Raw genomic sequence first — 141,320 nt, 5'->3', positions numbered from 1 at the left:
TTGACTTAATATGAAAACACAATTATTGCACCAACATAAATGTTGTCAAAGGTGCATCCACATGATGTTTTCAATAGTGTGTACAGTCTCAAGAGTAGCACACTGAAAGAAATATTCTGGTACCATACTGTTTAAACTAATTAGTAAGAGCTGCGTGTCTACTTTTGTTTTTGCTAGCATTCCTTAGGTTTTAAATGCGAGCCCCTCTCCTAGAAATTACATTTATGTCTAACATACAAGCAACAGTAACCAAGTTTTGAAGGAATCATAATGCCGACTGAATTATGTTTTGTATTAGCATAATGAGGAAATTTGTTGATTAATGTACTGGCAACATGTTCATCATGCTGTCCACTTGTCTTTTCTAGAGTAATTCAGCTTTTTATGGCTCTGGCAGCACTTGGTTAATGTTAGGGAAAGATCACGGTCTATTTTAATACAGTAAAAGTCAGCAGCAATCATGATCATTCCCTGAACTTAACCAAAGTGCTTCTGTTGCCTAAACCTAACCACAGACTGGATATGAAATCTGAACTCTGGTGTCTCAGTCCTGTACTTTGTACGCCCACCATGCGCCCTGACCGCCTCCTTGCCACTCCAGCGTGGTACGTGAAATATAGTGTTTCATTCAGTCAAACAAACGTCGACTCTGAACCAGGCAGTGATTATGTTTGTCAGCACAACTTAATCATAGATGTAAATTAGCAGCATGTAAATGTCATTTCTAGTTGGTCATGTAGGACAGACAGAGAGTGTGTAAACCATTTATTAATACAGTAAAGTATCAGGAAGCCTGGATCTTCTCCTGTAGCTGTGGATTGATTTTTGACCTTACGGTGTGATGCATAAAAAATGAGGAGAGCCTGTTCACCATTGGCCTGCACTGACGCATCAACACAGAAAGCCTCTGCAAGGTGTCTGAGAAAGCTTCAGTTTCCCAGGAAGGCTCACCCTGTGCTGTTAGGCCAGGATTAATCTCTCTGAGAGCAATTTGTAATGTATATGTAACACTGGGATCACATCTAATCACGCTCATGTTTCATGGCCTGAAAAGTGAGTGAGGTCAGTCCACTTACATGTGTTGCTATGTGTTGGGTTTGGAGTCAAAACAGCCACGACCTGACTCCCTTTTTTTTTCCGTCCCACTGCTGCACTGACCCCCCTCGGAGCCACTCCCCATTTTCATGCTCCTGATTGTTGCCACTCAATCTGTGATGGACAGCGCAGACATTTTTTTGTGTGCAATAAATCTTCACCAGCTGACCACAATTCAAGAGTAAAAATAGCTCCCCTGACTTCACCGCCAGTGAGTCACAGTGAATTCACCGAGGGGTTAAATGTGAGCATGAGGATGTGAAGTAGGGCTGTGCAGGAAACAGGGAGAGCAGTTTCCTGTTATGTAGAAGCGGGCCTGTTGCACACCAAGCAGACAGTCCGATGGTGTGCAGGGGAAAAAGGCTGCTTTATCAATAAAAGATTTAAGATCACAAATATATTTGTGAACATATAATATAGAGAAATACGGCTTTATGATGATATCATTCAGAAACAGCTGGGATCTGTATTTTCTTCACCTCAGGTAACTTGAGCTAAACTGATGCACTTCAGAAAATTAACCAAGTCACAGAAATTGTAGAAAGCGTGAGGAAAGGTTTTCATTTCATGGATGTTTTGAGGGTTTTTTTTAGGTGAAATATTATTGTGGGACCACTTTCTAATAATAAATCCATTACAAAGAGTTTACATTGCATACAGAAAGTTTTCAGACCCTTTCAAGTTGTTTCAGACTTGATCTTAAAATGATTCAATTCATGTTTTTCCTCATCAGCCTACACCTAATGCTCCTCAATGATGACGCAAAAACAGGCTCTGGAGTGTGAATTTATCAAAACTGAAATATCCATTTACATAAGTGTTTAGACCCTTTGTTTTGACAATTGCAATTCAATGAATTCACTGGACAGTATTGGGAAAAGCACACCTGTGTCTATAAAAGGTCTCACAGTTGAGGATGCACGTCAGAGTGAAAAGCCTTGAGGTTGACAGATTTGTCCGTAGACCTGTGAGACAGAATTGTCTCAGGGCACAGATACAAGAACATGTCTGCAGCACGGAGCATCGCCTCATTCATACCGTCCCTACAGTTCAACACGGCAGCAGCATCATAATCATCATCGTCATGACCTCAAGCTGGGGCAAAGGTTTACATTTCAACAAGACAGCAACCCAAAGCTTACCTCCAAGAAAACACAGGAGTGGGTTCAGGAAAACTCTGTGAAAGTCCAGGAGTGGCACAGTCAGAGTCCAGACCTGGTGTCTCAAACTTTTAAGATCATTTCCAAGAAGACTTGAGGCTGTCACTGCTGCCAGTGGTGCTTTAACTAAGTACTAAGTGAAGGGTCTGAACACTTGTGTTTTATTTTTAGTCCATTTACAATAAATTCCACCTGTTTTTGATTTGTCATTGTGGAGTATGGTGTGTAGATTGACGAGACAAAATGAATTCACTTTAAGTCTGAAACATAAAAAATGAAAAATTTGAAAGGGTGTGAAAACTTTCTGTATGCATTGTCTTAGTCGTAAGTGATGGCTTTGGTAATGGCTGATATGCTTTTCAGATCAGTTAACAGTCTTCAGTTAGAATAACCTTTGGGTTGCCAGGTTGCGGCATGGCCTGGTGTTTATCCTTTCTGTTTGCTAAAAATGCATTTTTTTATTGATCAAGTCTGCAAGTTAAATGCTGGTGGTCAATCGATCTTCACAACCTGGCAACCCAAAAACTGTACTTATTAAAGGCTTATGACTAACCTCTAAATAAATGATACACATTAATCTACCAGTAATAAATCAATTAGAACTAATAAGTACTTTATAAAAGGCAGCATTTTTCTACTATATTCTGTTACCAAAAGTTATTTTTGTGTGTAGTTTTGTTGTTGATCAAGAACCGTTCTCATTGGCAGGTTTTATTCTAAATTTGGCTGAAATGTGTGTGTATATGACAGATCTTTAACTCACTTCCCCACCGTCAAACAATCCACATCCCGTCCTCCGCAGCCCTAACATTGTGCTGTAATGACTGGTGACATATATTTCAGCCTGTAAGCTCCGTTGAAGGCTGATGTGAATATGTCCACCACTTGACCGGGCCCGCTGCCGCCGCTGTAGTCTGGGTCCAGCGGGGCGGCGCGCTGGTGAGCGCGGATCCAGCTCTCTCTCCATCTGGATTCCGGTAGCGTCCTGCGCGCTGTTGGACGCGCAAGCGATCAGCTGAGCGGCGTTTCCCTCTCAGAGGAAGATCGACGGAGCTGTGGTCAGTCCGGCTCTCTCAGCCTCTGTCCGCACAGCTCAACTTCAGTTCGGCTCCGCTTTTCTTTTTTTATGATATTGAAACCTGTGCCTTTCGAAGCTGCCTTCGTGGACGAGATGTTGGAGACGGTCGATTCGCCAAAATGAACACAGGTGAGATGATTTATTTTAAGGGGCAAGGGTGGATATGAACCGCTGTGCTTAAAAGCTTATATTTCATAGTTTTTGGATATTTAATACGTAGCCTGTTGTTCACAGAGCTAACAGAGAGCAAATATGTACAAGTTTATATTTCACTTTTTTTGTACCTTCCTGTGAATACATGGAGAATCCGGCGGTGCCACCGGATTTGAAGTGTGTTTAACGCAGAGTTTCTGATGTCAGAGCTGAGGACAGTGTTGATGTTGGTAAATTATTCACTTTATACCTTTCTGAGAATCTAGATTTCATTGTGTTTTAACACCACTGGAGCTCACTGAGGGTAAAAACGCTTTGGATTCTCAGCCAGCCTTGCAGCCATCCAGGTCTGCTGCCCATTATTTCTTGAACAGAATAAAGTCATGTCTTAGGTACTCACACCTTATGCCAACACAAGTACAGTGAGCCTAATTTTCCTTGTTGCGTTCAAGTCCTTCTCTAAACGTGACGTATGTTTTCCTTGAGTTAAATGTATTGAATATGGGCTACATTAATTACATCTGTTGCTTTTTTCTGTCACTGTCCTTTGCTGCCTCTAAAAATTCATTCTCAAGGTAGTAAAGGCAGCCAGAGAGGGGTTTCTCTTGAATCACGGGAAGTGAGTCAGGGAAATCCCTTAGATTATTTTGTGTTCTTTCTCAAAGGATGTAAGCCAACATTACTCATTTAAAGTCCCTTATTGTGTCCTTTAACTAACAAATTTTTGGTTTGGGTTGCTCTTCCTGGAAGAAAGCTGACCAATATTTGATAGATTGTGAGATTTTTTTTTTTTTTTTTTTTTTTTTTTTTTTTAGCAAATAATGTGTGCATTTTGTGAGGAAAATGGTTAAACTGCAACAGCACGACAATATCTAGAATATCTGAGCAGTTTTAGGTCAGGGACACAATACAAATGACCTGTAAGCTATTTTAAAGCGCATAATCTTACAGTTTCCTTTTCCTGTTGTTCTTTTAGACTGCACCAAGCCTTCTGTTGCTCCAAAGCCAAGGTTTGTTTGTCACGCCAGCCTGAAGCTGCACTCCCCTCTCATGTCTGCAACCCGGGGTCCCAAACCTTCTATAGCCCCAAAACCTAAAGTCACACCAGAGCTTAATGGCAACCAGGGAGGATGCATTAATGGTGGCCTGCTAACTTCAGATGGCGAGGTTGATGAAGAGCTCGAGACAGAGCTCGGCCTAAACAAAGTGATCGCGGACAGGTTGCCTGCAGAGAAACGGCTGAACTGCTGCATCCTCAAATCACCACAAAAAGATGTTGAGAATTTGTCGGGGGAGGTGGAGGATGGAGAGGTGACAGAGGAGGGAAAAGACATGATTCAGAAGATGGATAAGGACTGGAGGTTAACTGACAGTGCTCTAACAGAGGAGGTGGACTCCCTCGAAACAGTGTGGGTCAGTGACGCCGGACTCACAGCTGACTCTGAGGAGGTGGTGGAGATGGTTGACACAGACATGACGGAGGACATGGACGCTGAAGGTTGTGACGCGGGCGAGGCGCTGGCTGACACAGATGGCCTGTCAGTGGGAGACATTTCTGTTAATAGCATTGATGAGGAGGCAGGCTGCTACTCTGCTGAAAATCGACACATGAAGGAAAAGCTCCAAATCGGGGAGGACGAGACAGGTGACTGTACAGCAGATGATTTAACCGAGTCTCTCACAGACGAACCTTGTCTCCTCATCAATGACAAAGATGCACAAGTTTTTCTAGCAGATGGAGAGGAAAAAGAAGAGGATTCTGCTCCTGATTGTGGCATCACGTGTAGCATCCTGAAGTTTAGATGTGCCCATAAAACAAAGGAAAAGGTTGAAACCCTACAAAACATTACATGTTATGACTTTGTGCCTGAAGACCACAAACAGGTCTGTGATACAACTAAGAGACACGTTGCTGTGGAAGATGATCCAGCTCATGAGCCTTATTACGTCTCTTCAGAGGACATCATCAACAGAGAAATGATGCCGAGGACTGACCCGGCTCATCGACTACCAGAGAGTCCACTCACACCGCAAAAACTTTTGTCCGTGAACAGCGGTGGAGTATCAGCAGGGAAACATAAGGAAACAGCAAAAAATGGACAGTCCACTGAGGATTACGTAGAGATTGGTAACAATGGGTACAGCTGCCACAACAGTGATGAAAACAAGGTAAGAACATATCAGAAATGGACGATGAAGACGGAAGAAGCCAAAGCTCAGACAGCGGACGCCTTGCTGAATCATTTGGACTGCCAGCCGAGGTTCAGGCTGGTATCCATCTCAGTGCCGACGGACACCGACACCTCGCTGACGTCTTCTCTCTCAGAAAGCCAGCTGCTCTCACCAAATGACTCAGATGTGTTCAGCGACGAGGAAGACCTGGAGGGTCACATAGTGCCCTTTCTGGAGGACTCCACCGACACGGAGCAGGACATCAGTGATGAGCATGTCTACGAGGAGCCGGGGCACAGTTCAGAGAGTGAAAATGTTTTTCCTTTTGATAAGAGGTCAACAGAGACGCGCTCCCGCTCACTGTCACACCGCATTCATAATAATGTGGCTGAGATGGGAGTGCAGTTCGTTCAGAGGCCCCACATGAGTACATTCGGACAACCTGCAATGAGCAGCAGCCCCATGTTAAGCTCAATGGTGCACAGGAGCTATGCCAAACCCCAGTATTTGTCCCTGTATCCCCGCTCCCTCTCCATGGAGGGACAGGATTCGTCTCTGGGTGTCTACAGCTACAGGGAGGGATCCCCAAGACAGGGAGGTGCCATTTGTTCATCTGGAAGCTTCTCTCGGTGCTCACCTCTGTCATCCAGCGGCCTGTCCACTCCAACATCTGTAGTGGATATCCCTCCTCCGTTTGAGCTGGCCTACATCACCAAGAGACCCATCACAAAGAGCTCCCCCTCGCTTTTCATCGAAGGAGACTCGTCTGAGAAAAACAGGAAAAAGAAATCCTCCATTAAGCGTTTCCTGATGCTGAAGTTTAGACGGAAAACAGACAACAAGCCTGTGGTGGATGTCAACCCGTCCTCCTTTAAACCGTCAGCAGAATCCAGCCACCACATGGCCAGCAGACTGCTGGATCCAGATCGACACAGCATGAGTAGCTCTCCACAGCTCAACTCCCGCTCTGCTAGTAGACTTCATGTTTCACCTGAGCCGGCCTCTAAGTTCCTGCTCTACAAGGACAACAAAAGAACAGGGAGCTCTGTGGCCTTCCTCAATCGCAGCGTGGTCCGGGTGGAGTCCTTTGAGGACCGCTCCCGTGTGCCTTTCACACCTCTTCCCCTGACCAAACCTCGCTCCATCTCCTTCCCCAACGCGGATACCTCAGACTACGAGAATGTTCCTGCCATCAGCTCGGATTACGAGAACCTTCAGGTCCCCCAGCGGAGGCCTGTCCGACAGGCGCCGTTCACAGACTTCTTTGACCGTCCCAGTCGCGTGCTGTCCTCCGCCAATGAGACGGATGGTTACGTAGACATGAGCAGCCTCCCTGGGTTCAAGAGTACAACTCAGTCATCTGAGCAGGAAACAGAAAGGTATGTAAATGAGACACCAAGAGTCTGCAGCCATGCTTGCAATTCTGTGAGGCTTAAGGTAATACTTAAAGTGACTTTTAGCAGATATAATAGTTACCATCTTAGAATACTGTGTTAGCATTAGCTATAGACACATAGTGTCGCTGAAGCTGATGGGAATGTCATTACTTTTGCAGGTATTTGGTCACAAACCAAAGTACTGGAAAAATTTTAATTTTGTCCTGATGAAGGTGCTAGAGAAAAAGTCTTTGTGTCACCAAAGTCAGTAGGACGCAGCTTCTGGGCACCATGAACGCACGTACAGAATTTCATAGCAATCCATCCAATTGTTGTGAAAATGTTTCAGTTCTGGACCAACTGAATGCAGATTGATCCTTCTGGACATTATAATAGTGATCTTTGACATCTTTTACACCAAGCACAAGTCTTTTTTTATGACTGCTCGACCACTGTGAGGGTTTAACAATGCCCCAGGGGAGCAGAATTTATAACTGTTTATTATGTCGAGTCCCCCGATGCTGCGATCACAGCAGACATAGATGTGGTGATCAGGGGCACAGAAGAAAGGACAGTGCAGTAGCTTCCCTCTTGCTATACAGTGAGATGTACTAAACTGTGATGTGTCTGTGTGTTGTCGGGGCATGTTGGATGATAGAGAAACGCTGGAGGTGGTGGGGATGGGGGTGGTCTCTTCAGATCTACTAAGTGAAAACAGGCTGGTTTCATTCATAAATCATCTTTTTCGGGTTAAGAACGGGCTCTTGTGTTGATGCTGTAGGTAGAGCCTTTAGAGTCGTTTCCCTGCTGTGGCGGCATTTGTTTGTATGATCAACCCTGCTGTGCTGGCATTAACCCATCCCCCCTGCATTCCTGTTGGCTGTGCCCATATCATACAGGCCGCTCAGGATGATTAATAGTCAGAGCATTGTGGAGTCGTTGCTCTTCTCTATCCAGTCAGGAACAACAGGCTGAGATAAAATCTCAGTATGTTCTGCAGTCAGCAGTTGTTCACTGCAGCGGTACCCTCTCATCGTTGTGGTCGTGTTTGCAAGAAAAACTGTACAGCAAAGGCATTAAAATACACCTTTTTGGTAAATGGAGGACAAACGTTTGGCTTGATTTTAAAACTTTGTGTTTTCTATTTCCTAAAGTACTCAAACAGATATAATACACATCAATAAATACAACTAAATACTCAATCTTCATTTTATCCTTCACTCTGCTGGTGCCTCCATCCTGTGGCTTCAGTCACAACAACAAGAATTCCCTATTAGTCTTTTCTCTAATGAGTGAGTTTAATATTTGTTTTTTGTTTCTGAACATCAAATTAAATCCTGTCCTCTTCCACTACTGGAAAGTGTGATTTTATTCTTTTATGAAGTGTAAAATGATATTTAAGTGATCCTATCACACAGCGTAATAATACATTTACCCATTGTTGAATATCAATGGGTAAATATCAGCCTGTATAGACTTCACAATGAGCACAACTGTACTCTAGTATATAGGTTTATAGATAGAAGGTTTTGACTGTGGGTGTACCTTTGATAATAAGACAATTAGATAGTAGGAGTGTGTGTCTACTATTACTTCAGGTATCGTCTATGGACTGTGAGTCGCACTGAAATAGTTCTTGCAAAAATGCTCCACATTCATTGTTTCCATCCTCTCAGTTGTCATAAATCTTTGCTTTTCTTTGTTTTATGTGCAGATTTTCCTGCTGTGGGTTGAATAAAGGATTATCTAATCGTATATCAAAGCAAGCAATTTGGATATCGTTCTGGGCTTAAGAAAATTGTGATGGACGTTTTTGACAATTTTCAAACATTCTGTAGACCAAATGATAAATAAATTAATCAAGGACATAATGGGGAGATTAATCCCCAGATCCCTTCTGCCGAATTATTAATGTCTGCTAAAAATACTCTTGTGATTACAGTCACATAAGCCAAAAGTTATATACTATATTCAAACAGGTGCCTTCTTGGAGATTGTTAAACTTTTGTTCAAGTTATCCTGCACTTTATTCCCCTCGGGTGCCATGTTTTGTCATCATTGTATGACCTATTTTATTTTTTATTGTAAATCTAAAAAACTTACCTCTGTCTACTAGTACTAGAACTGTACTACTGCTAATTAAGGCAGGTAAGACTTCAAAGTTTGGTAAAACATTGGACGCTTCATTTAGCACTAGGTCTTATTTTCAAAATCTTCTTTATATAATTGCTTTTCCATCACAAAATACACAATTGCAACAGTTAACATGCATCTGTGTGAGAGCCTGAGCTTTCTATGCTAGTATTAAATAAAGACAGCATTATGATTATGATATCATTTTCCACACTTTGAGCTCTCAGTGAGTGCAGCGCCTGTAATCACAGCAAAGAAATGTCCGGATGGACAGCAGAGTCAGTGGTTTAGGGTGTTAGTTTTACAGTAGCCTGAAGGGGCAATATTAGCACATTATGGTTTGGAGATCACTGGCGTCTTTGCCCCATCACTCCCATCAGCGGAGCAAACAGGCTCACCAATGAGCCTGAGGCGAAAAGAAAATGGCTATTTCTTATCTCCCTGTGTAATTTATCTCCATAGATTTTGCCTTGAGCCGCCACACAACGACTGTGACAGAGGTAGTTTATGTGGCAGTGATATAAAAGCCCAATATAGAAACTGTGCATGTAATTTGTGGTTCAAACACCCCCCGGTATCTCATCCAGAGTTTGATCCCTTGAGCAGTAATGGGCCATGCAGCTCTAATGTGTGCAATGCAGAGATCTGAACTGCTCACATATGTTGGTCACATGTCGCCAATTTGCATCTCAGTGGGGTTAAATCCACTGGTGCTTGGAGTGAAACATGGCAGGAACATTGGCAAGGCAATTGGTCACATAGAGGACTACTGCATCACTACTGTAACTTAAGGACATGTTTTTATTTGCACAGCTTACACTCCCCACTGAGCTGCAACCATTAGCATATTCATTTGGGCTCCCTGCAGAAGAGAATCTTGTAGCATAAAACACAGACACGCGTCCCTGGCTGGGTACAGTTGTCACTGCAGGGCCTTCAGGATCAGTTTATTGGTTCCTCTAGACCTGCAATGTTTTATCTATTCACATTTGCTTCAAACGCTGAATATGTTATAGCCTTATATTTCAACGCAGACGATCATAAAGGACCATAAAGATGGTTTAGATGGTTAAATGAAATTCATCTGATTTACTCTCGCATGAATGGTTTGGGGACTGAACACTGTTCATATCTAGAACCACTGAGTCAAAGCTGTGGTAAAAACCATGTAGTCTATGGCAAAAAAAAACTGAAATGCTACTTCACATACTACTATACTACCAGTGGTTCCCACTCTGGGGGTTGAGACCCCACCAAGGGGTCAAAAGATGATGGACATGCAGGATATTTAATATCACACTCACACAAAGTGCTAGAGAAATATGCTTTTTTTTAATATATATAATGCTTCTCTCATTATACGTTTTATACTGGGAAATACTGGATACTTTAACATCTTTGGGGCCCTTAAAACATTGAAGGAGTAGTTGATGATAAGATCTATATTACATACAATAAATATGAAGTCACAGCCCATAGCTGTTTAGATTAGCTTAGCATAAAGAGTGGAAACTGGGACACAGCTAGCCCGGCTCTGTCCAAACAAAATCTGCCAACAGTACAGTATCTCCTTTGTCTAATCCATACAAGAGCCAAACGGTGAAAATTTCCTTTTTGCTGTGTGCTGGACGATTTCTGTGGCGGCTGCCAGGCTGCCAGCAGAGACTCCAGGAAGGCTCTGCTCCCAGCCTAACAAGATATAACTGTTTAATCAGTGAGCTTTAAGGGTGCTGGTAGGCAGTTTATGTTACCATAAGACAGAACCAGGCTAGCTCCTGTTTGCAGTCTTCGTGCTAAGCTAACTGCACGTTTACCATACCACACTGAGGCCTTAACTTGTGATAAGAGGGTCACAAGCTGAAAAGGCTGGAAACAACCACTCGACCAGATATGGTAATGCATGTATTTGAAGTTTGACATGTCAGTTTGACTTTGTTTATCAGCAGTCAGTCAGTCAGTTATGAGCCTGTGCACACATAATTTATCGTACGCACGTGTGTGTGTGTGTGCTACACTTCACCATAGTACCCCCTGTTTCTCACCAGTGCCTATACAGAAGCCTACAACGTGTGTTCGGTGGCCGCTGCTCCACAGACCGTTTCAGTGGGTGACGTCGCGGGAGAGACGGCTGGTGGGGAAGACCAAGCACGCACCTCAGAGGAGGAAGAGGGAGGTGCAGACAGTAATTATGACAGACAGGTTAGTTCGGATAAATGTGTGTTGAGTTTGTGCAGAGATGGAAAAGTTTTAGATTCCTGTTGTGAACTTGTAGATATCCTATATGGGTTTTAAGAAAGTGAAACTTCATCATTACTTAGCTGGTGTTGTTGTGCAGTCTTTTCCCCTGTCTGGTACTGTTTTAGGACTGGTCCCCTCAAGCCATCAGAAAGTGATTTAACTTGTTTTGTTGCCATCTCTTTGTAAGCACAGGTGTCACATTTTTCAAATGGGCAGAAATAATGACTTATTCGAAGAACAGACCAAAACGAAATCAAACAAAGTGAACCGTTTTTCACCTTGGGCAATTGCACAATTGCCCTTACAAGCCAAGATTTTAATGTGGGTTAATGGAGGTTAATGGGCTACTACACTGCTGTCCTCATTATTTAGAATTTGATTGCCGCTTGGAGACGATGTGGAGAGGGAAGCCAGCTATATTTGTTGAACTGCTGCCAAAATGCTTTAGCTCTTCCTAACCCTGGGCTTTTTACAAGTAATTAATGTGATTGTCTGCAGCCTGACGGCCGATCCAGAGCATTTTACATCGTGAAAGAGCTGGTGGATACGGAGAGATTGTAAGTTACATATGAAATAATTGCCCCCATCAAACATTTCTGCTTATCTGTTAAAACTAATCAAGTTCCCTTCACTTTCTGTTTAATTGTGTATTTATTTTACTGTCCTCAGACATGTGAAAGCCCTCAAGCTCCTCCAGGAAGTAAGTGATGTGATCTCTGTGCTCTTTCAATTTACTATTTCGGTATAATTCTCATGTATCTAGATAGTCTCAATGAGCAATGTTAGGCTACAGTGGGCTGTCTCTGCAGAGCTAAAGTTGCAGTTACAAATTTAAGATAGGCAGGTCATGTCCCTCTGGTTTAAATTTAATTTTTTCAATTCCCTCAAATATAAACATCTTTGTATGCTTGTATGCTGTCTTAAGCAAATTAACTTTTATCAAATTCTGTTTTTACTGTGGGTCTGTTCTTTATTTATCCGTGAATGCTCATTTCTTGGAACATTTGTTCCACTCACATTCACATTCACCCCTAAAAGCTGCATTTTACAAGCACAGTTCTGATCTGTTGGAGTCTGAGCAGCTCCATCGCTGCAGTTATGGCTTTTATGCCTTGCTCAAGGGAACCTCAGTGGTGATAACGGGGGAGAAACAAGTGTTGCCCTCTCACTTCCCTTCCTGGATTGAATCCCTCTGGTGTGGATTCAGCCACTGCTGCTCCAGCGTTCTCATCAGTGATGCGCTTTCTTGATACAATAACTCATGTATGCCCTGCTGTCAGATATTTGCAGAAGAATGGGACAGGAGTGAAATGCAGACTTTAGAGTGAAATTGTGAGTTTAGTATTTTGAACATAAAATATGAAAGATAAACATCCCTCCACATCCGTGTGGCAGGACTTTCGGGAGGCGGTGGGAGCAGCAGTCGGGGACGAGGGGGAACCTGTGTTGAATGAAGAGAGGCTTCGAGAGATTCTCAATGAGCTGCCTGATGTTTACACACTACACCGCAGAATCCTCAGCGAGCTGGAGAATCGAATCCGACACTGGTGAGACGCGTGCACCGCCGGATGCTGTTCACGCTGCATGTGCATATGCTGTGACTAAAAAGAAATTACCTTCCACACTCTTCCTGCGCTCATTAAAGCATCTCAGACAGCATTATGTGTAACCTGAGGACTGGTGCATCCTCTCCCCTCTGTTTCTCCTCTCAGGGAGGAGAACCAGAGGATTGCAGACATCTTCCTGTCCAGAAAAGCAGAGTTCTTGGTTTTTACCACTTATATCGGCCACTACGACCGGAGCATGAGCCTGCTGGAGGACAGCTGTCGAACTTCACCTGCCTTTGCAGCCATTGTTCACCAGTTTGAGGTCAGACCTACAGTGCTTCTCTAACTCTAAACACAAAATCTGTGATGCAACACACAATGCAATCCATAAAAATCAATAACACATTTAAAATCGAAATCACGCACACACTTCATGGGAAAGCAAAATGATGATGAATATCTTTAAATAACACCAGGCCACGTTCATACTTATGTGTGTACAGTACTATTTTGTTGATTTTTCCTATTCTGGTATACGAACAAAATAACAAAACGTAGTTGGGTACAAACAGTGTATTTTGTCCATCTGTAATATTCTCACTGGCTCTTCAGTGAGGAAAGGCTCTATGCCCTTGGTCCTCCTCTTCCTCACCTGTTGTGTGATGTAAAGGTTTTGCTCACTGTTAAAGACCAGGAAAGCAGGACTACTGTTAAATAATGAAATATTTCAATAAAAATCACTTTAGCTGAGGTTTTGATTAAAAATAACAGTGAAACTTTGCTCTCAACCTCATATTTGATGGTTATCAAGAGGCTCATTTACCTCTGCATATTATCTCGTATCAGCAGAGTTCAGTGTGTGTGTTCGTGTGTGTCTCTTATGTGCAATGACAAAGATGAAAGTGCATGCTTTGTGGTGACAAAGATGGCGATGGCTGAGTGTGTGTTATTGAGAGAGCCCTTTAGAAGGCTCAAGCAAAAGGCTGACATCTAAGTGAATAAAAGCGATAATTAAATTTAAAGCAACAGTGGTCTGGGCTGTTGAAAGGAGCTGCCACGACACCCAAAGGAAAGACACAGACTCTATGTTTAGATGTTAAGAACACATATGTTTGGTATGAGCCACTCAGAACAACCATTGAACCTCTCTTGAAAAACAGGGGAATCTTAAAATTTACGTTGGTGGTATTTCCCAGCAGCTTTTCTGAGCTCCGCAACATATCCAAACAACGCACATAAGTGAGGAGTTATAATTAGCCTCAATTAAATGACCAGACACAAGACAGCGTTTTTCAAAGCACTCAGCCAGAGAAGCTATTAAATTTGGAATATGAGACATACAGTATAAAAGAACAGGATATGATGGTATGCTTGACAGTTCCGGAGGGAAATTGCAGCATCTGTTAACTTTCCACTTTTTAATTTACAATTAGATATTATCCAGCCATGGACAAAGGAGTTTTCAATATTTTCCCTCCAGTTTATAGACCACGGAGGAGAAGTCTTTGCAGAGCTGGGCAGTTTTCTCTGTTTGATTTAAGAGCACCCATGTTTCAAAGTCCTTAGATTCTCCTCAGGATGTTGTGAGTTATCCGTGCAGTAAGCTCTTTTCTCTGTTTGCCTCCTTTCATCATTATGAATTTTATTGATTATGAGTTTGTAACTTAGAGTTTTTTAATAGGAAACTGCTGACAGAATAGTTACTTCATGCTTTGGAATTAAATCTGTTGACGGACCAAAAAACTAAGCAATAGCTCAAACATTACTTTTAATTTTCACTTTGAATGTAATGTCTCTCTCTCTCTCTCTCTCTCTCTCTCTCTCTCTCTCTCTCTCTCTCTGTCTGTCTCTCTCTCTCTCTCTCTCTCTCTCTCTCTCTCTCTCTCTCTCTCTGTGTGTGTGTGAGAGAGAGAGAGAGAGAGAGAGAGATGATTGATTATTAAGAATGGGAAAGAGGGTGTTGACGCATGCAGCATTGTTGTCTTTGCACATGCGCACACACACAAACAAACACTTGTTATCCTGCAAGGCGCTGTGCTCATCAGCAGTGTGTGTTACTGGCCCTTGTTCACACTTACAATGTTGCTGGTGGTTCCACTCTAAGGTCCAGTGTTGCTATATAGTTTGTTTCTCTGCACAACTATCATTTTCTTTGACAAAGTCTTTTTTACACATTCAGCAGGATCCCTTGACTGTGTCGATGAATCTGACATGTTGTTTGGCCAACGCTCGCCTAGATTTATACAGTATATTTGGCCCTAATGAGCAGCAATAATACAGTGAAAATGCTGAATTTGGTTTATTTATCTCAGCAGCAGAGTCCAGCTGGGGAGAACGTATCCCTGAAACATCAGCTCCTGCAGGTCATTGTGCGTGTGGCTCAGTACCGAATGCTCCTCACTGGTGAGTCTCGTCTGACAGACATGATGTAGGATTTACTGAGCAAAAAATCTATATTTCACCCATAGTGGTTGCATTAATTTGCTCTCACTCCTCTCACAGATTATCTGAACAACCTCTCCCCTGATTCCAAGGAATATGAAGACACCCAAGGTACCATAAACAAACAGCAGACCCAGTGTGGTCAGAGGCTGCTCACTCTGTTAGTCACAGGAGAGCCTTACTGGCCTGTGTTTGTGGCTCTGTGTTTACAGGGAATTTATTCTCTCTCATTTGGCATGGAGAGACGGCCATGAGAGAGCCAATTTAGATTTTTTTTTTATGCTGGTAACCCACCAGGCAGTCATTCCAGTTTGAAAACTGTAATGTGTAATTCATGAGAAAGGCCAGCTGCAGCAGCACTATCTCTTATCTCCAATAAGGGAGCCACCCCAGTCCAGACTTGCAGACACGTCCGGGCCCCTGACTCATTTTGAGTTTTATGTTTGGTGACTTTCTACATCAAAACAAAGAACAAAGAAACATCTCATCAATTATGAATATTCATTGTGAATGTGTTCACGTCTGAACATGAAGAGTCTTTCATGATTCCTCTCTCTCTGTGTTCGTCCCATTCAGCTGCTGTGGCAGTAGTGTCTGACATTGCAGATCAAGCAAATGACAGCTTGAAACATGGGGTAAGTATCATGTGTAGACATATGTAACTCATGTGTAAACAAACGTTTGCATCCAGAATTACATATTTTATTTTCAGCCTAAACCTTGTTCAGCACTGAACACACAGGCATTAAAACACACACCTGCAGGATCCCTCAGATGAGTAATTCTAACAATATCGGTTGTTTCTGTGTGTCAGAAGTGTCTGGTTTGGAAAAGAGTCTAATTCTGTAAATTTGTGAAAACTCTACCTCTTTTAAGTTTAAGTCATTCCCTGCCCAGTCATCCAAGCTCCGGTCCCAGACAGATTACTGAGTTAACTTCCTTCCTGAGTAGATGTAGCGTTACCTTTCAGTGCACAGATTTAACTAAATGTACACAGGAGAAGAAATATGAGAGCAGGTTCACCCAAACAAATTAGCAAAATTATATTACTAAAATAATATCCTATTTCTAACGTTCGATTATAAATATAAATCATGCTCTTAGGGTTGAGTCTACATTCAGGAAACCAAGCTTAAATTTGCCTTTTTTTCCCAATTTAACCACACACTCTTTTATGCTCCTAACACAAGGAGCGGTAGTTCCCAACCTTTCTGGCTTGGGACCCCTTTAAACAAAGCAACGTCTACTTTCCACCAATCATTACAAGCAAAAAGCAAAAATTAAAGCAAGGTCTGACAAAATAAGCATCGCTTTGTGTAGAAGAAATATGCTTATATTTTAATCATCTGGCAACCATTTGATCCATTTGACCAGATGATGACACACATTCATGTTCCTGACATGATGAACTGAAAGGACTTTGATGATCCCTTAACTTTCACCAGCATAATTTTTAATTTGTCCAGTACTTTGATTTGGGCCACAGCTCTTCTTTGTTCTCAGTGCTAATAAGCGGACGCTGGCATGCTAACACACTCACCAGAGATGGGGACTCTACCAGCTAAACACAAGTATGTGAGCGAGTGAGAGTTGTTAGCATGCTGATGTAGCATTTGGCTCTCAGCACCGTGGTATCTAAGTGCGGCCTCAAAAAGCTGTTAGCATTGCTGCAGACTCTTGTTTTTGGTGGCTATTAGTACAGTAGTTAGAGTCACATGACCAGCAATGACATTTCTGAATAGTCTGATTAATTCTAAAGAGAACAATATATGATATGCCTGCCCGATCCCGGTGATACTAATAAAGGGAGTTTGGGGTTTCTGGTAATGAGCTGTCATTGTTTCTGGTATTTTGGCGTCTCATTTTCTCCCCTGTCTGTCTGTTGTTTTCTCTCTTCGTGTCTCAGGAGAACTTGTTGCGTCTGGTCAACATAGAGTACAGCGTTCGCGGCCTGCGGGACCTGCTGCAGCCTGGCAGGGTAGGACTCTGATAAGAGCATTGTTTCTGTCCGTTGATTGCCAGCCCGCCCTGTCTGCCCTGCACCACCCCTGCGTTGCCCTTTACACAATCATTCAGCCGGGAATCCCCAGCCAGCCTGCTTTTAAAAACAACATTAATTATTGCAGATGCCCTCTATGTGTCATGACTTGAGAAGTTTATGTGTATTTTTTAATCAGGTCTTTGTGAAGGAGGGCACCCTGATGAAGGTCAGCAGGAAGAGTCGACAGCCCCGCCATCTGTTTTTGGTAAACACTGCTTCCTGTTTCTAGTGTCTAAGTTAAAAGACATGTGCCAGTAGTCATACAGTACTGTGCGTTTTTTTTATAATCTTTATATTTGTTTCATCATGTGACTACGGTGAGTTTTTAAGACATCTTTGTGTGATCTGTGGAGTCAGACATTTTCTGTCTGGTCTGTTTCTACGTCCAGACTGAGCTATTAAGAGCAGGGCTTCCTGGCAGGATGTTTCTGAATGCTGACTTCCTGAGCCAGTTCTTTACTGACAGCACAGGGAAGGTCAACAACAGCTCCTTAGAAACTGAAGGATCCGTGTACACCTGTGCACTTTTACGACTTTAATTCTGTAAGCTAAATATTAGTGTGATGTGTCTTCAGCTCCTCTAATATATACAGTGCTTACAGCTAAGATAATGCTAAAGTAAACAGGGAGCAGGATGTAGAGGAAGGGGACCAGAGTCTGACTGGTAAAGCTGTAAGCATGAAGTGAGTAACAATGTAGTTTTTCACCGCCTGTCACAGGCAGGTCAACACAATGTAGTTTATTTCATGAAAGATGCGAAAAGAGCGAGTCAAAGAGACAGAGCTCACACTGCACTAAACACTCAGTTTATGAAATCTTAACATAGAGATTGTTATGATCGAGAGAGATTAGACAATGAAACGCCTTTGCAGATTATCCATAGAGCATCGTCAAAGCGCGCTGCTTTTCCCTCCTGTGGGGTTTTCGAAATTTGTGGTCCGGGCTCAACACTAAAAAAGCTCGTAAATGTCTCTTCTGGAGGAATGTTGGTAATCATCGCTGCGTATCTGCCATTTTATCCATCCAGACGGAAATCACGTGTAATCAGCCATTATTAATGTTGGAGACAGCATGATAAAAACAGGTCTGCAAGAGCTGCCGGTCACAACAAAACTGTAAAGCACACAGGGACAGTGAAGAAAATGATTCAAGATGATGCAGTGGTTAATGATCCAGTTTGATATCATCTTTGACAGCTACATACTGAAGTATCCCACTTGTGTAGGATCATAAAAATTCAAGGTATGGGGTTTTAAAGTTATAGTCCCCCCTCCCATTTCTTAGATGTACACAAATAGTCTGCTGGGAATGATAATTTAAAAATTCTTCAAATTGCATCCACTCCTTTAAAATGACAAGCCAGATGGTTTGTTACAGAGAACTATCTGGGAAATCACCCTGAAACTGTACTTGGCAGATGACTGGATGAATCATATCACCATCTATCACAGGCCAACTTTAACCAATCAGATCAATGAACCATATGACTAAGTAGTGGGACTCTTGTGGAAGGATGAGCAAAAACATGTTTTCCATGGAGTCCTCTTTAGGAGCCGCCATTGTTGTTTCTCGAGCAGACAGTTGCTTCTCACTCATATCACACCTAAACCACACTCGTCCATAGCTGCCAGGAGTTCCTATCAGGACGCTGATTAGTCCAAAACAACTTTTACTACAAGCAAATAACTTGAAGCCTGGCAAGGTGGATTCTCGACTCGTGTGATCTTGTGCGATCTCATGAATCCAGTTGCCTCGTAAGAAAACCGCTCCTTCTCCCTTACTAAAACATCCCTTACTGCAAAGTCAATACTTTACTGCATTTCAAAACTTTAACTGCTGGACCCAAAATGTCTCTCTTACCTCGTAAATGACAGTTTTCAGTGTATGAGCGCTGGGGGTTTCAGGTTTCCACATCATACTTGTGTACTTTTTATACCGGACCATGTTTGGCCTCCAGACTAGTTGTTATTACACAAATTCATGCTTGTAGGTGCATGTCCTCAGATTTAGGATGAGCACAGAGAAACTTTGCCCCTTCAGCAGCTGGTGTACAATGAAGAAGTATGTGTGTGTGTGTGTGTGTGTGTGTGTGTGTGTGTGTGTGTGTGTGTGTGTGTGTGTGTGTGCGTGCGTGCGTGTGTGTGTGTGTGTGTGTGAACTTGTAACTGTGCACCACCTGACCAAAAATATGAGCAAAGATATACAAGGTTTGGTGTGAATTTTTTACCAATCACTAAGTTAACTGTGAGCTCCTTGAAGTTAAGTTTGTATTAGCTTGGAGTGCCACCTACTGGAGAATCACTGCACATACATGAATATATATGTCCAGCCACTGACTATTCAGTCTATTTTATCTTATTTGTGGTATGTTTTTAACATGTCCTCTGATCTGCATTTACCTGTCTGTTGCACAGAGTTACTGTGAATAATGATTGTTACCTCTGTCTGTTGTTAGATGAATGATGTGCTGCTGTACACCTACCCTCAGCAGGACGGGAAATACAGGCTGAAGAATACTCTGCCACTCACAGGGTTGAAGGTCAAAGTCTTTCACCTAGTCACCTGCTGTCACTTTAGTTTCTAACCATGTTTTCATATCAGGAGCTGATAAGCAGTAAAAGCTGAGAGAACTTTTTGCAACACAGCCATGAAAATGTTAAACAATATCTTTAATTAAATGATTTACCTGTTTGCAGTTAACATTTATTATTATTATTTCTCTTTCTGTGGTCTTTAAATTGTGATTTTACTGGTTTTGCAGGTCAGTAAACCCATCATAGAAAATATCCAGAATGCGCTCAGGATTGAAGGAACAGACATTTCCATCACTTTGTCTGCAAGGTGGGTCAAACCTCTAAAACCTAAAATGTACAAAATGTTTACTGCTGCAGCTGGTGTTTTACATATTCGGTGTTAATGTCTTCAGTACGGCTTCAATTACTGAATTACATTTTAGTAATAATGTTGCAGTGATTTTGTGTGTATTTTTGCAGTTCCTTCATTGAAAGGGAGGACTGGTTTTACACTCTAAGCCGCGCTGTGACTGATCACACCAGGGGATCTGCAGCATTCACCAGCTGCTCAGAGGTTAGCAAACTCTGCTTCTCTGTATTCATCTACTGAGTTCTTACTGAATATCATTTTTATTTTTCTTAGTTACTGTCATCAGTCTCTGCAGCGTGATGCAGCATGTTTTTTCCGTGTGTTTGTTCCAGGCCAGAGATCGTTTGCACCTGTCTCTAGGAGAGAAAGCTCCCACACTTGTTCCAGTCTCACAAGTGATGATGTGCATGAACTGCACCTCAGATTTCAGCATCACTCTGCGTAGACACCACTGCCACGGCTGCGGAAGAGTCAGTCACACAAAAATAAAACACAGTGTTCTATAAAACTTAAATATCTGTTATGCAGGAATCAAAAAACTGTGCCTTCAGTGTATTTAATGTGCTGAACACACTTATTATTTCCTGATCTTTTTAATGTGCATGTAATGTAATCTGTGGTGAATTTCTGTTGTTTGACACAGATTGTTTGTCGAAGCTGCTCCAGGAACAGATATCCACTGAAATACATGAAAGACCGCATGGCCAAAGTGTGTGATCATTGTTACAACGAGCTAAAGAAGAGAGGTGGGGAAGCTACATTTTAGGATTCATTAATCAGTTTGACTTGACTTGACAGCTGACAGATTTTAGTATTGCTGTTCTTAACCCCTATCTGGTTAACTACATCGCTAATTGTTATCACTGACGTATGTCCAGCGTCAGGCTAAGTAAAATCAACTGAAATCAGACAGAACTGGGAGAGTGTGGAAAAATAAGTGTATTCTACAAGAAATATGTTCAGAAAATAAGTTAAGGAGCACATTTGGAAAATAATGTGGTTACAATATGTAGTGGATATCAAATACATCAGTGCCTTATACGCCATAATATAGTGATGTTATAGATTCAAGGGACATTGGCTATAGGGTGAGGAGATTCTGAGATTACACTCCAGTATGTGTAATATGCATGTAATATACAGTTTCATCTCACTGTCAGTAGTTAAGGAAACTTTTCATTTATTGGTCTTGTTAAAAAATTGTAATTCTTTCCAATAACATATTTCGCATTTGTGGAAAACAAAGGTCACCACATTGGAATAGTTCCTCAATGCTGATTTGTTGTGTAGCTCCCATTGCTAATCGTGCATATCCTTGCTATCCTTATGATTCAATAAAGAAGGTTGTAGCCTCTGCTGCAGTGCAGTTCAGACAGCACGCTCATTTAACCTGCTCTGTCACTTAGTGTGAGTGCTACGGTCTGGTCTCTGTCTTCTGCTGTAGTTAAAAAGCATTTGTATATCTCTGCAGGGGGAGATGCATCTGCACTGCCAGGTAAGAACAGCCCTCGTCCAAACCGCTCCAGTCGCCCTCTCTCTGCTGTGTTCCAAAACATTCATCCTCCCAACATCTGGAGGCATCGGAAAGGCACCGCCTCCTTCACTCAGGTACACCTGCAACATGTGCCTTCCTTTGTTTGCAGATGGGGCCATGCTCACATGATTACTGATGATGTTGATGACAGCTATGTCATGTTTTCTGAGTAACATTTCCAGTTATCCGTCCTTTCCGGCTCCTATTTGTGCAGGTGACCGTGTCAGAGGAAGGCTCCATTAGCGGCAGTCTACAGCGCAGCAAGAAGAGCAAGAGGAGCTGGAAGAGACTGTGGTTCCTCCTAAAAGACAAGGTGCTTTACACCTACCGAGCCCAAGAGGTGAGGGGAAACATGCACTCCCCTTTAACCTGAACAGCACATATTCACACTTAGACAGTGAGGTCTGTAGCCATCAGTTGGCTGAAAATAACTAAAAGTGCTGAAATGTCCAGTTACATCACTGCATCTTTTCATCCGCTTCTGCTCCACTGATGACTTCTCTGTCTGCAGGAGAAAGTAGCATCAGAGACTTTACCTCTGCTGGGTTTCACTGTGAAGCTGCCTGACAAGCAGGAAGGAGAGGAGGTAGACGCCAAGATCTTCCAGCTTTACCACAAAAACACTTTGTACTATACCTTTAAAGCAGTGGACAACCACACTGCCCAGAGGTGAGGAGCACACCCACTCGACAGCAAAGTTCAAAATGTTTAGAGATCAACAATTCAAAGGTATAAGTCTGACTACGGTCTGAAACACCGTGCAATCATAATGGTTCTTACTGTGGTGTGGATATCTGTCTTGCTAATGGAAACTAAACAAGACTCACATTAAGCTGCCAGTATGAATGACTCACAGGGCTGCTACTGATAAGTTGTTGATAAGTTTTTGCTAACTTTCACATCGCTCAGCTGGTTCAAACGGGTTTAACAGGCCCAATATGGGATAGTTTTCCTTGACTGACTACATTCAAGATTCAAGATTCCTTTATTGTCATTGAGCATGACAAATCAATGAAATTTACATGGTCTAAAGTGGAAGCATGAACATCACCAGTCTGTGTGCATGCAGGGAAACAGGAAGACAAGGGACTGGATCCAAATGCAGATGCCAGAGGCTGAGCATTTTGTTATGTTATTGGAAAAGTCAATGCACACAAGGCTTACAGGATGGTGAAGCTGGCAAAGGTCAAAACCACAGAAGGCAGCCCGAACAGGCGAACAAATCCAACAAGGAGCAGGCAGGGTCCAAGAATACTAAGCAAATACTGAAAATCATTGGGAGAACTAACAAGAGGAGAGACTGGAACGCTTGACACAAAGTGCAAAGACGAGCTGGCTCAGAGAGCCCACATACACTGGAGAGGAAAGTCCAGGAAGTGAAGTAACTGAAACGAGAGAAGAGTTGAGTATTTCAAAATAAAACAGGAAACAATGAATGAATGTCATGAAAGAAAGAAAAGCATAACCTAAGGAGAAGGGAGGGATATGACAAAATCAAATTTAGAGTTTCAGTGTTTTTGATGAAAAGCAGTAATGTGTGGACTAAGTTTCATGAAACAGAAAAGGTAATAAAAACCACTCCTCTAGGCAAAACACTATAATGTTTCAAATTCAGGAGCAAGCTATAAAATTAGCTCTGTTAATAATGCAGCTATATGTCATGCTGACAGAAACAGAATGGGTAGTTTTCAGCTGAAGCTGAGTAAAATAACTTTTTTAGCACATCAGCAGTTCATGTTGTTTTGTCCTTCTCTTCATTCAGGTGGGTTAACGCCATGGAGGAAGCCACCGTTTTATAGGATGAAAAGGTGGGTTGCCAAAAATAGAAGTGTGCTGTCTTTCTTCTGCTCCTAACAGACTGTGAAACCAACAAGGAAACACAGGGAATAAAACACAACATTTGACTACGTCTGCAAGTTGTAACTTGCCTGGCTGGAGTGGATAAAAGAAGACATGGTGTTCTTTTGCGAGGGGACACGATTACCTACTTTGTCATCCTCCAGTGTCCCCTGCCTGCTGCTACAGCAGGTGTGACGCTGAGAACCATGAGAGGTGTTGGCCCAAATACCTGCCAGTGTGGAACATTACATTGATGTGACCTGTATTTCCCCCAGCAGCTGATCAGCAACACCCCCCCGAATCACTGGGAAGAAAGACGATTCCAACTATTCTTTTAAGACAACATAAACTAAAACATTTCAATAACTGAACATACACTTTAACCACAGTCTTTTTACTGTCATATCCATGGAGGCTGAAAAACTGTAACAAATTTAATCCTCCCTCAAACATGGCCAAATGTGGAATGGCCTGATCTTCAGTTAAAAAATGAATTAGTTATGCCTTCATTCCAACATGTGTTCCTCCACTGGATTAAATGCATCTCTATGACTAATACTTTGAAGCACAGGATGTATCAAAGATTGAGTAATTTTATATGTATAGAAGTGACTGTAGCTTTGCCATGTACTGTATTATTGGAGATGGTCCTGCCAGTGAAAAAATAGTTTCTATGCATTTTGCACTGTTATAGAAAGGAAAGAACCTGAAAAAGAAATATGAGTGTACTTTCATCATAGAGGCCAAGAGCTTCAGCTTATGTACTTCACTTAACTTACTGAACATACTTGCTTTTAATCGAGATAAGTGTTGCCAATTATGTCTTTATTGTTTTGAATACCTAAAGCAAGCGTCATGTAAATTCTTATTTGTATAAAGACGTCACATCCAGCTGTGCAGATTGTTTTGCCCTGGACTGAACCATGAATGACTGATCTACATAATCAGTGTCTTTGAACTGTACTTCAGCGACTTTGTACTGTACTTGATGATTATTATGTTTAAATTTCTAACACTATTATTTTAAAATCAAGTAAAGAGGCTGTAATGATGGAAACGGCCTGTGTCTGTGTTTTGTCTTTATTCACTTCCTGTCCTCTAGATGGCAAGTGGGCTGAACATTTAAGTACAACAGGCGGCTGTCATTGACTTCCTGTCACTGTGTCCTTGCTGATGGAGCTCAATCAACACAAAAAAGGAGGCATTACACGTGTAGCACTCCCTCCTTGAGCATATCTTGTCTGCGCTGACATGCAGATGATGCTTGTGATGAAGCGGGTGAGTGTTTCAGATCACGCTCTGAGCTGTTTTGGAAGACAGCGGGGACTGAGTGACACACAGACCAGTGTGCTGTACGGCCAGAGAAAGGCCAGGCCTGCTCTTCTTTCCCCCCTCCCCAGGAGGCTTCCTGACCCAGAATAATGTCAGGCAGAAAGTTTGCTTTCTGGGGCTCCTGAAAAGTTGCAGACACCTCGTCCTATTTAGAGGACAGAACATTCATCACTCTGCTCTCCCTCTCTAGCCCCAGTTCTGTTTACTCCCTCCTCTGTTGCTTCTCTCTTCTTCTTCCTCAAATCTTTGCAGTGCTTTCCTCCCTTTTTTGCCGTTGGTTATGACACGACACACAAATTCCTTGCAAGTGACAGTTTTTTCGAGGTATTTATCATCCCACACGTCCTGCACCTGCTCCTTCACACTGAATCCTTCTGCTGGAAAAGCTTCTTTTAATTGGCTGTGGCAGTGATACCCAGTTTACCTAAAGACAGAAGTGTTGTCTGTAAAACAAAGCCTTCGTGTTTGTATTTTTACCAGACTTCTTTTTTTTTTACTGTTCTTCTGATCACAGCAAAGCAACAAGAAACAGGAAATCTTGACTTGAGCTGATTGAAGAGTTGACAGGACACAAACTGGAATGTCCAGTCACACTTTTAGGGATTCCCAGTGTTCTGACTTAATTAAAATAACAAGTAAAGAAAGCTTGCTGTGGGGCTGATGGTGGAAAAAGAGGCTTTTTCTTTACAGCGCAGCAACAGTGTCATAATCCACGCTTACTTCCATATCGCTGCAGGCAGGAGCAATGCGGAGAGAAGCAAATAATCAATCATACACACAGCCTACTCAATGAGGTCGGATGCATTCAGCTCTGTTATATGTGCTCAGCCTCAGGAATCGTCAACAGCTGATGCCGAAAAAGCTGAAATATTTATTCTGAGTTGATCTATGGTTTGTTTGTTTGTTTTTTTTCCACTGATTTTTCATGAACGGTGGAGTTTTTCCCTAACAAACTCACCCTGACAAACTTTCTGGTCATTTTCAGCTTTAGTCTGAGCAGGCAGTGTTTGTGTTGATGTCGTGAATTGCAACAGAACGCTTCTCATCTTTCATAGTGTTGCGTGGGCAGCAGATGCTCAGGGGGAAAGGAAGGATTTTATTACATAATAGCTGGACATTTAAATAAAAAGACTAAGAAATAGGACATGGGCGGGAAAAAGAATCTGTGTCCACTTGACATTGGTTTGACATTTCTGGGTTTGCACCTTGTCCTGTGTCTCTCGGCGCCCTTCGCAGATGGGGAGAGGGAGAGAACAAGATGTTGAGAGGCTGGAAGAATTGAGGGACGCACTCTTGTGTCCCACTTTGCAAACTCTTTGCAGCCTACACAGCCAAGTCAATGTTACACCTATTCCACCTCCCCTAAAGCTTTAAATAGCCCACTCCCCCTCAACAGGACAAACAGAGAAAAACACAGAGCCTTCAGCACGCTCTGCACCTCTGACTGAACATCCATCATCCCTGATGCCTAAACATGGAGCCTGCATCATGCTTTCCAGTCTCTCGTGACCATTCTGTCATCGGCAGCTATCACAACCTCTGCCGGAGAGAGAAGTGTAAACACGTGTCAGCAGGGCCGGCACTGAGAGACATAAAATCTGTCTGGAGCCTTTGAGCGGAGACAAAAATGGTCAGGGTGTTGTTATTTTTTATTATATTGAATGGAATAGTTTGACATTTTGGAATACGCATGATAGCTTTCTTTAGGAGAATTAGATGAGACAACTGTTACCACTCGCATGTTTGTCTGTTCTGTATGAAGCTAGGGCCAACAGCTGGTTATCTTAGCTTAGCATAAAGACTTGAAACAGTTAGAGAAATCTAGCCTGGCTTTGTATGGATTAAACAATCCACATATGGCTTGTTCATAAATGATCATTATACGCGCTGGTGGGTGGATTTTGTTGCAATCGGACAGAGCTAGGCTAGCTGTTTCCCCTTGTTTCCAGTGTTTATGCTAGCTACACTATAGCTTCACATTTAGCAGACAGGTGTAAGAGTGGCATCAATCTTTTCATCCAACTCTATGCAGGAAAGCCTGAAGATGTTTTTTTTTCTTGAAGCAAGACATTTTATACAGTCTTATCATTAAAAACAACTTCATTTAACAAAACTGTAGGTTAAGACTCATTATTTGCTAGCAGCAGTACTATCATGATTGCCAAAACGTTTAACCCACTGACATGGCTGCTGACTCTCATGCACTTTAGCTTTCCTTATTATTTCATTAGCAAAATGACCTTTGGTTCACTGCCCTTAATACAATGCAGGGACAACATTTGGTCACCATACCCAGCCTGATGCATCATTCCTCTTTGACCTGACTCTTGCATTGATCAAATCCCTCAGCCTTACTCAACATACTTTGCCAGCAATGGCCATTCACTTCACACACACCCTCATGTGTCCTTTAAGATCCAAGTGTATTTCTTCACCTGCCTATTTAATAGATGCTTTAATGTTTAAGTCAGTGGCTACCAGGATGAACGTGGTATTAATATTTGTCATTTTTGCATTTAATCTGAAAATATTGTGAATCTGGGTTATTTTTTTTTTTGCATTTGCATTTGCAATTGCTGTCAATGTGTTTAACACTCTCTGAATTAAAATAATATCTGAAATTGGTGGTTCCCAACCTTTTTTGACGTGATACCCTAAAATGAACCATTTGTGACCATTAATTACCTTAGTTTTTACATAATTGGTAAGCAATTTAACTAAAATAAAAAAAATTAAATAATGTACTGGCTGGGGTCAGTCATGTATGTATTCATACATTAAAACACCATAATAGCAAACTCAAACACACATGTTGCAACTTTGTCTTGTCTGTACTCCAGCAGAACCATATAGCTGCATGTGTCAGCTCCATGCAGGGAGTTTCTGTGTAGATCTTCGTCTGGCTCTCTCTAGGCTCTGTACAATAAATCTAACATCCGCCTGTGCTGCAGCCTATACATCCCACGTCTGGATCATCACAGAGGGTATGTGCGGATGTGAAAGTGTTTGCTAGAGGAAGAACAGAAGGAGAGGGTTCCTCAAGCTTTGAACGTACATCTGTCAGAGTCAGAGAAGAGCAGCTGAGCAAGGAACTCTTTAATGCACACACCTAGTCTCCACTGTGGACTTCCTGTGCCTACAGTGAGTCACAATCTGTCTGTTATGTAACTCCTCCGAGGAGAGAGGAGAGCTGACACACCTGTGGCCTGTCAGCCTGTTCCTGCCAGGTTTCACTCCACATCCACGCTGCACAGCAGTAGCAGTCTCATACTTGTAAACTGCACCTAAATATTTAATTATGAGTCAGTCTGCAGGAATTTATCGGCCGCATTTCCTCATTTAGGTCTTCACTTCAGCCAATATTTCATTCGTGTCAACTGATGAGAATAGCTGCCCTTGCTCATTTGCACACACATGCTGTATATTTAGATGTGTGTGTGTGTGTGTGTGTGTGAGGGGGTGAATGCAGGCATGAAATAAATACAGGATATGGCTAATTTTGAGTGCTTGTGTTAGTTTAGGACAAGAAAAGATCTTTTGGCTGCAGGAGCCAAATGTGCCACCTCCTCAGCAGCAAAAACCTTGCTCAAACCTCAAAACTACCCCCGCAGCCTACAGTACCACGTGACCCCATCCCCTGCTACACAAAGACTTTAAGTAAAAAAGAAAAAAAAACATCTCTTCCCCCACATTCAGGGCCATGTTACAGTAATCTAGGGCACACTAGCCAGCAATGCAGATCTTTATCTACAGTCGTGGTTGCCTGGACAAGTTTTTTTTCAGTTCGGATGATCAACAGGTCTGCAGTGATCAACCCACACCATCACGTTTATCACCCGAGCCGGTTTCGATGAAAAAATACAGATACATATTTCCATGTGTATGGCGAGGACTAATGCAACTCATGTGGAAAAACACATTATAACAGCCATACTGACAGTCCCTTTATTCAAAATAGGGCAACTGGGTAATTTTCGACGACTGGAGCGCAGACCGCTGTGTGTGTGTGTGTGTGTGTGTCTGCGCGCGCGCGCGTATGTGTGTGTGTAGCAGGTAAACGTCACAGCTTGCCGAGCCTCTGCGAGCGCGCGCCACACTTCCTCAATCGACGGAATCACAGAGCGAAAAAACGAGAGGAAGAGAAAAGAGCAACTTTCGTCGTGCCGCGGTGAAAATCAACAGCACCGAGTCTGCAGGGCGAGGTGAGACCGCCGTTTTAACCCTTTTTTATCGACTTTTTCCACAGAGCTGCGGTCTTTGACGCGTGGAGTTTGCAGAAAGTTGTTCAAAGATCAAGAAACCGTGCCCCCTCTTCTCCTTTTTCGTCTCGCATCTGAGTCGAGACGAACTGTAGCGTTCAAGTCGCTCAGCCGTGACCGTTGGTGCTAACGTTAGCTAAGTATTTACACTTTGAAAACGAGCGTTAACTTACGGTATTGTCATCTCTACGCGGTTTCTGTGAACATGGAAAACAAAATTTCAGTGCCTAGCTAGCTGTTCTGATTGAAATAATAACCCCTTACCAACTTTTTAGCATCGTGTTGCCTCGCTTTTAAAACATTTTAATTGAATTTGTGCGACGGAATCTGAGCTGTCAGATGTTATTGCGCTACAGGGTCAACTATGGAAAAAAAAAAGGTTGATGAACATTGACAGGCGATGGCTCCAAGGCAAACTCACCCGGCCACCACCACTTTATGCTCTCAAAATGTGTTACCCGATCTGGCTTAAATTCAATGGGCTTAGCTATTAGGGCACTATCAGCCACAGCTACATTTGTGTGGCTGTGGCGGCGATATAGAATTCCAGGTCAGGTCACGGAATCTCACGGGTCACAGAATATGTTGTAACACCGGGCGTGATGCGGAATGCGGGCAGGTCTGGGCTGCAAAGACAGACCCGTTTTTAAATAAACCGCTACATTTATTTGTACGAAACAGAATGTGGTTGCAGACTGAGTCAGACAGGTGACATCTGCAGTTAGCTGACTGATCGACCACATCCTTCAGAAACAGAAGTGCTGCGTGAAGCAAATCAGATGCGCTGACTGATTCTCGGTCGATGTTGAATCTCTTCAGATGACTGCACGCTCACAGTCGTCTTGTAAATCACATTAACAGCTGCTCTGTTCTTTGTGACTGTCATAGTGTTTTGTACAGCGAAATTTGTCGTTGGATGTCAGAACTAGTTACAATATGTTCTTAGCTGTCACACTTTCACCACGTGTGTGTGTGTGTGTGTGTGTCTCAGAGAGGTAAGTGTGAGGACATGTTTCCATCACCAGCAGTCAGGGTGCAGTTTAATGCAGATGCTTACATTGTGAGGTGGTCCAAAATTGTTTGGAGTCCATCCATGTAGCAGATTCCTGTACAAGGCCAGGCTGTTTGCCTTTTTCTGTATTTTACTTCACTCTCTCTTCCTGTCACAATGGAACAAGGGCACTCTTTCCTGCTGTTATTTCAAATAACTTTACATGTTAGTGCTCGGTTCAATCTCCAGCACTCAGTCTTGACATAGAGAAGCAGATGCTACAACTATGCATCCAATATCTGTGTAAAAGTTGCTTATCTTGTATTTAGATATATGGTGTTCAGATACAAGCATACATGCATGCGTTTTTTTTTTAAATAGCCCCCAAACTCAGAGTTGTAATAATATAATAACAAAATTTAGCCTTAGTAATAGTACATTGCTACTCATGCTAAAAAACACACTTTTGTGTTGGTCCTTAATGAAGGTATCAGGATGTGGCCTATTTAATGAAATGTATATTAAGAAGTTAGGCTGAAGTTTACAATTTACAGTATACTGGTGCAAGGGACATTACTACTGAATTTAACAGATGGGACAAATCGAAACTGCACATGAACAGTTTGCGAGGTAATCAATCACGACCGCCCTCAATCACACAGTGTGCTTGGTATTGATTAACTCCCAGAACCCTGACATCACAGCTCACAGCAGCAGTGAGTGAGTAAGTGAACATGGGCGTTCATCACCCTCCCTCCCCTCTTAGTGCACACTTTTTTTTCCTGTGTCTTACTTTTCTTGTCTCAGTGTGGGCGGTTACGGTTTTAGGATTGTGAATACCAGCTAGGCCTACTGTGGTGCGCTGCATGCTTGAATTTGGATTAGCGACATGTTGAGGCTTGCTCTACCTTTGTAGCACAGGCAAACACTTACACTGCTGCAGCTACAGCCTTTCAGGAACTACAGTGACACACACCACAGTGACACAAGGAGCCAGACAAGTGGCAAAGGCGCAAATGATGCCGCCACATTTGACATCGCGGTGTCTTTTACAGAATGAGGTGTGGAATTAACAGATCAGGCATGTAAGGCAGCATGGGTGTGACTGAAGTGCCTGACCAACATATGAAATTGGTGGGCGTCACCTTTTGCATTGCACATACAAACGCTGGTAGTGCATAGGCTGCTATAGAAAAAAAAGTTGTTGCTCCATCTGCAGCACATGTAAACTTACGTTGTCAGGCCGGGACTCAGATGCAGAGATTACTCACACAGATCTTTATTGAACAAAACCCAAGAACCACTTCGCGGAGTGTTAAACAAATAGGCTATGAAATTACTCTAGGCAAAAGGCTATCACAATATATATCTATAATATAGTAAAATAACAAAGAAACAGAAATCTCTATGACTATGAAAACTAAGAAACAAAAGACGCTCCTGAAGGAGGAAAACACAAGGGCTATGAAAACGGAAATGGCTTAATGAAACTAGATAAGAAAAACTACAAACTCAAAATACACTAAAAAAACGGAGGAACTAGAGTCTAAGTAACAAAATAAATCCAACAGAAAATCTCTCAATACAGAGGAAAACAAATCAGCTATGATATATTCTATGAAAATAAACCAGAAACTAAATTATCAAAATTACAAATCAAAACACTCACGAAGAGGAAACAAGAGCTGATGGACAATGAATGTGGCTGTGGCAAGGACAAGGGAGAAGACAGGCTCGGGTGAATCGCCGATGGACAAAGACACACTGGCACAAGACAAGGGAGATGCAGACTATTTAACACATGGAGGGTAATCAGGAACAGGTGGAGACAACAGGTGATCGGGGCGGACACACGGGACACATGAGGAAGGGCAAGTGCTCTGAAACGAGAGGAGAGTTAGACCTTCAAAATAAAACAGGAAATGACAAGACAAAAACCCCATGACGAGACAGACCTCACCGCGGTGTGACATACATAAGTAGTAAATCATGCCTGTGGCATCTAGTGCTCAACATGAAGGGATATTGATATGATCTTGATATTGATCTCTCTCCAATGTGACACTATCAGCATATATTTCACCTCCACAACACAAGGGATCCAACTCGTTTTCATCGTCTTTTAATATATTGATTTTTTTCTTCATCATTCAATCATAGGGTCTATAAAATCTCTTTTGAAAAATTAAAAATGCCTGTCACAAGAGCCCAAAGCAATGTTTATTTTGCAATAGATGGTCCTTGTAGTTGACGGAAGTGCAAGGTTATTTTGTCTCTCTCCTCCATGTGGGTGTGACTGCCTAGAAATTTCTCATGGTGAGAAAGGAGCATCCAGTTTTTTCCCCATTTCTGTGAATATCACTGTGGTTCATCAGAAGTGTGTGTGAGTGCAGGTGTTTGACAGGGTGTCATGATTATGTTTGAAATGTATTTCTCAGACATCAATTAAATCTTTTTTTCTTTTCTTTTCTTTTCTTTTCTGATATTGGTGGACCTCACAATGTACATAGAGATTTAGCAGTTGAACAAAGACCTATATGCAACTGTGTGTATGTATGCAGTATAATAAGTGGGTATGATTTTGAACTGTGTGTGTAACTAGCATGTCATGATACAGTAGATAAATGTCACCTGGGTAACACTGTGTTTGTCCATCTCTGGGAGCAGGTGACCTTGGTACTTGTCACCATGGCTCCTTTCTTGAGGATCGCCTTTAATTCGTACGACTTGGGCGTCCTGCCTCCTCTGGCCGACCCGCCCTTCTGTGCAATCAAGATGAAGGAAGCCTTGACAACTGGTGGGAAACTTTAAAAGCCTATACCACCCTGTCTTTTAGAGAAATTGTCACCTCTGCAAAAAAAGCTAGTACTACTTTTTTCCTGTGCATGAAAACACCTTCTTTCTCTCTGTCCATCTTCCTTTTCCTAGAACGAGGTAAGACCCTGGTGCAGCGGAAACCCACCATGTACCCGGCTTGGAAGGCCAGTTTTGATGCGCACATCTATGAAGGTCGTGTGATTGAGGTACTGCTGATGAAGACAGCGGAAGAGCCGCTGGCTGAGGTCACTGTTGGAGTGTCTGTCCTTGCTGAGCGCTGCAAGAAAGCCAACGGGCGTGCTGAGTTCTGGGTAGGACATTACCGACTGTCCTCTGTCCCTGTAGAGGTATATCTCTGACTGTCTGTGTGTAACTGCCTGTGTGTCTAACTGTGTTCAGGTGGATCTCCATCCTTCTGGGAAAGTGATGATGGCAGTGCAGTATTTTCTGGAGGGAGGGGATACAGGTAAAGGAAATAAAGCGGAAACATTTTCTACTCTCCTCTGCTCTCAGCTTCAGGTGGGCGATATGGCTAAAACCTTCTATCATGGTATATTTAATTTTATTTCACGGTAACAAATTATATCAGGATACAGTAATCATTCTGTAAATTCAATTAAGAAATGGTTTAAAATAACCATAACCATAGTCTCCTCTGAATATATATTAGAGACTATAAGGTGTAGCTCCTGCAGTGGGAACTATGCTGTCATATCGCCCAACCCTTTTCTCTAATCTATTTTCTTTAGCTATGTGTGTTTAACATTTGCCATGTTGCCACTGAAGCCCATGTAAACTTGGTTTCAAATCATAAGTATTACTCTATAACATTAAATATGATTATAAAAGAAACTCTCCAAAAAAACATCCTTGATTGTTATTTACTACGAGTTTGATAATTGCTTCATCAGGCCTGTGTGGGTATGGTTTGATCAGACTTGACTGACAGGGGCCTGGCAACACTGGCAGACAGCCCTTAACTCTGAACTGGATTTTGTTACTAAATTCTGATTGGTGCACAGACATATGTGACATCACCTTTTTTCTAAGTTAGACCCAAACACTTCAAACCAGAGCACAGACAAAAACACTAATATAGGAATCACTTGCATGAAATAATCAGAACTGTCCTAACTAGCAGAAAATGTTGCATTAACATAGAACCCCATCACTCATAGAAAGAAGATGATTGAGTAATAGAGTAGAATAGGAAAGTACGTGAACAGTATAAAATCTATAATAATAATAATTGGTCTCTTGTCTTAAGTATTCATCATATACACAAATACCATGTTTATACAACTTAATCTGTAGCTCCTATATACACACAGACTGCTCAGCCACTAGTCAGTACTTTTCCTTGCTAATTTAATCTTATCATTCACAAGCATTCGCATTCAAGACAAGACAATCCATTTGAGACATATACAAAATGACCTTTGTTTTTCCCATTGCAGTGTTATGGGACGACTGATTTGTGTTTCTCTGTTTATCTGGAAGAGAGTAAGCAGGCTGCGAAGGAGGAAGAGGCTCCTACCCTGAACCGTAGACGAGGGGCCATCAAGCAGGCCAAGATCCACTTCATAAAGAACCACGAGTTTATCGCTACCTTTTTCAGGCAGCCCACTTTCTGCTCCGTGTGCAGAGAATTTGTCTGGTCAGTCTGCCCTACGCTTCGATCATCAGATACACAAACTAAAACAAACAACCAGACACGTGTTGATTAAAGACTTCATACTTTAAGGAACTTCCTGATATTTAGCAGGATTTGACAGTCTCTGAGTTGGCTGATTTCTGTCAAAGTGAGTAAGACAACCTGTTCCCTTGTGATTTTATTAATAAAAGCAATAAGATTTAGTTGTTATGCCCATAGAAATTATAATGTCTGTCAGCCTTTGATGGCTACAGATCTCCACAAATCCATTTGCTTTGAAGACCTTTTTGGTCTCATTGGAGAGGAAGTTTGTAGAAAAAGGAAATCCTGATACACAAATCAGGATGGGTGTGTTGTACCTGAGCATTATGACTAACAAGTGATTAACCAGCAAACTATTTACATGATCAAAGAATGATACCAAATGACCCATTTGTGTCACTTTTTCTCTCACAGGGGACTCAACAAGCAAGGTTATAAATGCAGACGTAAGTCTACAATAATTAAGAAATTCCTGTGCTTTGTTGCTTGAAATAGAAGCTGGTATATATCAAAAAAATGTGTACTCAACCATGAATAAAGATGATTTTGTCAGCATTATTTCATGGCCAGTGCACAAAATGTGCTTAGATACAGCATCAAAGTATATAAATCTTTTTTTTTTTTTTTTATAGAATGCAATGCAGCCATCCACAAGAAATGCATAGACAAAATCATCGGCAGATGTACCGGTACTGCTGCCAACAGTCGGGATACTGTGGTACGTATCACATATTTGTGCAGTACACCATGTACTGTGAGTGTTCTCCATATGTCAAGAAATTTCAGTTCAGTGTGGGCTTCTCTCAGTCTGGTTTTTGCTTTTGTGGTAGTAGTATGAACAACGATGGTAATATCATTGCACTGGAACGTGCTGCTGCGTCAGAGTTTAATACAAAGGCAGACACCAGTCAGTCTCTTTTCAGTGATCATCAATATTGGTAGATAAAGATGATCAAAGACCAACTGACCTAGATAATGGTTACCTGTAAATGATCAAGCACACACACCCACCCGTGAGGTGGGTGAGAATAGATGGGATGTGGTCTCAGAGAGGCAGTTAAGATCACAGTAGAGGTAGACCTTTTTATTCACCAGTGTGCTCACTTCTGACAGTATAATCTCAGAGAGGGAAGCAGAGGAGCAAAGCAAAGAAAAAATGAAACTAGTGCGTAGGCCTGTGAAGTGGCACAGGGCACTGATTAGGATGCCTTTGCTGCCGGACATTCATGGAGGTGATGAATCCTGTTTTTCCCCGCAGTTCCAGAAGGAGCGCTTTAAAATTGACATGCCACACCGTTTCAAGACCAACAACTACATGAGTCCCACCTTCTGCGACCACTGTGGAAGTCTGCTGTGGGGTCTAGTCAAACAAGGCCTCAAGTGTGAAGGTACAGCACAGTTATGATTGACTGCTTGTTAGAGTGTGAGTGTGCTTTTGTCTTTTTTACATTTTTTTTTTGTTCTAGATTGTGCCATGAATGTCCATCACAAGTGTCAAGATAAAGTAGCCAACCTTTGTGGTATCAACCAGAAACTACTAGCTGAAGCACTTACACAAGTCAGCCAGGTGAGTTTGTGGAGACTATCACAAGTCTTTTAATGTGTTGTCAATGAAGTCTGTTGAAGTATTTAAGATGAAGGCAAAGTATAGTCTAAAGAGTATAAAGGACAAGTCTTACACAAAACCTCATACCACCTAATTGAATCATAACATGGCTCTTTCAGCCACAGCAGCAGCAGTGTCTGTTGACACTATATCTTACTTATCTATTAAAATATTGAAATGGGTTTAAATACTAATGAAACTTGATGATGACCTGAGAACCACAGTTGTAGAAAAGCACTTGATTATTGTAATTTTTTACAAGATTATTATAATTGTACTTTGTTTTGACAAACATTTACACACATTAGTATATGCAAAAATGGCATTGTTTTCTAAGTTAGTCTGGAAGCATGTCTGAAGTGTGTGGTAACATTTAATTTGGATATTGTCCAAGTCAAAGGACAGTACTGAACTATCTAGTGGAAAAATCTAAATCACAATAATTTCACCTTGTTAATGATAAAGTCATAATTAATGGAACAAACTGTAAAAATATTTCTAACTACTATCAAAACATCCTGAGAATATGTTTGCATTGTACTATCTGCTAAAAGATGGTGTAACAGTACAAACTATTGAACTATATCTAGTATATATATAACATTTTGGCTTATCATGTCACATACACCTTTGTTTTGAATGAAGGTAAAGAACAAATGGGCAATAGGGGAAAAGTGTGACAGGTCTTAGAAACCTTTTACTGTGTTCTACATGTGATTATTGACAGCGTTGCGTGTGAATTACTTAACATTATGGGAGATCGATCGTCTGCTGTCAGAATGACAGACTGCTTTCAGATTTTTCCATCATTGTTAGAAAAATTCAGTCAATGAAAGAAAACATTCGGTAGATATTACCCCTGGTATGACCGAACTCTGTCCTTAACAAAGTGTCACTGTTGATCATAACCATGATCTTAAACTGACCACTATTCTGGATGTAACCTTGACCCAATTTTAGTCCTAAATCCAGTCCTTTCCTGGGCCTCTCTCTAACATTAATCCCAACACTGACCCAGACAGAGCATATCTATCAGTGGCCATCACAGTGGAATATCACATGACACTCAGTTCATTGTTTACTGTCTTTATAATCCCTTGATAAGAAATTGATTACGATGGACAATCAATGGACTATCAAAATGAAGTGTTACCATCAATGCGTCTTGAATGCGAAGTGTGTATTGACGAATTGTTGAGAGTGTGACACCTGACCTCAATAGGAACCTGAGCTTCCTGTTCTGGTGTGTTTAAGGACTGGCTCGTTGTTTAACTCTCCAGCTCTTTTGTTCTCTCTTTACAGGCCTGTATGTAATGTTTGTAATGTATGTAGTTTTGGGGCGCCATCAAATCACACAATCACTCTTTAAGAGAAGAGTCAGACTGAATGTGTCCACGTTGCTGGGAATCCATTGGTCTGGCTGTTTCATGCTTATTTTTGCTACTGCATTTGTTATTCCATCAGAAATCGTCCACCCGCCGTTCAGATCCAAACCTGCCTAATCTGCCTGATATTGGAATCTATGATGAAGTTAACAAGCTTGCCGGACTGGATGTCAATGGTCAGTGAAAGTTTTTCTCTATGTGTCTATACTATGATAATGCTTGCAGAATAATATGCAAAAGTGTTCAGTGTTTCAGATAATTATAGGAACTTCCTCTTCAGGGAGTAATTTATGTGTGGCATTTGTTTGTCCATCAGATGGATCTCCATATGGCAGACTGTGGGAGGGGTCCAGCCCAAGGCCTCAGTCTCGCATTACCCATCTGACCCGCATCAATGTGGACAACTTCATCTTCCACAAGGTCTTGGGAAAAGGCAGCTTTGGCAAGGTACAAAGAGACCATGTCAGTGTGAATTAAACTGTGAGACTAAAAACCCCAACCCCAGAGTGAGAGGATAACCATGAGTAAATCAACACTTCAGTCAATACTTGTCATAAACACACTGGCAATTGCAGGCCTCCAATAGAAATAATAATATGCCAATATTAATCCATCCTCTTCTCTTCTCTTCTCTTCTCCTCACAGGTTCTCCTGGCAGAGCTGAAGGGTCGTGGAGAGTACTTTGCAGTGAAGGCTCTGAAGAAAGATGTAGTGCTGATGGATGACGATGTGGAGTGCACTATGGTAGAGAAGAGAGTCTTGGCTTTAGCCTGGGAAAACCCTTTCCTCACACACCTTTACTCCACCTTCCAGACCAAGGTAGTCCATTTCCACCTCAATAGTGCCTCTGTCCCTTGTTTTCCTACTTGTCGTCATTGGTTGGAAATAGTATTCTTAGTTCTCTAAATAAAACTTGTCAACAGGAGCATCTGTTCTTTGTGATGGAGTATCTGAACGGAGGAGACTTGATGTTTCATATTCAGGAGAAAGGGCGCTTTGAACTCTACAGAGCCACGTGAGTTGCTATTGTCACACATATGTAACAACACACAGACTTGGTGTAAAAAAAAAAAAGTACATAGGCTCACATGGGCTGATGGGCTCTGGTGTCCATTAGCTGCTGCTCAGAAGCAGACTGGCCTTGTAAGGAGCAAGCAGCTCTTAGTGCCTCTGTACTATTTGTAAAGGGAGGTATCCGTTACTACCACCCACCTCTCTACTCATCACTCTGTGGGAATCTCTCCAGAAAAAAAACAATGGCTCACTAATGGTAGAGTGTTGTGAGGTCTAAAGCTTGGTGGCACCTGCACCACAGCCAACTCAAGTTTTAAGAAGTCTCACATTTACAAACGTAGAGATGGAAGTGAAACATTTCTTCACAGTTGCTGTTACACACACACACTCGAGCTTCAAGGCAACAGATAAAAGTTTAATAATACAAGCAAAAAAGCTTTGAGCTCACTGTAAGAACCATTAGGCTTTTTATTATCACACACTGTTCCTCAACAGATGGAGTTTGCCAAGTTGTCAAGGTGAAGCAAAGCTAGTTTGGTTTGATTCTAGCTACCAGAGGACAAAGATATTTACAGTAGACTTCAGTCAAGCACTGGGACACGAGCTAGGTTTATGTTTAGAAGACTATGAATGCATTTACTACTATATTTCTTCTTAACTATAAGCTACACATTAGTATTTTATAACCTTCTGGTGTATGTTTAAAAAACAGGTTTCACATTATGAGAGCACAAACACTGATGTTAAAATGTGGACTGCCAGTACATTTCCTGTAGTTAAACTGGTGGCTGCGTCCTGGACTCATGAGATGACAGGAGTAATTCTCTACTTTGCAAACGTGGACATCTGATCTTGTGTTGGCATCCACGACAGGCCTCCTCAGTCAGTGACTGTATTCAGCCTGGATGGAAAATTTACCCTCAGTGAATGAGGAAAAAGAGAAGTAGGCTGTTTCATTATCTGGAAATACATTCATTAAAAAAAAGAACATGCAGGTTGTTGCATGCTGCATGCTTGTTTACATATATGTTAAAATGTAATAAATCAGCTTGTGTGTTGCTGCACGAGTTGTCACAGTGGAATGGAAATTGTCTCCTGAATTTTGGTTATGTAATGTTTTTCCTTCGGCAGCAAATGAACTGTAGAGTTTCCGGTGACCTCTTTATCAGCACAAAGGCCCTGTTCTCCCAGTGGCTACTGGTAACCTGTTGACCCGGTCCGCAGAGAGTCTAGTCCAGCATCTCAGCATTCCTCACATACTAACATCTACTTCCTCATATCTAGACTTAATTTTGCTTTCTGTTTTGTGATTCCTTACTTGTTCTATGAGAGCTGTATTTGCAATAGTTTTAAGTGAGGGATGACGCCTTATTCAGACCTTGTCATTTGGTCATTTCCAGTAAACAGCTAGTTATAGGGTTAGAGCGGAGACACTCTATCTCTTTTTAGGACTCATTCGTTTCACCTGACACAGATGACAACAGAGCATGTCAGAGATAGGCTAATCTTTCGGCTCACGGCAGCTCTCAGGTTTCACATTATGAGAGCGTTATTCACCTGTCTCCTACTCCATACAGATGTCCTCCTCAATAATTCAGCTCGACACTGAAATCAGTCCGCACTCCGCAGGGACTCCGGTGTTTAGCTGCCAACTCTGTTGTGAGGTAGCTGCAGCGTGGACCTGTAGCTATTCCTCAAAGATGACTTGTTGATATCTGTCTGTCTCTGCCATGTTTGTCTTTCCAGGTTCTACTCAGCCGAGATCATTTGTGGTCTTCAGTTCTTACATTCCAAAGGGATCATCTACAGGTCAGTGCTAAATATGTAGCACATCTGGATGTACAGTGCACACACTTAAATGACCATACTGGTAGTTGTTCACATGTTTGCCTATGAACTAAGATACTTTCTTTACATAACAGCTGACAGTTTTTGATTATTTTCCTACGTGGCACAAGATCGCTGATTTCAGTGCAGTTGCAAGTGTGAGGTGAAAATGAACTTGAAGGGACATTAAACTTGCCTGGTTAGGTAATCCCACGCATTTTGACACTTTTTTCCTGAAAGTTTCATTATCATTGTGTGGTATTGCAGTTGTTAGCAGGGACTGTTTAGAAAACTGTCCCTGTGGGTGCAGTCTACCCTAAAAATCTGATTCAGAAGAAAAACAGTGGGCTGTAGAGAGTGTGAAGAAGAAAATGGAATAGTGAAACTGCTTGCAATTGCATGACTATGTGAGAACAATATGACTTTTACAAAATGTCTTTTTTTTTCATTTCTAAATTAACACATGAACAATGGACTAAATTTTTAATAGATCACCTATCTCAGACAAGTTTTGGTCCAAGGTTTTGATCTTGAAATGAACTGAAAACGTCTATTACCCTCATTCATATGTATTTCCAATTCTGCTGTGATTGTTTCTACCAGAGATCTTAAATTAGACAATGTGATGCTTGATCATGAGGGACACATAAAGATCGCTGACTTTGGCATGTGCAAGGAGAACTTGTTTGGAGATAACCGTGCCACAACTTTCTGTGGTACTCCTGACTATATCGCTCCAGAGGTACAGTGTTTCATACTTAGAGATGCTATCTTTTTCTAAAATGTTAAATTCTGCAGCCGATTTGCTTTTCTCATTCTACAAGCAAACAAGTGTCAGTGTCTAGTATGTCTTATTTCTACTATTGCATTGCAACTCAGATCCTGCTGGGACAAAAATACTCCTTCTCAGTTGACTGGTGGTCGTTTGGGGTGTTGCTCTATGAAATGCTGATTGGTCAGTCGCCTTTCCATGGAGACGATGAGGATGAGTTGTTTGAGTCCATCCGCATGGATACTCCCCACTATCCTCGCTGGATCAACAAGGAGGCCAAGGACCTGCTGGAGCGGGTCCGTACAATACCTTTCATATAAAATACATCTGTCATAGAGCACCATTTGTGCCTCTGGGAAAATGTGGTCTTTCCGTGTTTCCGTGCTCAGTGTATAATGTATATGATACGTACATGAGATGTAATGGTGCACATTCCTTACCTACCCTTACTGACTCCCTGCAGTTGTTCGAGAGAGACCCCACTCGCAGGCTAGGAGTCGTGGGTAATATCCGTTTACACCCCTTCTTCAAGACCATAAACTGGCAGGCCTTGGAAAGGAGAGAGGTTGAACCCCCCTTCAAACCCAAAGTGGTATGACCCATACATAAATCACAGGATTCAATTATGATGAAATATGCATTACATGCCATATTTACATGTGTACATAATCTGTGAGGATTACCTCTTTAAAATTTTGCTGAGATATGTTTGTTCTCAATTACAGAAAGCACCGAATGATTGCAGCAACTTTGATCGTGAGTTCCTCAGTGAGAAGCCTCGTCTGTCCCACAGCGATAAGAACTTCATAGATTCAATGGATCAGACGGCGTTCTCTGGCTTCTCATTCATCAACCCTAAGATGGAGCACCTTTTAGAAAAGTGACTGTTGTAATGACAGTCTGGCCTAGGTTACATCGCTACTGTTTCCAGACAGTTCCCTTATTCTGTCACATTGTTAAACTTGCAAATGAGTGAGCTGCTCTACAATCAGTATTTTTGTGACCTTATTTTAAGCACAAACTATTCTCCTTGGGTACGTATAGAAATGATACGAGTAGAAACGGGCACCTGTACTGTATATATTGATGTAATTGTATTTGTGTGCATGCTTATTATTTGTCTAGGTTGTGAAGACCTGTATGAATAATAATATTAGGGTGGGAGGTTGAAAATCCTTACATTCCACTTGACGCCACTGCTTCCATCTGCAGCCATTTTGTGTACGTTTTCGTAACATTCAGTTCAACCCAAACGGGAATGACAACTTATGAACAGAGGAGGAAAAGGAACCTATAGGAATAAATTATGCTGTAAACAAATGTAGATGTGTGAATGAGGTGACTGCATGTCTAGAGATCAGACCAACAAAAATCTAATCATCTTTAAATATAGATTAATAATGAATGTTATCTGTCTTGGAACATTGGAATTCTTGCCTTTGACTCGATAAACCATGTCTTGCTGACAAAGAACAACTTCTGGTCGTGTGATTGAACTGTGCCATGTAAAGAACAAATGTAAAGTAACAGCTGATGTCAGCTGTGTTGATAGGTCCTGTCTCTGGATGGGTGGACTGGATGCACTCAGGAGTGCAAAAACTTCAGTTACGGTACGTGACTTTCATTACAATGAGGGGGAAGTTACTGAAATGCTGTATATAGATGATGTATATGTATATTGTTGTAACATGTATATTGGTTCACTAAGGATGTACTTTTTTTTACTGTCTCCATCTTTTACATCTGATTAAAAAAGCATCAACTCCCAAGTCTGATGTGCTATTTATAAAACCTCTGCAGTTTACACTGGCCGCATAATATGAAAAGTGTTCTCAAAAACAGGAAATGTTAGAAGGTTTAGTCAAATCAGGTCTTATCGATGGTTCAAAGTGACAGGTAACTAATAAGTGTTTGTTGTATTTTAGTATTGCCATATGGACGTTAATTTTGCAATTAGTTAGTATTTATGTATTTTGGTATTGTTATTGTGTTTTTGTCTGAATTATTTTTTAACATCTTGAACCATGTTGAAAATAACCTAACTGAAAGAAATCCTTGGATTTCCTGTATTTTATGAATCCATGAATAAAGCAAACCTAAAAAAAAAAACTATCCTTGGAGACACCATCATAGTCTGGTTCTCTTATGCTCAATAAGACAGAAGGCAGTTTTGCACTTCCTGTGTGGGTAGGATGTACTTTGTTACCTGCACAGCACCATTTGACCCCCACCAGCCCCCATAACTTCATAAACAAAAAGTTCTTAAAGTGATGCAAAAGTGCTTCTAATTTGGAAATTGAAAATGAAGCTGTTACAGGCAGGATGTCAGGGAATTGTAGGAAGATGATTTTTTTAAACATACAAAATGAAAAAACAACAAAAAAGGAAGGAGGGCTTCACATGCAATTGAAAACTATGAATTCTAACAGATTTATCATTATCCAAGTCAGAATAATGCTAGTATTAATTGTTCATGTAGAGTTTGAGATCTGTGTGACAAAATAACATACAAATGGCGCTTTTCTCAGCACAATTGATGCTTTGAATGTAGATGTTTATCTTATTAGAATCAATATGTTGGTAACCAATGTGTATGGGCCAAACACCACTGTCACCTACCACAGATTATCAGAGGGATACTTACGCCCTCTAGCGACATCGCGGCGGACTTTACGTACCTCGACGTCACCGCGCAACGTGCTTCCGTACAATGTATACGGAAGTGTTACTGCTACTACTACAACTTCTATCTTTTACTGCTATCCGGCAAATGTAATCTGACACTTGCTCATTCGGAATAAGGCGTTATTATTATCGATTTTCGGGAGCCACAGTGACGGTTTTCACAGTGTGACTGTATAATGATTTCCCTACGTAGGAAGCAGCAGACAGGTTGTCAAATTCACGCTTGTTAAAGTTTTCCAGCGAGTCAGAGGAAGTCCAAAATGAGCTCTCAGGATGTACTGAAGAATGCGTCCAAGCTAGCATCGTATAATGTGTTGCTACAGGTACATGAACACACACAGTGTTTAAAAGTTCAGTGAGCTAGTACTTCCAACTAGCCTGTTGAATGATTCATATGTTTTGTCGGGTTTTGTCTCAGGTGACGTTCCGTGTCCTCACCTTCTTGCTGAATGCATTCACACTGCGCTTTGTGTCCAAAGAGCTGATTGGCGTTGTCAACGTCAGGTAAAGATGACCGACACGCTGAGATCAGTGCCACCAGCCAGGATAATACAGAGCTCATTTCACGGCGCCAGCTCCTGTAACGTGCATGTGTGTGTCTTTATCATGCAGGCTTACACTACTGTACTCCACATTAGTGTTTTTATCCAGAGAAGCTTTCCGGAGAGCCTGTCTGAGTGGGGTATCTGGGACAAACCACAGCTGGAGACAAGTTATTAACCTGCTATGGCTGACGTGAGTGGATTTTACAAAGTGATGAACATCTAAAGTGTTTAATCTTGTGTATGCAGCCTGTGTGTTTTATCTTTGCCTTTCTTATCTCTCAGGTTGCCTCTGGGTGTGCTATGGGCAGCCCTGCTGGTCTGTGTTTGGCTGTGGCTCCTGGAGGTCCCGGACCCCCAGACTGTCCCTTTCTACGGCCCTGCTGTGGTGTTGTTCGCCTTGGCAGGAGTGCAGGAGCTCCTGGCTGAGCCCCTCTGGGTCCTGGCTCAAGCTCACATGTTTGTCCGACTGAAGGTGGTCGGCGAGAGCTTAGCAATGATAGCTAAGTGCAGCGTAACTGTGGCGCTGGTGGTGTTTGCCCGTGAATGGGGCCTTTACATCTTCTCTGCTGCTCATGTAAGAAATGAGCTGAAATCTTTATGCATTATGTCTAGAATTACTTTCTCTCTGCGTAATGATTTTAAGCTGTGGGTGTTTCTTTAGTTGGTGTACACAGGATTCCTGGTGCTCTGCTATGCTGTTTACTTCATTCGTTTCTTGGGCTCAAAAGAGGCAGCCGAGAAGAAGTTTCCTCTGCGCCGCGTTGGAGATCTCTTGCCCTGCAGAGCTGATGGAGAGGTAGAAGGGCAAGACAGTATACTGCTGTTTGTTATTTATGAGCTATCCTCACAAAATCAAACTGATGATTCACAAGATGAACTGTTGCCATACTGTCATAATGATCCTCGTCTGTTGTTTACAGCCTCTGGTTGATTGGACTCTGGCTCGGCTAACGTGGAGCTTCTTCAAGCAGTCCTTCCTGAAGCAGATCCTGACGGAGGGTGAGCGCTACGTCATGACCTTCTTGAACGTCCTCAGCTTTGGAGACCAGGGAGTTTATGATATCGTCAACAATCTGGGCTCCATGGTGGCCCGCTTCATCTTCTTGCCCATCGAGGAAAGCTTCTACATCTTCTTTGCCAAAGTGCTGGAGCGGGGACGTGATGTCAGAAGTCAGAAACAGGTGTGAGTCTTGGCCATGAACGCAAACTTGTCTTTGTGATTGACTAGAAAGGAACGGTTGCTGGTTTTACTTCACGCTGGTCTTCATGCTTCACGCTTTTGTCTGCAGGAAGATGTTGCCATTGCAGCAGAGGTCCTGGAGTGTCTGCTGAAACTGGTGCTGGTGATTGGTCTGATCATCACAGTGTTTGGCTACGCCTACTCTCACCTGGCTCTGGACATTTATGGCGGCTCTCTGCTGAGCAGTGGGGCAGGTAGGTGGTTGTATTGGGTATATGTGACAAGTTCTGCTGTGCTGGGTGTTCTTAGTCACAGCTGGTTTTATGTTTTTTTCTGTTAAAGGGCCCACTTTGCTGAGATGCTACAGCTGCTATGTCCTCCTGCTGGCTGTCAACGGTGTAACAGAGTGTTTTGTCTTTGCTTCCATGAGCCAAAAAGATGTTGACAAGTAAGAATCTAAAAATATATACACGGACAAATGTATACAGTAATGACACATCATGTTACCTGTCAGTTAACGCTGTGCTTGTGTTTTGTCCTCAGGTATAACTTTGTAATGCTGGCTCTGTCTGTGTCTTTCCTGTTCCTGTCCTACATGCTGACATGGTGGGCTGGCGCTGTGGGCTTCATACTGGCAAACTGCCTTAACATGGGCCTCCGAATCTTGCACAGCCTGCTTTACATACAACACTATTTCCAGCCCAGTCAGTGGCAACCTCTGCAAGGCCTGTTGCCCTCCCCCCTCCTACTCCTGGCACTTGCTGTCAGTGCCGTTGTCACAGCGCTGTCTGAGGTACAAGAAGATTATATATCTGCATTTCATCTCCAAATATTATCCTGTTGTACGAATCAGCTTGAGCTTCTTTCTTCTCTGGCTTCAGGGTGTGTTCTGCTGTGACAGTGGCTGGTTGCTAAGGCTGGTCCACATCGGCGTAGGAGCAGCCTGTCTGCTTGGTGTGTTCGTTGCTGTTCTTCTCACAGAGACTCGGCTTGTTCAGTTTGTGAGGACTCAGCTTCTGCCCCGATACGCAAAGAAACACACTTAAACTGGACTGGAAGAAAGCTGGTTCACTGCACACAGTTCTATCAGGAGCCACTGACTGACTGTTACTAACTGTGTGAAAGCAGCGAGGGAACAACTGTGTGTGTGTGTGTGTTTTTTATGATGTTGGAATGTTTTCACTGGATCATTCCTGTGTTCGGACAATCAAATGCGAACAAACATGTCCCTGTCGTTTTGGAGCGTAATTGTGGGTGATTAAAAAATGACTGTATTTTAAGAAAACAGTTGAATTTGTTAGATTGTCCTACACAGTAAGAAAAGGCAACCTAATTCATACTTGTGGTGTTATAGTTAATATGATGAAAAACTCAAGCAGCCCAAAGGATCTGTTTTGTGTGTCCACACATGTCAAATCACCACTGTGGAGGAGCCCAGCTGTTTTTAAGGCTACATTACTGAAATGCATTTTAGTAAAAAACTGAATGTACGGTTTTACTTGATAACATACGATAACATGACATGACTTGAAATTAGAAATATTCTCTATTAAACCTGTTTAAAAAAAAACTTGCTTGAGGAACATTTGATTAAATTTGGTTAATCCAAATTTGCAGTGATGAGAGAAAGATGGTTTTGTGTTGCAGTTTGTTTATGAAAACCGGTTTGTATGTATTTCACCACTGGTTTGTGTATGTTCTGTATCTCATGACACACCGACACTCATGAAAGGTCTGTTCGCGTAAGCTTTGTTTTTGCCGAAGTAAAGAAGCAGGGATAAATCCTGTTCTGCGCGCCACAAACCGATATACAGATGTAGACTGTGAGGATGCAGAGCACTGGTTTGCTCCAGTGATGCTTTTTGCTTTTGGTCATATTTTGCTTTGCTCTCAGTAGAGTTCAGTTATTATTTGACATGTTGCTTGGAAACACTTTGAAGCCATTTGTTTGGTCCTTCCTCTGTACTAGTCACCACTGAGTTTAGGGTCCCTCGGGGCGGAATAATGATGTAATTATGGAAAATGAGCAGGAAGGGGTGGGGACAGCATTCTTTTAAAGCAGGGCAATGCTTATTCTTCTACTACCGCCCCCCCTTTTTAGATTTGTATGTGAAGCAGACATAATATGAAGTTTGTTGGCAAGTTTAATGTCTTAGGATGGACAGCTACTTATTTTTGGAGTCATATCTTTTGAACTTTGTGTCCACTTTGGTTGGCTTTCTGTTGGAAAGCAGGGATTTGGCTGCAGGAGGGAGGTAGAGGACACACTGACAGCCATTTGTCATATTCTTGCACCTCGGGGATGTATTTGGGGAAATATCATGCTGTAAGTTGTAGCAGTGATCTCATCAGTTTCGAATGAAGCGGCAGAGAGCACAGCAGTCCATGAGAAAAACCAGAGGCAGAGACAGAAAGGAGGAGGAGCTCGTTCACTCATTGCGTCATTTATTAGTCTCAAGAACAGGTTTATTGTCCACTGGGGGAATCACTGCTACGTTGTGTATATATGTAAGTGTGTGTGTGTTTGACTTGACTTTCCAGAGGAAAAGAGAAAGAGGAGAGTGTCTTGCAGCATCTCTTCAACTCCTAAACCAACATGTCTCAAGTAAGACCACATTGATTTTAACAGATGTTATGTTCTCCTATTGTTGAGAGGACTTCGAGCAGACGCTGAGAGCCAGAAGTCACAGATGTGTGCTGTTACCTTTCCTCCTTCTTTTGCTGCCCTTCAGCCAGGCCACGATGATGAAGACGTGCAGCGTCCCGAGGTGAGACAAGAGGACCTGACCGAAGCAAAGACCAAGTTGGGCTCAAGTGGGCCAGCGAAGAGCAAGACGTTTCAAGTGATGGAGGAGTGCGGTGAGGACTCTCTCTCTCTCACACACACACACACACACACAAAGGATTTGGTGCTCATCTTATGGGTAAAATTGAAAGGAAACAGTCTTTTGTTAAGCTATGATCACATTCTGGCTGTGAGTTAGTGTGAGGGGCGTTTCCCATGATGCTCAAGTTTCCACTCCATATACAGAGAGGAGACTGGTGATGACGGGGGATTCCTGTCAATCTTCTTTCTCACCCAGTGGGATGAAAAATGGAGTGTGTGTGTGTGTTTATAAAGTGCATATCCACAGTCTTACATAAACCGTCTTACTGCCTCACTGCCAGTGAAATATTGTGGCTGCTCTTCCTCTTTCTTCACAGAGAAAATGGGTAAAACTGCTCCGTCTGTGTTCAGTGGAGGGAGGTCAGGAGCGGAGACCGTTTTGAACACACGCTCGGGTCGACCAGTCAGGAAGTAGCAGGTCAGGGAGTGCCTGACCGTGATTGGAAAACACCTGTTCCGTGTTAAGGGTTTATTAGCAGTTGTTTTCCAGCTGTACTTCAAGCCATGAATAATCTTGTTTAAAGCCTTTTTAGAAGCTTTGTGCTCTTTGTAAAAATCACACTTGTTTTTGCACTGTACTCTATTAAACAGTAAACCACTTTTTCTCATAATTCTCTTATTACAGCTTGTCAAACTAGTCAAACTAACACCCAGTTTTAAACTGAGGCTATAATAATGAACACAAAAGCTGCATTCATGCAATACTTTAATTTATATATTTGAACAAACAACAGTCTTACATACAGTTGTATAAAAAAGTTTGGGCACCCCTCTGAGGCTGCATAATAATTTACTTTATCTTCACAGGAAATTATAAAAGTGGCATGCCAATCATTTCCTAATCAAAGCTGAGTACTGGGGTGTTTTTGAGACAAAAACTTTAAGTGTGGCGATATTCAATTGTATGTAATTAAATCAGAGGTTAGAAATAGGCTGTGCAAAAATTTGGGCACCCTTGTCATTTCACTGATTTGAATACCTGTAACTACTTATTGGAATACAAAATTGGTCTGATGAGCTCATTAAGCATTGAACTCCACACACAGGTGTATCCAATCATGAGAAAAGGTATTTAAGGTGGCCAATTTCAACATGTTCTTCTCTTTCTCATCTGAAGAGTGGTGACATGGGGGCTTCAAAACAACTCTCGAATGACCTGAAAACAAAGATTACTCAGCATTATGATTTAGGGGAAGGCTACAAAAAGCTATCTCAGAGATTTCAGCTGTCAGTTTTCACTGTGAGGAACATAGTGAGGAAATGGAAGGCTACAGGCACAGTTCTTGTTAAGGCCAGAAGTGGCAAGCCATGAAAAATATCAGAGGCAAAGGCGAAGAATGGTGAGAATGGTCAAATACAACCCACAGACCACCTCCAAAGACCTCAAGATAATCTTGCATCAGATGGTGTGGATGTGCATCGTTCAACAATTCAGCGCACTTTGCACAAGGAAAAGCTGTACGGGAGAGCGATGTGGAAGAAGCCTTTTCTGAGCACACGCCACAAACAGAGTTGCTTGAGGTATGCAGAAGCACATTTGGACAAGCCAGCTTCATTTTGGAATAAGGTGCTGTAGAGTGATGAAACAAAGATTGAGTTATTTGGGCATTACAAGCGCCGTTATGGATGGCGGCAGAAGAACACAGCATTCCAAGAAAAAACTTGTTACCCACAGTAAAATTTGGTGGAGGTTCCATCATGCTGTGGGGCTGTGTTGCGAGTGCTGGTACTGGGAATCTTGTTAAAGTTGAGGGTCGCATGGATTCCACTCAATACCAGCAAATTCTTGAGAATAATGTTCAAGAATCCGTCACAAAGTTGAAGTTGCGCCGGGGCTGGATATTTCAACAAGACAACGACCCAAAACACTGCTCAAAATCTTCTCTAGGCATTCGTGCAGAGGAACAAATACAATGTTCTGGAATGGCCATCCCAGTCCCCAGACCTGAATATCATTGAAAATCTGTGGGATGATTTGAAGCGGACTGTCCATGCTCAGAAACCATCGAACCTGACTGAACTAGAGATGTTTTGTAAAGAATGGTCCAAAATACCTTCATCTAGAATCCAGACACTTATTACAGGCTACAGGAAGCGTCTGGTGGCTGGGGCTCAACTAAATATTGATGAGATTTTTCTGTTATGGTGCCCAAATTTATGCACATGTCTAATTTTGTTTTGATTCATATTGCACATTTACTGTTAATCTAATAAACCTCATTTCACCACTGAAATATTATTGTGTCCATCAGTTATTTGATAGATCACAATGAAGTTGCTGATACAAACACCCGATGATTTAAAAATGAAAATGACGGAAATTTTCAGGGGTGCCCAAACTTTTTCATACAACTGTAACTGTGTTTATCAATTAAAAATCTGTATGTGGTCTGCACAGTTGTGCTGGTTTGTCAAGGGTCAAAATTACTGCAACAAAGTAACCTTTATAATCTCTTGGAAATATTCAAATTTGGGTTAGGGTGTGTTTTACAGCCATTTGAGCCAGTAATGTAGTAAATGTCAGTAAAAATGTAATACATAATTCCAAAAACTTTAAAGAAAACTGAGTCAATTTGTGTTTTTCCTTTTTATTCAAAAAATTATCTTCATCAACAAAAAAGTAATTAATCAAACTTAAAATTTATTAGAACAAAACTACGACAGTAAATGACGCAGAAGCACTAGAATGAGCCATGGTGCAGAGAGGAAAGATGGGGAAAAAGCAAAGAAACAAAGCCTGGAACAAGAAACAAAGTGACCAAGCCATGTGAGAGCTGGCTGTGAAAACCAGCCCTGAGAGTTATGGAAAAAAAAAGTGGAAATCCACTTTTATTTCATGAACTTGTGATGTTGATCTTGGAGGATTTTGGCAGAAGACTTGGCGTCGTAGAACAACTCGTTGATTTCCTCTACCTGCTCTCGTTCCACAGTCTCTTTTCCCTGAACGCGGCCCAGCAGGCTGGCTGGCGTCAGCAGCTGTACGGCGTATCTGACAGGAAACAGGAAATAAGAGCCACTCAGTATACTCAGATCTCCATATATAGTACTTCCCTTTATATCTGACCTTAATTTCAGCCCCAGTATTACTCCCGTGTAACAGTAATATAGGGATGTGTTCATCCTTCAAATGTAGTTTTCCTCTTTGGTTTGGCACTTTACATCATAGCTACATAGTTACACTCTATCCAGTGATACACAGTTCACATCCTTACCTGAGGGTGGTCTTGGTGCCGATCTCTGCCAGGTGTGTAAGCGCTTCCTCGCTGATAGTGATCCCCTCAGTCTGAGCACGGATCTTGATGATCTATAAACCAAATGGCCATTAGGGACGCATGTACAGACACTGGTTTCATGCATCACACATGAAGATACTTTGATACTCACCTGCTTCATCTCCTGTGGTGTGTACAACATGGTGCGGATTATCATGACTCTGTCCAGCAAGTCCAGAGGAATGCCGTGTGGAGAGCTGATGTCCTCTGTCCCCCTAGTGAGCGACAAATGACAAATGTTAGTACTACTAATGTTTCATCTTTGCAAGAAAAACGTTCTTTTCTGTTCAAAGTTGTGTTACTCTCCATAAAAACTAAACTCCAACCTGATTAAACAGTTTCCCCTGTTAGAGGCGAACACAACAATGGGGGCGATGGTGCTCTCAAGTGCTCGATGGAGGTATGTGAAGCATTCGATGTCCAGCATGTGCACCTCATCCACAAACAGCACACCAGGTACGAGCTCAGCTATGCCTTGATCGATGTAGCGGTTTACCACCTTGTTGATCTCAGCACGTAGCTTATCTTAAACAAGAGAGAAAATTGTAACGGTTGTACAATGAAAGTCACCTAGTGGTGAAGCCAGGCAGTGATGTGCGCTGGGAAGTTTTCCCTACCTGTGATCTCTGTCTTTTTGGGCTTCATCAGCTGTCCCATCATGGACAGAATGTCCTGGCCTCCCTGAGATCAAAAAGTAAGCAATTATTTATAGGGGATTATGCTACAGCTGCTCTGATATTAACTTACAGGACATCTGCAGTTACTTACCTGGGGTCTGGCATTTGCAACATCCAGGTCATGCAGTGTGACATCTTGGACGATCTCCTTCTTTTTGTGGACATCACCTTTGGGCAGCGGCACATACTCCTCTGCCTCCAGGTCGAACTCTGTAGCAAATGTGTCACAGCGACCTTGTCTCTGCAAAGACACAGTACCAACAAAATAAGTTTATTATCCAGCCACTGTTTAACAGAAATGAATGTCTCACACTGCTTTGTGCAACAGTGAAACAAAAGACGGCACAGGGGAGCAGGTGTGTGATTGAAGCCAGTGCCAGCCCATGGCAGGGAGGAGGGCATGTGGCTGACGGATGAAAGAGTCTCAGAGGGCAGGTCATGATATGGCTGTCAACAGTAACAAATGTGTCGTCCAGCCCTCCTCCTCTGGCCTCTGACTAGAGCCGACCTGTGCCCCCGGCCCACCTGCACCGATTAAAGGAGCCGTCATCGCGGCCTGTCAACGCAGGCCACAAGCCCCTCTGCTGTAAAAGAGGCATTGTGGGAGATGGTGAGATAAAGGGAGCATGAAGAGCTGCAGGAATGAGAGTGGCTCATTCCAGAGTACAGTAGAAATGCAGCAGAGCTGAAAGAGATGAAAGGACGCCACCATGAAGGACTGATGGGGACGTGCAAGACAGAAACAACTGAACTTTGGTCTAACCAAATATTTGTTAAGGTTTTGATTTGAAATATTTCAGTTGTGAGCTTGTGAATTTAACATGTTGGTTTATTTAAGTCGAGTATGTACATATTTTTCTAATTTGACTGACTAATGGGAATTTATGACAATTGTGAGGGAGCAGCAGTGGAAGAAGTATTCAGATCTTTAAATAAAAGTACTGATACCACACAGTGAAAATACAAGTCCTGCAGTCAAAACCTCACTTCAGTGGAAGTATTATCAGCAAAATGTGTTTAAAGATCCCATCCATATTGAGGCATACATAAAAAATTGTCTAATGTGTGTCTGACATTGTTTTTGCAAGAAGAAATGTAGAATCACCACACTAACATCCTTAAAGTGGCACATCCTCACACATTAAAAAACACAGAATATTTGAATTAAAATTTCTAATTGTAGCTACTTTATGTGCTGTTGGATAATTTAATCATTAGGAATGCATCATTTTCTATAAGATCAGATTGGGGTGTAGTGGAGTACAAGTGTGCAGTTGCACATAAAGGAAATACTGAAGCACAAGTACCTTAAATTTATACTTAAACACAGAACTTGAGTAAATTTACATTCCACAACTGTAAAGTATAATACACAAAGTATTATAGCGATACCTTAACAGCTCCACTGTTGGCTTCAATGTAGATGACATCCCCCACTTCCACACGCTCTTTCTGAAGACTCTCATAAATACTGGGGTCCAGCTAAGGAAACGAGATCAGAGTTTTAAGTTAGACACCGGTTCTTACCTTGTTCATCAGTGTTATTACAGCACATTATTCTTGAAATCTGACCTTTAATTTTCCCAATGAATATTAAATCTGATAACCTTTTAAAACACATAAAAAACCGTTTGTCAGGATACTCATAAAGATGAAAAGGGAACCACATGAATATTTTAGCAAGTACCCAGAGCATTTGGAACATGATTAAGGGACCTTGTTTCCACCAATTTACTGACTATTATAATTACACCGTTTATAGCTCAGAGTGCTTTACATGCAGCAATAGGAAAAGTGCAACTGAAAGACAAAGCAAGGGAGGAAAAAACGATTAGCTCCCAGTCTGACCTTGAGCTGCTTCGTGCCTTTGCCTGTCTTCAGACCGATGATGACGTGGCTGATGGTTTTCCCGTAGCCACCCATGGGATTCTCAGTCTCACAGGGGGTCAGCTCAGTCACCTCCCCTTCATACACCTCCTTTGTTTCTTTGATACGCAGTCCTGAATGAGGGCGACATTACAGACATACACACACTCAGCACAGGGTGAGGACTCAATCGTGCCTTTATATTCCTGTATCAACTAAGCTGCCACATCCTTCAGTCTACTGAACAATGCATTTCATTACAGAGACAGAACGTGTGCATATGCCCATGAAATGTTGGGGCATCATCTTGTGTAATGTGATCACACTCTTGTCCCTCTTTCATGCAGCCTGTATGTGTACAGAGTATGTGCAGCACACAGATGGCTGTTCTGCTGTGGTGAGGGTCAGAGAGCAATGCTTAAAGCAGCGGCCGTCTGTCACAGCGCTCTTATTGACAGAGTGATGACAACTTAGAAATGAAACCCCCCTCCCCCCTTGTAGATCCTGTTCTGGGGGAGGAGCAAAGGTGCTGATGACCACCTCTACTTTTGCCTAAGCTCCATTTCCTTCTCTGCGACAGGTACCATCAGCAGTCAGACAAAAACCTTCCCCCTCTCCTGCCTTCCTTCCTTCCTTCGTAACACCATTCTCATAAATCCACTGTCAAGTGTTGCATTTCAGCCCATGAGAATGATGTGAGCAGGACACCTTGTTCTTCCTACCCAAGGACTCCTCACTGAGGGAATGAGGTGAACATATATGGTCTTTTTGGGCCAAGAGATGAACAAAGTCAGTTATACGTACTGAGTTTTTGAAATGTCTTTCTCTGACAATTATGCTGCCCTGACACAAAGCAATAGCAGTGGATGGAATTGTTTTCCAGCTTTTAATTCACAGACCTCTCATTTGTTTTCACAGAGAGCTTTTTCAGTAAAGCATCTTAGTAGAAAGTCTAGCGACTTACAACGTTTTTTCAGAATCTGCATTCTCTCGCTGTATCTATAATTTTTAAACTGTTTGCCAGCATTCAGAATGACATTCGTGTTAATGTTTGGTCGGTCACAAGTGATATATTTTAGGGGTTAGAGCTATGGCTAAGAAACCAAATCAACTTTAAGTGACACTCACCAATGGCTCTCCTGAAGTTCTCCATCAGTACTTCTGTTTTTTTGATCTCAGATGAGTAGACCTCGCTGCCAACCATTGGGCAGAAAGGCACCTTGTTTCCCAGCTCCTGTGCTACAGCCAAGGCGAGGGCAGTCTGACGGGAGCAGAGGCAGAAAGGGAATATAAGAGTCACAGTCTGCAACGACAAAATCAGCTGCATTCAAATAAGCTCTTCTGCTGTCATGCGAGTGACTGAACACTTACCTTTCCTGTACCGGGCGGCCCTGCCAGCAACACTGCCCTTCCTGCCATCTTCTTTGAACGGATAAGCTCAACAATGATGCCACAAGCCTGGAGTAGACATACAATGGTAAAATGTCAACTTAACAAAACACACAAACAAACAAAATATATTCTTTTATTTAAAATCTTTTGCAGTTGGGAAAAGGGCACACTATGCCTTTGATTTAAGACAGTGAGGTAATCCTGGATAATTATATCTGTTGACAATTTTTAAACTTGTCTTCTGTCACTGAATTGATAACAGACACATATAAATATGGTCAGAGATTGCATCTTGTTTCATTTGCAATGATTGCAGGTTCTCCACTTGACTGACAAAATATCCTCATATTTCAATAAAACCACCACTGGGTGCCGTTATTGCCGTACAGCAGACCCATTGGTTTCTACATTGATCAATACATGTAGTCTCTTTGTTTAATAGCTGCGAAGGAGATCGGTTACACATTTACAAATTAAACGTTTACTGAAAAAAGAATGGATGAATGTGACTTCTATTTAGGCTGTACTTTCCCTTTTTCTTTTCGAGTATGAAACAGCGACACCGCAGTGCTAACAGAATTCAGCTAGCTTGTTGGAGCATCTTAACGCCTGCTATGAGCGAAATCTTGCTTGCGAAAAATCATCGGCTCTCAAAGTAAGTTCTCCAGATAATGCAAGACTAACGTAGGTGCAGTAAAACGTGAGTATTACCTCTCTTGCAGCCTCCTGGCCCACTAGACCACATGCTGACTGTTTAGCATTCCCGGCCTCGTCCAGCCCGAGTCCTTTGACATGACTGTGAGAGGCGATGCGCTGAGTTTTCGTTGTGCTTTTAACCTCCTCGATTTTCATGGTGACTGCTACTTTACAAAGTGATATAAAAACCGAAAAGCTGGTTCACGGTGAAGAAAATACCTCCTGTAGCTCAGAATATTTCTCACCGCCGCAATCGGCGCCTAAACTCAAAACACAGGGAAATCGGTTTCCATGTGGGTTACTAGGGAAAATCAGCGGAAGTGATACCTTGAAGTACCGCCTTTTTGGATTACCTAGAAAAAACTATTGGACCTTGTCGACAGATGCGACGCATTCATTGGCTTAAATTTCTATCACTAATTTTCTTCAATCAAAACCCCGCCCATTACAGTTTTCACTTCCGTTTGTGTTTCATCGGCTTTGTCGTTGTAGAAACCGCTAGAAACTTGTCAAAGTGTAATAAGAGTCTCAAAAGAATACAGAACTAAAAAGACAGCTGATTTTCATCGCACCATCGACATTTTACAGTCATGTTTTAATCACAGAGCCAATATGGAAGGTCAGTCTTTCTCCTTTTACTTTTATTAGCTGAAAAAACCCGTTCCGTTTCGGCGTGTTGTCCTCAGGATGCCGTGCACTGACACCAGGCAAAACGTTTCTCTCAACTGATAACACGCTGAAGTAATGCGAAACTCTTAACTACAGCTAACTCAGTTTTGTAGGCCCCAAACTAACTAAAACAGCGTGTTACAGAAGGTGTGTGGGGTTTAGTAAGCGGTTACCAACGAACGAACAGACCGTGGACAGCAAATAACAGCGTGTAATGTTTCCGTCGGAGCTGAGTTCAAGGTCCAGCTTCGAGTAAAGAAAAATACGCACTCTGGTTAACATTACATCAAACTGGTGTCAAAATGTCAGAGTCTGCTGAAAGTCGCACCAAAACGTTAAATTTCAACATCGGGGTGCTCGGACATGTCGACAGCGGGAAGACGTCGCTTGCCAGGGCGCTGAGCAGCACCGCATCCACGGCTGCCTTCGACAAGAACCCACAGTCCCGTGAGAGAGGCATCACGCTGGACCTCGGCTTCTCCTCCTTCACGGTGGACCTTCCTGATCATCTGCGGGACACCGGAGGCCAGCAGCCGTATGACAGCCTGCAGTTCACCCTGGTTGATTGCCCGGGACACGCCTCTCTTATTCGGACTATTATTGGGGGTGAGTTCTCTATAACGTTTTGATGTTAGGTGTCACTCTGATGACAGCACATGAAAGGGTGATAAACGCGTAGGCTACAGTCAGGATACGTTGACCGCTGTTTGGTTGTTGACAGCAAACACACCGCGCCAGCTACACGCAGTTTCCAATTTATTAGGTACACGCATGCAGTTCAGCACATCGGCCCTGAAATACATTCTACCGTTATGAAGATTATAATGCTTGTTTTGAAGGTGTTGATTCATTTTTATATAATTGAGGCTGGACTAAATATTAGAAACACCTCTCACTATACTGAACATTATAACCTTCATGCAGCTATGATTTATTGCACGACTGTTGAATTAGACTGCATTAGTTTCAGCTAGGTGCACCTAAAAAAACTGCCCAATGAGTGTATTTACAATTGTAGACAAAAGCATGTCTCTCAAATTGGCGTTTTTCACAGCAGACATTCTGACTTGTCACAGCAGGAAAAGCACAGGTGTTACTGATAACATGAAATATATCTCAGTTCTGTTCAAGTCTCCATCACCCAAATGCAAAACAGCCTGAAACTGGAAATGGCTTAATTGACATAAAACAGAACTGAATTTCTTCAAATTAAAAATTGTGAAATGTAATGCTCACTGGTACTACTTGGTGTCAGTGTGTATCAATAACAATATCAAAAAATATATTAGTACCAGTTTGTCAATAACACATTGCAATAGAACATGAGATGATTTTTATTACTTGTCCCATCCCGTGCTCTTGACAAAGATGACTGACGGTCTTAAAGCTGCAGTCATAGCCACAGTGGGATTGCTTAAACTACATCCTCACTGTTATTACGCACAAGTTTAACCTTTCCAGCAGAGGGCGCCTTTTCTCTGCAAATCGCTATATTGATCATGTGTATGACTCAATGATCGTGTTTCGTGACTTGGATAGTTGGTGACTAGATGATGGTTGACTTGATTTGATGATAAATAACTACAGTGGTACGGCTGTGCAGACCGGATAATATGAGGGACACTGTTTCTATTGCCTGCTTTTTCTTTTAGTCCATCTTGTATGTCGCACAAATGAACACCCAAGATCCAACATTTTTCAACTTAAAGAGTGTGACACAAGCAGACTGTGGTGGAAGTGATCCCAGTATTAAAACAGACTAGAGGCACTTGAACACTGAATGCTGCTGTAACCAACCTACTGAATGAAGCCTATGAGCCAGTGGGGTGGCACATGCTGTAGATTAGGGAGGAAGGAAAGTATGGGGATTGGGGTATGTATTAAACTTCCCTCCTGTCCCTTATGGGGAGAGCACAGGAAAGAGAGACTGCCAAAGTCAGGAAAAGAAAAGAGGGAAAGGAAAGACAACCAAGTGAGCGGCAGCTCTAGTTTCAACCCTCTAGCCTTTTGCTCTCTTTTTGCCGTTGTGCACCCCTCCCCTAATTTCTCTTCTTGTTCTACTCTTATTTGTGGGTATCTGTGTCCACTCCTGTTTGCATTGCTGCTGTCAGCTTCATAGTCTCTTCGCAGTCTCTGCTCACAGTTTTTACATCATTGTGTAGATGCACAACAGGGAAGGTGGAATGTATTTCATCACAAATTACTGTTGTTGTTGTTTTGCTTCAGCACTCAGCTTTTCTACCATGTCAGTAACATCTCACATCTTCTTGATTATTGTTTGCATTTAAACCTTCTATAGGTGCCCAAATCATTGACCTCATGATGCTGGTGGTGGATGTGGTGAAGGGGGTGCAGACTCAAACAGCAGAATGTCTGCTGATAGGAGAGCTGACCTGCCCTCGCATGGTGGTCGTCTTGAACAAAACTGACCTGCTGCCACCCAACAAGAGACAGAGTGCCATTGAGAAAATGACCAAAAGACTTCACAAAACACTGGAGAGCACCAGGTCTGCATTTAATACAAGTAAAAGAATGCATCTGGATATGTGTACTGGTAGTGGCTGTGTCATGTGGGCCCAGACAGCTAAGTGGGCTATGGCATCCCGTGTAGTTCCCATTGGCTCAGGATTAAATCTCTCATCCAATTTTCCCTCATTCATTACACATTCTGTCTGCATTCCAGCAGTCTGTCTGTCAGGCCCAATTGTTTTTTATTCCAAGTAACTTTAATTGTTACCTCAGCATCAAAGCATGAAGTAATTCCAATATGGCTGTTTCTCTGTTGGTCAGATTTAAGGAATGTCCTGTGATTGCTGTAGCAGCGAAGCCTGGGGGCCCAGAGGCTCCTGACACAGAGGAGCCACATGGAGTGTCAGACTTAATAGAGGTAAATTCCAGAAACACACTGGATTTGTTACTACTTTAGCTGAAAAGAGCACAAAAGTTTTAACTTTAGTCAGCTGATATCATTCAAGTGGTGGTAAAACAAAAAAAAAAATACAGCGGGACCTTGGCTGTGTTTACTTTATGTACAACTGAAACTAAACAAAATTAATGAAAAAATAGACTAATTAATCTCATGGTAGATAATGATTCAAATAATCAAGGAGAAGCCGTAGTTCAAGACATTCAAACAAACTGAAGTCCGTGTTGTTTTGTTGCTTATCTGTAGCCTGACCAAGACTGAATTTTTAGGCCTACAGATCTCAGTATTAAATAATTAAAAATATTGTATCAATCATCACAAAATGATTGATAAGGATATACCGGTATTTTTTTTAAATTTTTGTTGTCACCATGCATACTAAGTAGAATATTTTTTAGTTAAAAATAAACTTGTCAGTGCTCTCGATGGACAAACTATGTATTTATGGTAACGATTCACTGTTTCTTAAATGACCTCAAACATGTCTTTTGAATTCCTGTTCTGCAGTTTCTTAATTTTCAGCTGACCTGTACGCTGGCACCAATATATTTGCAATGAGCTGATATCGATTAGGCTAATTTTATCAGTCAGGCTGCACCGTTGTTAAGCTCTGTCAGATTTAACAATCTGAGAAAAGAATGAAAACGTAAAAAAGTAGTTGTGGAACCTTACACGGCATTCTTCCCTGGGTGTTTGAAACAGCAGTATGACTCACACATCAGGGTCAGCCAAGCACTTATAACACAAGAGACAGTGTGTATCAGACAGTGTTTGTAAAGCCACCACAAAATCAGACAGCACTAGCTAGCTGTGGATGTAATTAGTGCCTGTCCCTCTCCGTTATCTGGTTTTATATTTGTGTATCTGTGACCTTGCAGTATTATGACTGCATTTATCTTTGGGTGTAAATAAATGAGTCTGTCTTCTAGCCCTTTTGGTTGTCATTCTCAGCTTTTGAAGAAACAGACATACCTCCCTCGGAGAGACCCCGGAGGTGACCTTCTCATGGCTGTGGACCATTGCTTCTCCATCCGTGGTCAGGGAACAGTCATGACTGGAACCATCCTGCAGGGGTCGTTGGCCATCAATGACACTGTGGAAATCCCAGCACTAAAGGTATGCTCCCAAAATGGCCATGAATTCTGAATCTCTGATACAGTATTTACAAGCAAGTGGCATACCAGAGTGCTGGAAATTCTTTTGCAGAAACCACAGAGTTTTCGGAAGTTCAGAAGTTGACTGAAAGTGGACAGACAGAGGGAGGGATGGCCGAGTGGGTTCAGAGGATGTGTCGGTTTAATGTGAGGGAAGGATGAGGAGACTGGGGGTGGACTGACAGCACAGGAGTTGGGTAATTTAGACCAGATGCACACTTTCAGCCAGGGTCAGCAGTTTTGTCTGCAGGTTTCATGTTCACCTCTTGGTGGCAGCAAATGGCTAAATTATCATTTGTGACAAAGCCTCGATCTGTGCCACTGCTGTTGATTTGGTCGGTTTATGTTAACACACAACAAAAACAACCACAGAGACATTGTGGTATGCCAGATCCCACAATCATAGATGGGAAGATGGACAGGTAGTTAGATAGATATCTTTTAATTGTTCATTTGTAGACTTGTGATTTGTTCAGAGGTGTGTAGTTTAGACAAAACAAAGCACATCATTCAGGCTGTAATTAAGTTTTTATCAAAGCTTGATATTATTTAAATATATATGTATTCAACTATGATTTTTTGCCAAAATGTATTTTTTTTCCTTCACAAAGAAACCACATGAAACTTTTATTGTATATATATATATATATATATATATATATATATATATATATATATATATATATATATATATATATATATATATATATATATATATATGTGTGTGTTTTTTTTAAAGAAAGATGTAGCTTAAACTGCAAGTGCATATTTATGAGCTGTTACTTCTATATGTGCGTGTTTATTGACAGAAAATCTTAATCCTCTGTAGGGCCTTTCCCCTTAAACATGTATGAACCATCCCTGTACTGAGGAGATAAAAACAGATGTTTTTTTCTGTATTTAATCTCAGGCTGTTGTCCTTCTTAATTTTCAAGGGTTTAAATGTAGAATTTAAGTTGAAACTAAAGAAATATTTGAAAATGGTAAAAAAAAACAAAACAAAGCAACTAAACATTAAACACACACGGCTAAAGCATTATGAGCTAAGCAGCAAGAAGTTAACGTTTGGATTAATGAACTTTCAGTTCTTTCTTGTGAATTGCGCTCCAAATCGGTTCTATTGATGTTAAATAAAAGATTAAAGATGTAAGAAATATGTTATTTATTGTATCTCTATGCTCTCTGACTTCAGGTGACCAAGAAGATAAAGTCGGTGCAGATGTTTCGGAAGCCGGTGTCTGGGGCCATGCAGGGGGATCGTGTGGGTGTGTGTGTGACACAGTTTGACCCTAAACTGTTAGAGCGGGGTGTGGTGTGCACCCCAGGGTCCCTACGCACCCTCTACGCAGCTGTCATCTCTGTGAGGAAGATAGGCTACTTCAAGGGCTCTCTTGCCACCCGTGCCAAGTTCCACATCACTGTGGGACACGAGACAGTCATGGCGAGGGTCACCTTCTTTGGCCTGCCACCATTGGATGCTTCAGAGCCCCCTTCAGACATTAAACAACCCCCATCACAGCCCTGCTCACTCGAAACACCCTTCACCCTTGAAAGGGAATACTTATACCAGGATGAATATGTCACTGGTCAGGGAGAGGCGAGTTCAGGACCTGACCCAGAGCAATGGGCCTTATTGGAGTTTGAGCGGCCAGTCACATGTCCCTCACTCTGCCTGGTGATCGGTTCCAAACTGGACACAGACATTCACGCCAACGCATGCCGGTTGGCCTTCCAAGGTCGTCTGCTTCAGGGGTTTGAAGATAAAGGCTATGCTGAGACTGCCCTGCCTCGTCTGCACATCTACAAGACGAAACACAAGGAGGGACAGGTGGAGAGGGTGAGTGTACACTCCACAGTTTATCAGTGTTTTTCTCACTGTCATCCTCTCTGCCTAACCTTGAGTGTTGTCCCTGCACCTCTGTCCTCCATGACACCTTGTACTCCTCTTCTGGCTCGGGTTCTTCTTTGGATGTTTCTCATTGCTGGTGGCACTGGAGCGTGCCTCTTAGACAGAGCCCCTATTGTATATTCGTAAACAGACACGTACACACAAACAAGTATGCATATGCAGCCCTACTGAGCAGTGCTTGAGGCACTGGTGGGTGCACATGCCTAAGCATGTGCGACGACACAGAGGTGTGCGTGGGTGGCCGCCTGACGCCACTAGCCCTGTCTAGCTGTCAGAGGCTGGCATTGTTTGGACACACCTGAGTGGCACAGGAATACCCACATGACTGTGTGAGTTCACCTTCACCCCTGTGGCCCAGCATCTTTCTCTCTCTCACCCTACTCCTCCCTCTCTCTCACACATATGCCATTTTGATTTATGTTCTTGGTATTATTGCTGCTATGTTGTGTCCTAAATCCTGAGCTCCAGTTTGTAGTGATCCATATCTCGTCTTGTCTAATTCTGTTGTTTTCTTATTGACTTTAACACCTGATTTGACATTTTTTCAAAAAGTCAACACCCACAGACCTCTCACTGTTTGTATTGTCATCTGTGGACACACTGAATATGTTATGACTCGTGTCATTCTCTGCTGTACAGTTTCTCTCTTTGTGCACGCTCATGCAGGGTCAGATTCAGGTCATGGGTCAAGTGTGTGAACTAGTTTCCTGCTGTTAGCACCTCGGGCTGTTGACAGCTCCAGTCACTGACTCAGGAGTAGACCAGCGTGTGTGCGAGGTCAGACCATGGTCATGTGACTCCAGAAAGAGGCAGTTATGTTTCAAGAATTCCTTTTTTGCAAAAGAACACATTACTGGCATTGTTGAGATATGACAGCCTCGTCCAGTCACAATTCATGCGGTCTGTCAGACGTGTACAGCAACTGTATTTTTTTTTTTTTTATCAGCGCATCAGTCACGCTTGAGGGACGTCAGGGTCAAATGTTCAAGAATGAATGAGGGTTAGGCAGAAGAGAGAGGCAGAGCTGGAGTTGGAGACAGAGCGGTGCCCTCCTGTTATCAGATTAGTGACGGGTTAAGATCGACTTAGTGATGGACGATAAGAAAGAAACACAAACAAATATAGCATAAAATGTGCAAGAGGATGAAAGAGGGAGAGCGAGACAGCCAGGCGGCGAGCCTTGAGAATGTGTCTGACAGCGAGTGGTGCAGTTAGTGAGGGCCCAGGACAGATCATCGACTCTTCTTCCTCGCCCTGTCATGATAATGAGTGAAATCAAGGCAAAGCACAAGATCTCGACACCAGAGGAAGGAAACAGGAGATCAGACTGAAACACATCCTGATATTTTCTCACATAATTGGATCACATGCTTGTACACCATTTAACAAGTTCTTCTGATCACGTTCTTCACATTTTAAGCTTTCGTATCTATCATGCGTGCCGCAGCTCATAAGGCGCTCTCCCTCTGTCTTGTGCTCAGGTGACTGACGATTATACTGTGATTGGCCGCAACTTGTTCAAGAAGGAGACCAACCTCCAGCTCTTTGTTGGGTTGAAGGTCACTCTGTCGACAGGGGAGACTGGCGTTATCGAGGGTGGGTTCGGACAGAGCGGCAAGTTCAAGATCCGGGTGCAAGGTAAGGATGACCTGAAGGGATGTATGCGTTGTTGTATTGCCTGTGTCACACCAGTAATCAAACCACTGATGATGTTCAGTGGAGGCTGAGTCACACATATCATCGTTGTGGTTGCTTAGTTTGACAACATAGATAAGTCTTCCTCTTCATCAATACACACACACACACACACACCCTCTTTCTCCATCTTTCCTCGAATTTTGGGGCTCCGTGGACAGTTTTCAGGATGCGGTAAGAGTGGTAGGCCCGACATCCTGAGCCACATTCCCGGGATTCCTCTGGGGATTGCCTGTGTTCCGGGGGAAGTCTGCTCTGTGTTTATTTTACCTTCTGTTGCTCCGAACCCACTGCTCCACACCGGGAGGGAAGAGAAAACAAAAACATTTAGAAAGAGAACCTCACCTACATCCTCTTCACTGCCTCACACTTGCATATACTCAAAAGGCTCAGACACACTAACACACACATCTTCGTGTATGAATATAACGCTGACTTCTAGCCGTGTTCAAGTGAGACTCCCCGCGGGCATTAGGACAAAGATGGCACTATTCTGCTGATAAGGGGTAGGTCAAGTCATTTATACGGCCATATATCTGAATACGGTCTGTTACAATACTTTATCAATACACTAGTATCAATGTCATGACAGGTTTAGGTGTATTTATCATACTGTATCTTACTGCTGACATGGCTATATGGAAGTTAAGCCTTTTGCAAGCCTTCCATTTCCATGATGGCACAAATGTACATGTTGCAACTGTCTGAAGTAGTTTTATTCCAGTTGTATATAAAACTGAAACACTTCATAATACAGTGAGTAGGAGTGTTTTCCCTCTTCACATAGATATTGATCTGATGAGTAATACATGACTTGGCTATTTGTACTGTGAGCTTCCATTTTTCATATTCTGTCTTTCCGTAAGGACACATACAAAAGACAGGAGAAAGAATCGTCTGCTCTCATGCAGACGTCACCGGTTAATGTTTTTCTGTTCATACCTACTGCTCATACCTGCTATCTTTCTAGTGTTGCAATTATTTTCATTATCTATTCGTTTGCGGACTCTTTTGTCTGTTATTCAGTTAATTGTTTGGTCCACAAAAGGAAGAAAAAAAAAAAAAAGAAAGTCATCATCAAAATGTCCCAAATCCTGAGGTCATACCATCAGTTTGCTTGTTTGGTTTGACCAACAGTCCAGATCACCAAGCACCAACCATTAATTTTCATAATATTTTATATAATTTTAACACAAAAGCAGTTAAATCTGGAAATTAGAAGTTTGAATTTGAGTGTGCCAGCGAGATTATCATTCCTCTCATCTTATCTGGTGGAAGCACAGAAAACTCTGTAGTTTCAACCTGGTGTTGCGTTGCTGCAAATAGATTCGCTGCTAACTTAGCTACTGACCCTATTATATTTGTCCACCAAAGCCCCTTTATAGCCATATTTGTTGCTTGTTGGATATTCATTTGCGACCCTGTTTGAACTTTGATTCCAAGGCTTCAGTGATAGTGACATTCCCCCTCAAGTCTGTGCAGCATTTTTCTATATTGTTGATGTAATACATGTTTTTTTTTTAACATAAAAATACCTAAAATTTTATTTGAGGACAAACTCTATAAGTGCAATTCGTACGTCTCTCTTGTATGTGAACACAAATCATTTAAGTCTGGGGGATGTGAGTGGGCTTTGTGGTGGTAAACCAACATTTTCAGCTGATGGTAGATAGCAAGAAGAGATTTCTGGCTGCACTGCAACCATAACAACCCTCACATTGGCATAATGATAACAAGAAGAATGCTGGCGCCGTTTTGTACGTGAGGTCAGACAGCCTGCGTGTAAAGCAATGAACCCAGAACATTTCTCACCATCCGTGTGCAAAACAGCAAACAAGCAGCCAGTTTCTGCCCTGGAAAACACACGCATACAGAAACCCACTGAATGGCATCGAAGAATTTGCAGTGCAGGCATGAGGTGCAAGCAGTCCGATATGGCTGAGAACGAGGCCCGAGCGAAGAGTTATGTATGAGCAGATAGAGGAGACCTGATTCTGGAGAGTCAGGATGAGCCAGACTAATGCAGAGACTCAAGCAGCAGCTGAGACCTGCTTCTCCGCACATTTTCATCAGTTACATCAGGAGGATGAAGGCATCAGTTGATCTCGAGGTCAGCACACAGAAGCACCGATACAGCACCTCCTGCACACATAACAGGGAAGAAAAGATCTCTATCAAGCATCAGATATACCTACACTGAGATGATTAAGTTGACCTACTGCACATAGGAGGACAGTAGGATTGAGGTTTATTACATAAGGGGATCCATTTATTTAATGTTTCTTTATTGTTTTTTTTTTTTTTTTAATAATAGATAATCAACCTTTTTACCTTGACCTGCCTGTTTATGTTTTCTTCAGAGGGTCTTTGCCCAGAAACAAAGCAGTTGTTATCCTCCAACTCCAAGAAGAAAGGCAAGGGTGGAAGTAAAGGCGGACCAGCAAATGAAGAGGAGCCCAAAACAGATTCTCAGCCTGTTAGCATTCACTTACATTTCAAACGGTATGTGTTTGATCCCCATAAAAAGATGGTTCAGTCTTGACCATTTCAGCCTGACGCCGTGTCACTGTGCTTCAGACAGGCAGAGTGTAGTTTCAGAGGTCTCGTAGAGGGGAGAGGAATACTGGCCTCTGTTAACTTTCTTCAGTATACCTCTTTTTATGGGGATGGGGTCTGCTGAAATGCAAAGTTTGTTGAATGTTGAACGCATGTGAAACTGTGATTGTTTTGCATTTGAGTTGTATGAAATAAGTCAGTGCTTTTTTTCTTATAAATCAGTTCTTTTGACTTGCGGCAAACTTTTCAGTATGTTTCTCATCCAGCATAAACACATTAGCAAACACTGTAGAAATACTGTACTCAGATTTCCACAGGTACCTCAGGTCTCTGCTCTCACTGTCTGAAGGGATAAAGGCTGTGTTATGTTTTACGCTTGGATTCACTGGCTGTTGCTGCATGATTCTTAAAGTATTTGTTCATATTTCAATATTTTCATTTCATTAACTTTAACAGCAGTTTGTAGAGCTGCATTTTACCCAGAAAAATAGCTATACCAGAGGATGCTTGGCTTGAACTGAATACTGATTTTTTTAGAAAGACAAATAAAGCAAACCTATGCTGAAACTCTATTTCTGACTCTTATTTTCTGTTTGATCATTGGTAGTGCCCTTAATGCACACATTAGGAATATAATAGCATTGATTCAATAACTGTGTCCCCAAAGAACAAGCTGAATTCCTCAGTAAATTATGTACAGAACCTTTTTTTTGTATTGTGTTTTCTTTGCATAAGCACAATATGATGTACTGCCCCAGTTTGTGTGATACCTTCTGTTGCATATGTGTGGTCAAAACAGATCAACGCAGAAAACAGACGACCCAGATTCCAAAAACGTTGGGATGGTTTTTAAAACATGAATAAAACAGAACGTAATAATTGATTAAAACCCCTTTTGACATGCACTTAATTGAAAACAAAACAAAGACAGTATATTTGATTTTTTTCCTCAAGAGCTTCATTGATTTTTGTAAAAATCTGCTTATTCTGAATTTGATGCAGCAACACGTTTCTAACAAGTTGGGACAGGAGCAACAAAAGACTGGGAAAGTTGTGGAACGCTCCAAAAACATTCCACAGGTAAACTATGTGGGCTCAAGAACACTTTGTAAAACCGTTATCGTAATTATAGTTAATTTAAAAATCATTGCATTCTGTTTTTATTTATGTTTTATACAACTTCCCAACTTTTTTGGAATCGGGGGGTTGTACAAACTGAACCCTAAACTTAAATGCGTGTCCAACGTGCGGTTCTCTGTGGCTGGTTTGTTGTGCTATAATTTGTAGTGTGCAGCATAATGAGCACATTTTACCTTATAATTCTCTTCATACATTTTCCTGATGTCACACTCTGTCCAGAAGTAATTCGATAGACATACAATCCCAGCTGTAACTAATATCCATAACAAGTGTACCTACTACTGTGGCGTGCTGTATGAAACTGCCTGCTGAATCGTATTACACTGCTCTGCAAAAACATGATCAATACACGGTGTAAGATTTAGAGATTTAGAAAAGCGGTCACTGGCTAATCTTGTTCTTTTATGTACACTATTTGTAAATATTTTTAGAAGGTTTTCAAGCTGTTTGGATTGTATATTGGAGTTTTTAGGGATGGACATTATCTACATGATCACTTTGTAAACAGTAGATCAAGCTTTAATTCTGTATATGTTTTAAATTCCTTCAATTTATATGTAAAATTTTCCATGATTGAATGAGAAAACAAAAATTAATAGTAGGAAATATGTAACACTGATTATCGATATTGTAGGTGATCGATCGGCCAGTGCCGGAGATCTGTGCAGGGGGGAAACGATTGTGCCTGTGTGTCTCTGTGTGTTTGCCTGTCCTGTCACAGACGTGTTGTGGGGCGAGGCAGTGAGAGTGCAGGACACTCAGTATGTAGCGGATGATGTCAGCATACTGTCCCTGTGAACAGCGACTCTATCTCAGCAGGAATCTGTGGAAATTGGAGAGAGAGAGAGGGAGGAGGGAGGAGCAGCAGGAGCAAGAGGGGACACTGGAAGGATTGTTCCTCTGAGTGACAGTCCTTTTAGTCTTATCTCCCCTCGTTCCTCTTATAGAAAACCAGACAGGAAAAAAAAAAACCCTCTGTCGCTTTTTACTCCTGTGTCTCTCCAATTTCTCTTTCTCGCTCCACCCCCTCTTTCTTTCTCCATCCATTCTATTTTTTATTGAAAACCTTTTTCTCTGTCCATTACTGGCCTGATGTCTCATCATGAGACAGTAATGGGCATCATCTTTTAGGGTCCTAAATATTTCCCTTAACGTCGTATTTTCACAGGCGGAGCATGACGGTGCGCATATTCCAGCCATATCCATATCTGACATCTAAGCTGCATCTTCATCTGCATGCAATCCTCTGAAGAATAAAAAAAGCATACACACTAATATACAAATTAACCATCTTCCATTACAACTTAATAGAGAAAATAAAATTGTAAACACTTAATCAATTTGCCATGATTATTTTCATCCTCCTTGTCTTTCATTGCGTTTCATTAATACTGACGCTGGAGTGTGGGTGCACTGCGTTTCCCCCGCTGTGTTTTAACACGCATGCTAATCCTTTTGTGTGTGAGAGAGAGAACGAGAGACACTACTGTCCCTTTCCGAGCTTAGGTGAGGAGGTTTTGGGTGGACTGTATAATCCGCTTTTAGAGCTGTAGCTGATTGTGGCAGGAGGAAACAGCCAGGGAAGCTATGGGACTGCAGCTGGGAGTGTGTTCTCACCTCAGCTCATCACACACACCGTCACCAAGCCAGGACAAGAGATAGACACCTGACGCGGGAAAGCGATCACACCTCCTGTCCATTTTGGCCTGCATTTGGGGCCCAGTGTTCATATGCTTGAATCCCATTTCCCATAAGGCTCCCTGTATTTTCCTCTATTTGAATCTCTCCTCTTCCTCCGTAGAGATAAGATGCAGCCGTGATGATTTCCCTTCAGTACCCCTGTCCTTTTTGCTGGTGACCTCCGGGTCAGCCAGGAGTCGAGGGTCAACATCTGAGCTCCTGAATGTTTATAGATGAGAGTGTGCAGAGATAACAGACAGCCATGTAAGAGAAAGGAACAGAGGGAAGACTGGTGGCTGGATTATTGACAAGGCAACGGAGGAGGGCAAGAAAAGAGTTTAAAATGTGGTTCAAGGCAGAGGAGATTGAAAAGACTAATTAGCAGCCATTTGACTGATAAATGGGTGCCACATTAATTAACAATTTAACCAGTGGGGAGGTGGTTAGGCTGCCAATGTGCTCTCTTTTGCTCAAATAAATTCCTAGCTTACTTCAGACTGTTATCTTCCGGTCTATATTGTCTGACGGTGTATTTTCTTTGCTTGAAAGCAGCTCCAGAGGGATTTTTTTTTCCTGCATTTCTCTGTGGTTGATACACAGTTAGCTTCATTCAGGTGTTTTTTTTAACCTTAACCTCTCCTATATAATTGCTGTTTTACCAGTATCGCCCTCCTCTGATGGAGATGGTGTTTATTGGTGATTATTTGATGACAGGAGCTGTATGAGACAGCTCCACCATACTAATGAGCAGGGACACAGATAGAATCACCCTCAGCCCCCTTCACTCCTCTCAACCCTCGCCTGCAAATATAATTAGCTATGATTAAAATGGGCATTGTTTAATTAATACCACCGCAGCCTCTTTCAGTCGACTTCTCCATTTCCGGTGCAGCTTATCTCCCATCCCCCCGTCAGCTGTGTGAAGTCTTTCTAGTTGTTTTTAGTTTTGACGTAGGCTTGTGTGAGCCTACATCATTAAGATATATGGTTAGAATTTCTTTCACTATAACTAAAACAGTGGTACTGTCATGTATGTCTGGTGTTATTTGCAAATTCCACTAATGAAAGATGAATTAAGATCACCACAACGCAAAAAATATTTTATAACATGTAATTTTCCCACTGAATTTAAAATGCAGGATTATTTGCTCAAAGAATGCACCTGATAATATCTCTCATTATAAAGAATGGCCTCTTTCCAGAGTGTTACATTAATATTCTAACACTATCTTTATCATTATTGATGTATCATTGCAAGCAGTATTTCAGTAGCTCGTCCAGGTGGTGCTTAATCTAACTCCTATATGAAGGTTGGTAGGTTAATCTGCAGCAATACGTCATTTTCTTTCACTCTTAATGTGTTTTTTTGTGGATAATATATGCAAAGTAGCAAATCAGGCCTTCCACAAATAAAACAGAATGAAAAAAAAACAAAAAAAGCAAAGTATTAGTGCCTTAAAATTGGGTGACGTTACTTGTTTCTTTGTGTAGTTGCAGCAAAATAAAAGCTGCTATGAAATAACTCAAAGAATATTCATTGGATCATCTTAATGTAATTGCAAGGAGACCTTACTGAGTTTTTTTCTCAGCTTTTGTTTTGCAGCCTATATCAGGAGTGGATAAATGTCAGCACTCATGTAACCCTAAACAAACTGCAAGTTACATAAATAAGACAGAAAAAGAGGACAATCATTAACTAAATGGGATGAGTATTATGAAATGATGACAAAAGAAGAGAGCAGTGAGCCTGACCAGTGATCTGTATGATCCTGGTCCATCTGGGATCACCTGCACCTGTCTGTTGCTCTGTTAGAGTATTATTATTTTATTGTTAAAATTAGTTTTAATCTGTTAATTTAAATTCCAAATAAAATTATGAATGGCCGTATTTAACATTTCTTAGTTAATGTACCTGGAATCGTTTACGAAACGACTGGAATTCTGCAATCCACTACTAAAACCAAATTCTGCATTTTCTTTGCATATTAAAGAGGCTCATCGGCTGATACATCCACAAAATTGTTGCAACGGGCAAGCAGCACACCGTAATGAAAGAAACGGCCTCAAGAAAACCATTGTTCTCCCGTCACCGCTGAGTTGTTTGCATATCTATTCCTGTCTCATTTACGCAGACAGGGGGAAAAAAAACATGCAAATTAGTGCTGGCACCTCAATAAAGCAATGTATTGATATACTGCTTCCATAGCCTCACACACACACACACACACAACACAACACAAACAACTGTACTGCTGCTGTTATCCTCTTGTCTACCTCCTCATCACTTCAGGTCGAGGGGACAGTCAGTAAAAGGCAGAGGCTGATGGCTGAAGAATAACAGTCGATCATTACAGCTGAGCTCAGCAGAGCCCAGTCGTCCAGGTCAGAGGTCACCTGCAGCGTCACCTTGAAAAATGCCAGCCGATAGTCTCTGCGCCTGCCGATGTCACGCTGTCTGTTGCTCACCTTCACATGATGAGCGACAGCGGTGATGATTCAGAGAAAGAGATGAACGAGACGGAGGACACGGCCTCCCTTCATTACTCAAAACAACTAACAAGAGTTAAAAACAGTGTAAAACAGTTAAAACCTACTGCTGCACTCCAGCAAAGACAGAAAGAAAGAAAGCCATTGGGTAAATTATGCTGTAAGTATCATCTTTGTCCTCATATGCTATAAATAGAAATAAGACATTATAACAGGGTATTACAATTTGTCAGAACCAATATAGTGACCAACATCAGCTTATCACAGCTGCTAGTATCAGCTGACGTTAGAAGAAACTGCAGTACAGACTTAGACTTAGAATCAGTGTCCGTTACATGTAGTAGTTTGTATACCAGAGCAAATACATTGAAATATGAAATGCTCAGTACATATCTTATCAAAAGCATTTGTTTATGTGTTGTATTTATGTTAAGTTGATTTATTATCAGATTTTTCTCAGATATCAGTTCAATTATCACTAGATTTTATTTAAAATTCAGAGTCAGTTGGGCTTTAATCGTTACGTTGATTTTGTGAGTTGACGGGGTTGTATTAATGAACACTGGCTAAAATGATGATGAAATAAAAGAACGAATGAATGATGAAAAGGAAAATGAACAATAAAGTACATCCCTGGAATCATGCGAGACACACTGCCATTTATCATCAGCTGACTTCATTTAAGTCCATCAAAAATCTGTTTCCCCAAAACAATTTTACTTTTCTCTCTTAATCTGAGTCCTTGTCAGGCAAGATTTCAGCTCATAAAGCCTTAACTATTATTAAACTACCGGGTTTCGGTTTGAGGTCCTGTGTAGGCACAAAAATGTTCCCAGTAATTATGTTAAACCAACACAGTAATGAATTTGAAGGAAAGGCCTGAAGCTGTTCCCTTTCGAGCATTGTGTTACTTCTGAGGGGACTTCATGCTGCAGGGAGGAGCGTTTAAAACTGCGGGTCCAGTTCAATTAAAATTATTACTGGTGGGGTCATGTGATGTGTAGGGTCATGTGAAAAGTCATTTCCACTCTGGATAACCTTGTAAAAGATGTCAAAGAGATGTCAACTATTCTTGGATATTCATGCTTGTTTTACAATCTAATGAAATGTCTGCAGGGAGCCTTGGGGAGTCTGTTTGGTCTGCTGCAACCCAGAGGTAGATGTTATGTTTAGATTAGTCACCAAACATACATACACAGTGCTAAACAAAGAAACCAGTCCTAACTCATCCCTTATGAGTCATGCAGTCTGTGCCGTTAGGTTTCTGAATCCACTGAGTCTAAAATATGTTCAGTGAATTATTTGAGTTTTTAGAGTTGTGCCAACAGTATCACATTCATGTCAAAGTGTCTAACATAAAAGTGTCTGAATTTTGAATTCTCTCTCTCAGTAGCACCACAGCGTATCTTTTTCTGCTGTTGTGACACAAACAAACAAAACTAGTAGTAGTTTTATGCAGCCTGAGAGAAATGGTAGACACGGACATATTGTAATGGCTGTTGGTTTCAAGTTAAATCTCATCACTAAATTGGCCACTGACACGTAGCTGTTCAGTGGTGGAGCAAGTTTTCCGATCACCTACAGTGCTTAAGTAAAAGTAGTAGCACCATGTTGTAAAAATACCCAATTAAAAGTAAAAAAAATCTTGTACTGAAAATACTACTTATCTAAAAGCATTATTAACAGAATATTCAGGTCAAAGCTAAATATACTCCATGTGGGGAAGTGCCCACTGCGAGTGGTATAGTACTAATAAAGTAATTTTAATTACTTTACATACTGTTTAATAGTTTGATTTATAACTGCATTAATATTTTGTTAGCAAAATTTAAATTTAAGTAGAATTTTAAGATAAGTAGGAACTGTAGCTGTAAATTAAATGTAGTGAAATATGAAGCTCAATATTGACCACTGAAATGTAATGGAGTTCAAGTACAAAAGTTGCATAAAATTGAAATACTCAACTACTCAAATTTGCACCGTGGTTGTAGTTGCAATTCAATCCTAATGGCTAGAAATGTTGGCAACCAATAACAGGCAGCACATGTTCAGCTGCCTAAATTTAAGACAATTCTTCACCATGAAAGTGACAGAAGTTGTTAAATTAAAATTAAACCTACCTTAAGTGATTTTTTTGGCCTCTTGGGGGCAGCATAAACATGCTGCACAACACTGATATATTTCCATCTTTTAAGTTGATAAGAGGAACTTCTTAGTGACATTCATTCATTTAGTGCTTTTATCTCTGTTTTGGGTCTCTACCACCTCCTAAGTAGCAGTGTCTTTAGCTGCTAAATGCTCCATTATGATCGCCAGCGAGTCACAAACTGTATGTTGTGTTTGGTGCTGAGCAGCTAGTGTGCAGAGGGTTTTGACAGCTTTTTTGCTGAAAGCATCTGCTACTGCGAAAACGGTGGTGACGGATGGTAGAATGCTCACAGGAGCTGCAGAGTTAGGTGATAATTATCTGTGGGCTCGCCATTACATGCAACCCTTTCAGATACATTTAGTCATTTGACCCATTGTGAATGTAGAAATATTGATAATAGCTGCTTTAGATTATTTCTCAAGTAGGAGAAAAACCCTCACTGATGCGCAAGTGGTCTGAGAACAGTCATATCCTTAGAGACTGAGTGGCTTGGCTACTATTGGATAGATGTATTCTAATGTATTCTAATGGGACAGCTGTTGCAGTGCCATGCAAAGGTTTTGGTGCCACAGAAAACCAAAAGCACACTTAAGAAGCTCAGGATCTCAGCTTTAGGAAACCACAAATGGTTCTTTAATGATCAGAGGAGAAAGTGTTTACAGATTTAGAGGTTCTTCATAGAGTAATATGCTAACATACAATTTTAAACCCACAAAAACCTCTGAATAACTTTCTTTTTTAAGCAAACACAAGGTTATCAGATTAAAGGATATTTATTATGCCCTGAGGTCTATGCTGTGTGTACTGTAATGGCCCAGTGTGTATACAGAGTTAATCCTGGACTGACAGGCAGGGACAGTGGGGTTCTGACGGGCCGGGGGGCTCAGTGTCTGCAGGGGGACCCAGATATGGCTCTGGTTCTGTCTGGGACCCGTCTGAAAGCCCGGCACTGTCAGGCTGTCCCAAACACTGCCTGATGGGGCTTTTAGAAGAGCAGAGTGAGTGACGGAGGTTTAGAGGAGATCTGACACTGCAGCCTGTGGTGCTGCTGTTTATGTATGTATGCCGGCCCTCCAAAAACTGTGTTTATGAAAACAGTGGCTCGCTGCCCATCAGATACGAGCTCCGGGGCTGGGACAGGGACAGCTCCTCTGAGGGAACTCAAAGGACACGCAAAGACGGACAAAGGCAGAGAGAAAACGACAAGAAAAAGTGGACAGTAAGACAAACGGAACATATGAAAACAGGGAAGGGGGAGTTCATTTGATGCAAATGTGGTCTGAAATAACTTCCAAATCAGTTTTTAGAAAAAGCCCTCTTCATCTGTCTCTCTTACTCTTCATTCCCTGCTCACCGCCCCACTTTGTCTTGTTCTCTTTCTTTCCAAATGTTTCAGCTAAACTAGAAAAAGTAGAAAGTACTTTGCCTCTCTCACTAATCCCCCCCCCCCCCTCCTGCCTTTAATTTGATTTCTTCCCTCTGTTTTGCCCCTTCGGTTGTCTTCCTCCTTAATTAGCTCATATCCCTCTGGTTTGCCAGATTGAGGGTGTTGACACGCACACGGCACAGCCCCAAATCAAATATATATGTACTGCTCTCCCAACCACTAACATCACACACACTTTCACTTCTTTCAAGAAGCCTGAAGTGCATTTTTGTGCCCTTTGTTTGTTGCCTGCCCACTGGCTCATTGTTTTCTTTTTGAAGAAACCTATAACCTAATATGATATATATTATACTGTCACGTTCGATATTTGAAATTAAGTTTACATTTGCTGTATTTTGCAGAGATAATTGTACAGTCCCTCATGCAAACCTTCTCCTAACAATTTTGTTTTAATACAGTTTGGTTACCATTAATGCATTGCAGGCCCAGCGTCCACAGCACGGTCATATGTTCACACACTTTAGCTCCAAGTTTATTTCACTTGTCCTTGATCATTTTAGTGTTATCAAAGGAAAGCGGAGAGAAAACTGCTTCTCAAAGTTCACATTTCAAATATTTTAATTGTTTTATGCAGCTTTCATTTATTTTTCTAATAATCCCCTGAGGCGGCTGGAAGACTGTTTACTGTCTTTGATTTGCAGTCCTGTAGCTTTTACTTCAAGCGTTAATTAACCTTCAAATGGAGAAATTATAGCAGGCACACAAGTATGCGTGCACGCTTGACGACCGCGCACACGAACACACAGACTCCAACAATGGAAGAGAGTTTTTTTTCCTTTGCTTTTCATCTGAGATCTCCCTTCCTGCTTCTCTCTCTCTCTCACACACACACACACCAGACTTACAACATGCAAGTCGACATTTTATTCTCTCTCGTTCCTTTTGTGCACCAAAGTCTGACTCAATCTCGGCCTCCGGATTCTTTGAACTTCTGTCAGCGCGGAAATAACATTACAGGTTCAAAGACAACAGATATCTGTTTTCTGCTCAGAACCAGTTAATCTCCCTGCCTTTCACTCTATTTGTTCCTCTCTTCAGCTCCTTTTCGTCCTATATGTCATCATCTGCCTTTTTTTTTGTTCACTTCGTACATAGCTGGTAAAACATTCTATTATTTTGATATAGGCTCTCATTAGCTGTTCAGTCTAATTAAAAGAGCTCATTCATATGAAAATGGGACGCTGATAGTGATTTCCTTCCCTGGCAACAATCGCTAACCTTGCACAGCAACTCTTAATTAGAAACTGTCTTGATTGACATTGAGTACACACTACACACTTATACACACATGCATACATAAGCATTCTGTAAAACAATATACCTTTGACTTGCGTAATATCTGTAATACTCGCAATATATCACATGAAGTTAAGCTAATAATCCTGGAACTGTACATACTCTCAAAAGCTCTGTTGTCCCTGATCCTGTTTTTATGGACGGCCTTTTATTGGTATATATACTATAGTATATTCTCTCTCCTCTCCCTCTCCTCATTTGTTTCCTGGTCACGCCTCATGTTGTCAGCGCTCTGATAGGTTAATTCATGCAGTGTTTACTGTCCCGAAAAGATTCCCATCAGGCCTTTCTCCCCTCTGTTTTTCTTCTACCCCTTGCTCCTCTATTCCCTGCTTTCATCGCTGCATATTAATCATCAGGTGTGTGTACATAACATCATTGCGAGGAGGCGCACGGTGGCGTGGAGACAACAGAGGAGCAGAGGCCATTCGAGAGTGACACTGAACGGCAGATACAGTGACTGATAGCGCAGAACAAAATATCCAGCTGTCTTCTTTCACCATCCGATTCCTCATCTGCATCTGGAAGCATCAAATGTGCCCGTTTACAAACATATCTAAGGGTTCATACATTTATTTTTCAACAACTTCAACCTATTACTACCTATTAAGCATCCACAACTGGCATATAAAGAGTGAATGACTAATAACACAGTGTAGCATTAATCATATTTATGATAAATGATCACACACGAACAGATTCTTACAGTTTGTCATAAAACATTTATTAACTGTTCATTCACAAATCATTCACAGGCATATTTAAAAATGTGTGTTGTTTTAAATCATGAAGAAGAGATGTAGAGCTTACTCTCCATTGTCATGGCGATAGAAGAGAAAGCACTTTGAAATAAGTATTGAGAATAAGTTTTATTGATAAATACAATTCATAGACGTTATAAATACATAAATAAATACAGAGCATTTTATATTCACCTACGTGTTCTATTATACTATCACTCATTTATGGATTATACACCAGTTACAAGTTCTTTATGAATGAACACTGAACTAATGGCTGCTAGAACTGAGAAAAACAGAAAGGCCCGTAGATCCAGTGTTTGGTTTGTCCCTTCTGGGCTACTGTAGGCCAGAACAGACAAACATTGCGGTGCAATATGACAGACTCCATGGTTGCTCCTGCTGTACATATAAAGAGCTCATTCTGAGGTAATAAAGCACAATGACTCTTATTTTTAGGCGATTATACACTAATGAGAATCATACTTATGATTATTATATTGCATTTCAGCCCATAGCTTCCCCCAAAATCCATACACACTGCACCTTTGAAATATCACTAGCACCACTTACAGAGACACCACATTGTGTTATAAAGCATTTATTAATGCTTTACTGCTTAAAAATGCTAAATAGTGATAAAGTGATTTGGGATATTTTTTTAAAACTGTATCAAGTCAGGTTTGTTTGTATACTCCAGTAACACATGTACATCTCAGACAAAGTCAGCTTCTGCAGAAAATACAGTGAGATAACCTAAAAATATCTAAAAATCTAATCAAAAATCTCATAAAATCACTATCAAATTATCACTGATGTGTATTTTGAAATACAGAAATAGTTTTCCTCAGTTATCATTAAGTTTTGGAAACGGTATCAAGCATTTATCCTCTGTGGTTCTTATCTTTTCAAAAAGATGAGATGACACACAGTTTGCAGTGTTAGAATCTGTTTGAGCTCCATCTGCTCACATGTTTTCCCAAATATGTAAACATGGCAGTGACTCATTTATTTATGTAATTTTCTTGTTTTTTCCCTCCTTTTTTCCTTTCCTGCTCTATTATTTTCTATCTAGAATTTTCTGCGCTTATGATCAGTTAACAAACAAACAAGCAAAATGTTTTTTAAACTCCTCATTTACTCGTCCCGGTATATACAAACAGCATCATTTATATTGCCAAAACTAAAAGTTCAGAAAATACTACTTTTACAAATGTACCATCGCTCACATACTTCTTATCTCTTTTTGTATGTTCCAAGAACCTCAGTTTGTATACTCTTACAGCCAATTTACCCAGACACACAAACAAACAAACACAAGCAAGCATATAAATAACTCATCATGAATTCAGCTTGTTTGGGTAGTTTCACCTGCCCTGCCACCAGCGGGTCCGACTGTCTGTCTGCTCTCTGGAGAGGAGGACCAAACTGAAAAATCAGATTAGACATACCCCGACTCTTGTGCGTGCTCAGAGTGTGTGTGGATGGGAAGATTTAATTGAGGATTGGGGTTGAGGGGTTGTCTCTTTACTGATGTCGGGCCCGATGCTTCAGGGTAGTGTCCCACGGAAATGAGCCATTAAAATTGAGGATTTATTTATTTTTCTCCTTCCCCTTTTCCTTCTCTGCATTTGGCATGGGGTGCAGAAGTCAGGCAGACTGTTTGGGAATGATTTGGGGGGACGGGACGACAGCCCCTGTGGTGGACCAGCCTGTGAGTTAGACTTCATAAATGGAAATGCTGCTTCGATTATCATGGTTTCGTTATTTAATCAGCAATATCTGGGAGGGGGTTGGGTGTCTTGAATGCTTCCGATTTGCCCAGACAGTAGTTCAAGCATGTAACTGGATCTCTCCTTGTCACAGACAGACATTGCAGTAAAGTTACGTACTCGCCTTCTCTTTTCTGCAGTCGCTTTCCACCTTCCAGCACTTTGTTTTGTGTTTCTGAAAATAAACCCCTGCCGTACAAGTATAGGCTGGTTTCAAGCAGATAGGACGATTGCACAGAAGTGAGGGATGTGGTTGAAGTTACGGATGAGGTGTTGCTTTATCAGCCAGCACGGGCCCATGATTGGTGCGCTGAGCAGGCCTTTGATGTGAGTCGTGATCCAGACGACGAGGAGGTCAGTAATCACGCAGCATAGATGAGGGGCGATGAGGAGTGGAGGCCTTGTTTAGACACAGCTGAGTAGCACAGAAACACCAAAACAAACTCAACCCACAACAAGAAAAGCTGCTGTGACTCACGGCTGTAGAAAATCTAGAACTAGAGGACATTTTCTGATTTTCCTTTGGAAACAGTTTGTTTTACTGTCCTGTCTATGGTGCAGTAAAGCCCATTAATTATTTTCACACTGTCTTAACCCATAACTTGCATAACTTAACTTAAGATCAATCAGAGATGGTGGGAATACTAATATGCATAATTAATGGCCAATAACTTTTGTAATCCACTCATAAAAAAGCCTTTTTTTCTGATTTTAGGCTCAAATTCTGGTTTAAATTGAACATCATTTGGATTTGGACTGCTGGTTGGACAAAACTACAAGAGACAAAAGCAGAAGTCACCTTGCATTCTTGAAAATTGTGATGGTGACTTTTCACTGTTGTTTAATACTTGAGACACTAAATGCTTCATGGGTAATGTGAAAAATGATGGACAGAATAATCAATCATGAAAATAATCACGAGCTGGCTAGTTGTAGCCCTTAGCAGGAATACGTAAAACATCCAATGGTGAAATAACATGCGGTAAATAATTGTGTATATTTTATAGAGTTCATGATTTTAAGATGATCTCAGTCAACAGACGGTAGGAAGTGACGGCGTAGGAGAAAGAGAGAAAGTGTTTTCAGACAAAACAGCATAAGAATGCAGAAGTAAACTGTCACTTGTAGGATCTGACAAACCTTCGTCTCAGGTTGCTGATGTGATGAATACAAACTGTACAACAGCCGCTGTACACGGGTTCTGTTACTGACTGTGTTTTATGTAAACACCAGTAATGAAACACTAAAGAATGTCTCTCATCCACCATTTCAGAGACTAGAAGCTGACACATTTCTATTTAGCGCTGCAGTCCTGTATGTTTTTGTTTTGCAGTGTATGTTTTTGCAGCAGTGATTTGGCTTTACCCCGACTTCATGTAAATACCACACTCAACCACAACCGTGCTGGTCATTGTCTGGTCTGATCTGCTGCTCTCTCTGTGCATTAATCCCCATACTCCCACTGTCTGTTTAATAAAACATGCGGTTGATTTGAAGCCTCAGTGAACTCAGGGGGCAGAATAGATACCGGGATCATTTCACATGGAGAGGGTTGGCTCGCCGACTCACTCATCTGGTTGTAGTTTTGACTTATGGAAGACACATTTTGATTCACTCGTTCATTTTCTTCCCTTTGCCGATCTTTTCCTTTCCTTTTCATCCTAATGAAGCAAAACTGTTTTCGAACACAAACATGGCTGTTCTGCTCCTCTCCTCTCTTCTTTCTCCTCTCGTCAGTGGAGGCGTTCCTCAACTCTCCTTCCTCCTTCTCTGCTTCTCCTCACATTTTTTGGTAACACTTTATTTTGATAGTCCAGTGCTGATTCTTAACTATCAGGGACAAAACGTAGTTGTTCAACAATGAAACATTTGTCTGTCAACCCTGAAGTCAAATTTAGCCCAATCTTCTTTCTAACACTGACTTAAGTTTCATTCTAAAGGCAACTCTGTTCATACATTTTTCCTCACTCTATTGGTGTTAATGCCATATAAATACACATTACAGTCATGCAATAATTAGAATTACAATAAATTTAAACATGTAAACAGTCTCTGTACATACAGTTATATACTTGATTTACTCCAGCTGCCAAGTTTTTCGCTGCTTGGACATTACTAACCACTACAACCCTGTGTATACATCTTTAGTAACAAATTAGTGCACACATTATATATGCATATATTTTGATACCTACATTTGTCTGCTTATACTTGTTTACGTCTTCTTTGTTTACTTGTACTGGTTAGCTGTATCTTCCTGTGCATTTATTACATTATGTTGTGTATAAGTATGCTGATAAGATAAGAAAGTACTATGCAAAAGAAAAATATGTAAAAATAATATATTTATATATTGCCTCAATAAACTGTAAGAAAAATTGCCGAAAACATTATGCTACCAAAGATTCTATGGAATTTCACAGATTTTACACAAATTGCACAAAGGTGGGTAAGGTGACTACAACATTTATGATATTGCACAGTAATAAGTATATAGCGTGCATTTATTACTCTGCAATATCATAAATGCTGTAGTCACCTTACCCACCTTTGTGCAACTGACAAACAAACCCAAATTCTTCTTATGTATCAACATACATGTCCAGTAAAGTAAATTTTGATTGTAATTGCAATGCATGATGCATGAGAGACATAACAAATATAGAATAAGACCACCAGAGAGATCTTGGTGACACATTACAGGAGAAGCTATTGACATTACTTGTAACACATAAAACAGAAACAATCCAAATGGAAACAGAAAATCCCACTGGGATGATATTAGCACCATGAAACACCTGTGATGTATACTGTGATTACAAGCTATTGCAGTGTCTAATGGACAAAAGTAATATCCACACACTGGTAAGTTAGGAGTTAAGGACGTGAACGGCCTTCAGCTGTTGCAGAACCTGGCTGCATGTTTGCTGTGGCTAACTGAACTTATACTGAGTATATAAACATGTTGATTATGGAAAATCTAAGCACTTATTTTGTCACTCTGTGAAATGCATCAGTGTGTGTGTGTGTGTGTGTGTGTGTGTGTGTGTGTGCTGTATGTGTGTGCTGCATACTTAAAGCGCTACTGAGGGTTATTCTGCCCTGTTCATGTATTGTAATGTCAGTACCCTGCTAGTATTATACTGCTGAGAGACTATAGATTACTGAGGGCGTGCTATGTGAGTTCACCAAACATGTACGCACCCACCCACCCATACACACACACACACACACACACACACACACACACACACACGCACACACACAGCATTTTCTGCTTCTGCCCTCCTACTCCAGTTTGGATGGAGGGATGAAAGAGGAGTCCATGCTGTTCACTGACAGATGACACAGCTCTGAAAAACAAACAGAGCTCTCCATCATTATCCATCCACTTTATTCCTCCTCTTTTCTCTGTCCACCCTCTTCTCCTGCTCAAACACTCTTTAACATTAATTCTTTCCCTTTTCTGAATCCTAACCCTTTGCATCCCTTGCTCATTTAGTCTTGGACTGTGTCAGTGATGCAGTGCCTCGAGTCTCCGTTCACCATCCTCCTGCTGTATTTCGTTGGTGTGCAGCAGGGATGATTCCCCCTCCCCCCTGGAGTTTTTACATGTCTGTTTCTTTTGTATAACATGAATGAAACACTGCATTTTGATTGTGTGCATTTTGATTAATTTGAACATGTTGAAAAAACGAAGGTAATTTCACTCACTTCGGCTGCCTGCGAAAACACTGCAGGCAGGGTATGAAGCGACATAAGTGTAATTGTAAACACATAAATAGGCATGCACATAATTGCTAACACAAGAGGAACAGACACATGCAGACATTTACAATCAGGTTTCCCTACTTTGATCCATTGGTCCAGGCCTCCAGGCTTTGAAAACCTTGCGGTATCTCGCTCTGAGCCCAGACCATATGGTTATTGTGGTTAGTCTAAGTGTAATATTGAGGCTAAATGACATAACTCCCACCTGGAGAAGCAGGATTTGAACAGCCATTATTAAGCCTGCTGCAGAGATAAGACAGCCATTAGCCGAGCTCGTTCATTTCTTGGCGACTGCAACAATGAGAGTGACAACCCCTTAATGTTAACTGCACCCACTGAGACGCACTGCTTTCTCTTTTTTGCATGTCTGCAGGGATGTGGTGGAGGGCATTGTGTGTGGGTCAGAGGCCGTTTTAAATAAGCAATAAATGTTAAATCTGCCTGACATCTTCAGTATCCATTACTGCAAAGAGCATGCTGGGGAGGAGACAGAGACGAAAAAGCCGGAGTGAAACTGGTAGACGGAGGAGATGAGATCAATAGAGGCAGAATGGAGGATTGATTCAGGCTCTTAGATCTTTCAGATTAGTGGCTCGATTAGAGACAAATATGGAGGCTTATTCATGTGACCTTAGCAGTGACAGGCTGAACTAAGTGGTCATAGAGTAATTACATTCAAACCCCAATATCCCCGCTGATGCTGGAGATTTGGAGATGACTGCTGCACTGGATTTTCTAGAATCTCACAGAACAAAAAATGTTTTTATATGGCCCAGTTTTCGACAAGGCTGGTGCTCGCTGTCACTAATTTTGCTCTGTAGTCGAGATTTAACACTAAGTTAGTCCAAGTTAGTCCTTTCCTTGGTCAGTAAGACTACACGATCTTGGATTTTAAATTTCTTCTGTTCCATGGAGAACGCTTGGGGGTAGTTTCTGTTTGACACCTAAATGTTTTGACACCTGAGGTGTTTAATGCAGCAGTTATGAACAATGGAGGCTTCATGTGGTCTGGATGTCCCAGGCCAAAAATAAGGCTCATGCAAATGTAAGCAAATACAGCAACAGCGTGTTATCTGTTGGCTCTTGTAGGCTGTAATTAGAACTGGCCCGACTGGTGGACCTGCATTATATCCTACCCCCTACCCCTGAATGAACCTCTGTTTTGCAAGACAATATTTTGGTGCAAAGGTCAAATGTTTTAAGTGTAAACTTCAAAGTTGAAACCCCTCATGTGAGTCTGTTTATGTACCATAGGCAATTTAAGTCCTTTTATAGCACTCAGTGTTTGGGTGGACCTTTTGTGTTGGAAAGTGGACGTTAGCAAGGTAGACTAACTCAATTCCCCTAGTGGAAGCTGGTTAACCTAGCTTGCTAATGTTAGCACTGATTCCCTCTAGACATTACTTTTCCTGGAAGTTATTTCAACCCCTGCTGAGTGCTGGTGTCAGGCCCCTGTATGCTCAGTGCTGTATTCTTTCATGGGTCCAGTTGTTGGGAATGACCAGACTGTCAAAACACAAGTGTGAGGAACACTGAGGGTACTGATTTCTTGACACACATGATATTTAATTTCAGTTTCACTGATTTGTGTATACAGGTCAACTGCAGATACTGACATGGATGCAGTTACTGTGTTCCACTGATGCGGCCCGTGTCCTGTGTAATTAATGTAGCTGACGGGTTGTTTATGATTGGCAGGTGAAGTTTGCTTCTGTTGCCCACACTGATGCGACTGCGAGAGATACGACAACAAACACCACTTACAGCCAGAATTAGCATGAGGAAACCCCTTTCTACCGTGTACAATGCTTCTGTGCGGATGGCCATTTTAAATTAGATGAATAAATTTGGAAGCTTAATTATTTTTGCCGCTTTGAGCTATTATTCTCCTCTATGGGAAAGTGAGGTATGAGATGAGAGAAAGGAAAAGGATATATGATCCCTAGAAGACAAATGCAGATGTATTTGCTCAAAATCTCTCTTTTTTTTCACTTCTTCTGTTTCTCCTTCAGTCCCCGACAGGCATAACTTTATTTCTTTGCCCCGTCATTAGATTGGCTCCAAACAAAACAAACTCAATTAACCTTATTTCTCCCTCTTAATTCTTTATTTCTAGAGGACTCCATCAAAGCGTACACATGCAAATATGTGTAACTGGCTCAGATACTTTGACTGTATTGATAATAGTGTAGTATTAATGTTAAATAAGCAGTCGTAACAACAGTCTTAAGCAGCGTAAAGAGTCGTTACCAACCGCAGCCTGTCAGTCTCCCCACTTTCAGCCCCACACATGGTGTTTTTGGCCAAGTGTAATTCAATCAATTCACACTAACTCTCTCCTCCTCCCCTCTTTTCCTGCTGAACTTGCCAGGTCATGTTCTGTGGCTCATATGTTTGATTGAGGCCTCCCTCTCATGTCTGGGAGAGAGGGGAGGTGGGCTCCACGGGGAGAGACGGCCCGGTCGCATCGGGACTGAACTTCCCTGAGCTGGGAAACAATTACAACCCTCCTCCTCCCTCCTCCTCTTCATTTCTCCTCCGTCTGTCCACCACTATTCTTTTCTTTCTCTCTCTTGCTTTAACACTCCGTCTCTTCCATCTCAGTCCTGGGGCACTATATACCCCTTTATTTATTTATGTATCAGGAGACGGAAATGGACTCCCACCCAGGGAAGAGGGGTGAGAGGGAGGTGAATTGTGAGTGCGTGCACATGGATGTAAGGGTTTGCGTGTGTGAGCACATGCAGGCATACAGTCCATACAGTTTGTGCTGTGATGTGCAGGGTGAGATGCAGTATTTAACGGTACCCTGTGGCGTTTTTGACTGCTGCGAGTACTATGGGTACATCCTTGTTAAGTTTTTGTCATGCATGTGCATGAGGAAATGCATTCAACATGTTTGTCAGGACTCAAGGATGCACACTATGAGCATAATGAGTAACGGTGACAGTAAACATAACTTTGTTTACATGAAAACTCCACAGGACGTTCATATTAAGTGTTGTGCATTTTGCAAGTTGAAATGCAGACAGACTGTAGAGGATGTTGCCATGGCAGCAGACGAGACTGTCTGCCTCCGCTCATCCTTTTTTCATTTTTGTTTTTCATTTTTACACACACACACACACACACACACACACACACACACACACACATACACATGCACATTTAGAGACCAGATAAGTGTTTTAATTCAGAAATCTGCTACTTTTTTACTGGTCTACACTTTGGCTGCATTTTAAAGCAGCAGATAGAGTCCGCACACTTCAGAGTTTTGGTTTTAACAGGGGTGACTCACCGTGCAGTACACGCCTGCAAGGAAAACCTCTGCCAATAAGTCTCAGCCACAAAAAACACAGAAAAATCAACTAAAATGGAAAAGACAAAAAACACACAAAAAATGAAGCCGGCTCACCATCAGATGAGGAGTTCTGATTGCGTCGTTACTTCCCAGCTCCTTCCTGTACGAGACCTTTGCCTGACCTCCGGGAGACCCCTTTGAAAGAAGTCAAGGACTTGTGCTCAGCCGCTTTGGGCTCGAGGTGGAGGAAGACGGGGTGAGCTGAGGTTCAGAGGGCCAGCTTTGTGTTCGCCCCAGAGCACGCGTTATCACCTCCATCACTGCAGCACGCTGTTGTAATTGCAGCCTGTGATCTCCTTCTGGCTGAGCTTTCTTTTCTTTTCTTTTTTAAGGTCTTTCAAATGTTCTCCTCCAGCCTGTTGACACCCTTCAACCCTTTCACTTCACATACTTTAAAAGAAAATCGGGGTGTTTCTTGAGCGAGCACTAACTGAGGGTTGCAAGGCCTGTGTTTGAAGTGTGGTTTATTGTAAGTATTGCAAATAGTAAGTGATGAACCAAGCAGTGAATCACTCTTGATAATGTTTGATTTCTGTTGTATTCTACTTGTCATTTCTGTACTTTGTCAACTGCTGGTCTGGGTGGGTGGGGGGGGGGGGGCTCTCTCAATTATTTGAGATAATTGGAATATATTATTGTCTCACAGCTTTTCAAAGAAAACATGCTTCGCTGTAAGTTTGTACTGGCGTGAGGCAGCGGCATACAAAATGTATGAGATATGTAGCAAAGGTGTGGTTTAAATATGACCTGTGCTTTGTCACTACTTCATACAACAGTGTTCACAAACGCTTGTTAAATCTGAATTCAAATAGAAAATCAGTGTTTTAAATTATCATAATTTCGTATTCTGCACTCCCTCCACCAGTTCCACATCTGTTTAATCAGACTTTAAACTGTTCTAAATACAATCTGAATATAATCACAGTCAAATTTGTGGGAATTATTTAAATACAAACTTCAGCTGTAATACTATGTGCATTAGAAAAAATGTGCTTATTCTTGACTAGCGTGTGTGTGTGTGTGTGTGTGTGTGTGTGTGTGAGTGAGTGTGTATTTGCATGTGGCTTGCGTGGCTCTGAGGCTGGAGCTCATCACCTGCAGGGCCAGGTCTGCTTTCTTATCACTGCGTACCTCTCTGATTGGCTTTTATCAGCCCTCTGAGCTCTGATTGGCCTTTATCTCTGAGCACAGCTCTGATTGGGAGGTCATATGCTTTATTGCAATGGAGCATAAATAGCCCGATAAGACACTGATAGCAGAGTTCTGCCCCAACACACTGATAATACTCAGCATTATATCCTGACCCTTCTCCTGTTTCCTCCAGGTCCTCGTCCTCTTCATCCACACACAGACCCACATTACTTTTAATGTTATGTAACGTGTAATTTAACGGCTTCAGTACATGACCTGAATGTGGCTTTTAATAAAGACTAATTCTTTTTTTTTCTGTCGTTGATTGATAAATGTAAGTACATGTGGTTAGGTTATGGACTTCAGTACAAATTTCATGTACTTGTGTGTTTTCATGTTGTGGTACTTTATACTTCTACTTCACTGCTTTTCAAATGGAAATATTGTACTTTTCACTCCTACATTTTTTTGACTTAACTTATACAGTGTAATGTGCATAGATTAAAGTCCTTAACTAATTATATAATATTATACTGATGTACTTTCACTTACAACTGACATTTTCAATTCAGAATTTTACTTGCGTAGAGTCTTTTTCTATTGCAGTAGTTTCCTATAAATGAAGGATCTGTGTACTTCCTTCTCTACTGGTAGTACTTGCTGAAAATGTTACAGCTGACTACTCCATTATTTTATTTGTACTGTTAATCAGTCAGGATTTTTTTGTGGGGCCAAGTAAGACACTGATATGTTGATTTTCAGCTCATATGAGTTACTAAATTCACGCCATCCTGTCATTATAACAGCTGACATTTCTGGTTAATGTATTAGCCTTATTGTGTTATGGCCAAACTGGACACAGATTAAAGACTGCAAATATCAACCCACCACATTTTAAATTCTCTCTTCTGAAACAGTTTTTGTGTTAGTTCTCTGTGAACTACTGGTCCTTGTCCCCACTGAAAGTTCACTTCAGCAGGTCCCACTTTTGTCGTCAGGATATTCCTGTACTGAAATATGTACCTCTAGGGGGTAGTAGTAATCAAGAATGGTTAGTCCAGTGACTGATTAGTGTGTGTGTGTGACAGAGAGAGAGAGTGTGTGTGTTTGGGTGTGTGTGTGTGTGTTTGTGTGCCTTCCTGTAAAGAGAGAAAATAAAAAGAGAAGATGTAAGTGAGGAAAAGAAAGGCCAGTTTAATTTTTTCAGTGGATGTTGTGCATTCACATGAAACACTGACAAACACACGCTCTTATTCTCCGAATGCTTCTCTGGAAATAATTTTTACCATCAGAGAGCTTAAACAGGTTAATTATCAGTGATTCTGTGTGCTGTTATTGTCTGTCCTGTTTACTGGACATACATGTAGATAACTATAAATTACTGTGGACAAAGAAAATGTACGTAGCCTGTGCTAAAATGATTTCTCCCCTGTCCACTCAGTCCACTGTGAACACTATTTAATAATGTTGTTGATAAAATGGGGTGCTTGTTTTCACAGCTGTAGTTTAGCTACTTTTGAGATTTGATTTTACATTAAAAAAACACTTCTTCCACCATGGCAGTAGGAACAGAAGTCCACTGACTTAACTTCACGTACAACAAATTCACGTAAAGGGTGAGCCGTTACAAATGTTCGTCTTCGATGAGGAAGTCAGAGCCTGAAGTGTATCTGTTTAGTGGACTGTTAAGAAAGAAAATCTGCCCTTCCTTAACCTATATATGAATTTACTAGAGCTAACACAGCTTTACATTACAATTAATTCAGTAATAAGTGATTGTACACTTGATCAGTCACCTCTTTTTTGTCTGTTTTTGAGAACTTTTCATTGAATATTGCAAACCCATATTGTCTTCCTGTGGAATGTAGTTGCAAATGTTGAACAGAGTTGAACTGAGCTGTATGACAAATCATTTACAAAGCTCATGAGGTTTTCCACAGTGGAAAATTTTCCTTTGCCCCGAACTCGACGGTTCTCTCCCTCGGTAACCAGCTCAGACCTTTAGTTTAATGGTGTATATCAAACACATCCAGATCTCAATTATCATTCTTAATGAGGGAACGACTCTAGAGGAATCCCTTTTCCATCTGCAACCTTCAAAGGTCCTTAAAAGAACATCTGAGGGTCTTTATCGGACAAAGTTTCTCCTTCATTTGAATAATTCTCCTAAATCGGCCAGAGGGAGATATGAGAGTGGAGAGTGAGGTCCTAAAGTCCTGGAACTGAAATGAGATCTGGGTATCGCAGGCAGGGAGACGTACAGTAGTAGCCTATGATATGGATTAGAGTTTAGGGATCGGCATCATTCATTTCAATCCTTTTTTCCTTCTCCTTCCACTTGTGTTTCTCTGGTGTTTGCACTGCAGCCTTCATGAGTGTACTGTATGTTCAAATACTCACACAGACACATTAACATACACACTTGCTCAGAGGTAAAAGGAGGGTCAGGAGGTGTTGGAGGGGAAGGGAAAATGTCTAAGATGTGTGTGTTCAGAGGGCCTGTATCTCATTACATAGGAGTGTGATAGCCATCAGAGTCAGAATAATATTTAGCACATGCTGCCTGCTAATGAAGCGGTAATGTCCACAGACTGGAAATGAGAACCAGAGAGGCCTCTCATTCTTTTATCCCCTCATCTTTACGGTCCTCTCCTTCCATCCCTGCTTTATGTCGAGTATTGATAATGAAATAACTGAATGCTACGCGTTATTTACTTTATTTGTGAAGCTTTCAAAATGTCTGCTGTTCTGCATTCTTCTTTCGGATGTTGAATGTGCAGAGGAGCTGCAGATGGTACATTTAATCATGAGTTTCACAGAACAGCACAGTAAAGTACCTTTACTGTGCCAGAGTGTCTTGTTTCTTTAACATCAGGATAAATAATGTCAGTGGTGTAAGACGTATTCATATCCTTTACTTGGAGGACCAGTGTGTATGATTTAGGGGATCTGTTGGCAGAAATGGAATATAATATTCATAATTATGTTTTCATTAGTGTAAAATCAAGAAGAACTGTTGTGTTTTCGTTACCTTAGAATGAGCTCTTTATATCTACAGAGGGAGAGTTTCCTCCTCCACGGAGTCCGCCATGTTGCACCGCCATGTTTCTACTGTAGCCCAGAATGGACAAACAAAACACTGGGTCTAGAGTGCGCCTTTGGGAGGGAGGGTGAGGTGAGGGGTATTCAGGTGATTTCAATCTGGAACCTCACTGCACAGTGACACTAAATCTTACACACTGGTCCTTTAAGTAAAAGTAGAATAACCAAATTGTAAATATACAAGTAAAACTTACTATTGAAATGTTTCTTAAGTGTAATTGTCAGCAAAATGTGTGCTATACTCACTATTGGATTATTATTACTGATGTATTAACATGCATTTTGCTGTTGCAACTGGATGCAGTGGAGCTAATTGTACCTCTCTGATATACTTTTGGTTGTTTAATTTATTGTATTCAAATGCATTGTACTTTATATGCTCATCATAGGTTTTTGAAACCTTAATTGGCAAAGGAACTCGTAACGATAGCTGTCGGACATACATGTATGTAGGATATATATGGATATATGTTGGATATACAATATTTCCCTCTGGTTTGAAGTAGAAGTGTGAAGTAGTGTAAAATTAAAATACTAAAATAATGTAACAGTACCTCAGAACTCACCTTAAGTACAGTACTTGAGTAAATATAATTTGTGACTTACACTTACACTTATAAATCAATGATTCATATCTACAATTTTTAGCCATTTTAATTTGCACTGAGATGTTTTCGTAGGTTATTTTTGTTATTATATTTATATTTTTATTTTTCTGTACTCACAAAAAGTCAAAATAAAAGAGCTTCTCCATGACGAAGTGCTATTTTCAGACCATTTGTCAATGCAAATCTGTCTGTAGTCACGACTACATCTGTTACAGGCAAATCAGCTGTATGAGAACCAGCTGTAGGCCAGTAGATCAGCACAGTTATCTTCTTTACCTGCACGGTTCTACAGTAAGTTGTAAAAGTGTTTGATTACAGCAAAGATACCAGAGAGAGAGAGTCCATTATTTACAGTGATCACAGCTATAATCCATCCATAACTGCAGGCTATTGTGTTGCTACAACTTCTAGAATTTCAAACTACATTTAGCGACATCACAGTCAGTTAAAAAGAGGTCGCTGTGCCTTTTTAGACTTGAACACATGGTTGATTAATTGTATTGTCAGGACAGAACCACCTGTTGTATAATACAGATTTTAACACACATACTCTTGTGAAGAAAGCTTGATTGGTTACAACATTACATAGCAACAGGCACTCACTAAACTTAAACATGAATATCTGCTAGATGTACTTTGAAGATTCTCGGACCACACTTGTGGCTCTGATGGTAGATTAGGTTTATAGTCAGAAGATAAATTAGGTTTTATAGCTCCACTATAAAACACTCTTCTTCATTTAGATATACTGACGATCCTCTGCTGGTTTATTGGTCTTCATTTGGTTTTCAGTTGTAATAAAGGTAATGACTCAGATTCTTCTTTGCTCCTAATCTAAACAAAGATGCGTCTCATTTATCTACTTTACACACACAGTCGCACACACAAACATGTACATATTCAGTGTTTGCAGTCGCTAAAGGGCAAATGCAAATCATCACAAAGTTAAAGGACGTCTGAACTCGGCTTATTTGGTTAATGCCGTTAAGTCTGCCTGTGTCACCCACCCTCCACACAGCCCGTCTTTTCTCTCTCTCTCTTTTACACTCGTGCACACACAAAAACACCTGCACAAAAGAATAAGTGATTGTTTCAACTTTCACCCGTGCCCCCTCTTTTCTGTCTCTCCGGCCCTCTTCCTTGTCGAGAAGATTTACATGCTCTTTTTTTTTCTGGCTCTTTATGTAGAGACTGTTCTCCCCCCCCCCCCCCCCCCCCCCACACACACACACACCCCGCCCCAGTCACTGCACAAACACAGCTGACAGGAGGTGGAGGCGCTGCCATGACACAGTCGCGTGCCGTCCAACAAATCCCTCTCAATCCGCCAGCCAGCAGGCCCCGAGTGAGCTTGTGTGTGTCTTTGAAACTGTCCTCGGTTTTGGAGTGTGTGTGTGTGTGTGCGTCGCTATATTTTCCAGGTTTTGCGTGTTTTGTGTGTACGTGGGTCTATCATGCACCCTGAATTTTCCTTATAGCTATTTTTATAATTATTCATCATTATTTTAAGGCTGTTTGCCCTTTGAATCAAGAGGAAAACTCATTGATTACTGCTTTTAAAAAGAGTCACACACTCAACTGACTGACCTAGAGAGCTAGTCAATGTATTGGACATCAGACACAAGTTTGTTTGAACCAGCTTGTTGGATTCATCAGTCCTTGTCTGATCAGTTTGTCAATTTTCATCAATCATTATGTCTATTTGGTGGATCAGTCTTACTATAAATCCATCTTATCTCCTTATTTTTAGTTTAAAAAGACTAATATCCATTTAGTAAATTAGGTTAAAATTCCCACTTTGTAAAATCCAGTATGCTGCAGCATTTATTGCTAATTTGCAATTGCTAACTCAAGCAGAAAACAAGACTGAAACTCGAAAGCCATGCTAGCAGCTCTGTGAGGCTTTATTTAGGAACAGCAGTACTAAAGCCTCACATGCTAATGTCAGCATGCTAGCATGTGTAGAAGGACTGCTAACTTACTGATGTGTAGTAGGTGTAATGTTTTCCATGTTCACCGTCTTAGTTTAGCATGTTAGCATTCTAACTTTTTGAATTGATTATGGTGCTAGAGGTAAAGTCACCAAAGTTATTTAATCCATCCTGAAGGGAACATGAATGTCTGAACCAAATTTTGTGTCAATCCATCCAATAATCATTCAGATATTTCAAACCCACAGATGTGAAGGTCATGGTGGTGCATGAATGTCTGTGTAAAGCTTCATGAAAATCTATTTGATATTTGCTGAGATATTTCAGTCTGGACCAAAGCGGTAGACCGACGATTGCATGTCAGTGCATGCAGCGTCAATCTAAACACATATCCAAGGTCTAAACAATTCTTTTCATCAATAATGCAACTGCTTATCATTTTGCTCAGAGGCTCGACTCTATTTAAAAACTATTTTTTTCCCCAACAGTTTTCAACAGGCTTTTCATGCATGACCTTTCCCCTTTCACACTACGTAAAGAGGTTGCTGTTTGTCTTTGCTGTAATTAGGACGTTATAAAACCGTGCCGAAAGTCTATTGTCATGTAAATTCCGGCTGCTGGTGGTCTGCCGCCTATGATGAAACTCAAATACTAGACTGATTGGATTCATTCAACTTCATGTTCTTACATGTTTAAATCACGCATGTGAAGTATCAGATACTGTATGTGCACTCCTGCTCTAACTCTAACACTGGTTGTACATTAGATATTTCATGTATTGTGTGTATGTGTGTGTGTCTTTGTCCCCTTCATATATTATGTCTCAGAGATTGAAGTCATGCAGTCAGTGATGGATGGATATGCTTTGCTGTGTGGCACTTTAACCAGGTCTTTAGAAACAACTCTGCAGCTGCCTCCTGCTACATGGCACTGTGGGTTAAGCACACACACACACACACACACACACGCTGCAGCCCTCCAGCTCTCCTCAGTCCAGGGGGCAGTAAAGTGGTTATCTCTCTCTCTCAGATCCTAATCTGACAGCAGCTCCTGCCTGTTGCCAGGTTACCCCTGGGGCGTCAATCTCCATTTAAATCCTTGCTGCCTCCCCGCCCACCCATCAACACCAGCCCTGTACACCCACCACCACCCTCCACTGATGCCCCCCAACCCCCCACCCTGAGGGTCCACTCTCTCCTCCCACACCCCTCCATCACCCCACCCCCCCAGTCTGACTGTGACGGAGGCATCAGGCTGAATTCACACAAGGCAGCAGGTGACACATGGATGCTTTGGAATCAGCTGCTGTTCAGGAAAAAAGACGGATTGTGTGTTTTTACGATGCAAGCGTGCACGGTGGAGTTTGTTCGACGAGCTCTGTGCTGCAGGCCGTTCCCAGTGTGCTTTGGCACAGGTTCACACACAGTGTACAGCCTGGTCTTGTAGAGCAGGGGGATATGGGCTGAGTGGGTTTGTTTGAGAGAAGGGGCGGCAGACAGGGGGTCTCGTAGCTGCAGGAGGATGTGGGCAGAGTCTCTGCGGCCCGCTCCGCTCAGACAGATGAGGGGAAGTGATGGAGAGATGGAGCGATAGGGAGTCTGATGTCTGAGAGAACGTTCTTCTCCTCCTTCTCTCTGTCCTCCCCTGGCTTGTGAATGGAGGTCCATTGTGTATGTTGGAGGGGACGTCTTGGATGTTGACCCTTATCCAGAGGTCACATAGGGAGCAGGGTGGATGAGAGAGAGCGCATAATTGCAGCACAAACACAAAGACGAGCCCACTAAGAGGCCCAGCCGTTGTGCCAGTTTGACCATCAAGTAGCTGTACAGTAGTGTGTCTGTCCGTTCTGTTTGTTTGATCTATTATCTATTGTTGGCTGGTTAAAGCCTGGAGGCAAAGGAAGTTGCAGCATTGTTTTCCATAGAAGGAAGAAGGAAGCACAGATACCTGTTGTGAAGTAAAGAAGGATAGATAGATAGATAGATAGATAGATAGATAGATAGATAGATAGATAGATAGATCTGAGTTGTGTTTGCAGTGTTTTGAACAGTTGTGAAATAGCAGGTTCCTGCTTATGAAAACAACCGCAGATAAGAGACACAGAGATTAAGGATCAACGTGGTTCATGTAGGCAACTCTGAAACAATAATATAGTGGGTAAAGGATAGGTTCAAAACATACAAGTGATAGGGGTGAGATATGACATTGAGCCATCCTTGGCACGTCCAAGCTGGTGCCAGGGTCCCAAAGGACCCGAGGATTTAGGTGGAAGTGTGTGTGTGTATGTGTGTGTGTGTGTGTGTTGGGGCCTCTGCTGTGTTTGTGTGTGACTGCAGTCCAGTTGGCTCACTCCCGGTCAGTGTGTCAGTCAGTCTGTCGTGTGAGAGGGCATGCTCGGTGCATCTGAAACCTCCGGGCTGACGGCCGGCGGGCATGGCTCAGCCACCGGTGCTCCACCTGGCTGATTGATGCGGGCCTGTTTGAAGTCCTCTCTGGGAGAATGAACTCCATTCATAAGCTGCTGCACCCTCCACACTCCCAGCCCCGCCTCTCACTGCTATCCCTCCACTCTGTTAACAGCTGAAATGCTACACTGCTCAGAGCTCATAGTGGTATGAAAGTGAGGAGGACAGACAGCAATATGATAGATAGCCTCAGGATATTCTCCATCCGTGTGGAGCTGTAGCCTGTTGTGGCTTTAGTTTCCTGCTCTCCTGATTTGAATATGCTGCGTGTGAAGATCTGACTGTCCCTAACCCTGATTATGTTGACATTCACCAGTGGATTTACCAGTTGATCGCACCACCATGTTACAGTTATCATAAACATATTAGAGGTGCAATTTTCAATTATCTTTTTTTTTTTTTACTTTTTAAAGTAATTTCTCAACTAATCAGTTGATTGTTTGGCTAATAAAAGATCAGAAAATAGTTAAATAATCTTCAAATTGCTTTTTTCCCCCTTTTTTTGTCTGATCAACAGTCCAAAAGCCAATGATATTAACTTTGCAAACTTTAAGACAAAGAAAAGTAACAAATTCTCACATTTGAGTATCTGAAGCTAGTAAATATTTTAAATGTGAATATCAAAATAATTATCAGCATGGACTGTCAAAATTGTCTAAGCACTAAAAAAAATACCGCACATAATTCAAGTATGCCTCAAGTTTGCTCACACTGAACCTTTAGGACGACTTTGTCATTTGTCAGTTTTACTGCAGTCTGTCCGTGTGAGAAAACTCATAACTTCGATTTCTAAAGCCACACAACTCATATTTTAAAGCAATAGTTTGACATTTTTGAATGAGCTTTTTTTGCAGAGAAGGAGCTGAAAAGATTGATATGTTTGTACAGTAAATATGTAGATTAGCAGCTAACCTTGTCCTGTCCAAAGCTAACAAATCTGCCAACCAGCATCGCTAAAGCTCAGCAATTAACGCTATATCTTGTTTGTTTAATCAAAAGTGTTAAAACGACATGTTGAGTGCCTGTTTGAGTCTGTACGTTAAGCTAAGCTAACCAGCTGCTGGCTGTAGGTTCAAACAGACATTAGAGTGGTATTGATCTTTTCATCTTTCTCTGTGCAAGAAAACAAATAAAAACTCAAACTATTCATTTGGCATTTTGTCATTTAAGGCTGCGACCAAATGATTGAATGAAATTGAAATCAAAAGTGGAACAGTGTTGCATGATTATTTTTTTTCTATATGTATTGGTATGTGTGTATTACGTGCACGCGCCTGGTCGTGCATGTGTTTTTCTTGTGTCTTCTTGTATCATGCACATGAGAGTATGGGTCCCTTGCAATTTCTATCAGAGAGATCTGCTGTTGACAGGCAGAGCCAAGGTCAGTTCCTGGCCCTCTCACCACGCTTTGTCTGTGGGATGCCAGGAATGTGCAGGAATGTGGGCTCGGACAGGTGGAGGGGTCCTCCTCAGAGACAGACACCCAGACACAACCCCGAACCCCCCTCTTCACCCTCTTTCCCTCCCTCAACCAGTCTTTCCGCCACCACCCTACACCCTGCCTGTTCCCCCTCTTTCAAGTTTCCCCTCACTCTGCGTCTGCAAAACGAATGTCAGGAAACCGCTCTCCTCTTTTCTCTCTGCACATGGCGAGCAGATGAGAAAGGGAGGTAGACAAAATGGAGAGAAAAGGTTGATTTAACATGAGAACAAGAGTCCAGGCGTTTCCTTTTATTTTCTTCCTCTTGGCAATTTTCTTCCTGTGTCTGATGGATTGGGTTTGGGCACCATTGTCACCACACACACAGATATTCCCATTCTTCTGCAGATGGACTGTCAGGGTGTTTCGTTCCCAGCACCGGTTCATTCAATCTTCCTCAGCAAGAAGTTAGACAGGTATTTCTCCAGGTTAAACTGGAGAAATAACCTGCCTCAAGTAGAGCTGGATAAAACTGAAAAAAAAACCTACTCTACTGTCAGCTTCCCTCATCCCCCATCCACCCACCACCCTCTTTCCTTCACTCAGATTGTTATCGTCAGTTAGATTATTGCTTCCTGCAGAGACCTGGAGCTGCCTCTGCTCTCAGTTTTATGTTCCTCATGTTCCTGAATGAAGCGTAAACTCAAATTATTACTATCCACACACAATGAAACCAATAATAGAGATAGTTTACAACATTAGTGTAAACAGTCAAATATGTTAAAAATGGGTAATGGCTACTTATTGAGACTGTGAGTCAAATTGTTTCCTCATTTCCTTTTTCTCTCAGAATCTGTGGACAATTCCCCTTTTTTCATTATCTTACTGTGTGTTGTACGTGTGATCCCACGTCTTTACTCTGTGCTGCTATTTTGTGTATGTTTCCATTCAAAATTTAATGAAGGATGTCATGGTGGCCTTCTGATATCAGATCCAGATTGTATTAACTCAAGACCATAAACCATAAATCTGTTAACATAACGTAAGGAACACAAACAACATGCACAATAAAATAGTGACAAATAAATGACACTCAGCAGGAATGAAACGCAGCATGCTGTGCCTATAAAAAGCATTCGTTTTTTTTCAAACGATCAGATTAGCCACATTAAATGTATTAAATGACAGAATAGATGCAATGTTGTAAAAAAATTCAATATTGTAAAAACATGAATAAACTATAAAGGAGCAAATACTTTTACAAGCACTGTAAATAGCTTAAACCTTTTAAAGGCAGCACTGATGTATTTCATTTACGTATCACTTTTGGCTTTTTCAGCTGCAATAATAAAATTAACTACGGCACTGATGGACTTTTGTCCAGGCCTCTATATATTTCAGTAACTTTGGGGATTTTAGTCTCAGGTTAGAATTTGTCTCTCTGCAATTTCTGCTCTTATGCAATACTGAGTTAAAATCATTCATTCATCATTCATCATACTGTGGCGGTTGGTATTGTCTGTGCTGTTATTTTGAAGGTCCATTTCCTGTGTTCTGTTTTGTGGGCTGTAACTTTACGTTTTGTTTTCCTGAGGCTCCCTTCCCCCCGATGCGTCGAGGAGTGATTGGGCACACCTGAGTTCACTTCCTGAAATTAGGACGCCTATTTAACCTCTGCGGAGACGCTCCTCGACGCCAGAGTATACTTCCACGTACCGTGGTATCAGTTGGTCTCAGTCTCCTGTGGTATAGTACGTTTTGATAGCTTGCTGAACTTTTTTGATTAATTGTTTGTCTCTTCTCTTTTTGTTCCAGTGCCTCCCTTGCCCACACAGCCCAGCACTCTCTGGACCTCTCTGAGTTCGTGTTTTGTTTGGACCTCACGCTGCCAGCGATTGTTTCAGTTATTGCCTGTTGTTGCAAAATAAACTTTTGTTAACCTTCTCCGTTTCCGCTCCTGGGTCTCTCTCTGCACCCGCCGTCACAGAATACTCTGGCCAAACATGGACCCAGCGGATTCGGACCCCTTTCGAGCGACGCTCGCCCATCAAGGTCTACGTCTCGGCCAGCACGAGGACATGCTGCGGGGAGTAATGGAGGCAGTACAAGGTCTCAGCGTCCAAGTCCGTGACCTCACCGCTTACCTCAGCCGCACGGACACCCGTGGCTCTCCTTCCTCCCCAAGTCCCACACCAGCGCCACCCCCACCGGCAACCGCTGCAGCCCAATCTACCTCTCTGTCTGTCTCTCAGCGTGAGCCGTATGTGCCGGCCCCCGAACCCTTTTCAGGTGAAGTTGGTAATGCTGGGGGGTTTATCTTGCGCTGTTCACTAGTATTTGATCAACAACCTCTTAGTTATCCTTCTGATAGAGCTAAGATAGCTTATACAGTTAATTTGTTACGGGGCAGGGCAGCGCAGTGGGCTACAGCGTTATGGGAACAGCACTCCCCCATTCTCTCGTCTTTCGACAGTTTCTCGAGGGAACTTAGTCGTATTTTTGATCATTCACGACAGGGGCAGGAAACTGCTAAACGCCTATTCTCCTTGGCGCAGGGAGCGAGATCAGTGGCAGATTACTCTATTGACTTCCGTATCGCAGCTTCAGAGAGCGGGTGGGGGGAGTTAGAGCTACGAGGTGTTTTCTTACGGAGTCTTTCTAGTGAGTTAAAGGACGAATTAGCTTCCAGAGATGAACCCGATTCCTTAGAGTCATTAATCTCCCTCGCCATACGCATAGATAACCGCTTGAGAGAAAGACAGAGAGAGAAAGCCCAGACTCGCCTCTCTCATGTTCACGAGCCAGCTTCCCTCGCTCCCCCTTCAGCCAGTGGCGGATCCCCCGGCCACTCCGCTGCTCCCTCCACGTCCTCCTCTCACCCTTCGGAGCCCATGCAGTTGGGTCGGACCCGTCTCCACCCCAGCGAGCGGCAGCGACGTTTCAGCCAGCGGCTCTGTATCTACTGTGGCCAGGGAGGTCATTTTCTCGCTAACTGCCCTCAGACGCCAAAAGGGCAGGCTCACCCGTGACGGAGAGCGCACTGGTGAGTCAGACATCCCCTAATCCCAGCTCTCCCTCCCGTATTACCGTGCCCTCCTGTCTGCTTTGGGGTCGTGAGTCGCTTCCCATAAGGGTTCTGATTGACTCAGGGGCAGACGAGAGCTTCATCCACACCGAACTAGCCACCCAGCTTAAGCTCCCCCTTGAATCCCTCCCGGTGCCCAGAAATGTAACCGCCTTAGACGGCCGACGTATAGCTCAGGTCACTCAACGTACGGTCCCGGTCACGCTCATAATCTCTGGGAATCATAGAGAAGACATCCAATTCTTCGTCATTCCTTCCCCTCAGATTCCCCTGGTGTTGGGCCTCCCCTGGTTGCTTAAACATAACCCCCAGATAGACTGGACTACAGCTAGTATCTCCACCTGGAGCCCATTCTGTCATGCCCACTGTCTTCGTTCGGCCAACCCCTTTTCTTCCCGTGTTTCTCCACCACCTCCCACGCCCCCTGTCCTTACCTCCGTGCCTCCCGAGTACCATGACCTAGCCCCTGTGTTCAGTAAAGAGTTAGCCCTGTCCCTGCCTCCTCATCGCCCCTACGATTGCTCCATAGACCTCCTCCCTGGTGCTCCTCTCCCTTCTAGTCGGCTGTATAACCTGTCACGCCCCGAGAGGGAAGCCATGGAGACATACATCCAGGATTCTCTAGCCTCTGGACTCATCCGCCCCTCATCCTCTCCGTTAGGGGCTGGCTTCTTTTTTGTTAAGAAGAAGGACGCCTCCCTTCGCCCCTGCATCGACTTCCGTGGACTTAACGACATCACCGTTAAGAACAGGTACGCTCTCCCTCTCATCGACCCCTCCTTCGAACCACTCTGCTCCGCCACCATCTTCTCCAAGCTTGATCTGCGTAACGCTTATCACCTCGTCCGGATAAAGGAGGGTGATGAGTGGAAGACAGCTTTCAACACACCGTTAGGTCATTTCGAATATTTAGTCATGCCTTTTGGTCTCACCAACGCCCCCGCTGTCTTCCAGGCTCTCATTAACGATGTCCTCAGAGACATGTTAAACCGGTTTGTTTTCGTTTATTTAGATGACATATTGATTTTCTCTCGAGATCTAGAGGAACATAGACAGCATGTAAGACTAGTGCTTCAGAGACTTCTTGAGAATAAATTGTTTGTTAAAGCGGAGAAGTGCGAGTTTCACTCTGACTCAGTGGGTTTCCTCGGCTATATCATCGCCAAGGGTCAGCTAAGACCCGATCCTGCCAAGATCCAAGCTGTCACGGATTGGCCCGTTCCCACCACCCGGAAGGAGTTGCAGAGGTTTCTCGGCTTCGCTAACTTCTACCGCAGATTTATCCGTGACTACAGTAAGGTAGCTCTTCCCCTCACTAGACTTACTTCTGTGAAAATCCCCTTCCAGTGGTCTCCCGATTCCCAACAGGCTTTCGCCCAGCTTAAAGCACTGTTTACCTCTGCCCCGGTGCTCAAACACCCCGATCCCACTCGTCAGTTCGTGGTCGAGGTGGACGCTTCCGACTCCGGTGCTGGTGCCATCCTCTCCCAGAGAGACCCTCAGACTCACAAACTGCATCCCTGTGCTTTCTTTTCCCGCCGCTTATCCCAGGCCGAGCGGAATTACGACGTCGGGAATAGAGAGTTGCTGGCTGTGGTTTGGGCGCTTCAAGAATGGAGGCACTGGCTGGAGGGCGCTACGGTTCCCTTTTTGATCTGGACTGATCATAAAAACCTCGCCTACTTACGCACCGCGAAGAGGCTTAATCCCCGCCAAGCCAGATGGGCTCTGTTTTTGAGCCGGTTCAATTTCACCCTCTCCTATCGCCCCGGCTCCCGTAACACTAAGCCCGACGCCCTGTCCCGTCTCTATGCCCCTCCCCTGGACTCGGAACATCAGGATGTCATCCTCCCGCCGGCTTGCATCGTGGGTATGGCTACATGGGAGATCGAATCCCTCGTGCTCCAGGCACAGAAGCAACAACCGGACCCTGGTTCCGGTCCCCCCGATCGCAAGTTTGTCCCGGATTCGGTCCGGTCGCAAGTTCTCCAGTGGGCTCACTCCTCTAGACTTACCTGTCACCCTGGTTTCCACCGCACCCTCCAGTTCCTCCGTCAGAGCTTCTGGTGGCCGAGGATGTACCGCGACACCCGTGCATTTATTGCCGCTTGCTCTGTCTGTGCCAGGGGAAAAGCTTCTCATCATCCCCCTGCGGGGTTACTGCACCCCTTGCCCGTCCCAAGCCGCCCATGGTCTCACATCGCCGTGGACTTTGTTACTGGTCTTCCTCCATCTGAAGGTAACACTGTCATCTTAACTATTATTGATCGCTTTTCCAAGTCTGTGCATTATGTTCCTCTGCCTAAACTGCCTTCTGCCCTCGAGACTGCTAGTCTACTCGTGACTCATGTGTTCAAGCTTCACGGAATTCCCCTCGACGTGGTCTCGGACCGGGGTCCACAGTTCGCTTCCCAGGTGTGGCAGGAGTTCTGTAAGGCGGTGGGGGCCACGGCAAGTCTGTCCTCTGGTTACCATCCCCAGAGTAACGGCCAGACAGAGCGAGCCAACCAACATCTGGAGTCCGCTCTTCGCTGCGTGGCTGCTCATCATCCCGTCTCTTGGAGTACACACCTGCCTTGGATAGAATATGCCCACAACTCCCTCTCCTGTTCGGCCACAGGTATGTCACCGTTTCAGTGCTGTTTGGGTTATCAACCTCCCTTGTTTCCCGAGCAGGAGACTGCGGTATCCGTCCCTTCTGTGAAGGAGCACCTCCGGAGGATTAAGGAGGTATGGCAGTCTGCCAGAGCTGCTCTCACCCGCTCCACGGAGAGGAACCGACGGCTGGCCGACGCTCGCCGCGTCTCCGCCCCCGAGTACCGACCGGGTCAGCAGGTGTGGTTGTCGTCACGGGATCTTCCGTTGGATGTCGAGTCACGTAAGCTCTCTCCCCGTTTTGTCGGTCCTTTCGAGGTGTTGAAGATCATTAATCCGTCTGCCGTCAGGCTCAAGCTACCAGACTCTATGAAGGTCCACCCCACCTTCCATGTTTCCCTGTTAAAGCCGGTGCATTCCAGCGAGCTCAGCCCGCCGGCCGCCGCCCCACCTCCCCCCCGCCTCATTGATGGTCATCCCGCCTACACGGTGTCACGGATCTTGGATGTCCGTCCACGCGGCCGTGGTTTCCAGTTCTTGGTGGATTGGGAGGGTTACGGTCCAGAGGAGCGTTCCTGGGTCTCCAGGGGACTCATTCTGGATGACTCTCTCCTTCGGGACTTTTATGCCGCTCACCCGGACAAGCCGGGTAGAACGCCTGGAGGCGTTCGTTGAGGGGGGGGTACTGTGGCGGTTGGTATTGTCTGTGCTGTTATTTTGAAGGTCCATTTCCTGTGTTCTGTTTTGTGGGCTGTAACTTTACGTTTTGTTTTCCTGAGGCTCCCTTCCCCCCGATGCGTCGAGGAGTGATTGGGCACACCTGAGTTCACTTCCTGAAATTAGGACGCCTATTTAACCTCTGCGGAGACGCTCCTCGACGCCAGAGTATACTTCCACGTACCGTGGTATCAGTTGGTCTCAGTCTCCTGTGGTATAGTACGTTTTGATAGCTTGCTGAACTTTTTTGATTAATTGTTTGTCTCTTCTCTTTTTGTTCCAGTGCCTCCCTTGCCCACACAGCCCAGCACTCTCTGGACCTCTCTGAGTTCGTGTTTTGTTTGGACCTCACGCTGCCAGCGATTGTTTCAGTTATTGCCTGTTGTTGCAAAATAAACTTTTGTTAACCTTCTCCGTTTCCGCTCCTGGGTCTCTCTCTGCACCCGCCGTCACACATACCCTATGACTGTGATCAGGGGTGCACATAACTGATATGCAGGTATGCATGTGCAACAAAATTTAAATGTGCAAAATGTGCCTTTTCATACCAGGCAGCTGTCATCAGTCATCAATACGCGTCTCTCATCTACACGTGTTCCTCATCAATGACGCAACAATGAAGTAACCTATTGTGAGAGATACTAAGAACTGAACCTGAGCAGATGAAAAGGCTTTTCTCTGGACAGTGGCTCCAACATGTGCTGTGGCTTGAAGCTAATGATGAGCTCAGAGAAATGTGGTGAAAGATACGGCATTCGCATCCACATCTAGCAGACAGAACAGGTGCATTTTATACAGGCTCAAAAAATGTCAATCACCATTATATGATAAACTCAGGAAGACTTAGAAACAAACAAATGTGGTTAACACGGATATGACGAGCTAGTCAAGCTAAAAAGTTGTGTTATCCGCGAACCAGCTGAATGAATGACAACAGCAAACTCTGGAATGTTTTTCTCATGTGAGAGGGGATTCGTCCGTCTCAACATAATAACAACCAAGTACAGATCTCATCTGTCATATGCTCGTCCCTGATGCACATTCACCTGTCAAAGATGACCACAGAGACATTTGACCCAAAGCCAGCTGCTGCACTGTGGATGGAGACGGCTATCAAACACCATCTATTGGTACTCACCTGTGGGAAAGACACTGACACTGAAATATTGCCTTGAAGCATCTTTTGAGCATATTTGCATAGTGCTTTAAATTTTCCGACGCACAGTTGCATACACACTATTCAAATATCTCATGTCTACATCCTCCTCTCCTTCCTACAGCCTACAGCACCATCAACCAGCCTCCCAGGCCCATTACTGCATAATTTCTGGGGTAACCAGAGCCATCCAGGCCCCTCTGACACCCACTTCAACACAGGCTGTCCTGTAAGACTTCTGTGGCCACTGATTAGATTTGACTCCTCAAATTGAATCCCCCTCTGAAACAAACACCCTTTTATGCACATGAGTGTACACACAAACACACGTAAACTGGACACTGAAACCCTACTTAGTTTATTGTTTACGCTGTGACTCTTATTCTCAGTAAAAGCTGCTAATAGGAGCAAATTACTGCCAACAACTTGGAAATATCAAGTGCCTGCCTGCCTCGGCTATAATGGAGTTAACTGGTGACCAATCCAATTATGGTCCTGCGAGGGGCTCAATGGAGCCCAGAGAAGGACGGATGGGATGGAGAGAGGGGCGTGTCGGCCTCAGGGGACGGGGGAGTGGAGGGTACCTGGCTCCTGGGCCGTTAACTGTCACTGCTCGGCTGTAATTACATTTGGAGTGGACCATGGGGCAGAGTTGCCCCTGCCATCCAGACTTCAAGCAGGAGATGTGATCTGATCAGTCTTTATTAACAAACATAAAACAGCTGCTCGGCTCAGAGCTGAGTCTTTCCTTGCCTCTCTTAAACTGCTAGAACAATTACTCCAAGTCTTCCGATGGCACTTCCTGAGCAGCACTGCACAGAGTTTTAACATATTTCCATTTAAGAGTGAGAGAAGGTTTTGTTGAACTGAAATGCTTAGGATGATTGAAGGTTTTATTGAGGTTAAGGACAGGCAAGAGTCAGAGCAGTTTGAGCCGTTGAAGACCGTGGCGTGTTTGTTTTTGTTCTGCTTTGTGACAGACATTAGGCTGGTAGTGACCCTGGAGGTCAGCGAGAACACAGCTCTCAGCTCGCTGGGTCAACTTTGTTTGACGTCTGGAAATGTTAGAGCGGTAACTCAAACCAGGCCTGTTAATCAAAGCTAATGCAAGTTTGATGCAGCTGTATTTCTCCCTCTATCTCCACTTCATTTAACCTCCATTACCTCGGCCTTGCTTCCTCATTCCACGTCCCTGTCCGCCCTCCGCAGCCCCCCACCTTCTGTCTCCCCCCTGTGGTGTTCTGTTCAACTGGCTCCATAACCAAGACCCCCCCCCACCCCCCCCCCCCCACCCCCCCCCCCCCCTCCTCAGCTCCCCTCAGGCATTCCAAACCTCATTTACACAGATATGTTTAGCCAGCACAGGAAGCAACCCATGCCCTTAACAAAATTACGGTTCAGCCAGCGAATGAGCCGCGGGGCTGGTCTGCAGGGACCAATCATAGAGGGCCTCGGCTCTACCACTTCCTCCTTTGAAAGGAGAAAAGGGGGCCGGTGGCTCCAAAATGCTGACTTTTTTGTCTTCCCCCTTTCTGTGAGATGACTTTGGACCCGACCAGGAGCTCACCTCTCACAAAGTGGACTAATGTACTCCATTACGGCTTTTATATGGGCTTCATGTGCAGCTTTGAACGATGTTGATGATAAGGATGGTAATGATGGTGATGTAAATGCACTGAGTGCTACGTTAACAGACCCAGGGTGCACTGCCGCGCTCTGATCTCTATCTCTGCGGCGCCTCAGTAATTTGGCTCTGAAGTTTCGCTCTATTAATGGGACTCTGCTTGTCCTTTTCCCTCTCATATCCTTTAATTCTCCCCGTCCCTGCATTCCTCTTTATGTCTGGTGAAACTCTTTTGTTCTGCTAGGCACAGTCTTTAAGAGATCACACTGTTTATATGGAGCTTCATACGCCCATAACAAATGTGTCAGAAATATTTGATATATTCCTAGGTATTAAAAAAAGTCCATTCAAGTGTATAAAGTGCATCTATTTTGCATTAGTGCCTCACAGCAAGCCTTAACAACCTTTACTTAAAACATTCCTTCATGCTTTTTACTGCTGCAGGTCTGTGGCTGTGAGGGAGATAGCCCAAAGATGAGTGTCTCCCTTTGATTCTTGTTTAATATTCCAGTGTTGTCTGTGGTCTTGGAAGGACCATGATGCCACTTAAACAAGCCCCGCTTCCCGCTCCTCCCCCTTAAATCTGTTTCAGTATGCATCAGAGACTCTGGAGGGGTAGCTGTGTGAGATATCTCTCTCTCCCTCATTCCAATCACCTCTCCCTCCATGCCCTCTGCTCAGGTAATTAACTTCTCCCTCCCGTCTCGATCCCCTCCACGCCCAGCCTCTCTCTGCTCCTTATCTGGGCTCCTTTCAGACTGTTAAAACTATCAGCCTCCTTCCCCGTCCCCCCTGTCTAATTCCTCTGACTGAAGGTGGGGAATAGGTAGAAACTAATCCAGACCTGCCCTCCGCCACCACCCACTTTCTGCACCACACATCTGCCTGCCACCTCTGTCTCACACCAGCTGAATCACTTTCTACCTGTTTTGTGCCCCTTTTTTTTTAAAGAATCTGGGCTTTTCAAAGGTTCATCTTTCTGACCTTCAGTTTGAATGGAGATTCAAGAGCGTAAGATTGAATTAATTAGACATGTTATCCTGATCAGTGAAAGAGAGACTTGATCGCTGTTCACTATATCCTGATTAGGACCTACACACACACACACACACACACACTGAGGAGGTGAGCAAAGACAGGCTAAATCTTTGACTTTTGGAACTGCTAGGGATTAAAAGGAGATTGTAATTGCTTTTCCCCCCTCTCTCAGTTCATTTGTATTGACAACTTGTTACTCCTCTGTCGCACGGCAGAGAGGTCACAGCTCTATGAATAGAGTTGGGGCATTGCTTGACAAAGAGAGAGGACAAGGAAGAGTGGAAGAAGCTTTCATCTTTCCTCCAGTGAGGCTTTCATAGGCAGTAATGCCAATTTATGATCTGATTCAGAACGACTGTAAATGGTAACGTGCGCACAGTTAGCACAGGTGAATGGAGAATACAAAGGCAGGTACAATCTTTGACAGATAATCACAGTCATAATTACCATAGTGTGATAATGGAGAGAGAGCCCTGATTGAATGTGAGAGGAATTAAGTGGAAAGACATATGCGCTACTCTCACGCCTGTCTTCTTTCTCTCTTTTCTCTTTTGCCTCTCACTATTTTTATCCCTGTCTAATAGCCTCTGACTCGTAGTGTGTGGTACTGCTCGCTGACTTAGAGGTCAAGTGTTAAGTGTTGTGTGTGTGGTGAGGATTTGTTCCAGATCGTGCGCGGTTAACCGAGACGAGGTGGAGCGCACTGTTAAAAATGAGACCAACTCACAAACTCAGACTCTCCGGCCGAACTGGATCGTGAAAGTAAAGTCAGCAAAGATTAATATTTGTAGCATCAACAGCCTCTAAAATGGTCGTTTCTTCATCTTTTAAAGAAATAGTCTGTTTAATCAAAGCTTTTGGTTTCTCAATTTAGATAAATAAACTATTATTAAAAAGAAAATTGGTATAGCTACACCATCCACTGTTTGTGTTTACCAGCATATCAGTAGTAGTTGTGTATTAGCTTGTCCAAAAAAAATAAATAAAAAATACCTCAACCAAAACCTGATCAAAACATAATCTGGGGGTTTAGATTAAGATTAATATTTTAGCAAAATAAGTGACTATTTATTGTGTACCTCTGTTTCACATAACATCTTTTCTTTTTTTTTGTTTTATTTGATGTGAAATAAACAGTTTTTGTTGTGCACACATATAATAAAGTGAGATTTTATTGAATGGAAACTTATTTTAGTCCATAGTTTTTAAACTTGTTTCTGATTGCTGAGGCACCAGACCAGCGTCCGCTCTGTCCCCCTTTTGATATAGCTCGAGTTTGAGCCCCTGGCCATAGCAATAAGGAGCAGCTTGAATGGTGGCAGTAGAGCAGACGTGTTATCTTTGTATGCGGATGATTAGTTATCTACAGGACCTTTACAAACCTGCCACTTCTATCCCTAGAGCACCTGGAAATGATAACTAGTTTTGGAAAAATTAACGTGTGAAAGAGCACAGTAGTATTTCCAGTCAATTCAGGCAACCGCCTTGGATTTTGACACCTTGACTTACCTGGTCTGAGTAACATGTAAATTTAGATATTTATTTTTCTTAAGATAGTGTTAAAGAGGGATTAAAGAGGATCTAACCTGATAGACCTCACTCCCTGTTCTCATAGCTGACTTCTATCAAGATGAGTCTTGATTTTTTGCTTTTTCATGCCTGCTTTGATACCTGGTGTCAAATCTTTTTTTTAAAGCACTGAATAAATGCTTTTAATTTTGTGTGTAGTTAATGCTGGTGTAACACTAATGCAACTGTTTCTTTAAACACTCCAAGGTGAAATAATCCAAATTTGTCTACATGTAAATGAACTCCTCAGGCTTTAAAATTGAAATGATTCAAATAAAAAAATCAGTGGGTGAGACTTTTTACAGTGTGAAAGCTCCTCTCTCTCTGGTGGGCGTTCATGAAGGGGAACCTCGGGCCTCTACCTGGGCTTTTAACATCAGCTGATCAAAGGTGCTCTGTTGATAAACACAAAACCAGAGTGTACAGTTTCACTCTCTGCATTGTGCTTTTGCTTCCACTTAAACAGCCTCAAAAACAATCACTGATAGTTTCAAATTAAATGATTTCTGTCATGAAACCCTCTGTCACGGCTTCGGCACACACATGCTGTGGTATAAATTTCTGAGTTGAGGCCTCTTTCTTTTTTACTCCGCTGGCTGTATCATGTTGCCAGGACATGCAGATCCCTCCTCCTTTTACACCTCTGTCTATAGCCGGGGACAAAGACCTGATTCACACACCCTCCATGCACTCTTCCCTCACTTTGAGTGTTTACTGTTTACCGCTCCGCGCCCAGCGGCACGGCCGAGGCCGGTCTCTGACGCAGGCGTGTTGCCGTTGCAGTGAAAGCTGGAGGGTTTAAGGTGGAGTGTGAGCTGTGCAGGTCTCAGCGGGGGGGCGGGATGGATGAAGTAAGGGAATGACTGAGATAAAAAGTAGAAATGGAGAGCTGAAAATGAGAGGGCGCAATAGGAGAAAGGAAAGCAGAAGATTACTCACAGTGCTTATCTCAAAGTGAAAGAAGGTTACAGTGACGGGAGCAGAGAGAGAAGGAGGGAGAGCGGTTTTAGTGTTTTGGGCTTGTTGGTCAATGCACAGGAGATGATGACTGCCGCTCCATATAAGACCTGATCTCCCAGTGGAGTGACGCTGCGTGAAGATGAAATATAACTGCCTTTCATCTCTCCCCATCTCCTCCCCTCCACCCTTCAACCCTCTCAGAGAGGTGGCTGTTTGTTGCAGCAGAGCAGAGTGTGCTGCGAAAAAGACCTGCTGCTGATGGTGGTCAACCAGCTGTGCAGTGCATGCATGCCAAAATTACTTCCTAAATTTTATGCTAATCCACTCATTGATAGTTGGTGGCCAGATAAAACATATCAGTACCAATCAAAATAAAAGGAAGCTTTTTTGTCAGCATGAGACTCCAGAAAATTCCTGCATCCGGCCAAGAAATAGTCTGGCACATATGCGCCTATAAAACCACAATGTGTAGTTTCTACACTTTGGTTTTACCTTACACTTAGGTGCTATGGGTGAAATTATAACAACTGAATTTTTTTATGCCAACGGATCCATCTCTGTGACAACTGAGCAAACTCTGGAAAGTGGACTCATCACCCTGCATTCATCTCTCATCTGTTCCACGTTACCACTGTAGTTTTCTGTTAAATGCCACACAGTTAATCATATATTGAATAAAAGCATCCTTCTGTCCCCCATTACTCCCCACCTGTAGGCAGTCTGAACGAGCAGCCCAGTCTAAGATTACCCACCATACACCAGAGGCTTTGTTGGCATGACAAAGAGCGGACCGAGCACTCAAATGACAAACTATGGTGTTGCATAAATCAACCACCACCCCTATATGCAAGCACAAAAACAGGCAGTCATGTAATGTGCCCACTATATCCTTCTCTTTGTACCAGGCGTGCTGTTTCGCTCTTTTTCTTCTTCGTTTGTTGTTTTACACCCCCTCCCTCCTCATCAGCCGCTACCTTCTCCAGCTCCTTTCCTCCTTCTAGTCGACCATCATCTTCCTCACTGTGCTGCATCTACCTCTTTTTTTATCTCATTGTTTTGTAGCTTATATAGAAGATTTGAAAATCATGTAGGTGTGCTTGGCACTGTTTGATGTGTATCTTTTATTTCTTTTCATCAGCAGGTTAAGTTATTATGTTGTATAAGACGTCCTTTGTCACAAAATAGAACTATGAGATGAAGTGTGTTTAGCGGTACAGCTTGTAACAAAACACAATCCTGGGGACTGTTTAAGGTCGCCAGAGTAATTTAAATGTGGCCACAATCACTCATTCAATATGTGACAGATGCTACAAAATGCCGTTACAAGCAGCTCCCAGGGGAGCGAACAAATAGGAGTGCAGAATTCAGCATGAAAGGGTGGTAATAGGATGCACAGGGTCTGTGGAAGACAAGATTTCTGTGTCAATCAACCACAGGCCTTGCAGAAAAAATGACTTGTTGAGCTGACATTTTTTTATCATTGCAACATCCACGTAGGACATACCATAAAGAAACAGAAAGCTTTTGGTGGCGTAAACGAGGGCAACTGTAGTAATGTGTTATGGATGGTTCCTCTGCTGTGCCCCTCTGGGTCTGTTTCATTGTGTCTAACTGGATTAGGATGGACAGATAGAGATGGAAACAGCAGGAAAATAATGGCATTAGTACCTGCAGACTGAGCACTAGTGATCCGCCATCAATCCAAACCCATTCGGCCATGATTGACTAGTGATAAAGACTTTAAAATGAAGAGCACTTTGCCCTCCATGTGATAACCGTGCATTTTTAAGGAGGAGCATTCACAATCTAACGGAAAGAGCACACTTGACATGTATTAGCATTGGTCGTTTTTAAGAGTTTGGGTCACTGCAACTCAATCAGATGGAATCTCATCGTAAACCAGCTTTCCATTGACCATCTTTGCTTTGAGCAGCGCAATAAGAAGTGACTGACTGACTGGATTGTGTTCAGCAAGGAGCATGCTTTGTATCTTTGTTCCCAGAATAATTGGTGACGGTGGCTGTTTCCTAGAAGTCAGCCAGAAATCCCCCTGTAGAAAGTAGAAATACCAGAGACAAGAAAGATAGCAGAATGTAACGGTAATAGTGAATTTGTGAGGCGCAATCTCCTGCGATCTCCATTAAGTGGCAGTGAGCAGAGAGCCAGCCTGATAACCTTGCTGTCTGGGAGCCTGCACTATCTGTTCAAAGAAGACATCATTGGATTAAGCAGACCCTCCCACTACCCAAAACATCTGATCTCTAACTGATACATGCCATTATTAATTACTAAGTGCAATTACAGCTGGACAGATGGTAAAATGGTGATTACACTTCATCCCAGGCACATTTTAAGGTTTTTACAGTGAGCTGCACCTCTATACTTGTTTTCTAGATGCCGTTATGCTTTTCAAAGGATTCTTTTGGGAATGACACTAGGCAGTGTGTAAATACTTTTCATACAGTTCTGTAAGTGTGATTGTTGTGATTCACATTCATGGACAATCTGATGGCATGTTGCAGTTATTCATTGCTGATGACTGACTATGTGTAACATAGTTTGAGTATGTGTGGAGTTGTTTTTATATTTATTTATTCCACAGAGTTCTATCTGCACAGTCAACCAATACTTGGGATAATTTGTTGGTATAAAGAAAACACACACACACACAAAATAAAAAGATATTTAAATAATGAAATGCATGAATAGACAATAAATAACAAGACTAAGAGTCGACAGCCATGCTAGCTGTTTTGTGAGGTTGCACTGGAGGAGTGGTTCTTTGAGCTAAATGCTAACATCAGCATGCTAATTGCGCACAGTGTCGCCGCTAGCATGCTGATGTTTAGCAGGTATAATAGTTACCATTTTCACAATCTTTCTTTAGTGTGTCAGCATAGCATAACCAATGCTAACTAGTGCTAAACACAAAGTGCAGCTGAGACTGATGGGAATAGTCGTTAGTTTTGCAGGTATTTGGTCATAAACTGAAGTACAAATGAAAGTTTTGACCTGATAATGGCACTAGGTGAAAAGTCAGTTGATCATCAAAGTGATTACAAGTGATCATGGGTCATTACAGGGCAATCCATTACTAGTTGGATAGATTAATTGTTAGATATTTCATGCTGAACAAAAAATGCAAGAGTCATGATGGCGCTAGAGGGAAGGTCATGGGATCACCTAAGTCATTAAAAGGCCATGAATGTTTGCACCAAATTTCATTGCATATTTGCATATTCATCTAATATTTGTTGGGATAATTCAGTTTGGACCAGTCCGAATGACGATTGATTAACATTTGCCTCCATACTGCCACACTGCAAGCACGGCTAAACATAACAAGATGAAAGCATGATCCAAACATCAAATGTCAACAATTGTTTAGAGTATTGTTTAGCTTATTGTTTATATTTATACAATTATGAATCTAATTCTGCAGCTTTGATAGTATTACTAATCCTGCTTATCTGTAGGATTGCTCATTTGCTTCTACAACTGTATACTGCGGCTGTGTCTACTAAAAAAACTGAGCTAGCTGCAGTGCGGTGGAAGATGTATGCAGGACTGGAGATGGGCAGCGACATGCAATGAACAGACACCAGACGATGATTGACCAAAATGAATGTACGGAAAGAAAAGGAAAATATCAACATGACAGCTGATTTAAGAATGGACAACTGTAATCTCTCATCGAGGGTCTGGAAGGAAGTTTTACAAACGAATGCGCCAACTCTATGCAATAACAAATGTGATCTGGCAGATTTGGTTTTTATTCCCAATATTGTGTCTCAGGAATTTGATTGATATTAGTATAAGTGAGATAATGTGCCGCTGGTATCAAAGCTGTTGCTTCAGTGTTGTCTGAAAGGAAGTGTGCTGGCATGAATGAAGATGTTTGAATGCGGGGAGGGAGAAAGCGAGCATTAACACAGTGGAAGTGGCGCTGTTCATTTGTCAGGAGATGGATTGCAGCCATTGAGAGGAAAAGCTTTTAATTTGGCTCTGGTGTGGTAATTAGGTTTCAATTCGCTGCGCTCACTAAGAGGAATGGGGAGGGTAATGAAGTTAGTCATCTCACTGTGTGTGTTTAGAGAGAGGAAGGGTGGTGGTGGTTGGGGGGGGGGGGGGTTAAGTATTCACAGTCTACATTTTTCAGTGGCTCTCAGAGCGTAATGCTGTTTATTGCGGGTATCACAGTGCTTTTATGCATTAGTTAAGTGGCTCCGGCACATTACTGTAATGGGAAGAGAACATGAAAACACACTGAAACCTGATCCACCACCTCTCTCCTGCTCTCTCCTTTCTATCTTAATGATGTCGCTCTCTACTCCGTGGAATATGTTTCTTCCGTCTCGCTCGCTCGCCATCATTTCCCCTGTGTCTCCTTCCCATGATTTCCTTGTGCCCACGTCTGAACGGAGTTGATGTCACTAATGGCTTGGTATGATATGCAGAACGGACAGAACATGGGAATCTCGAGTTACATGACCTGGGGAAAAGAGGAGGGAAGGGAGAATAGCGTAGTGGAAGTAAAAGAAGACATGAGAGAAAAGGAAGTGTATGTTAGTCATGTGTTATTGGTACGAGGGGAAATGAATGAAAATTATTTTATTAAATAAGGCTAGTTATGAAAATAGTGGTTATAAATGTCATGATTATAGAAGAACATGGGTCTTATGTATAAATGTATAAATTAGGCTTGCTCTGTTCTGTTATCCCATTTTTGTTGTGTATTTTTGTATGTCTGTGCACATTTATGCTTTGTGTGTGTGTGTGTGTGTGTGTTTGTGTGCGTGTGTGGCAGCAGGCACAGTAGCCACATGACGACCCCTGCGTGACCCCTGAGAAGCGTGTAGGCGCCGGGGTTCAGTCTGACTCTTGTCACATGATCCCCTGCTGCCCTCCCTCTCCATTCACAATGGAGTATTAATCTGAACAACACATACACACACACACACATACACATACAAACGCAACCGCAACACAGTCACACACACTTTGCACACACAAATAAACGCTTTCTTTGTCTCCAAGTGCAGCTGGTCAGCTGTAGCAATATGGAGAATAATCAACATTTGACATGCATCTTTCTGGAAGCGTCTTTATTTGATGGTTCCTCCGCAGCCTGATCTGAAGGTGTCCTGATTGCTGACAACTTTTTATAATCATGCCGCTCCGTGACAGTTTTTTTTTTTGTTTTTTTTTACTCCTGTTGTCTTCACTCTTTTCTCTTTCCTGCTGTCTGCTGACTCTCCCTCTCACTGGTTTGTCATTAAGGGATTAGTGGGGTGAGAGATGGATGAGGTGGCCTGAGGTGCAGCCGGGTGTTGTGTTAATAGAGGACATGTGCCTTCTGTCAATCATGTCACTCCTTTTCCCTCCCAACTGGAATCAAAGTCCTCTGCAGCGTTTTATTTTTCAATTCATAATTTCCCTGCCTGGCTGATATAACTTTATATACGGTGAACTAAGCGGGCCGAGCGAGCTGACTTCCTCTCACCTCTCCTGTCTCTCCCACGGTTGGGGCCCAGGGCCTCCAGCCTCCCAGCATCCTTGGTGTGTGGGCTGACTCCAGGCCGGCTTCCTGTTATAGAAATTCGCGGAACCACGTTCTCCACACACACAGACACACACACACACACGCCCTCAGCCTGCAGCCATCTGTAGGTGAGTGAGTGAGTGTGTGTGTGTGTCTGTGAATGCCATACACTGTATGTGTGCTGCTTGCTCACACAATAGAATCCACATGCAAGAAAGAACAAGACCGGCCGAAAAGGAGAGGGAAAGGTGAACGGGTGGTGCAATGTCCCGACACACGCGCATGAGATGGTGTCTCGCCATAACAACAAAGAATAGCATCACGTGACACGCCGCAAATGTTGAAAATGTTTGGTTTACAAGCTGTGTAACTCCACACAAATGTCAAAAGTTTAAACAGTAAACGGTGTAGCTCTGACAGTGGCGTGTTTCCATCAACGTATTTTTATTCACATTTTATCGCATTAGAAACGGCAAAATTTTGCAAAACGGTTTTACGCTAGCTTGAGGTGTTTTTTTTGTCTTTTTTTTAATTAATGTGCTTAATTGGAGATGGAAACACCTCTTCTGAGTAAGTTCTGATGTAGTGAACATTTAACTCACATGACTCATCAGATGCGTCCACAGATTAAAACGTCTCCTCATTGCTCCTCACGGATTTGATGTAATCCTCCTCACATTAATACATGAAACCAACAAGAACGTCATATTTCCATTGTGTCTTATGTTTTGTTTTTTTTTTCACAATTTGAAGCATGACTGGCGTTCTTCTTCTGAAATGATGTAATAGTTTTTCCAACTGGAGAACTACTTACTGCTTATATCAATGAACCAACTCCTAATAACTGTACAACGGTAATGGATGGAAAAAAGCACTCATTCGAGTTTTCTTTTGCAGATTTTCCCATTATGTTTGGATGGAAACCCAGCTAGTGACAGAAAACCTGGATTAATGTCAAGGGTGGAAATCATGCAAGAATGTCCTACTGCCATCTTAGTTAAAACTGCAGTAATCAATATTTTAGATTCACAGTGGATCAAATAGTTATCACTAAACTCAGTTCCCGTCTGCTTTACAGGGCGTTGTTGTGTTTTTCAACTCATTGTGTTGGTTTTCTGGCACACAACCTTGGTTCACTCTCACCACTGTCGTCGAGCTCATATCCAGCAGTAGCGGGCAGCTGGTGTTAGTGAAAAAGCTCTGATAAACCCGCCCACACTAAGTGACACACAGACAAAGTTAACAACTAGCTGGTAAACAATTATCAACTAAAAAGCCAGACATTTCCCTCCAGAGCTGATGGAGACCAAAAACAGAGCTACAAGGAGTGTGAATATTGGACCTATATTCCCCTGGTGGAAGAGCTACAGAATTACAGTAAGCATACTGTAGGTCCATGACTAATTTCTTTTCACTCCTAATGACACCAAAACACACGACTCCATGAGAGTGATTTCAGACAGTGCTGCATTTTATTTTTTCCAGCTATTTTATTGTATTAAATGCAAAATTAGTTTAACAGGGACAATCGTTGAATGTGAATGAAAAGCAGGAAGCATGTTGTTCTCATAGTCTAATGTACAGTAGCACTAGTTTGCAGAGTATCTGAGGCACTCAAATGCAGGTGTAATGGGAGTACAGCACAGGACAAGGTGTAATTTATAGGTGGAGATGAGCAGAGAAGGTGAGTAGGGTGAGGTTTCAGAACATGGACTAATAACCTCACAGCGTCACTCAATCCACAGCGATTGTGCCGGAGCTCCTTGGCTGCGTTGTTACAGCAATCTGAGCAGCATTGTCCTCATATGTGGCCTGGGGCGGTGGTTCATGAAGGAAGCATTTTCTTAAATGACAATAAAAAGCACAATAAGAGGGTGTAAGCGAGCAGTTTGATCATGTTTATTTCACAAAAGATCCAGTTTAGAGGAGAGAGGTGGGTTTCTTTACACTCTGTGGACTTAAGTACAGGCAGGATGACTGCGTGAAGATCTTTAAATGAATATCTGTGCTCACATGATGTACGTGTGGCTGTAACTCACACAGTGCCTCTGCACACAGCAGTGGCGGGATTTCTTATTCGCTTATTGTCCTGTCCGTGTCTGACAGTAGATTGCGTGCGTGTGATTGTCTGTAACTGCAAAGGTCAAAGACTCCAAGCTCAGACTGATGTAACTGCCTAAGCCTGAGCCCACATTGACTCTGGGAACCTCACAATGGTCGAGGTCTGCCTGCTACACAGTAAAAACATTGTACTAAAATCAGTCTCCTAACCCCCACCCGTCTCTGGTTGTGGTGTGGTGGCACAGCTTGGAGAGAGGCCGCTCGGATGCTATCTAACTCGCTCATCAGCAGGTCAGGAGAACAAACCCGCAGAAGGGCTTGAATGGAGAGGAATGTGAAAAGGCTTCAGTTGCACTGAGAGCTTGATAGATTGAGGAAGAAAGGGTAAAACTTCCTGATATTTGTATGTTGCAGGAGGTCATATCCTCCATCTTCAGCTCTTTATTCTCCCACGCCCAACCTGTCTCGAAGAAATTAGTTTTATATACCACTAATTAGCAGCAAATATGCATTTTGAGAGAAAGCATAATCCCACGTGAGTTAAATTTTAAATCAACGTGACAAGGAAACAATTCAATGTTTTTGTAAATGTTTCTACAAAACACGTGTTCACTACATATGAACACGTGCGTTTAGCTCGCTGCAGCGCTGCGCACCTGCAGGCATAGTGAGGGCAGAAGATTGAGAGAAGTCTTGACACAAGTCGATTTCTTCCAAAACAAGCTGCAGCAGATCCTTTTCTAGTATCATAATTGTGTCTCTGATCTGAGTGAGTGATGGGACGGTTGCACAAAAGTGAATTCATTGAGCACAGAGGAGATTTTTATTTGCTCAAATGAAATTATTCTTAGTGTGACAATCATTTCTCTCCTAAATACGCTGCCCTCAAAATGTCCCGGTGTGAACTAAGGCACATTTAATGTCAGAGGCTTTTTTTTGTTCACTCATTTCAATGAATGACAGACAAAGTGACTGGTTAAGATGAAGATATTTTGCAGTGCATGAGCCATTAGATCGCAGATGTCTACGCATGTAGCTGTCTGTGTGTTTGTGTGTGCAGGCCTGCGTATGAGAGAGTGACTTGTCAATGGGGTTAAACTGTTTAGGAAACACACATTGTCTGTGGGCTCATTAAGTTGTAGCAGCTGCAAAAGCCTGCAGTGATTTCTGTCGGCATGAAATGGCTCTTCTGCAGGTGACAAAACAGTCTCATTATATCAGGGCTGTATAAAGGACAATGCAACAGGGTGTTGTGGCCACCGCAACAATAGCAGTGAAATTAAAGATGTGAAGGAGCTGTTGGAGGCCGTGTGGAAATGGTGACAGAGGGTTGTGGCAGGTTAGTGCAGGAGGAGGCGGCGGGGTCTGCTGGGTTATATACGGCGCTCAAGCAGCAGCAGAAGCCACAGGTGAGGCGGATCCATGTCTATCACGCTCTTTTCTTTTTTCACTGCCTCTTTTTTCTCTCAGCGCTCACATCCATGTCTCCAGTTTCTCTTGGCCCGGTTTCCCTCCCTCGCCCCACCTAAGTGTGTGAAAGTTGTGTCTCCTCTTCACTGACGACCTTGCAGTTCTTGTGGAGCAATGCAGGATCGGCTGCATGTTTTTGATGAGACAAAATAATGTTTATGCCTTTTGCAATTCCGTGTGAAAGAGTAAATGAGATGAATGAGTCACACCAGCGCTCAGCTGGGTAGTGGAAGGGTTAAAAAGGCTCACCACACAAATTATGAAAAAAAGAGAAAAGCAATAAAAAGGAGAGGAAATGAAAAGCAGCTTGATGGTGGAGGGTGATAGGATGTGCACTTGTCAAAAAGGCAATCAGCTCAAATTAAAAAAAAGTGAGGAAGAGAAGTGAGACGAAAGAGATGTGAGGAACAAGAAAGCGATAGCAGCACGCACGGCACATCGGGATACCTTTGCAATCAAAGTCTTATGAAGAAGAATCAAAGCTTTATGGATTTGTGTGTGCAGTTGTGTGTGAGTGTGTGTGTGTGTGGGGGGGTGTATGCATGTCCGGTTTTGCAGATTTAGCTCATTATCAGTTCTGACTGCAGTCATTTCCAGTGCACTGAGTGAGATATCAGAGCTGTGATCTGCCGGGGGGGAGGTGAGTGCTGAAAAAATCGCTGTGGTTGCAACATATGATCTGGATGCTCTGAGTTCAATACTGAGCCTCTAATGCTGCTCAGATCTGCTCAAGACAACCCGATCACTTAAACCATCAAACACAAGCCCCGACGCGCACTTCCTTCTTTTACAAACTCGCTGTTATTCCTCTCACAGCTTCACTTGTTCGACTTTCATCGAGTGTTCCTTTTTCTGACGGTGTTATTGTTATTTTGTGCCACACTAAATCTCTCGGTTGTACGTGTTTTTTTTTTCTTTTCGTCCTGTCCTCTCTTTCTATGTTTTTGTCCAATAATCGGTCCCCAGGCAAAGAAGGGGCCTCTGCTCTGAGCTGTTGTGTGCTCAGCAGGTCACTGGAAGGTCAGCTGAGCGGCAACATTAACGGCAGAGACACTTGGCCTCCAGCATAAGTCCCCAGCAATGATTGTCTCCACTCGCTGAACTGAAGTCAGAGTTTACAGCAAGGGAAGATTCTGTTGGATGCTGCCAAGTGAAAGTGAAAGCTAACTGTAAAAGAGTGACATAGCAGTGGGATTAAACAGCTAAATAAAACAATTGAATTCCTCGACTAGATGGGAACGATGGCGTCCAAAGACCCTCAGGTTGCTGTGTGTGTGTGTGTGTGTGTGTGCATGTGTGTGTGCGTGCACCGGTTTGACATTGTTGTCTGCGTCACATCTCCTCGCACACACGAAACACAATGTGGGAAATTAGCAAAGTCTTCAGTGAGTGCATTGTTGGTGTGTGCGTGTCTCTCATTTCTCTCTGCTGGAGTGAATGCCTGCCAGCCGAGGTGCTGATCAGTAGCTGATCTGACCGCAGAGGTGTTTTGCAGTCATAAGATTGTCACATTACTCCTCCCCCATTAAATATTATATATAATTTTGCCTCCTTTGTATTCACCGGCAGTAAATTTGAGCACATTTGTCAGTTAACCCAGAACCTCACGGCATCAGTATCATCTCTGCCGGATTTGTGGAACTGACAGTCCCAGCAGAACACTCCCTTTACACAGCACGTGTGCTGATGAACTTTTCATCTCGCTTTGCAAATTTGAAAAATCATTAACTGATTAAACGATTAATTTAAAAAATTGGTGCAGAGTGATTTTCTGTCGATAGACTAATCAGTTAATAGCATAATTAACAGTTGTTTCAGTTTTGAACAATTGCTGTACTTTGTGCTTGCACTGATCAGCAAATGTTAGCATGCTAACACACTAAACGAAGATGGTGAACATGGTCAACATTACACCTGCTAAAAATCAATGTTAGCATTGTCGTTGTGAGCATGTTGACATGTTGATGGTAGCGTTTATCTCAAATAGCTGCTTGTGCAGCCTCACAGAGCTGCTGGTGTGGCTTCAGACTCTTTGTCTTGTCTATCACACAACTACGTCTGTCAGTTTTCAAGTTCACGACAGAACGCAGAAACATGAACGCCTTCGAGGAGACACTGAAAATTTGCTCTTATCCCCTGTGGCACGGTTCATTGTATCTTACCCCATTCTATAAGCGTGTTTCACTCCATCTGTTTTTATGCACAGTTTCAATTTCTGCCTATAAATCAGTAGTGGAAAAAAAAGGTTATGTATCAATAGTCCTGGCGCCAGAGGAAAGTAACTGGCCAACCAGGCATTTGGTTTTTATGAGTGGGCCTTGACAAAGTCTTTGTCTTTTCTTTGGACTTCTTTGAAGAATGCATAAAATGCATATTAAACATTCAACATTTTGTTTGTTTATATGTGAAGTATGTTTATATGTCAAAAGACTACCTTGAAATGTTGCTTTGTTGCTTTTTTACTGTATATTTTAATGACACTTAAATTTGCTCAGTCAATGAATGAATCAGTTGTAACCTGATAGTGCCTATTAATTAATTTAATTCACAGTCCGAGTTATAGTACAAAACAAAGTCAGTAAAATAGTGACATGGTGACTGTTACATCACACAATCAATCATTACAGATGATTTTACAGAGACATCAAGACTACAACAGCATGCACCTTATGGAGCGTTTTATTCTACTCTCACATATCTATTACTTGAGATTGGCAGATGCACAGAAAAAGACCCAATATTTCTAACCACCTAAAAGCTGGAAGACAATTCAGGAAAACAACTGACACAAAAATTATACAGCTAATATGACCATGCACTGGGAAAAGTGCATTTCTTCCCTGAGAAGAGCCTTTCTGGAAAACTATCCAGGAGTACGTGTTTGGGTTTGTCCACCCTGAGGTCATCTGGATTTTCACTGTTTAATTCTCCGGGATGACGGTTGGGAGAGGGGCTGCTAACATGTGCACAACTGCCGTCTGGCTCTGAATAGCTGCCGGTGGCGGCCGAGGCCCCGGTGGTGGTGGAGGCGAGGGGAGAGGAGATGACGAAAGAAATGGCATGATGTTGGCTGCATATGTCCCTGCTGCAGTTGCTAGCTTGATGGTAACATCAATGCTAGTCCAGTTTCAATACAAGAATCTGCGAAAATGCTAAATGTAGCTGATTCTCTTAGTGTGGCCTGGTCCCCCAGGGTCCGCCCATGACCCCAGGTCTGTGGAAACATCCACAGACTGTCATACTGCCATATGTCCATCATGTTTTCCAGATTGTTTTTGTTGTTCATGTTTTTTTAATTACATAATCTTGTTGCTTCCTCTTCTGCAATCGGTCAATTACACCCAACTGGAGATTAGCGCCACCAACTGTTTACCTTGATGTCGCCAAGTCCTAATGTTTGCATGAGAACAGTGGATGGAAATGCACATACTGTCCCATTTTCTTTGAAAATTTGGTTAAAATTTGCCCTAAATTTGGATGGAAACTTTTGGTAGCAGGCTTTTAGCCTTGCCTTCAAATGGCAAGGCTAAAACCAGGAACAAACACTGTGGCCTCGTGACGAGATCTTGACATGTTGTACAAACTGGTTTGTTTCAAGCAAACCCCGGCGTTTAGACATATATGGGCCAGCGAAAGTGCAACGTACCTGAGATGTTTTGTCCCACCCTCCCTGTTTCCTGCCCTCCCGGCCTAGATACCCCGCCTCTCAGATTTCCTGAGGGCTGAGCCCTGGGCTTTTTGTCAACTGTGTTATAAGATAGTGGGGCCCAGACGCCCAGTCCCAAGGGCCCTAACACACAGGACATTAGGTTAGTGCCTACAGTGTAGCTCTATGGGGCAGATGCATTTCTCCCTCCCTCTCTCCTGGACCCTCCCTCCTTCTTTCATTGGTGCAACCGGCAGAAGAAAAGAGGTGATTGTTTGGAGACAAGAGGGATGAATTTGTCTGCCTCAGACAGGGGAAGAAAAGCAGTTTGAAAGGGACTTGTCAGTGGTTGTGGATCGAGTGGTTGGAGGGTGTCCCACTTTTCAGAGAGAATGCACCGTGTGTCAGCATGTTTTACCTTTTTCTGTGGAGCCCGGTCTGCAGTGACAGTGTGTGTGTGTGTGTGCCTGTACAGTGTGTTAGTGTGCACATGTACATGTATCTCTGACGTGCATCCCTCCTCCAGTGTAGTAACATTGGGATACATGCCCAGATTACTCCCTTTTCCATAATTTTCCCTGTAGATCTTCCTTTTCCTGTTTTGTTTTTTCCTGCTTGGAGGAAGCTTTATCTCACTTTCTGAGGTCTACGTAATGATACCTTCATAACAGTCTCTGTGCTGTACCTTGATGGAAACTAGAACTCTCCACATCCCCACTCACGCTGAGACTCAGTGACAGTGTGTCAGTGTCTCTGATATGAGAGTTTTGTCAGTGATGTATCGTTTATTTCTCCTCTGGGAAAGATTCTGTCACAGAATTCTGAGGATGATCTCTTACTGGTTTCTGTGCCTTGATCCTCTTGAGATCCCAACAAAGACCCACACCTTTCTGTGTCAAACCCAGGTCTCACTGAAGCTCGTCCCAGATTGCAGCAGAGTCCCTCTGGTGCAGACTGGACACATCTCAAATCCCCTTTCCCTCCAAGAGTGCAGTGTGGGGCCCTGCTGTTGAAAATGGAATGACTGCAAAAGGTCACTTCAGGTTAATAAAGGGATGACAGTTTTGTTTCAGCAAAAATATGTGAAATACACTGCGGGACAATAAGCTGATTGGTAGTAGCATCAATTTTTGATTTTTTTTTATTATACAGCAGACTTGTTATTGGATTGAGTGGAGGCTGGAGTTAAGGTTCAATCATTGCAGTGTATGGTGGTGAAGTGGTGTATTTTACAGTCGTCTTTTGTGTGACAGTAAAAACATAAATTAATGTTAAATTTGTTACACATCGCTACCCTCCCAGAACCTCTGGCATGACTCACTCTCTGGTTTTAAAATGATTAACACAACAGCCTGCATTTAAACTGTTTATTTAAACCTTTATTGCACAACCATCAAGGAAATAGTTTATTAACACAGAATACTTTCACATCTGTGATACATGGGAAACAATATGCAATATGAACAACTTATAAGATCATTTATATCTCACGTTTTATTTGAATTTACAGGGATCCGATTTTCTGCGTTTCTCTGTTTTCTATAACTGAGACCAGCCAGACAATCTAAAACGGTGCTTGAATACAACTTCTTAACTCGAGTTCAATCCTGTTTTCACCACTTCCTGTCTTTTAGTTGGGTAGAAGCTCTTTGACATCGACGACCTTAACTTCGGCATCTGAGGATGCAGTCGTAATGTGGATAAGTTGTTTTTCGACCCCCTCCCTTTGTCGTTATTAGAGCTCTGAGCTGGATAAAACTCTGCTCCTTCCCCTTTCATCTCCTTTATCACCATCTCTCTGCAAACTCACTCCTCTGAAGTCACTTCTGGCCTTGTTTTTGATTCCATTAATTGAGTTTCGTACAAAAACAAATGGTCTGAGGAGGTGAGATCTACAGTATAAATCTCACTGGTGAACTGATTTATGATGCCCACCCAGTCCCCAAACTCCTCCTCCACAAAGGTCCTCAGAGAGGGTCACCTCGAGAGGACTTTACTCTTACCGCCTGGCTGCTTTTTATCTCCTCTTTATGAGGAAAGTCTCGTTTCTTTTGCTCATATTTTCGGTGAGGACGTGACATTTTAAAAGGGTCTGTGAATAAGTCTGAGTGCAGCGTGGGAGGGCCTGGAAGCATGACAGTGTAAGTGCTTCCAGGGTGAGAGGTCAGGGAAGTCTTGAGGAGGCTGCATACTGCACTTGGGTTGACCTTTAACTGTGTGTCATCTCAAGGCTCACCGCCGCGGCCTCGGGACAGAATCATCCTCCTGCCTTCTGAGGAGCCCAAATCGGCGTCACAAGACTAGACTGAAACAATCTGACATTGTTTTTGCCTGTTTTTACCCCATTTTTCGTCGACTGTATGGTTTACATTACTGCTCATCAATTCCCAAATTATATTATGCTTGTTAAAAAGGTTGCCATGCAGGCTTCCTGTGATTTCCATATGTTTTATCCTGGTTTTAAAACCATAACTCACAGTCTCTAAACCTGCCTGAGGTAATATTTCACAGCGAGTGTGTAGTGTGAGAGTTGCAGTTATTGTTGTATTGTAGTAAATTTAAAATGTGATAGAATTTAAAAGGTTTTGGACTGCACCACCACACAGTGATAGTGTTTATTTGTCCCTAATGTGGATGTGATGTCCACTGTGATTAATAACTTATCAAGCTAGCTTGTAGGTTAATTTTCATAATTAAGAGGAATGACTGAAGCTCTCTAGCCGCTTGTTAAAGAGGAAAGCCCCTTTCAAAAATACAGAAACTATGGAACATAGTTAGCAGTGACGTAAAACATACATAATTTATCATGAAAAGGTTCACGTGTAAAAGGAAATGTCTTATATCACTGTAATAGCATCATGTAAGGCTGATAATGAGAAGGCCAGTTTTGTAAGAGTATTATCCAATGAGCAGATGTAGCTGGCTAAGTAATTGTGAGAGCATATGGCTCAGCCTGCTCAATTTCTGTCAACAACACTGATCTCCACTGCTCAGTGAAGTAACCCATTTATTAGAAAGTGGTCGTTCATGTCAACAAGGGTGAGAGGGATAACTTGAATGTATCGATACTTTAGAGCTGAGACTGACTGCAAAGGCTTTCCTGGAAGGGGATGACTTACTGTGCAGCTCAAGAAGGTTTTGATGAGGCTTATGTAGCTCCTCTGTTCCCCAGTCAGACAATAAACATGATTTTTTTGATAGTTTATTAGATACTGTGACTGCCATGGCAGCTTGGGAAGATGCTTTAGTGTTTTTCTCTGTCTTATCAACCTTTAAGTTTCCATAGGGAAATCATTTTTCTCAGTCATCACTGCGAGTTTGTATGATTTCTTTATTATCAACAGTATGCAATGGCCGCTGGATTTTCATCTTTTTGTGACAGGTAGCAAAGAGTAAGCATGGATTCTCTGACACTGGCAGGATGTTAAACGTGTTGATCAAAAGTCATGATACAGAGGCTAAGAGAAAGTTGTACTGTACATAGTATTTTACCATTCGTTCAGCTGTAAGGATGTTCCTCACATGTCGACACTGGCACCACCTTTGGAGCAGGTTTGGGGAGGTCAAGTGGCTAATACCAAAAAACTAATCAAGGAGTAGTACGACATTTTGGAAAATACACTTCAATTCTTTCTTGCTGATATTTCGATGAAAGGGTGACACTGCGCTCGGTCTGTATGGTTGGCGCCACAGCCAGCAGGCGGTTAGCTTAGCTTAGCACAACAACTGGAAACAGCTAGCCAGAGCACAGTTGGCCTCTTTCCAAAGACAACAAAATCCTTGTCGGTTTCATCCACACAGAAAACAATGTGTAAAAATGACATATGGTGGTTTTTACGGGAGTTTATGTGTCAGATTATTTCTTGACCTGGTGCACTAGTTTGCAGGGCTTCAGGAAATTCCTGGAAGGAAGTTATGTTGGTTGCTGGATTTTGTTACTTTTAGACAGAGCCAGAGTAGCTGTTTCCCTGTTTCCAGTCTTTATGCTAAGCTAAGCTGACAAGCTTCTGGCCGTAGCTTCATGTTAATGTGCAGACATGAGAGTGGTACCTTTTTATCTAACCTTTGGTAAGAAAGGACAAGCACAATAAGAGCGTTTCCCAAAATGTTGAACTATTCCTTTAATCTGTCACTCCAAGGATGAACAGGAAGCTACAGAGCATTTGATGCACAGAAAATAGACTTAAGAGAACTGTTATAATGTTACAAAGAAACAAATAGGTGTTATTGACATTGTAGCTTTTAATTGTCTTAATTAAACGTATAATAGTGCTTTAATGAAGACAGACATTTGTATCAATACAATTTTGTGTTTCTTAAATTCAACATGGTACCCTGTCCCTGTATGGCTCAGAGAACAGCACAATTAGCCATATTCATTTCTGTATCTGTTCTTATTATGAAGGCTTAAATATTCAGTATTGGATAACGAATAGAAGGAGCAGATGGGATAATGAACTTGATCTTTTTATTTCTTATATAGTATAAACGTTGACCAGCTCAGAGAAAGCACTTCAGCTAAAAATATATTCATAACTGGGATAACAGTATCCATATTATGATTCAGGTGATATAGTAAAAGAAGACAAGGCAGTGAAAATAAATTATCTGAATAACAATAATAATTATAATAACAATAATTATAATAAACAGTGACAAATTAGGATTCATAAACCTTTTTTGTTTGCTTGTTTCTTTTGTGAAAATTCCTTTAAAATTGTCCATGAGAAGAAAAAAAAATCCAGCATATTTTCATTTAATGTTGTGAAGGCTCTTCCCCTTCAGTGTCACACATTTACAATATTCACAGTTACTATAAACCTGTTCGGCACAGACTGAACCCCACTGCAGTCAGGCAGGCTGTCAGTGGGGATAGAACTATGAGGTGCAATGACATTTTTGTGTTTACGTGTGTGTGCCTGGCCGGCAGGAAGCAGGACATCTTCCTCCATCAAAATATGTACCTATAGATTAGGAGTAAAAAGTGTCCTTTCCTCCCACGATACGTCTGTTCTCCAACATGCTGTTGGCGTAATCAATCAAGAGACAATCAAAGACGAAGACACCACAGACTGTGTCTGTAACATTGTACACACTGTCTTCTAGTGAGACCCTCATCCCCGCTCATATAACCATCTCAGGTTCCCCAGCGTTCCTATTTGTTAACCCCTCTCCTCTCCCTCTCAGCCCATGGCCGTAACCATGTTAGAGTGGTGCGGGTGCCCGAAGGATGGGTGTATCGGGGTGGGTGTGGGAAGCATGTGTCCAGCGTGGCTGAAAGGCGGCAAGTGACCCATGGACATAGGTCCGGCCAGAGACGCGGCGCTGAAGTGGGAGGTCTTGTCGTGCAGGCTTTTGGAAAATTCCTCGTAGCTATCGCTGCACCGCTTGCTCTTTTTGGATTTGTTGGACATTTTCCGGTTGCGTGTCTGTATTCCCTCCTTTTTCATGGTCAGAGGTCGGTTCACCTGTGTGGAGAGGGAGGAAGGAGGAGGTGACTGGTTTGGTTTAAGTTATGAAGGAAAGTTCACACCCAGAAATTATGGATTTTATGAAAATGTGATCAAAAACATTTTTAAACATGGGATATTTTGTTGGCAAATCCTTAAAGGTTAAGACTAGAAATATTATATATTTTTGTTGTCAGGAAAAGACCAAAACCAACTATGCATTCGTCCATCTCTTAATACTTTCCTACTTCCTCATCCTGTCTGTGCACTCAGGCCCAAACCCATTGGTTCTGACTAAGAATGTAAATCTTTACTAATTAATTCACATTATATATTTTCTTCTTTTTTTAAAAAAAAAAAAAAGGATGATAATTTCCTAAAACAGTTGGTTACTGTAGTTTGGAGCAAATGTTATACAAAGAGGAGTAAATAATGCTTTTGTTGGGGACTATTTTCAGATGCGGATTAATACACATTTTGTGCTCTAGTCAGTATTTTTGAACAGTGTATATGGAATTGTGTGGCTCACTGATGTGTTTTTAATTATTTTTGGAAAACAATGGAGCTGTACGGCACAGAGGAATGAGCTATGTCAGGCTTTGGATACACAGACAGTACTTGTTGATCAGTTCATTGTTGGTTTTTGTCTTTTCACAGGATGTGTTGGCAATAAGGACAATATAGAATACCATCTTATTGACCCTTTAAAAATATGCATCCCTGTGTTGATGCCTCCAGTCTTAATGCTATTCATAAGGAGACTGGCCTTATGGCGGTCCCACTCAACAACAGTCCCACCATTGTGACTCTCAAGGGGATTACGCCTACCATGGAAACAATAAAGCACAAAGAAAGAAAACACCAACTAGTCCAATAGTGTCTGAGAGTAAAACAATCTTCACTCTCTCTCTCCTCTCTCTCTTTTCTGCCTCTCTTATCCCTCAAGAATCAGTGTAGCTCGCCTGCCTACTTCCCGTCTACTTGACCCTGCCGCCTTTGTACAGCCGGCAGTCAAAGACTTACGTTATGCAATTTATAGTAGAGGCCGCAGGCATTGCACACTGGGTCTCCGTTCGCATTGCGCCGCCAGAGTGTGGTGGTGGTCGTCTGACAGTTAGCACAACAGGTGCCTGCTCGTCTGGCAGCAGACTGTGGGAAAAAATACAGATTAATTTAGATCTAATTAGACTTCAACAGCACAAACAGACAGCACAGGTCCAAATACATTTCAGTGTCAGCTTAACTTTCTGTGCTGTTGATTCAGTTTCATGACACTTGGGCCTCAACTGACAATTATTCTGGTAACATTTTAAACCAACCATTCAAAACCCCAATATTCAATTTACTGTCACAGAACAACAAGAAAACCAGAAAATATTCACATTTGAGAGGCTGGAACCAGTACATCTTTGTCATTTTTGCTTAAAAAAACATCACTTAAACCATTATTTGCTTGTCAGAATTGTTCCCAATTAATTTTCTGTCCAGTGGCAAATCAATCAAATCAGCGAATGTTTGCAGCTGTTGGTGACATATTTCATTGAGTTTGTGGGAGTTAACCTCCTCAGTGTTCTGATGGCAGATTTCTAACGAAAATTCATAAACAGGCTGTCACATGGGGAAATGTTATTTTGATTCAAATGAGTCTCAGACCTGATGGACCCTTCACACCTGACTGCTTCATGCTTCTGAATGAGTTAGGTCTTATTCCACTGCAGGACGCTCATACATGAGTGTCCACCTGCAGTCACACTGTTCTAATAAATGTATTATCCAATAAAATATAATTTGTTTTCTAAAAAAATTTTTTCAGTCAACACTGTGAAAATCAGGACAACAGTGCCCATGTTTGGTGCCCTCTTACATCAGCTTCCATAACTTTCCCAATCCTCTTTTTCTTTTTTCTTTTTTTCCAGCGTTCACATCTGTTTTACTTTCTCTCTCATGGCCGGAGAGCTTGACCACTATGAAATGAGGTCTGAGTCCTATAGTTAGGAGGCCGCGGGAGGAAACAGGCGCTGGCCCCGCTGCTTTATCTGGAGCGGTCAGATATCCGGATAGGAAACAACTGGAAGGCTGCTGCTGCCACTGAACACCAGCGCTCCGGAGCGCTGCGAGCCCCGGCCGAGCCGTGCGGAAACCAGGCCTGATATACGGCTCTATACACTATTATAGCTGAAAGACACAGACGTGAATGCTCGTATATTTTGTGTGAAGCAGGCAGCTGTTTGCGGACGTGCTCTGCAGGTCAGTATCGGGTAGATTCAGACCTGTTTTCTCGCAGGGATGTAGACTCGCAAAGCGCGTCAACAAGAGACCTCCTGATCAGGTGGATAATAATAAGACTTTTTATCTGGTTGACTCTTACATCCGTTGCTATCGCAGCCCTTGCAACGTGGTAAAGCAGACCTACCTTGCTCACCGGTGCCTTTTCTCTGCGCACTTGCGCACTTTTGTTGCGTGTTTGCATGTGAGAGTAAATAAAGCTCAAAAAAATGCTGCTTTCATTGGAACAAATTCTGCTTTTGGGTCTGTTGTCTCCGTCCAGGGTTCCAGTTTAAAGCCGTTCCCATCGGCCCTGGTTTCAGCCTGACGGCCTCTCTGCATCACTGTTAATTAGGCTGCTGCTGACTTAATGAGCAGAGTCTGCTGACTCTGCAAATACTGTTTTCATTTTAGAGATGCATCACGCACGGCACACACGACTGGCTGCATATGTGATGCGTTATTTTAAAATTATTATGGAAATTATTATTTAGCAGGAATGATCATTTTCTGAATTCGTTTTTAGTAAACTTGATGCTTGACTTTCAAGTAGTTCAATTAAAATTAAATCTCAGCCTTTAAAATTGTGACTCCCCTGACGGTATTGCATTTGGTAACAATGGCCTGTGTGTTTAAGCAGTTTAAAAGTTCTTTGCTTGATGAGCGTGACATGAAGTTGTGGCTGACTGGCCTGTCTGACCCACTCGCAGAAACACTGATGTTTGAAGCAGGTCATGATGGGAAATATCTGACTTTAACCAACTCCAAAGCTGCTTTGTCCCTTTTACACAGAGACAGATTCTCACTGTCCTTTCAACGCCATGTTATCTCCAAAATGTCAGCTTTTCATGAGCTATGAAAACAGCCCTGTTTCCAGCTTTGTGACAAAGCATTTTCCCATAATCCAATTGCTTTTTAATGGCTTATTATAGCTTAGGAAGAAGGATAATTTTCTCAACCCAAAAAGGAACACTTAATCCTCCCGTTTATTTGAAAAATTCAGAATCACCAAACTTGGAGACACGTGGTCCTCGCTGGACGGTGATGCTCTGCTGCCCACGTGTCAAAATAAAATTTCCAAAAAAAACACAATGGCATTATGAGCCATAAAGTGTCAGCGAGGCCCCGTGTTGTCATGAGGGATGAGGCTGCGGCCTGCTATCTGTGACAGTATCACAAGTAGCAGTAATAATGATAACAGAAACAACACAGATAGTCCCGCTCTGCTAACAGCCCGAGCTGAAGGAGCAAGAGGTGAGCGAGAAACACAATTCCTGGAAACTGATTGGGAAAATATAACTTTCCTGGAATTGTACCTCCTCCTCCTCTCTCCCTCCACCTTACACTCATTTTATTTACTGCCACCTCCAAACACACACACACACACACACACACACACACACACACACACACACACAGAGGCCACTCACCAGCCTGCGTTTGGGTTTGATGAGTGGTCTGTTCTGGCCGTTCATCTTGTGGTACAGCCCGCAGGCGTTGCACAGGTAGTGTCCGGTGCTGTCACGTCTCCACAGAGGCGTGGAGGTGGCGCCACAGTTTACACACTCACGGCCCTCTAATGAAGAACACACAGTCACATTTGTGAAATTTCATACCTATGGCTGGAATACAAATCCCCCCCACCCCCTCGCTTCTTGAGCAATGATGTTCATGGTCACCAAGCTGCTAAATCTGTACACATGCTGGTACTTTTCTGGATTCATTTTGTACGTCAGTTTTTTTTTTCTACTGAGCCATGGGCAGTGCCTTTCCACAAAAAAAAAAAAAAAAAAAAAAAACACGTTCAGTCACAGATTAAAGTGCATGTTGTATTTAACGGTTTCACCCACTGACTCTTTAGGTTGTGAGGGTAAAGAGAAAGAAACGGTGTGCTTATGGCAGAATATAAAGTTACTCTTTTATAGCAAGTCTTTGCTTCTAAACATAATTCCCTCTGTTCCATCAGTTCAACACCTTTAGTTTTCTGTCTAACCGCCTGATGGTGACCAATCATTTATTTTTGCAAAGCAGATTCTTTAATCACACTTTACAAAATAAATTAGAGTTGAACCTTTCATGCTCGTGAGGCAAACAACAACCACTGAAGAAAACAAGCTTTAGGTCTTTGTTATTTGAAAATAAAATAAATGTTTTAACTTAACCATAAAAGTCAGTGTCATATAAGATACAATTATAATAAAGTCAATAGACTAATTTAATTCACCCTCCAGTGTTAACAAACACAGTGAGGCTCCAGCTGGGAGTCTCCTGCTCTGTAATCAAATCACAATCAGGACAATGTATTAATGTCACATGTAACAGAGAAGCGACTCCGAGCCTAAATGCTGAGGTTTTGGCTCTGTGCGCCTACGGATCTCCCTTTCACACCTCTGGGCTGGATCCAGTTCAGCGCGCTGCTGCAGCCAGATCAGGCCTAATTACAGAGTCACGCTTAACAAAAGAGGATTATCAAAGTCGCTCTGTTGTTGGAGGACTGTCGAGTGCGGGCTCAGGCCTCTAAAAGCATTTGCTGAAATAAGCGCGATATAATTTATTATTGTCCGGAGTTTTAAAGAATCTTGATGCTCAAATCACGGTCTGCACCTTACAGCGGGCAGGATGCGTTTAAAGTCATCCAGAGTGAATCAAAAGACGTTAGTCTGGTTATAGTTGAAATGTACTAATATCATTTTAAACAATAAATGTTTTAATATAACAGGAAATATCGGTGCTGCAGGCTGCATTTGTAAAATAATAATAATAATAAAGAAAGTTTATCGTAAAGGTTTTTGTTGTATTGGTAAATGTCGCTTTTTCGATTATTTTCTTTGATTATTTTTCTTGGTTCATTAGGAGTTGTGTGACAACAATCTTATAGATCTACTTGGTGTCAGCTGGGATTCATAAAGGACTTCGATTTTAGTAAATGTGTGTGTGTGTGTGTGTGTGTGTGTGTGTGTGTGTGTGTGTGTGTGTGTGTGTGTGTGTGTGAGTGTATGTGTGTGTGTACATTATGTAACAGGTGATCGTGAAATAATCCTCCTATAGGAATATTAACAGAGTAATATATGAATTATAAATGTGGCGTTTTAAAAACGCTTCAAAGCTGCACAGGTTTTTTATTATTATTATTTTCCAAGGCTAAACAAATATGAACTCCAGCAGAGTGCCACGGGACAGTCTGAACATGTATTCATCAGTAGATCACCCCAACCATAAGACTGTGAAATGAGCCTCCAAACACTGTCTGCATGTTTTCACGTTTGATTCCGCCTGTTTTACCCCGGGCCCTGTTTGTGTTTGCAGTGGACTCACCGGTGCAGGACCGTGTCTTGCCTTTGTTCTTGTGGCTGAAGCCTGACGATGTTCCCAGCAGGCTGCCTGGGTGAAACAGGCTGCCGCCGTACTCGTGCGCCGCTGGGAGCGAGTATGTGGGATACGTCGGTATGGGATGGTGGGTGGAGGGGGTCTGCGCGCTCATGGAGGCCAGGCTGCTCCTCAGCGGACTGGAGCCCTCCATCTTCATGCCCTCCGGTAACGACACTTGGTATTTGATAGATTCCTTCTCGTCCATTCTGGTGGCGGAGGGAGACGCGGCCCCTGGGTCCGGTGATACGTCCTTTGGTGGCGTAGGGGGGAAAGTGTACAGATGCGGGCTGGAGTGGGACGGCGGCGTTAGCGAGGACGCGGAGACCGTGTTTGAGTTGCTGCTGCACGGGTAGACGGCGGAGAGGCCGCCGGGGGACGCGGAGCCGTGGTGGTGCAGGCTGGGCTTGCTGAAGGGACTGACGGCCCAGGCGTTGTGGTGGTGAGCCGACAGGGCTGCTTTCCCCCCGTCCAGCCATGAAATCCCCGGGCTGTGGATGAGATGAGGCCGGCAGACCTGAGTCCCCGTCAGACGCGCTGTGACAGAGAGCAGAAGCAGATTATTTATTATAGAGATGATGGCAGGCTGGTGCAGCCCGTAGTGGGACTGTGGTGGTTCAAGTTTGCTTGCAAAAATAAGCGAGACTTGTTGCTTCACTGGACACACTGGCCTGATTTCAACGTGTAAACAAAGCAGCCTAAATTCACTCAATTAAACCCGTATTTCCAGAACTAAAATATGCATTTAAAAACAGACATATACCGAGTATGGTCACTATTTTAATCTCGAGATATTTATTTACTTGCGTGGTCGTCTTACTTAAATTTTAAAATATTGCAGGCTGATGTAAAAAATGTGGCAGCTGACCACAGTTTATCAGACTCATAAACCAGCAATGTGTTTATGCGTAAAAGCCAGAAAATAACTCACGTTATTTAACGTTACAAAGAGCAGAAAGTGACAGACGCACGTTTGATGTTTAATACTGAGTTACAATAGATGAAATGCCCTTAATGTCATCACAAGAAAAACAACTAAACCCTGTGTGTTTTCAGAGAAAACATGTGCTTCGCTCGCACCGTGCAGCCAGTCATGAGTTTCTGTCTTGTGTGCATCAGTGTGAGTCGCTCCATCTTACCGTGCGCTTGGCTGTACGACACTCTGGCCCTGGCGGAGTTGTGGTAGTACGGGTTTCCCTGTGAGTCCAGGTGATTAAAGAAAACATCCACCTCATCCGGAGGCAGGAGCTGCGCCGTGGGCTCCATGTAGTTGTGCCCCAGCCCGGGGTGGTGGGAGTCCGGGTGTTGTCCGTTCAGCACGGCGTGGTGATGCATCCAGCGGGGCTGATCAGCCGCCACATCCATCTCCGTGGCTCTCTGCAGCTTCTTTATAGAGTCAAGGAATATCCAGGGAGGGGACACGAGGTGGTCTGAAAAACTTGTCCTTCACGAGATCCTCACTGTGTCCATTCACAGTGGAGGACTAATGCTCTGCTTTTTGCTCCTCTGACTTAAATTCCTCTCTTCCCCTGGAGAGCGAGTCGAGTTTGACACTGGAAACCTGCAACCAGCAAACATCAGATATTAATATTTTAAAGGCGGGGGTGTTGTGCATCCTGCTGTTTTCATCAGTTCTCCAAATGCACATCTCCTGTGGTGCATGCAGTGATGCAACTTTAGAAAAAACATCTCCACCCCCCATATTCACTACCACATCCCACTCTTATTACTCACCCACGACCCATTTCGCATTTTCACTCCTAACTCTGAGGCGACGCTTTACTCAACATGACAGTAAGATAAACGTGCCGTACCTCTGCCAGTATTGTTTCATCCACAGCGGCCGATCATCTCTCGCCTCTTTGGAAAAGCGTCCCTTTTAGCTGCTGTGGGTCCTCTCCAGTTTTCGGCTGGTTGTGTGTCAGAGTGAACTCCGTCCACCGGGACTTAAAGCAACACGTATAACTGTGGCTGACAGCGCGGGGCCAGGCTTGTCAGGCTCAGAGGCGGAGTCTCCATTAAAGATTGGACTCAGCCAATTACACAGCACCTTCACCAAACCTCAGAGGCGGTTCTCCAGACCAGAAAATCACCAAGATGTTAATGTAATATTCACATGGAGAAGTACAGTGGCTGCTGGTTTATTTTTAATATAACTATTTAAAATTAATAGACATTATTTTTAAGCCTTTTTAGTCTGTGGCTGCCTTTTCCACAAGGGCACAACATGCAGTCAGATGATGCATGATGATTATATCAGGTCACATTTTGAATGAAGCTGCTCCTGACACGTCTTTTCAGTCTCACTGCGTCTTTTTCACTTTAATCCAGACTGTGTGGAGACTGAAGCAGCGCAGCCACACTCACTCTGACTCTGTCACTGCTGGTTATATACAGAAAACTTTTAGCGCTCATACAGGTGTGAGACAGCTTCTTTAACATGTGCAGCAACGCCACCTTCATAAAACATTCACATATGAGTTTTCATCTGAGTGTTCAGCCTGAAGAAATGTTGTGTTCAGATAATTTCACCACAGGTCACGTGGTTTGTTTGGGGTTCATTATCATCAAATTTATTTCATATTTAAATTAAGAAACATGATTCGTTACTGGTCGTTAACTGGATGAAAGTTCAGGATACATTTGTAGAAACCTCTCGCTCTCTCTGTGTCTCTCTCTCTGTCTATCTCTCTCTCTCTCTCTCTCTCTCTCTCTCTCTCTCTCTCTCTCTCTCTCTCGCGCATGATTGACAGACAATAATTGGAGAGGGAGCGCGTGCAGCCCCGGCCGGCCGACACTGCCGCCTGCTTGACGCCGTTTCCTGACGTCAGTGCATCTTAGTGAAGAAGAAGAAAAAACAGAATCAGGACATGAACTTTTTCTTACACACACACACACACACACACACACACACACACACACACACACACACACACACACACACACACACACAGAAAGAGAGATAGAGGGAGAGGGAGGACGGGGGTTGCCCGGAGTCTGCTGCAGTCCCAGCGGATGAACTCTCGGAAGGACACTGCAACTGATATTTACACTGTGGCGGCATTAATAATACATCAAGTACATCCTCCCGACCCCGCTGTGATTTTCGAAGAACAGGCCGACAAGCGTTGCATGGCAAACTATCGTCAAAGTGGCCTATGGCCTGCAGATTCGATTAGATTAGACCAATCACAAGTCCTCAATGAGGAAAGTCTTTTGCAGAAACACCCACCAGCAGAAATTCAGCTCAGCTATCAAGGAAAAGCCTTGCCGTAAAGCAGCCTGCGGTTCGTGCAGTTTGTGCATGAAACTATAACGAGTAGATGAGACCGTGCAGCTCACATGCGTGTGGTAAATCTGGAAAGCCAACAGGTCCAGAAACAGACTATGTTCTCCAAAAGTGGACTGGCATGTTCGAAACCTTTATTATTATTATATTTAAATAATAACACCAGGTCTAACCAACTATTAAAACTTATGATGGTTGACAGTGATGCCCAGTTTGCGAAATGCAAAAACACAAAACATCCACGAGGCCTTTGACTTTACTCTCACACGAAGCTTCATCTGACTGCAATTATTCTCTTGTTGAACTTGCTGCTGAACTTGCAAAATCTGACGGACGGATAGAGATGACAGAGTGATGGAGGTGTTTCACAGGTGCTGCACTGCGCAAATAAATAATATCTATCTATCTATCTATCTATCTATCTATCTATCTATCTATCTATCTATCTATCTACTAAAATAATTGTTCTCGATAGTCCTTGTTCAAGTCCACGACGAGCAGCACCTTTGGATGGAGAAATCAGGCCGCAGTGTGAAGAACTGATGAAGAACTGAATGTCATTATTTATACAGAGACAGCGATTCTTTTCAAGCAGCATTAAGAGGAAATCTACCGTACAGACTGAAGAAAGCAGAACATACCGGAGGGACAAGTGAGGCAGCATTAGAGCTCATCAGCATGATAATGTGGAAATACACATGCTTTGAGTGTGAGCCCTTTTGATCTGGCGTGGCGATAAAACCTTATCGGCGGCGAACATCCACTTCCATTTTAGGATTTGACATTAATTCAATCCGCCCCCTTTTTTATTGCTCTTTTTCTCACACGAGCTCAGGAGAAAGAGGTCGCAGCCCGACTCAGCTCTGAGAATCTCATTATGGGACTATAGCATTAAAAGGAAGTGGTTTTACCTTATAGAACACATACAGAAAAATGAAATGTCACTAAATTGTGCAAAAAATGACAAGAAATGCACGTGTATGATTAGTATTAATTACCTATTATTCTTAATTAAAAGCCCAATTAATTTGGAGTAATCTGTTATTATTGTTATTAGTAGTAGTAGTATTTTTTGTTTTGTTTTCTTTTGGCTTTTTTTTTTTTTTTTTTTTTTTTACATTTTTCTAGCAGTATATTATTTGCTGTCCTTTTTAACACATTAAAACAATTATTTTCCGCACTGAGAGCTCGTTATATTGACACGTGCGCGCGCGCGCGTGTGTGTTTAGATTGAAAGAGGGAGAAAGAGAAATCCAATGCTGCTAGGATCCACTGATTATAACCCATCCCGGGGTAATTTTTCATCGGTGCTGGCTAATCTTTGTTCTTTGTGAAGATAATAAATAGCCTAATCGTTATCAGCGAGCTGCTGGAGGTGTCGGGGAGAATGGGGCTGATCGGCCCGGGAAATAGGCTCCAAAGTGCCGCGGAATAAATGGCATTTCTTATCTCTCTCTCCCAGATTATCGCCGCCTTTTCAAACTCGCACAACAAATACATCTAATGCAGGGAATGCATCATTTACTGGAGCAGATCTGTGTAAATGATAGATAGATAGATAGAGAGGGGAGCTGCAGAGGAGGGGGGCAGCGCGGTGTTGGCTATTATTTACAAGTTTAATGTTCTGCATGTGCAAAGTCTTTATTCGATGTATTTAGACAGCATAAATACACCTCGCTTTTCCATTATTTTTTAGGTTATCTGCAGGAGCCATCTGAGGTTCCGGTTCTTTGTTGTGCTATCTTATTTCTTTCATGTTGGATTTTGCTGGATAAGAGTTAAACAGACGCAGCCGCCTCCACGCAGGGAGAAAAAAGTATTTGAATAATATTTTCATGTGTTGGAAATTTTGCAAATAGCAAATGCGAGCAAGCGGTATTAAGCCACGGGTATAAAACGGTTTGTTTACAAACAGGGAATGTTAGAGTCACTGGATATTTGAAACTCACACACCAGGAGGTGTCTTTTTTTATTATCATTTTGTTTTTATCGTGGTCTAAATCTCACAGCGCTTTATTGTTTGGTGAAGCATTGTGTTTCTGTACATAATGAAAAGAGTGAAAATGATTTGATTTGGCCATTGTCCAAAGTCAATTAGACCAAAGTCTTATTACAACCCTATAAACTACCTCTTATTTTGACTGTTATGTAATTACATAACAACATCTTTAAACCAGATTTTAATGAAAGAAATGGGAAAAGAAAACTGGTATACCTTTATTTCCAGGTTTGCTTGAATTTGGGCACAATAATTGTACGAGTAAGAGGAACACACTGTTGAAAAAAAAATACTTTTCCCCCAAACACCAAAGCTGTAATTGCATGCTTCACACAAAGATAAAATACAAATGAAGTCAGTGTCCTCTTCAGCACAAAGAATGAAGAGGAGCCTATACATTGTAGTGCTGAAGCATTGTGCATGAGTGTGCTGGAAGTGACCAGTTATGGCAGAAAAGGTATTTTTCCATTATATACAAACTGGATGCTTAATAACTTGGCAGCTGCAGCAGCCCTGGGTGCTGCTGATGGTCTCCAGGGTAACGCAGATAACAGCACAGTCATTTTCCATATCTTACAGTCTATTATATTCAAGGATTAGTTCTCCTTCCCGAAAAGGTCAAACATAAAGTCAAGCCAACCAGGAGTGCTCCTCCTCCTCCTCCTCCTCCTCCTCTTCCTCCTCCTTCCCCCTACGGTGACAGAGCATTTCCCATTTTTTCATATTATCTATAGTTAAACCAGCGCGATGACCTTTGCTGACATGCTTTGATAGATGCACACCTCCCACAGCAGACAACAAACCTCCCTGAATTTTCCTTTAATTCTCTCATAAGGGCCAATGTGTTTGTGGGGAGCAGATTTAACCATCTTTGCACACTGTCATATTTTTCTCTTACACTTGTGTCTCATCCATCTAAAAGCAGAGTACATTTTATTCAGTGCGGGCCAAACATCGTTTTCTCTTGACTCAGGAGGCAAAAACAAAGATGAGATGATAAAATACCTCATCGGCAGTATGCAGATATGTTCAGCACCTTAATCCTTTCTGCATATCCAAAGATTTGAGAATATGTGGTGTAGCAGCCTAATAGTCTGTATTCACAAAACACCCTATTGGTAAAAGTAGCAGCTGACTGGCAGAGTCAGGAGAAAGTCCTAAAAATAAGGGGCGTGTCATCCCTGACTTTAAGAGTCCTGCTGCATTTCTTGGTCTGAGTCATTGACGAGGCATTTTAGCTGTGGGGAGAAGCTGGAGGCAGTCCAGACAACCACATAGGCACTAAGACCTGCTCACAGTTAGTGACGAGGTGCCTCACTGTGTCAGTGCTTTAGAAAAACACAGAGCTGAACTTTCAGAGGTATATTTCAATGGCTGGTGAGTTCATTAAATCAGCTCACAGACAAATCAGAACAATCCAGAAAACAGCAGAGATGACAGTTCGCACAACTCTCCTCCGCCTGGACTCAACTGTCTGCGAAAATCATTC

General features: G+C 42.5%; 7 protein-coding genes across 11 annotated transcripts; 5 read left to right on the top strand and 2 right to left on the bottom strand.

The window, feature by feature from the left end:
- Nucleotides 1–3,371: 3,371 nt before the first annotated feature.
- LOC121618288 (FYVE, RhoGEF and PH domain-containing protein 5-like) lies at nucleotides 3,372–24,915 on the top strand. 3 transcript variants are annotated; one of them, XM_041953709.1, is made up of 22 exons: nucleotides 3,372–3,462; nucleotides 4,463–7,037; nucleotides 11,213–11,366; nucleotides 11,904–11,962; nucleotides 12,075–12,105; nucleotides 12,801–12,952; nucleotides 13,118–13,274; nucleotides 15,265–15,355; nucleotides 15,455–15,505; nucleotides 15,971–16,029; nucleotides 17,301–17,372; nucleotides 17,572–17,640; nucleotides 19,891–19,974; nucleotides 20,197–20,276; nucleotides 20,429–20,522; nucleotides 20,651–20,788; nucleotides 20,962–21,064; nucleotides 21,790–21,926; nucleotides 22,067–22,192; nucleotides 22,364–22,521; nucleotides 23,615–23,660; nucleotides 24,794–24,915. In XM_041953709.1, exons 1-21 carry the CDS (start codon nucleotides 3,453–3,455, stop codon nucleotides 23,649–23,651), a joined length of 4,437 nt encoding a protein of 1,478 aa, XP_041809643.1. In that variant the 5' UTR covers nucleotides 3,372–3,452; the 3' UTR covers nucleotides 23,652–23,660; nucleotides 24,794–24,915. The 3 variants fall into 3 exon arrangements, with proteins under 3 accessions (XP_041809643.1, XP_041809652.1, XP_041809633.1); XM_041953718.1 differs by lacking the exon at nucleotides 24,794–24,915 and having other exon boundaries at nucleotides 22,067–22,165; nucleotides 23,615–24,719; XM_041953699.1 differs by lacking the exon at nucleotides 24,794–24,915 and having other exon boundaries at nucleotides 23,615–24,719.
- A 4,200-nt stretch (nucleotides 24,916–29,115) lies between these two features.
- prkcda (protein kinase C, delta a) lies at nucleotides 29,116–43,155 on the top strand. The gene is made up of 18 exons (XM_041947387.1): nucleotides 29,116–29,225; nucleotides 32,941–33,070; nucleotides 33,202–33,401; nucleotides 33,490–33,556; nucleotides 34,591–34,747; nucleotides 35,201–35,232; nucleotides 35,419–35,504; nucleotides 36,045–36,174; nucleotides 36,253–36,353; nucleotides 37,857–37,953; nucleotides 38,094–38,224; nucleotides 38,423–38,596; nucleotides 38,701–38,792; nucleotides 40,538–40,600; nucleotides 41,222–41,360; nucleotides 41,498–41,686; nucleotides 41,854–41,982; nucleotides 42,116–43,155. Exons 2-18 carry the CDS (start codon nucleotides 32,962–32,964, stop codon nucleotides 42,272–42,274), a joined length of 2,055 nt encoding a protein of 684 aa, XP_041803321.1. The 5' UTR covers nucleotides 29,116–29,225; nucleotides 32,941–32,961; the 3' UTR covers nucleotides 42,275–43,155.
- A 965-nt stretch (nucleotides 43,156–44,120) lies between these two features.
- rft1 (RFT1 homolog) lies at nucleotides 44,121–47,700 on the top strand. Its single transcript, XM_041958265.1, has 10 exons — nucleotides 44,121–44,398; nucleotides 44,494–44,579; nucleotides 44,688–44,810; nucleotides 44,903–45,194; nucleotides 45,282–45,416; nucleotides 45,541–45,801; nucleotides 45,910–46,054; nucleotides 46,143–46,248; nucleotides 46,344–46,593; nucleotides 46,682–47,700. Exons 1-10 carry the CDS (start codon nucleotides 44,336–44,338, stop codon nucleotides 46,844–46,846), a joined length of 1,626 nt encoding a protein of 541 aa, XP_041814199.1. The 5' UTR covers nucleotides 44,121–44,335; the 3' UTR covers nucleotides 46,847–47,700.
- A 215-nt stretch (nucleotides 47,701–47,915) lies between these two features.
- On the top strand, nucleotides 47,916–49,287 carry mustn1a (musculoskeletal, embryonic nuclear protein 1a). 3 transcript variants are annotated; one of them, XM_041954883.1, is made up of 4 exons: nucleotides 47,916–48,055; nucleotides 48,342–48,405; nucleotides 48,533–48,659; nucleotides 49,005–49,287. In XM_041954883.1, exons 2-4 carry the CDS (start codon nucleotides 48,397–48,399, stop codon nucleotides 49,100–49,102), a joined length of 234 nt encoding a protein of 77 aa, XP_041810817.1. In that variant the 5' UTR covers nucleotides 47,916–48,055; nucleotides 48,342–48,396; the 3' UTR covers nucleotides 49,103–49,287. The 3 variants fall into 3 exon arrangements, with proteins under 3 accessions (XP_041810817.1, XP_041810808.1, XP_041810800.1); XM_041954874.1 differs by lacking the exon at nucleotides 47,916–48,055 and having other exon boundaries at nucleotides 48,200–48,405; XM_041954866.1 differs by lacking the exons at nucleotides 47,916–48,055; nucleotides 48,342–48,405 and having other exon boundaries at nucleotides 48,476–48,659.
- A 1,978-nt stretch (nucleotides 49,288–51,265) lies between these two features.
- ruvbl1 (RuvB-like AAA ATPase 1) lies at nucleotides 51,266–57,038 on the bottom strand. Its single transcript, XM_041958327.1, has 11 exons — nucleotides 56,606–57,038; nucleotides 55,874–55,960; nucleotides 55,631–55,763; nucleotides 54,485–54,636; nucleotides 54,029–54,118; nucleotides 52,728–52,877; nucleotides 52,577–52,640; nucleotides 52,286–52,484; nucleotides 52,072–52,174; nucleotides 51,900–51,991; nucleotides 51,266–51,676 (listed from the first exon to the last, which is right to left on the bottom strand). Exons 1-11 carry the CDS (start codon nucleotides 56,744–56,746, stop codon nucleotides 51,517–51,519), a joined length of 1,371 nt encoding a protein of 456 aa, XP_041814261.1. The 5' UTR covers nucleotides 56,747–57,038; the 3' UTR covers nucleotides 51,266–51,516.
- A 33-nt stretch (nucleotides 57,039–57,071) lies between these two features.
- Nucleotides 57,072–68,071, top strand: eefsec (eukaryotic elongation factor, selenocysteine-tRNA-specific). The gene is made up of 7 exons (XM_041958315.1): nucleotides 57,072–57,865; nucleotides 59,559–59,766; nucleotides 60,050–60,146; nucleotides 61,137–61,301; nucleotides 62,532–63,176; nucleotides 64,730–64,886; nucleotides 67,304–68,071. Exons 1-7 carry the CDS (start codon nucleotides 57,562–57,564, stop codon nucleotides 67,483–67,485), a joined length of 1,758 nt encoding a protein of 585 aa, XP_041814249.1. The 5' UTR covers nucleotides 57,072–57,561; the 3' UTR covers nucleotides 67,486–68,071.
- A 59,497-nt stretch (nucleotides 68,072–127,568) lies between these two features.
- gata2b (GATA binding protein 2b) lies at nucleotides 127,569–136,518 on the bottom strand. The gene is made up of 6 exons (XM_041947904.1): nucleotides 136,358–136,518; nucleotides 135,683–136,104; nucleotides 134,493–135,080; nucleotides 132,608–132,753; nucleotides 129,936–130,061; nucleotides 127,569–128,930 (listed from the first exon to the last, which is right to left on the bottom strand). Exons 2-6 carry the CDS (start codon nucleotides 135,906–135,908, stop codon nucleotides 128,646–128,648), a joined length of 1,371 nt encoding a protein of 456 aa, XP_041803838.1. The 5' UTR covers nucleotides 135,909–136,104; nucleotides 136,358–136,518; the 3' UTR covers nucleotides 127,569–128,645.
- Between the last annotated feature and the right edge of the window lie 4,802 nt (nucleotides 136,519–141,320).

This window comes from Chelmon rostratus, chromosome 2 (genome assembly GCF_017976325.1).
Source record: "Chelmon rostratus isolate fCheRos1 chromosome 2, fCheRos1.pri, whole genome shotgun sequence".
NCBI classification, from domain to species: Eukaryota; Metazoa; Chordata; class Actinopteri; order Chaetodontiformes; family Chaetodontidae; genus Chelmon; species Chelmon rostratus.
Note: the sequence above shows the minus strand (reverse complement) of the source record. Positions and strands in the feature narration are given on the sequence as shown.

Bases quoted from the DNA above. Each gene is read 5' to 3' on its own strand.
- eefsec (XM_041958315.1), top strand. From the start codon at position 57,562: ATGTCAGAGTCTGCTGAAAGTCGCACCAAAACGTTAAATTTCAACATC. The intron at 59,767-60,049 runs GTCTGCATTTAA...TCTGTTGGTCAG, and splicing joins AAAACACTGGAGAGCACCAG to ATTTAAGGAATGTCCTGTGA. The intron at 60,147-61,136 runs GTAAATTCCAGA...TGTCATTCTCAG, and splicing joins GAGTGTCAGACTTAATAGAG to CTTTTGAAGAAACAGACATA.
- ruvbl1 (XM_041958327.1), bottom strand. From the start codon at position 56,746: ATGAAAATCGAGGAGGTTAAAAGCACAACGAAAACTCAGCGCATCGCC. The intron at 55,961-56,605 runs GTAATACTCACG...TGTCTACTCCAG, and splicing joins GCCAGGAGGCTGCAAGAGAG to GCTTGTGGCATCATTGTTGA. The intron at 55,764-55,873 runs GTAAGTGTTCAG...TGCTCCCGTCAG, and splicing joins GGCCGCCCGGTACAGGAAAG to ACTGCCCTCGCCTTGGCTGT.
- mustn1a (XM_041954866.1), top strand. From the start codon at position 48,491: ATGTGTGCTGTTACCTTTCCTCCTTCTTTTGCTGCCCTTCAGCCAGGC. The intron at 48,660-49,004 runs GTGAGGACTCTC...CTTTCTTCACAG, and splicing joins TCAAGTGATGGAGGAGTGCG to AGAAAATGGGTAAAACTGCT.
- gata2b (XM_041947904.1), bottom strand. From the start codon at position 135,908: ATGGATGTGGCGGCTGATCAGCCCCGCTGGATGCATCACCACGCCGTG. The intron at 132,754-134,492 runs GTGAGTCCACTG...GTTCTTCATTAG, and splicing joins CAAGACACGGTCCTGCACCG to AGGGCCGTGAGTGTGTAAAC. The intron at 128,931-129,935 runs GTAAGTCTTTGA...CTCTCCACACAG, and splicing joins TCTACTATAAATTGCATAAC to GTGAACCGACCTCTGACCAT.
- LOC121618288 (XM_041953709.1), top strand. The intron at 15,356-15,454 runs GTGAGTCTCGTC...CTCCTCTCACAG, and splicing joins GTACCGAATGCTCCTCACTG to ATTATCTGAACAACCTCTCC. The intron at 20,789-20,961 runs GTCAGTCACACA...TGTTTGACACAG, and splicing joins ACTGCCACGGCTGCGGAAGA to ATTGTTTGTCGAAGCTGCTC.
- prkcda (XM_041947387.1), top strand. From the start codon at position 32,962: ATGGCTCCTTTCTTGAGGATCGCCTTTAATTCGTACGACTTGGGCGTC. The intron at 35,505-36,044 runs GTACGTATCACA...TTTTCCCCGCAG, and splicing joins CCAACAGTCGGGATACTGTG to TTCCAGAAGGAGCGCTTTAA. The intron at 36,354-37,856 runs GTGAGTTTGTGG...TTATTCCATCAG, and splicing joins CACTTACACAAGTCAGCCAG to AAATCGTCCACCCGCCGTTC.
- rft1 (XM_041958265.1), top strand. From the start codon at position 44,336: ATGAGCTCTCAGGATGTACTGAAGAATGCGTCCAAGCTAGCATCGTAT. The intron at 44,399-44,493 runs GTACATGAACAC...GTTTTGTCTCAG, and splicing joins CGTATAATGTGTTGCTACAG to GTGACGTTCCGTGTCCTCAC. The intron at 46,055-46,142 runs GTAGGTGGTTGT...TTTCTGTTAAAG, and splicing joins TCTGCTGAGCAGTGGGGCAG to GGCCCACTTTGCTGAGATGC.